A 138,197-nucleotide genomic window follows, 5' to 3' on the forward strand; every position below is an offset into this window, starting at 1 on the left:
GCATGCTCAGCATATCTTGCCATGGGTGTGTCTCAATATTTCCTAGTAAATTTGCAGTCCACAAGAGCATGGGAGATAGTTTTCAAATCCTTCGTACAAATATGACAAACAGGCTCCTGCACAATTTTTCTTTCCACAGGTTTTCAACAGTTGGCAGTAAATTTGTTGCTGCTCTCCATAAGAAAAATTTAACCTTTGTAAGAATATTCATTTTTCAGATTGTTTGTTAGCCTAGAGGGTTAGAAGTTGAACAACCAGGACTATCAGGGAACTTGAGCTTGAAAGCCGGCTGGTACCCACTTTTAACAAAATAAATCCCTACTTGTTAAAGTGCCAGAGCACCTCATCCTCTTTGGATTCTTTTTTCTCTCTAAAAAAGGGAACTTTGGAATGGATACAAAAAGGGATTTATAGTCCACTTTATCGATCACAAGTTGAGTGTATTGAGTTCTATTACATTTTTTTCTGTTTTATTCTCTAGCTTATTAAAATATAATGGGATCTATGATCAAAGGTCTCAATTAGTTGGGACTAATTCAATCTCAAGAGAAAGGTCAGATCAGTGACAGGTGGGTGTTGGTATGCAATTTAATTTCAAGTTAAGGAAAGTCTAAAGGCTTGAGGATAGATATTGAAGAGTTAATATGCAATTGTAAGGCTATAACTCTAAAACAGGAAGAAGCAGATAAGATTAGTTTTATTGGAAATATGAAGAAAAAAGGGACAAAACTTGCAGCCTATTGCCTTAGTGTCATAATTTTGCTTACTAGAAAAGTGAACACAAAGGGTTAAGAACAACAACGTAACAAGTATGGAAGTCAGTAGGAGAAATCAAAGTTGAAAATTTGGGAGACAGCCTTTTTGTTTTCAAGTTTCCTTCTGAAAACAGAAAAGAAGGGCCTTAGCATTTCGATAAAGCACTTGTGGTGCTCAGAGAAGCACGGCTCTGAAGGGTATCAAGAAGCAGCCTTTTCAGTACACATCTTTGTCTAGTTATCTAATGCCCCCACTAATATGTATGAAGAAATATGGGATTCAAGAAATGGACGAGAAAATTGGAAAGGTAGAGGAAGTAAAAACGAACGAGTCAAGAGAGTGTATTGGATCCTTTGCTCGAGTTTGAATCTCAATAGATATCACACAACCTCTCAAGAAGGTATTGACGCTGGAATTAAAAGGTTGGACAAAAAGTTTTGATACTGGTCTTATATGAGAAGTTGCCTGAGTTTTGTTTTTATTATAAAATAAATGGCCACTAATATCGAATATGCCTAAGTTATAAAGGGCGACCAAAAGAACAGTTAGCCTTTGGAGCTTAGATGAAAGCATTAACAAAAGTTGAGAGAGCTGGACAGAACATGAATCGAGATCGATGCAATAGAGAAGCAAGTCGGCCAAACTATGATCATCAAAATCAACTCTAACACAAGCAAGGTCTGATCAACCCGAGTATGGAAAGCAAATCCGGATCAAATCAAAACAACTTGGGAAAAGTCAAAATACCAATGACTCCCTAGGTAGCAAAAAGACTACCAATGTAGCTAGCAAGGAATTGGCATCTAGATAGATTAGCAAATTAAAGGATCGGGAAAAATAAAGAGGCGGAAATTGATTCAGCAATTGAAAAATAGTATTTGGGCTTAACTGGGCTTAGTAATGTGATGGAAGAAGAAATAGGCCAGCAAGTATAAAGTATTGGAAATGAAGCAATTAGGCTGGAAAAAATCGCAAAAGCTGGTAAAAAGTAGAAATTTTAGGCAAAGCGATGGACAAAAAAGAGTGTGGCAGAAGGTGAGCCAATTTCTTTGAAAAGGCCAATTGAAAAAGCAATAAGAAAGCAAGTTAGGAAGCCCAAATGTTATCAAATTCAAATTTCATCCCCATCTGCAAAGCTTAAGCTGGTGTGGTAAGAAGCAACACAAAAGGTTACAGAGGTTCAAATGGCTGTTTTGGATAAGGTATCCGTGGAGGCTAGTGACTACCCTGCCAAACAACTATGAAAATAAGCTACGACGTCCAGGGTTTGGGAAATCTCTGGATGCGCCTAACCATTAAGAAAATTCTCAACCTGTATAGACCACAACTAATTTTCCTCTGTGGGTATTGAGAATTGTTTAACTGTGGATTGTAAAGGAAGAAGTGGATGATTAGCTATATTGTGAAGTTCAAAAACTCCTATCCAAATAACATCACATAGTGACCACCATATAGATGCTGAGATTCAGAATGCAAATAGGAGAAAATAGAGATACTGGTATATATGGTCACATTGAAGCTAGTCAAAAGAAGCATACTCAGACCTTATTCAGAAGGCTGGCAGGTTTGTCTTCAAGGCTTGACTTTTTTAGGGAGATTTTAATTAGATTTTAAATTTAAATGAGAAATCTAGGGGCTTAGATAGAGATGTTAGGATGATAAGCTATCAAAAACTATAAGCTCGTGGATGTAAGATGTAAAGGGCACCTTTTTACTTGGTCTAATAGACGGTTTGGACCTCAGTATATTGAGGATAGACTAGATAGATTTATGAGCAACGAAGATTGAAGATCAGAATTCTATGATTAGCGGCTACAAATCTAATACATCAGGAATCAAAATCATTATCCTATTATGATGGTAGTTCAAGATAGGAGAGAAGCCTTAACTGTAAAAGGGGAACCTTCACTAGAATCCATTATGAGGATATATAGAGTTCGCATGAGGGATGCAAAAAACACTACAGAGAAGGAGTGGTTCAAATAGAGATATTAAAGCAAAGATAACCTTGTTCAGATTTTCAGGAAGATTATTAAAAGCTCTATGGCATCACTGCAGATATGGAGTAAGAAAACTTTTGGCTGTAGAGAGGAAAAGGTAAAGGAATTAATAAGGAATCTAGAAAGAGCCGAGCAATACAATGTTCAGTATGAAGGTGCAGTTGAAATAAAAAAAGAGCCAAGCAATCCTCTCTAGTGGTTAAACAGTGACTCGCACTCTTTTCTATTTCTGGATTCAAAGTAGCGAGCATCGAAGGAAAGTAGAACTGGACACAAACTGAAAAAAGAAAATAAACAAAAAAGAGGATGCAAACAGCTTTTTTGCATTTTGCAATAAGTAAATTGCTCACCATCTTCGGTAAGTTAGTTAACAGACTTGGGCAAGTCTTCTTTGGATGAGGGTGCCATTGAAATAAGAAGCATTGAGAGGCAAATTAAAAAATATGTTGATTGATGAGGAGATGTGCTAGAAACGAAAGTTGAGGCTAATTAGTTAAAAGAGGGAGACAAAAATATGAAGTTCTTTTACTCTGAAGCTACCACTAGAAAGAGAAGGAACAAAATTGAGTGTGTTGAATACAATTTTAGGCAATGGACAGAAGATAATTAAGAAGTGGAATGGAGATTTTGTGAGTACTTTCAAGAACTCTTTACCACTTTCAACCTTAGACAATAATAGATTTTTGCAGTCCTTCAAGGAATGCCTTCAAAGGTAACTCTAGATTTGAATAGTCAATTAGATCAGCCATTTATAATTGAAGAAATCACAACAGTCCTTTTCCAGATGTGCCCAACAAAAGCTCCTGGACCAGATAGATGGCTTACCAATTGTATTTTTTCAAAAGCATTGGGATGTGGTTCGAAATGGTGTTCTGAAGACCTGCTTGTATGTTCTTAATAAGTAAGATACCGTAGCTTCTCTAAATCATATGTATATATTGCCTGCTAATCCTAGAAAGACTACTGAATTCTGACCTATGAGTCTCTATAATGTTATCTATAAAATCATTGCTAAAGTCATAGTTAACAAGTTAAAATAATAATAATAAATCCATCAAATTAATTATTTCCCCAATTCAAACTGCGTTTATACCAAATCAGCTAATAACACTGACAACGTCATTATTGCATTTTTACTGAAAAATGCAAACATTTGAAGTCACTCTTTGATTGCTATGCTTCTGCATCAGGCTAGGTGTTTAATTATGAAAAATCATCAATGTGTTTTAGTGGTCAAATTCGAAGGGGACAAATTATGGCAATAAAGAACATCTTTCAACTTAATGTGGTGTCTCAGTACAACAAAAATGCTTACGGCTGCCCTCTATGATAGGAAAAGAAAAGGACAAGTTTCTTTAATGATACTAAGTTCAAAGTTTTTGAGTAAGATATCCAACCGATAGCACATGTTATTCTCTAGTGGTGGTAAAGAAATACTAATAAAAGCTATAGCTCAGGTTGTCATGCAATGAGTGCCTTTAAAATTCCTATGGGCATGGGGCTGTGTTACGATATCCAGAAAAGAATGGCTAGATTGTGGTGGGGCTCTAAGGAAGACAGAAAGGATTGCACTGGACAAAATGGGAGAAGATGAGTTATGCTAAGTATAGAGGAGTCGTGGGGTTCAGAGACATTTCCAGTTTTAATCAAGCTTTGATTGCAAAAACAAGGAAGGATGGACGCTAATTTAGTATTCTGATTCTTAGGTGGTGAAAACGCTAAAAGTTATATACTTCAAATATTCCCATTTTCTTGAGGCTAAGACAGGATCCAGCCCATCTTTTCGCTTGGAGAAGCATATTACGGGGTTAAGAACGGAGACAAAATTGAAGTTCACTCTAGTCATTGGTTTAGCTAGGCCAATTGTCAAATCGAATTTTCCCGATGATACTTGAGTTTCTGAACTAATTGATTCCAATCATAGGTGGGATCCATGAAGCTTTTATTCAGCAGAACTTTGCTGCAGAAGATTCTGAAGCCGTCAAGAAGTATCTTTGTAATGAAATCAAGAAACCAAACCCTCCTACCCACAAATTCACAATGCGTCATAGCTTTTTAATTTTTATTTTTTTTCCTCCTGTTTTGACATTTTAGAATTTTAAACTACTTAATTTAATCTGTTATACTTCTATATGGTGTCCAAATTGTTCATACAACTTCTCATTTGTATTTTTTTCATTTACGAATGTAATATTATTTGGAAAAATTTATAATGAAAATTGTTACACTATCCAATAAGATAATGTCGGATACCTTTTTATTAAAAGGCAAAACAATGAGGGACGTGCAGTTATGATACACCAAGTCATATCTGTTTTTACAATAGTTTGTATATTCAGAACTATTTACCTATTTCTGATGACAAGATTGGAAGGAATTAATTCTGCTTATCAATTATTGTCATATATTTTAATATTCTGGTGTGAAATTCTTTCTTCTGTGCCTCTCTTTAATTAAGGATAATACTGTCAAGCTCCAACCATTAATCAGAGTCTATAAGGCGATCTACGCAGCTTGTGCTCTCCTTATGCTGTTAATCTTACAGTTTAATAGAGTCAGTAAAAAATGTTATTTAAATCCTATGATTTAACAGCATCTCTGCATTTATATATGTATGTATGTATGTATGTCTTAATTAATTAATTAATTGCTATAAATTACAAAGTAAAACAATGGTCATAAACAATCACATCTTTGATTGCATTGCTGACAAACCATACATACACATTAATTAATTACTTTACATTGATCAACAATCATCTACTACATGCTTCCAAAATAAAAATGCAGGCTTCGGCTCTTTGCCGTTCAATAATTCCGTCTGTTGGTATAATTTTCATAAATACTTATTAGCTATATCTGTGACACAGCAACCACGTACCAGTGCTCAAGCATGATCATTTGATGATATTGATCCTGTTCTTGCACAAACCTAGCTAGCTTGCATATGAATCATCATCAAACTTCTCCATTGGTTTTAACTCATCAGTCCGAATTACCCTATTAATAAAATAATATATAATTAATACACCAAGAAAAGGACTCTATTGGTGTCTTTTATATATAGCTAGCCATCAAGAGAGCATTTTCTCAAACGTTTAGCTCAAATATATATATATATATATATATATAACCGCTACGTTATGTTTAACGTAACGTACATCTACGCACAGCAACAATAATACTTATAGATTCTTTAGAAGATTTTTCATTTATTGACGGTTTAAACAAATTTCGCCAAAGGTAGAAGAAAAAGTTCCTCGAAAATCAATGGAATTTGGCATCTTTCAATTGATTAAAAGGAAGTGACAGAATTAATATTGTTGATGCTACTGAAGCATTGTTCTTTATCAATTATTCATTGCTTTGCCACGAGCATATAAATATTACCATAACTGGTTGAAGTATAGAGGTGGCAGGGAACGAATGGAAAGAGAACAATGCTCCTAGAGCATCCAATATCTTTCGATGGAGTTGGAGGTATACCTTAGGGATGATAAAAAATTCAAGATTAGGCCTGCATCAACAAAGATCTAGAAAATACATATCTGAAAAAACTCAGATTCGTATACTAAAAAATGTGAATCTGGAACCTAAAATCTAAGATCCATGCGAATCTAAATTCAAATTCAGATGTAAGTGCATCCGAAAAATTGGATATCCGAATCCGCATTATTTTATAATTAAATTATTTAAGTAATTAAATTTCAACTGAAAAATATAAAAGTTAAATTATTTATTTAATATGTATAAGCACAATTAACTTTATAATATTCATTGACTTTGAAAAATATGTTAAGAAACTAAAAAATTAATAATAATAATTAAAGAATATTGTAATGAATCGGTTTACTTTAGTTTTTTTTTAATTTTTAATGTTTGATTTATATTATGGAATTTTTATTTGTGGATTTATGGTGTTCTTATGTGTTGAATTATAAGTGAATTTTATTTGATATTATTAGGTAAATTGTTGAATTTAAAATTAGATTTGAACTTATTATTACGCGGATTTGGATGTCCAAAAAATTCATCCGTAATCCATACAAATATTACCTACATCTGGATCTATAAAAAATCATACGGATTTAAAAATTTTTTTGTGGATCCGGATCCGGATCTGGATGCACCTTCATCTAGATTCGGATCCCGATTTTGCCATCCCTAGACTATACCTTTTGAAAGAGTAGGAGGAAGTGACTTAAGGTTGATGGTCGACAAAAATAAATCTAAAATCTCCTAAAAAACTCTCTATTTGACTTAATAATTAATATGAGGAAATCATCTTCAGCTGTGTGATGTTGCATATGCCTCTCTTGAAAAAAAAAATTGATTGAAATTAATTTATAGTCTCCGTATATAAACCTAATCAAGACGCAGGCCTGAAAATGCAAAAACTTGGCTATATGATTATATGAAATAATTAACAAAGTCATTTGATGGGGGTAAATGTCATCCGTCAGTTTATGAGAATGACTTCACAGCTCGCAGCAGATTGCATTTCGATAGAAAGCATAGTTGAAAAATCTGTACAATCGTATAGTATCACCGAACAAATTAAATCAATGTGTATATATTATATATGATTAATACAGCAAACTAAGCAGACAGAAGCTTTATGCGAATCTTCTTACATCTAGCTACGAGAAGCAACATATAAATGAGTCATTAATGTTTCAAATCTGATGAATGCAAGAGCAAAGAAAGCATACCTTGTTGAAGAAATTTCCTCACGGATGGAATAAATAATCAAGGTGGATGTATATGGATACATGTCACCATTAAGGCCTGGCATACGGAGCAGAAAGAAACATGTAGCCAAGGACAACTTGCCAACTTGCACCAATTCATTCATTACAATATATATGTTTCTGAACATATCCAAGGAGAGCTGGAAACACAGCATTCTGCCGGCAAGTCATCCTTGGCTGCACGCTACTATATATCTGCGCCTGCACGCAAGGCCATAGGTGCATTTGTTATAAGCCAATCCCATGAGTTTCCTAGCTAGCTCCACGGGTATGTGTATAAGCTAAGTCCCTATTATTGAAAAGCTAAGGGAAGTTAACTGCTAAGAGAGGAAGAGAAGTGGTAGTTGAATAGTGAAAAAAAAAAAGAGAGCTCCATGAGTGTGTTTATTTATAGAATGAAAAAGGAGATGAAATAAGTTAATATATTCTATTGATTGCTTAACCACAACAAGTTGATGATGTTGCATTATCTTGGATCGAGGTGACGAGGACAGCTCCTAATCCTAATTAAAGGATCCCATTATTCATGGTCCAAAACAGTACATGTTTTGGGAAAATTTTTTTTTTTTTTTAAAAAAAAAAGATGATAAGGTTCTTCTTTCTCAACTCTCTAGCTTCTTCAAACAACTTATAATTACTCATACCAATCATGAATGAGCAAGCTAGCTGTCTAGGGCACCGCTGCTAATTAAGCCTTGCTTTAGTTGGTAATAATTTGATGCACATGGTGGAATAAAGGCTAGCTAAACCTTGATTAACAAATTAAGAATAATAATGAACAAAACCACCTGAATTTTGGAGGTTTCCAAAAGTGATTAAAATCTCAATTAATGACAAAACTAAGTGTTGTTTGTGACTGGGTACAGCATTTCCTAGACTGTGAAAGGAAAAATATTATTTTTTTTTTAAAAAAGAAAGTAATAATAATAAATGAAAAAGATAGATGGTGGTCTCAACTTTGAGCGGTGATCGATCGTCAATAAAAAAAGTTGTCAATAAGCTATAGCTAGTTGTTGTTGGCAGACAGAAATAACGTTCACGTGCATGCACCTTATTACTCTTATGTATGTTAGAGTATCTCTACAGGTACTCGGAAGGCCATGAAATGTGTGTACACGCGCGCGCGCACACAGACACACAGATAAATTAATAAAAGATCCTATCAGAATACGGGAATCTCCTATACACTGATACTCTACCCAAAACAGAAAAAAGGGTCTGCATCTATCTAATGTTTGTATTTTGAAGAAAAAGAAGTGAGAATTGAGGTATGCAAATCGCAGTATTGCCACTGCTGTGGAAAACATGCACTTGTGAATTATATTAAAATCTAGGCAAGTGAGGTGACTCAAAGTTCAAGACTTTGTAGTGATTTTGTGTGTGTGTGTGCGTGTGTTGCTTCTTTGACTTAAAAAAGGAAAAGGCGAAAAAACACTCACTTCTATTACAGATTGGTGGTACTATTAGCTAGTAGCTAGTATTACTCCACGTTCTGTTTTCAGTAGCAGAAGAACAGGTCTCCTTTTGGTTTTTATTTTTAGAATCTCTCTCTATCTATTTTTCGGTGTATGAATGGAAAGGTAACCAGAGAAAAGCCAAAGAAGTAGATTTCTTTGCCCTTATGCGTGGTAAAGTGGGCGTACGATTTGCATAAGCGAGAAGGAGAAACACTTGCATAAAATGAAATGATCTGATCCCAATAGATATACTTGTTCCAAAACAAGCATGTACGTCAAAATGTTATTGGATGGCTGAACAACTGATATGGTGCACCCATCCCACGTTATTTATCTCATCTAGAAGATGAAGTTGCCTTGCCTGCCTGCCTCTTATCCTAAAAGTGGGTCTTACTCACAAGACCTCTGTGATAGCAGATTTAAGATGACCGTAGAAGGTAGCAAAAGTTTGAAAGCTACTGAAAGAAACATCAGATGATAGATCTTGTACAAAAGCTACTACTAGAAAGTAGAAACCCTACCACTTACTGCACTCGAAGAGCCATCGCCACTAGTCCCAAGGCGAGTAAACGATAAAGGTGAAGAGAACGGTGGGAATTGCTCCAGGTGACTGTAAATTTAATTAATTTACGGTTAACATACTTGAAATTCTGGGAAACACGTGGGAACAAATATGCACCTTTGACATTGAAAAAGGTACATAATTGTATTAAGAACCAAATTGTCCTCTTGGAACTCTCATTTTTGGACATACACATGTGCTCTTTTCAGAAACCAACAGTAGAGCAAGGCCCACAGTTTGTTGGGAAATTTGCTCTCGCGGCAGTAAACAGATATTGGAAAACCTAAAATCAAGCCCATTGTAACAAAAGTAGTAAAACCAGGCCATAATTTACAACAAAATCAATTGCACAACAGCAAATGGGTAGTAAAAATCCTTTATGCTGATTGTTGAGGCAATGTAGTTTTAGGAGCAATTCAAACAACAGCCTCAAACCAGTTGAAAGGTAAGAGTATAGATCCCTGGTGGGCAAACTGCAGAAAGGTAAGAGAATAGATCCCTGGTGGGCAAGACACCAAGGAGACAATCAAATGATAGGCAATGTTGATGGAAAAAAAAAATTCGCCATTATTAACAGCAAAGTAGAATATGACTTGAAAAAGTTAATAAATGTTACAAGAAGATTCTTTCAAAAAAAAAAATGTTACAAGATAATGTATCTACTCACTGCGACTATATGACAAGCAACCACTACCTTTCACCAATCACTACAACAAAAGAACCGGGTCCCCAACATATGAAGCTAATATCTTGCACAAACAATTTTAAGATTCTTGGGGTGCCTCAAATCTCGTTGGTGTGTCAATGCCCATCATACAGCAAAGGCCTGATACTAAAATTAAAAGGAGAACAATTCCCTGAAAAATCATGCAAGAAGCAACAACATGAGAGGACTGTATAACTGTAATGATGTGAATAAGTGAAATAGTAAAAGAGCGGGGGGGGGGGGGGGGGGGAATCGCAGGATGATCGGTGGAACAATCACAATAGCAAATTGATATTACAGCGTTTTCCCCACACCAACCCAAAAATTTTTTAACCCAAAAGTAAAAAGGAAAAACCATTGAGCAAACACAGTCTCGCATTAAGAGGATATACAATGAAAAGCATACCTACTTCCTCCAGTTCCGTTGAAAAGGCTTGAAAAATGCACATATTTACTAATGTAAAAGAGCCTCAACTGATTGCAAAGGACTAGCAAAATAGGCCACTAGTTTCCTAAGATCAAATTCCTCAAAGGAGGTCCTAACTTTTTAAGGACAAACTAGTCATGGTTTATCTGATACAATTACCATTGAGACCATCACTTTTCACTTAATGCAGTATACAGAACTGGAAAAGAAGGTATATGCTCTCCATGTACAAGGAAAATTCAATTACTCTTTTACTATGAAGAAAAGACCCATTGAGAACAATCGAACAAAATAAGTTAGGTGTGTTCTTGATATGAAAAAAGAATGCGAGTGCACGTTGGGGAGGGTTTGGTTGGAAGGAAAATAGCTTGAAATAAAAGCAATCCCTGGGAGACTTCAACAGACACTACATAAGAGATATTGACACTAAAATAGTAATGACGCTTTTAGAAAACAGATATTCACTCGTGCATGGGTCGAATAGAATGTAAGTGGAAAGATGTACTCAGTTAAAAGAAAAAAAAATAAAAAAATCGAACTGCAAGTTCTTAAATTGCAGATAAAAGAAAGGACAAAAACAGAAACTTACAACTAAGATTCCCTCGAAAAGAGATGACTTAAATTGGCAAACTTCATCGCACCCTGTGTTATTGGCTGACTTGTTCCCCGCAACACTTTCAGCAAGAAACCTCTCTAGCTCCTGGTGAGAAGGATACTGAACGGACCTAACAGGATCAGAAACATAAAGAACTGTATACTTTGCCCCGGACTTCTCCACAGAATCAATAAGCTCAGAGATGACTTCACCTGCATGTATAAACCAGGGGTGAACCCAAGATCTTTGATTACCCCAGGCTAAATTATAAATTTATTGTATATGTTTGTGTGAATGTCGGTGTATATAAAAGGGTGAAAAATACATACATCAAGTAATGCGATGTTAAGAACCTCTCTCTAAATATATTTAATAAAATAGTTTGCTAACTCCAATAAAAATGATTAATAATAGATTTTAAAGGTCTCAATGCAAAAGTAACTTAAAATTAGTATTTCAGTTATTTTAGTAGAAATTGATTTAGGGACATACTTGAGGGAAAATTAAAGACTCAATTTTTATACAAAAATCATAAAAATTTAAGGGGGTTTAAATTTTTTTTTTGTGGCTGGACCGGCCTATAGTAAGTCCGCCACTGTGTATAATCCATAACCATTAAAATAAATATTTCTCAAATCGATATGACTTTAATGAAAAGGTGTAAAATATTTCATCCTCCAGCAATTATGTAATTACTTACTTTCAGGACGTGGTTGCTTAGGTTGTTTCATAGATTGAGTGTCTCCGTAGCAGACAACAATCAGATCAGCCTGGCCCTTTAAACTCTTTTCTGCTCTCAAACGCAGATGATCCTGAACATTATTCACAAGAAAATTTAATAAAAAGTCTAATAACAATGAGAAAAAATGCATCAGATCCTCACATAGCCTATCAAATTCCATACTGCAATATCAAAGATAGCTTACATGGACCGAGTGTAAATCTGCAAGCTTCAAAAAATTTTCACCCTCAACAGTACAAGACTCCGAAAATGCAACATTAGCGACTTTAAAATCATCCACACAAGCTTCTGTAAACTCGGAAAACAATGAACTCTCCATTGTCTCCTCCCCAGCTGAAACAATGTATGGAAATGCCATGGAAAAATTTGATTTTGTAAACGAGACCTGTCAAACAGCACAGAACGCTAAGGCTACCAAAAAGCAGAAACTTGAACATTAATTCCCAAATAAGATGTTCTCGCTACAGACAATGAATTCAGGTTGCCTCTAGTTACCTTAAGCGTATCTACCAAAGCTAGGTCAGCATGTTTGTTCCCAGAAATATGAGACGATTGCAACTATAGATTTCAAAAGAAACATCATCAGCATCCAAAACATATAACACTAGCACAAGAATTGCAGTGTGTTACAATGACAGTGGTTCAATAACTTAAACGTATTGGTTCCATGGAGAACTGCCAAAATCACGTTATTTCAAGATAAAGGCACAAGACTGTCCAGAGAAGAGGTTGTCACGGGATCATTTACTATTGCTACTTTAGTTAACAAATAACAAATGCTAAATTAATAAGAAATTCAGCATCAACCATTAATTATGTGACAAAAGTTGGAAGCAAAAGGTTACCTCTCTACCAACAAACACAAGTGCCACATCAACAGACTGCGGAGACTGCCTCCCTGAGCACTAAAGAAACAGAAAGAAAAAAGAACAAAAGATGAGAACAAAGAGACGAACAAATTAAAATAATTGGATGAAAATAAAAATCAAGAGGAGTACCAATAAATCGGCCCAGCCGCCTTGAGTGAGAACAGCTTTGGCTAGATCCTTTGGAGACAGTGTCTGGTAATTCAATGCATTATTTGAAGATATCCTGTCATTTCAATCATTGAATTACTCATTCACTAATTCACAATCACTGGCATTATTATTACGAAGATAATAAAATTTTACGAGAAAAGAGAAAGAAAGAAAAATTAGTACTTCTGGTGATGAGTAGACCATAAAAACGCGGGGACCGTGGAAGGAGAAGCAAACGCGATTGCGCTAAGAACTTCCAATAATAACAACCGAATCACCACATAACTATTCATCATCTTCCACCTGTTTATAAGTTCAATTCAATGCAATTAATTGTCAATTATTTCTAATCTAATCTCCGATAAACTAAGCGATGTGATTATCAGATTTGACGAAATAAAACAGGTGATTAAGAAGAAGAGTTGATCTTAGGCGAAGAAAAAATTACCGGAGAAGCGAGAGCTGATGCTGAAGAGATCACTTGAATCGGAGAAAGAGAATTTAAATTTTGGATCTTGTTGAAGAATTTAATCCCGTTTCGCTGATGGAGCCACGCCACCAGAACTTACAGTTTCACTTCCACCCCAAATTATTATATTATTATCATTTATTTTTGTCCCTGTTTATATTGTTGTTATTCGGCGCAGGCCTCCAAAACCGAAAGGGCCCTAGCGCAATACGCAGCCTTTCACCGCACGGTGAGATATCTGCCACAGCCCACTCTCCGGTCCGTTACGCTTTCAATAGGCCGATCTCGTTAGGCTCACAAGTTTTTAGATGTTAAACGCGATGGATTCTGAGAACACCCCCATCTGTTACAATATATACCCAAACTCATGGCGAGCTGCTTTAGCCGAATATTAAAAGAAAGCATAGACATGTTGACAGCCCTCAAAATTTTTTTATGAACCTTTTTTTAATCAAAATTACTTAATGGCTAAAGATAATTATTTAATTTCTTATTTGAATAAAAATTTAATTAAATTATCCCTTTAACAAACTTTTTACAACCATCCTATTATATAATTTATATATATTATATTTTAAATGAAAAATACTATTTAAAAAATAAAATTTTAGTGTTACGAAGGTAGAAACTATCTAATAAAAAGAAAATAATTTAGATTTGAAGATTTTGTTTCGCTTTATAAATAAAAACTTAAAAGAATTTTTCTTTTAGGGTAAAGCTTTATTTAGAGTAGTTAATTTTAATATATGAATTTGTATTTTATAAACTAATCGGGGGTATTTTGAAAAATAATTAAATTCAAAAGAGGTGTTGTAAGGATTTTTGTGGGATGTTAAAAGCCTCACCCTTGACATAGCCTCTACTAAGAAGAAGTCATAAAATACAAACTCATGACTTCAACCCGCACCATAGCTTTTTTGGATGCGGCAATTTGTGATATACCAATCATTTTACAAGTTGGACTATTGGCATCCCTCTAAAAATCCTTTAAACTTCTTTAGTTATTTTATAATTTTAATCTTTATCAAAATTATATGTAAGGACAAAAATATATTTAAACCTTAAAATTAAACACATGCAAACAATTTTCCTTTAACTAACCAAAAAAAAACATAAATTTTAATATATTAAAATAAAGAAATGTATTTAATTTTTAACTAGTGTCGGCTTATATATTCTCTCCTCAAAAAGTTTTCAGAAACAGATTCTGTGATGATTTGATGTTAGTATACTGACTTTTTAGAAAGCTGCTAGTTATTTAATCATCATATAAAAATAATTAAATTTTGTTATTACATTGTTATAAACACATACATGATAAATCAAAATCAACAATCGATTCAAATTAGTTCGTTGCTTTCACGTAAGAAATTGAGAGATACAAAAAATATGTATTGCATAAACATATCATAACAAAGATTCTTTTTATTTTTACCATATTAACTTACTTTAAAAAAAAAATTTAAAGAGAAGTGAATCACATGTGAAGTCAAAACAGTAACAATATTGATCTTCCTCGGGACAGACCCCAATTATAATTACTCATCAACTGCTTTTTACCTGCACATTATGTTTAATTCTTGCGTAGTTGCATGATTTATCCAACTACCAGCTTGTTCTTATTTTTAAACCCTGTACCAACCACATCTTTACTCCTGTTCAAATGTGCAAGGCTTCTACCTTTTTTTTTTGGTATTTTGGGGAGGGTCCCAATCGTGGGAGGCACCTTTAAGCCCGTACCACAATCTAAACTAGAAGTCTCCGCTTGAATCAATCCCCGCTCGAACCAGGAGGCACAGGTTCTCCCAACAAAAACGACTTTCCTGCGACTCGAACTGGGGAGCAAACCCAATCAAGCCACTTAAGGGGACTGCATTGCCAGTGGAGCCAACACTTTGTTGTTGCATGGCTTCCACCTTTAAGCATATTAGTCGACATTTATGTCTAGTGTTAAACCCTTTTCTATTTGATTAAGCTTCGAAGAAGTTTTTTCGGGATTTTACACCTCCACGCGCAAACTTTTTAGTCATCCAACAATGTATTATTGTCTAATTAATTAAGTTCACATCTCATGTAAAGAGACATCTTCAGCTCTGTCCTCAATACTAATGTCGAACCTCTCTCTATTAATTTAAGTTTTTGAATTAAGAGGTTTTACCATTGATCCATGCTTTTCTTTTCTTTCATTTAAAGGTGAAATATCCTTTTGATCATTAGTTAATTAATGACTAGGGTGATTAATTGTCCAATAAATATGCATAAGTTTCAAAATCTTAATAGCTTTTGAGATATGAGAGCGAAGGAAGAAACATGTGAAATGCTCACTCTCGTCATGTGATTGCTATTAAGGACCATCAATTCATTACGTCTAATATTTTGATTCCACTAAAATCTACCACCGCTTCAATGCTTTAAGTGCATTCACGATTCATAATTTATCAAGCACGCCTCCCTTCAATTTACATTATGCACCTTATCAACCAAGTGATAGTCCCTCATCCAATGAAAGACCTCTCATTCTTTCTCTTCAAAAACTCTCTGGCTGCCAAGATGAAGAAAAGCTTCACAACTTTCTGCAACAACGACGGCTCAACTTCAACCCTAAACCAACACAAACTCAACCACGAATCCTCTTATTGCACGGTCACTCCCTCTCTCAATAGCGGTGATCATCACAATTTTGTTTCATCAAAAGAAAGGCAGCCCACGTTGGAGGAGATGATATTACAGCTCGAGATAGAGGAAGAATTGACCAAAAGGGCCAAGCTAGATGAATACAGCGTCCGTGGCAGAATGTCATGCGTTAACAATTCAGATATCTTACGTTCGGCAAGGAATGCACTGAATCAATACCCCCGCTTTTCACTTGATGGCAAGGATGCAATGTACCGGTCATCGTTTCGAAACAACTTGGGTGGTGATGGTACTGTACTAATTAATGGTAGAAAATCATCATCATCAGCATCGATAAGCTGGGGTGATGGTCCTTCTGGTCATGGTGACCGAGCAAGTAGAGAGGGTAGTGTGGTGTGGTGCAAACCAGGGGTGGTTGCAAGGCTGATGGGCCTTGAGGCCATGCCGGTGCCTATGATACATCATAGCAAATTTGTTCGTGTCGACCATCATCATCAGCATCCGGGATTAATAAAGAAGCAGAACTTGAGGAGGAGAGCTGAGAGACACGAAATCGAGAGGAGATTTGCTATGCAGATGACAAATAGGAGAGGGAAGCTGGCTTAATGTTCAAAGAACAACAATAATAATAATGGATCATACCGTACGATGAAGCCAGCAATGGCAGTTGAGGCAGCTAATGATAATGGTGGGGCCGGTTTAGCCAGCTAGAGTGTTTATTATATAGTTAGTGTTTAGGAAGCTAGATTTGGTTTACAACCTTATGTTGCAATAAATTTATCAGTCTTGTTTGTATCATGCATTGATATAAAAAAGTCAATCAATTCATGGCTTTTATCCTTTTTGAAATGAATCTGCAGTCTCCTATTTTCATATGCAGGGTATTTTATATTCAAATGCATCTAGATACATACATGTATATGCCTAGATAGTTAATTATTATCTAAATCTATTGAGAATGAGATCAGAATTTTGAAATTCGAATCCTGATTGCATTTTGGGATGATATGATTTTTTTTCCCTTTGTTTCTTTTTTTATGATTGGGTGGGATGATATGATATGACATGCATGATATGATATGATGTTAGTGGTGATATTTATCCAAAACATCCCGATTAGTCTGTTACATATCTTATTTTTTAGAGATTGATAGAAAGGCAAGGATATGGGCTGGTGTGAGTAGGAAACAGCTGAAAGTGTCTACTCTCGTTTTATCAGCAACTATGGCTTCGAATCTGCTAGAAATTCTAGAGAATTTTTGCTACCTTGAAATTTTTTATCTACGCTTGTTCTATCGACAACTATGGAGTTCAAATCTTCAAGAAATTCTAGAGAAACTTTGCTAAGCCTGAAATTTTCTTGTCTTTCCCGACGAATAAGGAGAAAAAATTGGGTTAAAAAAAAAATGCTAGAGCTGTCACTTTAAGAAGATATGCTCGTAGGCTATTAACTAAATCTAACATAATATATATTTTTGTAACGTAGAAGTAAGTTCTTTAATTTTAAAAAAGAAAATTATCACTGCATCACATATGTTTTACTTTATGTTCATCTGACCACCACAAAATTATAACATGTTATCTGCACCACATTTCCTTTTAAATTTGTATCAATTAGTCACTTTTACTGTTTTACACTAATACTGTTAAATAATTTAAGTAAAATGATAATTTTACCCCTAAATAAATTAAAAGACCATTTTATATTATAAAAGTTTTGAAAAATAAAAAAAAATTATAATTATAAAAATACCCCTAAATTTAATAAAAATAAGTCTCAAAATTATAATTTTTATTTTTAATAAAAAATTATAATTATAAAAATAATTGCAAAATTTTAGGATTTAATAAAAATCTCCTAAATTATTAAAAGTTTGGGATTTATTTTTTTAATAAATAAACTTAGTTATTTTTATTAAAAAATTTTATTTTTAAAATTTTTTAATAAAAATAATTATTAAAATTTTACAAAATCTAAATTTAATAAAAATCAGCTTAGCACCTCTATTTGGGATTTATTTTTGTTAAATTTAGGGATATTTTTATAATTATTTTTTATTTTTCAAAGCTTTTATAAGATAAAATGGTCTTTTAATTTATTTAAGGGTAAAATTATCATTTCGTTTAAATTATTTAATGGTGTTCGTGCAAAAGTGGCTAATTAATATAAATTTAAAAAAAAAAAGTAGTGCAAAAAATATGTTAAAATTTTGTAGTGGTTGAATGAATATAAAGTAAAATAAATGTGATACAGTGATAATTTTCCTTTTAAAAATTATATAATTTATTAAAATAATTTTTTATTTAATAATATGTCCACATAATGAAAAAATGAGAGTGCCCTCACCTGAGAATACTTATATATATGAAATATATGAACCAATAAATTATTTTAATCAATAAGTTAAGATGTCATAATAATAATATACGAAGCATGTGAAAATCATGATGATTAATGATCATCGATCTTGGACAATTTTTTGCAGCATATCAGTCAGTGTTTATTAGTAATTCAATATCATTTATTCATTGTTGTTCTCTCTCTCTCTCTCTCTCTCTCTCTCTCTCTCTGTGTATATATATATATATATACAATCCGAAATGTTCGGAGAGATTGGTGGCAACGAGATAGTGGGGTTGCTTCTTGCTTACAAAAAAATTAAAGAAGTCATTAATAGACTTCGAAAAATGAGTCCCATGAGAGCTATCTAATGTATACAGATCATCATCGCATGCTTGCTTATGCGATAATTAATCTTCTCTAATCATATGAGGTACGTGAATTGAAGTAATTAGGCTGTGTGGTGCAATATGATAAAATGCATGCTGATTTATTAATACAGTGCGTAAAAGATGTGGGAATTAATTGCATGTGGGGTTTCAAAGTAAAAAAAACTTTTATATATTTAGCATCACAACTTTAATCACGTGAATGTATAATTATTAGCAAACAGCAGCAACCATGCATATACATGAACATGCTGATGCTATGTATACTAGTGTCTGTTGATCTGTAAAAGTAAACAATTGTTTTTTCTACTCAAAGGGTGCCGCAGCACTAATGCTTTTGAGCATTAATAACAGATGGTTACAGCTAAGGTTGTTTAATAAAGATAATTAGAGAGAAGGGAAAAGCTTTAATTTTCTAAAAAGATGAATAAATTTAAAAGGAAAGCTGATCAGAAGCTAGCTAGTCAATTTGTTAAGCTGCAGCAGCACGGTTTGCCACATGCGAAGCACTTCTCGATTTAATCCATATGACACTGAATTTGAGGTAGCCAAAACTTCTGGTAAACTTTTCAAGTTTTTATATATTTCCCCAGTATTGATGCCAAAAGTCAGCTGAAATAAGTTTGGTTCCTTACAGGGACGGCCAAAGCAAACCTTTTTTTGGCCTTTTTCGACACAGCTTCCTAGAGCATTAATTGAACAGTCAAAGTGAAAGTACTTTTCATCGGTCTGTGGCCTAATAAAAATTCTTTAATAGAAGCAGAAGAGTCAAAGACCAACAAGTTTGCTTTGCAATGGGATGCTCGGAATATCAATCTCTTATGCTTGGAAAGAATCAAAGAACAGGAACCAAAAAGACTTGTCCACTGATCAAAGTTAATTTGTGCTGTCCACTTCCTCTTTTCTATGGAATGTTAATGAAGCCCCTCAACGTTGTTTATGGGTTGTGCCAAAATCTGTTCTTCTTTGATTTTCGCTTCATTCTCAACTTGAGGATCATGTGAATCTTTTCTCGTAGCAATATTAGATGAAGAATTTGCTAAAGGAGAGAGTTTTAGGTAAAATGGTAATAAAATTATGGTGTAGGACGTCATTGGCCGCGTTGGATTTGGATTTGGATTTGGGTTTGGGTTTGGATTTTGCCTAGTAAAATAACTTCAATTCTTAGGGGCTTAAAATTCAATTTGAAAGGGCTTAATCTGTTTATTAATTATAGAAAACCTTGGACATTAACTAATCTTAATATTTCAGTAGGAAAGTCGAAATAAAATTCTGATTTCTTGCTTCAAATTCAAGGAAGCTATTCAGAAATACAGCTTCTATTCAAAAAGACTTCTTATTTTTCTCTTATCTTTTTCGTTTTTGTTTCATTTTATTCTTTTGAAAGGCACCCAGACCCAGAGAGCATTCATAATATCTGTTAATGTACATTATCAAGTTTCTTCTACAAACTTTCTTGGTTGCTGTAGAATTAAGTACCATTGTTATTGCTAATAAGACGGAACATCACACATTCCCTCACTAAGATTTCAGCTCCACTCGACCATTCTTTATAATCAATAAATGCGGATTCCCGAGGTATCTATCTTGGAATTGAAAATGGAGGTCAAAAGTCCACCTGACTGCACCACTATGCTAATTTTTATAATAATTTTTTAATCAGTAGTTGAAAGTGCTTCTTATCATTAATTTTACGGTTTCAGTTTCAGTTATAGTTATTAAAAATACAGCTCTTACAAGGTTCCTTATTCTACATTTTCACCCATAAATATAAACTAATATTATAATCCCCCACTTCCTCTGGCCTCTGCATCCTCTTCTATATAAGCAACTGCAGTTCCTCCGTTGCTTGCCATATTCTCACATTCTCTTCTTGTCTTCCCTCTCTTAGATTCACTTAAATTTCTATTTTACATTTTAGGCAAGAGATAATGGCAATTCTTGGCTATATCATAATAGCCCTTTTCACAGTTTTTAAAGCAGCTGTTGGAAAAGGAGCCGGGTGGACTAATGCTCATGCTACCTTCTATGGAGGTGGTGATGCTTCTGGCACAATGGGTAAGTTTCAGGAAGAAAAAAAGATTGATGAATCAAATAGATGTTTGAATTGTTATATAATGAAAGTTTAATTTGTTAAATGATTGATACAGGTGGGGCTTGTGGGTATGGGAATCTTTACAGCCAAGGTTATGGAACAAACACAGCTGCGGTGAGCACAGCTTTATTCAACAATGGGTTGAATTGTGGAGCTTGTTATGCTATTAAATGTGTAAATGACAATAGATGGTGCTTACCAGGCTCCATTATAGTCACTGCCACTAATTTCTGTCCGCCAAATTTTGCTCTCTCTAATACCAATGGAGGTTGGTGTAATCCTCCCCTTCATCACTTTGATCTCTCTCAGCCTGTATTCCTCAAAATCGCTCAGTACAAAGCCGGCATAGTTCCGGTTCAATACAGGAGGTAAAAATATATGAAACGAAACAAACCAAGATTAGCTAATTCTCTCACTTTTACCCGTACGTGCAAATTAAGTACAGGCGTACTGATGTTCTGAACTCTTGATAACTTCAGGGTCGCCTGCAAGAAGAGTGGAGGGATCAGATTCACAATCAATGGACATTCTTACTTCAATCTAGTGCTGATAACAAATGTTGGTGGAGCAGGTGATGTTGTTGCTGTGTCCATAAAAGGTTCTAAAACTGGCTGGCAAGCATTGTCCAGGAATTGGGGGCAGAACTGGCAGAGCAACTCTTACCTCAATGGCCAAGCCCTGTCTTTCAAGGTCACAACTAGCGATGGCCGCACTGTCATCTCCAATAATGTAGCTCCAGCCAACTGGAATTTTGGCCAAACTTACACCGGCCGCCAGTTCTAACTCACCAGCTAATTAACCATAATCACACTTCCATCTCCAGTTCTCCCATAATTAAATAACCTCTAACTTTCAGCAAGACTTTCTTTTCTTTTCTTTTCTTTTTGTCTCTAGTTTTTTTACTAAAGTATATATATTACAAGTAGTAGCAGACTTGATCAGGTGGCCGAATCACTTGCAAATTTGCTCACTTCATCATTTCTCGTCAAGCGTAACAAGGTTAAACTTAAACATGGTGGGCATTTTTAACATAGCCGCCGTGTGGATTTTTGCCTGACTATATATCTTTGTTGGGCTTGGTATCTGAGTCAATCGAGGCTATCTACAAATTAAACAGCAGAAGGCCTCTCTGCCTCTACTATATATACGTTTATTTATATATAGGCTTCATTTTTTCTGATGTGTGGTGGTTTAGTGACTTGTGGAAATGAATTTGGCTGAGGCGAAGAAACGTTTTCACCCACCCGAAGTTGGTTGGCTTTGCTTCTGATATGATATTGGTTAACTTTAGACTCGTAACTGTGAGACAAAGAGAGGAAAATATGTTTTCAACATGTTAAAGTGCCCGGTTTTTTTTTTTTTTCTGCTCTTAGGCATTGTGAGTTACCCCAAGTTATAAAAGGCTTGTTGCTTGAGTTTTGTTTAGATATATATAGCTACGAAAGAATAATCACTTGGGAGTGTGATCAATGGCAAAACTATATATACGTTGGTTTCCAGTTATGCTTTATTAACCTCGATCTTTGGAGTTTATTTGTATACCAAATTAAAGTACAACTATGCATATAATATGTTCAACAATCTATCTTAGCAGCAGACGTTCGCATTTTATAATTAAAAATAAGGACTTGTTCATTGCTAATAATAATAATAATAATAGAAATGATACATATATATATATATATATACAGCACACTACCATGCCATTCCATGAGTTGGATCTCAAGAAAGCACCTAGAAGCAAGCACATAAGATGAGACATGAGCGGCTGACTGGGAAAGATAATAAAATTAAAGGGCAGGCTAGCTGGGGCCTGGGGTTAAGAAATCAATTAATGTATTGGTAAATGTAAGTTTGAGCACAAAGAAAGCTTTTATGGAATCTTGAAACCACACCATGAAACCGGTGATTACTTGCTTACACTGCTAATTCCTCCATCTTCAATACCAAGTCTCTCAACTTTTGAGTTTGAGATCTCACCATTCTTAATAATGTGGATCTCCCTCTCTCTCTCTCTCTCTCTCTCTCTCTCTCTCTCTATATATATATATATATATATTAATAATGTGTGTGTGTATGTTCAGTGATTGATTATGCAACCATCAGGATTTTTCAATCTATAACAATTGAACCGACATGCAATGCAATCTCCCTTTCCAAAATGATTCTTTATTCAGAAATTCTGTGCATTTTAAATAGAATTATATTATAGTTAATACTATTTTCTATTTGGTATAGTTCATAATTAGATTGGACTTTAACAATAATTTTATTATTAAAACTAATTAAAAATAAATAAACATTTATTTAATTATAATTCAATGGAATTGTTTACGAATTACAAATGAAAGTTCACTTAATATTAAATAAAAAACCTTTTTAAATTTAAAATATTTTAATATTTTTATTTATAATTATAAAATATTTTATTTTATTTATTTATAATAATTTATATTAACATTACAGTTTTTATTTTTTATTATTAAAACCTTAAAAAATTTGTATTATATATTATACCAATGATATTATTTAAATATATATAATTTATTTAATTATTTCTATTATTATATTATAATTATTTAATAATTGATAATTTTGTAAAAAATTTAACTTAATCTTTTTAATACTAATTAAATAATTAATTTAAAATTATAAAATTATTTAATAGTTATATAACTTAAAATAGTGTTGTAATTGAGTGTCAAAAAGAAATTATGATATTACAAATATTATTTAAATTAATTAATTAAATAAATATTTTTAACCTTACAAAATGCATATTTTATATTATTATTGATTAAAAATAGGATTAATTTTTATTTGAATTCAGGTGAATGAAATTTATTAAAAAAATAAATTAAATTTCATAAAACATTATTTATTTATGAAATATATTTGTAAAAAAATAATTATACTAAATAGTTTATTAATTTTATAATTTAATAATGAATTATATAATTTATTATTATATAAGTAATTAATTTACTAATATTAAGGGGGTGAGTGGGATAGCTTTTTACGATTTTGTCTTATTAATGGATGGGTCTCATAACTTTTATACTAACCTATAGGATTTGGATCTTGTTGAGCTGACCTATACTCAATTTTTTATAATTTTCTAATATTTATGCATGTATCGTAATATACAGTTAAGATTTTTTATTAATTTTATATTATTATTTAATAATTACTAATTGTATTTTTGTAAAAGATTAACTCAACACTGAATTCAAATCTCACGCTATAATCTTCTCAAAGAATAAGCTTGAGATTAAACACAATTTATCCAATCCCAAGAGTTATCCTACATACCAAACAAGTCTCTAGTTAACAGCTCCATATATAACTTATTTTTAAGTTTCGTGAGAGTCTCTCTTCTTGTTTTTGTCTGATTATCAGGTTTCATAAGAGTCTTTCTTCTCGTTTTTCTCTGAAAAACAGAATAAAAATGTCAAAGTGAGTCGCTATGACTCTTTAAGTCACCCACGAAGTGTCGGGTGTTTTTAGTTAGATAGTATTATCAAAGTTTGTTCTCTCTTCTTGAGTGGTTGGCCGAGAGTGATAAAGCATTTGACAATAGTAGGTGGTGAGCAAAGCCACAATCCTTTTGTTAGTGTTCTCAGGGGCGTCTTTAAAATATGGACATTGAGGAACCAATAAAGAAGTGCAAAGCAATATCCCTAAATGGAGAAACAAGAGGAAAAGTAACTTTTAAAAGCGAAATGAAGGGAAAAGGTAAGAAGATACTTGCAGGGTGCTTGGTGGGGAAAGTGTTGCTGAACAGAGAAGTGAAAAATGAGGGTTTTAAAACAGCCTTACTGCCAGTATGGAAAACAATAAGGAAAGTCAAAATTGAAGAAATGGGGGAGAACATCATTAGATTTCAGTTTGGGAATGAATCTGATAAACGAAAAGTGTTAGCATGAGCGCCATGGCATTTTGACAAAGCTTTAATTGGTCTGGCGGAACCAACAGGCACAGGTGTAGTAACAAAATAGATTTTACACGTGTTATTTTGGGTCCAAATTCTCAAAGTATCCATTATGTGCATGGGTGTGTAGACGATGCGGGAGTTGAGCGAATTTATTGGAAGGGTTAAAGAGATTGCCACAGATAGCCAAAGATGTGTGAGGGGCGTGCTTTGGCAAGTATATCAGGCTATGTATCTCTGTAGACATTAATAAATCATTAATTAATAAAGGTTATGTTTTTGAAGCAAGAGGATAAAAAATGAGATAGATAGTTAGGAGCAAGAAGAAAATGAAAATGCAGAGAAAAGCAAATAAAATGAAGCAAAAGAGATCCCCATACTAGTATGGTATGAAATGTTACCAGACTTTTGCTATACCTGTGGCTACGTTGGACATCAATATAGAGAGTGGACTAAGAAGTTGTTTGTTAAATGTCTTAAGTTTGAAATTTTATTAATTTCAAACCTTTTCTAAAATTTACTTGTTTGTTTTTTGGAATTTATATATGATTTTCAGACATTTACATCTGAATAGAAAAAGTAAACATTCGTGACTTTTATCTTAATGGGAAAATGTCTGAATGACAAGTAAATATTATATTCCAAAAATACCTCTGTAAAATAACTTATTTCCTAAACTATAAAATCTAATCCTCTTTTTTTTATTTTAATTTATAAGGACATAAATGTCAGATAACCAAATTTAAGATGTTTTTTATTGTAAAAACAAACAAGATGCCACATATATTCAGGTATTAAAAAAAGAAAAATAAACATGTCATTTAAATTTTCGTATTCAGATCCATTCAGACTTCAGAAAAATTCAGACCTATTTAAATTTCAGACAAAAAAATAAACGCTACCTAAATATAGAAACCAGTTGAGAGGATAAATGGCATACGGGCCATGGCTAAAGGCCCTTGACGTAGTAGACAAGCTAAAGCAGAACAAAGGAAAAGAAGGTAGAAGAATAGAGCAGGAAAAACAAAGCTAAACTTGCTCAACAATAGTGGTACAAAGCAAACATGATAATCCGGGCAAAAATAAAGGAACAACCCAAAATCGAGAATAAGCGACTAAGCGAGTAAGGTGAAGATCCATCACAACAGAAGGGTTTTTGAAGAAGTTAGAATAGAACAGTAAAACGCAGTTAGGGACAGTTGGAATTGATTTTATTTTAAGAGGGAACTAGAATTAGGTGGGAAATGAAAAACATTTTGAGAGGAAAATGAAAAGTGAAATCCAAAAAAAACAAAGCCCAAGAAACGCAAATTAACAGAAAGCTCCAACTTCCGACCAATGGGCCTTTGATCCAATGTAAGAAGTCTTGCATTTATAATGTTGACTGTTGAGTATAAGGATTCGATCCTCTATAAGAGCATTATGGAGGTTAGTTTCAGTTCTTCCTTAATTATCAACTAATTGAGTGGAGACAGTCTCTCCCTTACGAAATGTGAATGGAGTAGGCACCCCTCGAATATTAGAGAGAGTTTAAAGTATTTGGGCAAGTGCTTCAGTTGATTAATGTATGACGGTGGTCCCAATTGTTTAGTACGATTGTAAATATTGTAATTGTAATATCTGATGTAATATCAGTAGCAATCTGTGTATAACAGAATTCAAAAAAAAAAAAAAACAGAAAGCTCCAACATCCAAACTATAGGCAAATCGCAAATTACTTAACCACAAAAATCATATTATTATAACTAGAATGAAGATATATGTTCATTTTTTTATTTATATATAAAAATATTAATAAAATGATGTTATCGATTATATATATGTAATTTCAATGCATAAAAAAAAAGAAGTTAACAGAAAGTAAATAAATAATTAGAGATATAGTACATGTTAAGTAGGGTTTAATGGCCAAAAATACTTATTAAACCATAAAAGCTTTTTTCATAAATTTTTAATATTATTTTATTGTAATTTGAGTCGAGCTTTTGAGAATTTAATAAACAAATTTTGTCCTTACTTACAAAAGCATACATTTTAAGTTTTCAAGAATAAAAACTGAAATATATATTTTTTAAATATTAAATTATCTAAAATATCATATTTATTACAAAATCATATTTTATCTTCTAATAATACTACTTTAAAAAGGCTTATAAAATAAATTATTTTATAAATTTTTATATAAGTTGTTATTGATAACTCGTCAAGATTTTTTTAATAAAAATTCTATTTATATATAAAAAATTTACTTTTAAAAAATTAATTTGAATAATCTGTATTTAAAAAGTTATGCGTTAACTAATTAATGTGAGGGTTTAAGTTGTCTATGGATATCATGTAAACCCCAGAAGCAGGAACGTTAAATAAATAAATAAATATAAGACTGATCAATGATCAATTCATCATCTTCCCGCCCTGGTTCTGGTTCTGGTTTCTGATAGCTGGAAATGGCAACTCCAACTCGAATCGAAATAGAAGAAGAAATTGAAGGCGGCCGTATCGAAAGCAACGATTTCTTCTTCGATGAAATCGGGGAATCGATTCCAATAATCAGAGATGACGACTCTCAATTCGACCTCCAAAACCCTCCCTCTCTTCCTCTCGCCGTCTCCCAACTCTCTCACCAACTCATCTTCGCCGCCCATTCCTCCGGTTAGTGACACAACGCTTCTCAATTTCGGAATCCTTAATTTATTAATTATTTAAATTAATTAATATTCAGCTGATCAACTGTTTATGTTAGGGTTTTGCGTGGCGAGGACCAACGACGTGATTGATGCGGCAAAAGAGATGAAAGAGAATGGGACACGTTGTTGTGTACAGGAACTGAGCGTTGTTGATGTTCCATTTGAGAATGAGAATGTTGATATTCTTTCTTTGTCCAATGATGAGTCCACCCTTGCCGTTTCACTTTATCAATCCCCACATATTCATTTCTTTTCCGTTCATTCCCTACTCAATAAGGTACCCTTTTTCTTCTTTCTAGGGGTTTAGGGTTTATAAGACTAGCACTACCTTGTGTAGGAAATGTGTCAAGATTATAAGCCATTTTTTTTGTGGCGGTCAATTCAATGCAATCATTTGCTGTTTTGTAGTTACTTTTAATCGTGGGAATGAAATCACTAATTATCAAATAAAAGTAGTCCATCTTTACCATACACATTAGCTGGTTCATTTTGAAATTAAGCAGACGCACAACTATTTCAAACTTATAATGAAGTTAATTGTTAGGAGGGACATCGGGCTGCAAGTGACATTAGTTGAGATGTGAAAAAGAACAAAAGTTGTGATATTTCCAGCCCTTCATGAAAGTTGTCTTTTCTTAATTTTAACCACCAGAATTCTGTTTCTTGGAGAGAAAGTGAATGTGGATTATTATACCATTTGATTGGATTTATGTTCAAATTTTTGTTGCTTGAGACTTGCTCATGAATTGTCAGTTTGTCTCATTTTTGGTTGTAATGTTGTTGTGCAGGAAATTAAACCATCTTTCTCCTGTTCTCTCAATGGGTCAACCTATGTTAAGGACATACGATGGAGAAAGAAGCCGGAAAATTCATTTCTTGCTCTTTCAAATGTTGGTAGACTATATCGTGGAGGTGTTAATGGCCCTCTTGAAGATGTGATGGACAATGTTGATGCTGGTATGTATTTTTTACTTGCCTTATCTATGATATGCGGATATCTTTACTTGTTAATTGTTAGTTTGTTGGACTCTTGGTGATATAATGCTTTGATGCTTCTATCCTCGTGTTTGTTGGAAATCAAGCTATAAATTTACACCATCTTTGACCGGTTATATACTCAATCAATCGAGGAAACATGTTGCAATGTAATATACAGCTGAAAAGCCATTTATAGCAAGTAATATAAGTAATTATTTTTGTTCAAAATTCTTATCTTCTGACAAAAGTAGGCTATATTATTTTCTTCTTCACAATTCAGCCTTCGGACTTACTTTTATAGAGGTTCTGGGCTTCAAAGCTCTTTGAAATGTTCTTCACTTATTTCAGCTTTAAAAACAAAATAAAAATTGGGAAGCGTGCTTCTTGGTTTTAGTTGATATTTTGCCATTGAGCATGTGTTCTGCATGTTTTAAGAAAGAGAGTTGAATTTCACTTGTGATACTTTCTGGTAATAGGTTTAATTCTTTCTTGTTTTGGCTTTTCTCTGTCATAGTTGAATGGAGTGTGAAGGGAAAATTTGTTGCTGTGGCAAAAAAGAATGTTCTTAGCATCCTGACATCTAAACTCAAGGAAAGGTTGCCCATATCACTTTCATTCAAGTCCTGGGTTGGTGATTGTGATGTAAATTGCAGTGTGAAAGGTAACACTAAAACTTTGGTGTGTTATGCTTTTATTTTTATTTGTTTATTTATGAGAAACGCACCTCTGAGTTCTTGCTTTCACTAGAATCAAAACACCCAAGGAGTTCTCTTTCATACATGGATTGATTTTCCATATGCTTATTTATTAGAAGTTGTGTTTGTTTATTATTTGAATGCTATATAAGTAAATACTAGAGTTAATCTGCGAATTTTTTAGTATGTAAGCTATATTAGGGTTTCTTATGGATGGTGAATAAGATAAAAGAGTGGGGAAAGGGGTTGATGGGCTATATTATATACAAACTTCCAAAATTTTAAATGATAGATAAACTTTGCCAAGTGCAATTAATGTTGTTATTCTTGAGTGGATGTCTTTTTCCCTGAAATAACTCTGTTAATTATTTTTTCTAGCTAAAATTTCTGCAATATCAATTTTTGAAACTGAAATATTTATTGAATAATTGCATCAGTGGATTCTATCAGGTGGGTACGGCGTGATTGCATTATCATAGGATGCTTTCAATTGACTGAGGATGGAAAGGAGGAAAATTACCTCGTCCAAGTGATCCAAAGTAAAGATGGAAAAATTACTGACGTTAGTTACTAATCCCTTTTTTTTCCCCAAATTCCTAAAGAATTGCATTTGAAACTTGAATTAGTTTATCTTATTACTGTTTTTATCATAGAATAAGAGGTTGGAAATGACAAGTTTTGAGATATGATTTATACTATCCTTTTGGTTAAAATAATTTTTTTATTTTTCTATTTGTGATAAGCTATTGAGGTTTTCAATTCATGGAAGTTTGTAGAGTGTAAACAATGGTAATAAATAACCACAGTAGAAGCAAGAGAAATGACTAATACAATCGGTTTTCTTATTGATATTACCACATGTTGATTGCATGATATACTTCTTGCAGGCTTCTTCAGAGCCAGTTGTTCTATCCTTCAGTGATGTATTTTCAGATGTCATTGATGACATCCTTCCGTCTGGAACTGGGCCTTATTTGTTTTTGACTTACGTTGAACGGTGGTACGCTGATTTGAACTTCATATCTGTGAAGTTTCCTTTCTTGTTTCTCTCTGCTTCAGAAATGTTACTTTTTTCATCTTTACCATTCATGAATATTGAACTTATTTCAGTCCCTTTTCTAGACTAAAGTACTTTTCTTTTCTTTTTTCCTTAAAAATATAATATCAAAGCATGCTTGAATTTTAACTCATAAATTATTTATACTATGCATGCAAGTTAGTGCGGTTTCAGCTTGAGGTCTAACACATGTTTTGCCAAGGAAAAAAAAAACATTTATGCTTAGTGGACAAAGAATTTAAGAGTATTTGGACTCAATCCCTGTTCTGTAATTCTGTAAGGTGTGTGCTTTGCTGCAAAAACAGTCATTTTTTAAATGGAAAAACTGTAGTTCCTATTTTCTAGTTAGTGACATTTATTTATGAATCTACAGCATTTAGACATTGGAGATATCCGTCTTGAGTTAATAAACAATTATCTTTTTTGGGAAAAATGTGCAAATTCATTGCCTAAAACTAAAAATTGACATGCCATGGAAGAAGAGATTTCTGCCCAAAAGTTAAAACATAAGAGGGAAAGTCCGTTCAAGTCTTTCAAAACTAGAAGCCACTGCACTTATATAATATTTAATAAATTGTGTGCATTATTAATGTTTTCAGATTGAAAGTATATTTTCTCTTTGCTACTAATTCTAACTTGTAATCTGACAGGATCCTTTTTGCTTGTTTTCAGATATTCACTATGATTGGACATTTAAATTATTTTGCTCATCTTTGATCCTTTTCTTTCAGTTATTAATTTCTCTAGAGTAGTGCATTGTGACTTAAGTAGGTCAGAATTTTTAAATGGCTTAGAATTTTATATGACTCGCTATCTATTTGACTGTTACTATTTTTGTATATTTGCTCTGGGACGGTGGTCTTGTACCATATGCCTCTTTTAGGGATAACCGTCAAAATATTTCCTTATAAAGTTTCTATAACGTATCTGTTTAGTTTTGCATACAGTAGCAGTTCTAAATTAAAATCTGTTTTTTCTTTAATTTCAGGGGGCTTGCAATTTCTGCAAACAGGAAGAATATAGATGACCATGTTGTGTTGCTCAGATGGTCACTAGATGATGAAAAGAATGACATCGCAGTTGTTGATATAAATCGAGATAAGTGGATCCCAAGGATTAAGCTTCAAGGTGGTTAAACATGCATTTCAGACTTAATACGAACAGCAATAAAGTTCTTTATTTTTTTCATTAAAATATTCTTTTTAGAGAAGGGATCAAGGGGCTATAACAATCAATTTGCATTGTTTATTATTGTCTACTTGAAGATTCCACAGATGGAGTGTACAGCTTGAATTTGATATACATTATTTCAATGATTGCTTTTTGATTATTTATTAACTAATAGTAATTACATTGTTTCTGTTTAGTTAATTTATGCTAATTGTGGATTTTCTGTATTCTAATGTGATACTCATTTGCTTAAATGGACCTTGTTTCAGATAATGGTAATGATAATTTGATCATGGGACTTTGCATTGATAAAGTTTCACTCTGTGGAAAAGTCAAAGTCCAACTTGGAGTTGAAGAAAAAGAACTTTCACCATATTTTATTCTTATGTGTCTTACTCTGGATGGAAAGCTTAATATGTTCCATGTTGCCAGGTAGATCTCAATTATTTTATTCTTGATTGTGCCTTGCATTGAATCATCTTGTGATCATTGCTGCTCTAGTACACATCTTTAGTCAGGGCGAAGCAGCATGACATTATTTACCTTGCAATGGTGTATTTATCTATGAGGCAGCATGACATTATGTACCTTGCAATGGTGTATTTATCTATGAGGCAAGGACTTAGACTAAAATAGGCATTGACTTAAAGTTAACCATAGTGTTTCAGGACCATCGTGTTCACCTGATGTTGATTTTACCCTTTCTGATGCGGAAGATGATGTGCCTGCTGTGGTTCCTGTCGATAGTAATCTGCCTAGAGTTTATTCTGGATCAGGGTTACAAAAGATAGAACCGGTAGCTTCCAGTTTTAAGTCGCAGGGTGTGAAGTTAAAGGAACTTGACACAGATGATACTTGTGGTGTTACCGCCAAAAGCAACCTAAAGGGTTTTGACAAGTATGAGAGTTCAACATCCATATCCATCTCTAACAGTCAGGAATTGGAAAATAAAGACCGTCAACAAATACAGAATTCTCTACAGAAAAGCACAAATTTGGTACAGTCACCTCCTAAGGCATCGCTCCCTGAGGTGACTAGTTTTGGGGTAAGGGATTCCAGCAAGACAGGAACACAAGATACTGGTGGATTTGGATTGGGAAGTACTGGATTTGTTGGAAAATTTCCAACTGATACCCCAAGCTTGTCAAGTCATAAAGATCTATTGAAAAGCTTAGAGTTTGGTAAGGAAGCACAAGGAAATTTTGGATCAGCTGGCCTACAGAGTTTGTCTTCTCAGTCACAGTCATGTGGAAATTTCATATCATCGGAGGACTCCCGTGTCAAATTACCAGTTTTACCCTCTAGTCATAGTCATGAAAAAACATATGAAAATTCTAGTTTAGGGGCTCCAAATGTTTCTGGTAGCTTTGTTGGAAAACCTTTATCCTCTAAAGATGCAACTGGCAGTTTAACCCCAGTCTTTTCTGCTAAACCAGTCCATGGCGATGGTGACAGAGCTTCAACAGGGGCGGGGAAAATTGAATCATTGCCGTCCGTTCGCAGCTCACAATTTTCATTGCCACAAAATTTTGCATCAGGAAAGTCTCACAACCAGAAGCTTTATCCTTCCAAGGATGACTACAAAACAGCCACGCTTTCAGGATTGCCAAATTCAGAACCAAACTTGTCAAAGCAATCTGGCAATGTAATGAATGTCTTATTATCTCTGTTTATTACCTTGCACATATCGATTCTTGGATAATATTTTTTGAAATTTGTTTGATAAATTGCTGTGCAAACGTATTCTAGTATTAAAATCTTTACGTCATGCATAAATTTTCACAATTATCATGTTATTGGCAAAGACCCGCTATGTAAGTTTTGAGTGTTGAAAGAAGGAAAAAGGTTTATACTCTATCACTCTTTTTTTCTCATGATTCTTTTTATCCTTGTTTGTCACATGTTCATGCTTTCCTGATGCTTCTTGCTATTGTTGTCATGTCTATCTCTGCACATGTTTGTGTATTGTGCATCTATCTCACTCTCTCTGCCTGGTATTCATTGGGGTGTGGAATTTATATATTCCTTTCAACAGATGTTTTCTCTTTTTTAATGCCTCTTAGTATCTGCTTTTCCCATTGACAGATTAAAGAAATGACCAAGGAATTGGATATGCTTCTGCAGTCAATAGAAGAGACAGGAGGCTTTAGGGATGCCTGCACTGTTTTCCAGAGACAAAAAGTTGAAGAACTGGAGGAGGGCATAGGCTCTCTTTCTGAGAAATGCGGAATGTGGCGGGTAACTATTCATTCTTACATTTATTTCATACATGTGTATGCTTGTGAGTACATGGACATCTAATTCACCTGAGTATTTCTTTCTTTTTACTTCTACAATAATTTCTTTGTTGTTTATCAAAACAAAAATTCTGAATGCACACGGGCAGCACATTTACATGTTTATACTTATCCAGCCTGTATTTCTTTACATGCAATCATGGGCACTCACATGCATAATCTTGTGTAGATTCTTTCCTTACATGTAAGGAGCCACCTGTTGCCTGAACAGAGAAAGATACAAAATCATTGTGCAAAACAAAATTTTTAACTTGAGGGTGTGAATTTTGCCAATTCTGTAGCATTGCTTTCCTCCCATCACTGTGTGTTGCTTCTTGTATTGATGATGCGGCATCTAGGACTAGGATGCTTTTCAAGTCTTGAGTACTACAGTATATATATCCTAATCATTTTCAAATGTTAGCTATTTGGAAGCACATGCATGATTGTCATTAACGTACTTTGCACACTGGTATTTCTTAGACTGTATCTTGGCTGTCTTTGGTGTTTGTAGAGCATTATGGATGAGCGGCTTCAAGAGATCCAGAATCTTTTTGATAAAACTGTTCAAGGTACGTTTGATCTGTACCATGCCATTTGACATGCAGCGACATTGTGGCGGAGATTATTAACATTTAACAACATGTCAAATGGAATTAATATAACTTTCAACTGTTTTTAATAGCATTAATTAAAGTTTGAAAAATCTATCACCTTTGACACTCATATACTTCAGCGCTTTGTAGGTGAAGAATTGTTGTCTCAAAATATTATAGGATTATCTTTTGTTGTTTATTTGAAGTAACTTTAGATTATGTTGATATTGATTTTGAGAGTGATAAATAAAAGCTAGCAATTAGATAATCATAAACTGGCTTTCAGTTTTGGCTAGGAAAATATACACGGAAGGCATTGTTAAGCAGGCTTCTGACAGTCGATATTGGGATTTATGGAATCGCCAGAAGTTGAGTCCTGAACTTGAGCTGAAGCGGGGCCATATTCTAAGTATAAATCAGGTACATTATCTTGTAATCAGTTACACCTGTGATAGACATATGAAGCTTGAAATTTTACTAGTCGCTGTAACCCTCTCTTCCAGGATTTGATCAATCAGTTAATTGAATTAGAGAGGCATTTCAATAGCCTTGAACTCAATAAATTTGGTGAGAATGATGGAGTACATGGATGTCAGAGACGTCCTCAGAGCAGATTTGGGACATCAAGGTACAATTATTAAAGATAAATCTCTATGCCACTTTAATACAATGTGCTTTCAATCCACTGGGAACAAAAAAGTTTCAGGAATTGGTTGTTACCATATTTAATACTTGAAATTCATTTGAAGTAGATGAAAGAAGTAATTGATTGGAGCTTTATGACTTTGGCTTCTCATGATATTCTTCTCTAGCTGAATTTACCATTCTTTTTGCAGACACATTCAATCACTGCATAGTTTGCATACCACAATGAGTTCACAAATAGCAGCCGCAGAGCAGCTTTCTGATCGCCTTTCTAAACAAATGGCATTGCTGAGTATAGAGTCACCTGTAAAACAACAAAATGTAAAGAAGGAGCTGTTTGAAACACTTGGAATCCCTTATGATGCCTCTTTCAGCTCTCCAGATGTGACAAAAGTTATGGATCAGTCTTCAATAAAGAAACTAATACATTCTTCTGGTTCTGCTGCTGCTAACGATCAGTCAAGGAGACGTCAATCAAGTGCTATGAAGAGTTATGATCCAGAAACTGCGAGGAGGAGGAGAGACTCTCTGGACAGAGTAAGTCTTTGTATATTTTACCCTTTCGTATATTGCATTTTGCATGTGTATTATCACACCTGTCTTGAGTTCATGTTCACTTTGACAGTAACAAGTCTACCAAAGGTACTATAAGTTCTCCAACCTGAATTTTCTAAACCATTGGAAGATGGATTCATCCAACTTAGTTTTCCCACTAGGTACCATAATGCCATCTATCTTATTCAAAATATGCATTTGAATTAGTACTCCGTTTTCCCCCACTCTTTTATACTCTCTTCCCCCTCCATCCCTTCATTTAAGCCAAGGAGTGCATTTTCAGTTATTTGAGTTAGACAAAGTAATTGTATACCTTGAATTATAGGCATATTCAATATACATATACAAGTTTTACTTGGATTATTTAACAAGAAATCTTTTCTTTTCACACAATGATGTTGATGAATTATGTATATATTTGCTCTAATTACCTTGTGGCAGAGCTGGGCTAGTTTTGAGCCTCCAAAAACAACTGTGAAGAGGATGCTTTTGCAAGATCATCAGAAGTGTAGTCAAGTGAAATCATCGTTGAAGGATAAGCAACAGATAAGCCCTCACATGTTGGAGGGAGCAGCAATTGTTCGCCCAAAGGATCGGACAACCCCATCAACATCCTGGAATCCATTACGAATCAAAGGTTAGCCTGGACCCATTTTAGACTATTTTTATACGTGTGCATATACATATGTATTCAGTTACCAGATCAGTGATTATTTTTCATTTTTATATATACGTTATCTTCATCAGGCCTACAGGATGCTTCCCTAAAACAGACTTCTGAAAGCCAATCAACTTTGTTCAAATGGGCCGGTGATCCTACAGGACCATCACAAATGACAGGGCTCAAGTCTCCTGTGTTCCAAAGTAATATTGCTTCCACGCGATCATCTCTTTCAGCTACCCAATTGTCTCCTATGGGATGGCAAAATCATGCTAGGAACACTGGCGATGTAACTGCAGAAAAACTAAGCAGTGGGGTTTATTTTGATGTGAAGTCTAATTCCACGTTGACCAATGAGACCAAGTCTACCATGCAATCTGAATCGAACATATTTCAAAAACCAACAATTTCTACAATGTCACCCACATTGACACCATCTCTGCTGAAAAATCCCAGTGAAATGCCAATTTCAAATGGTAAAGGGACTGTACCAGAAAGTTCAACAATTGGAAGTGAGAAGCATGGGGCAGCAACTACAAAAACCTTGTTTGTTGAATCTGGTAAAAATCGTGATGCTCAAGTGTCAACCCCAGCTGCTGTCCCCACATCTTCTGCCTTTCCTGGAATAGTTCCAATTTTTGATGCTGCGAACAAAAGCCAGCCTGGTGGGAAATCATTCACACCTTCTACATTCTCATTGTCCCTTTCTGCTTCATCATCTCCAATGGTTAGTTCTTTATCAACTCCGATGTTTTCATTTTCAACTTCATCTTCAGCTACCTCATCATCCACAGCATCATTTGGTGGATCTTCAAGTAGTTCTAAAACCACTATAGATACTAAGGAAACAGTTTCCTCAACATCAGTGTCCTCAACTTCTCCCTTGCCAATTGTTTCTTCATCTCCACCATCAGCTTCTTTGCCTACAACTTCTTCCTCACCAATTGTTTCCTCGTATTCGCTGTCAGCTACTTCATCTACTACTTTTCCCTCTTCTAGTTCTGCCACGCTTCAGGCTCCTAAAACACCAATTTCCTCATCTACTCCTTCTGTGAACTCAATTCCAGAGTCTAAAACAGAGCTCCAACTTTCTACAGATAAAGCTGAGTCAAAACCAGATGTCAGTGTGGTGCAGCTCACTTCTCCTGTGTTCGAATCCAGTTCAAAGCTTGAACCTTTGAGGTCATCTGTCTCTGCAGGAGGAATTTCAAGTGGATTGGCATCTGGAAGCCCGGCTAATTTCACAAGCATAGCAAGCTCTGTTTCCAATATGGCATTGAATTCTCAACCAGAACACTCTTCTATTGCCGATACGCTGTTATCAACACAGGTCTCGACTTCTGCTAGTACCACAGGTGGAAAGAATGATAGTTGGGACATTGCAGTTACTCAGGAGGATGAAATGGAAGAGGAAGCTCCTGAGACAAGCCAGGCTACTGAACTTAGCTTGGGAAGCCTTGGCAGTTTTGGAATTGGCTCAACTCCAAACCGGACTGCTCCTAAACTAAACCCATTTGGCAGTCCTTTTGGTAATGCTACAACAAGTCCGACAAGCTCTCCCTTCACTATGACGGTTCCAAGTGGACAGCTGTTCCGGCCTGCATCTTTTACTGTCCAATCTCCAGAGTCTTCCCAACCGTCTCAGCCAGCAACTTTTAGTGCATTCTCTGGTTTTGGTACTGGAGCAACTGCACAAGCTCCTACTCAAACTGGGTTTGGTCAGCCAGCGCAGGTTGGTCAGGGGCAGCAAGCATTGGGATCTGTCCTTGGTTCTTTTGGGCAGTCAAGACAACTTGGTGCTTCTCTTCCAGGAGCAGGCTTTGCTTCTGCCAGTGGTTTTGGTGGTGGCTTTGCTCCTGCTAGCTCCACTAGTAGTTTTCCAAGTGCTGCAACTGGAGGTGGATTTGCTGGCATTGGTTCTACCACTGGGGGTTTTGCTGGTTTGGCCTCAGGTGGTGGAGGGTTTGGTGCTGCAGCTTCAGGTGGTGGTGGATTTGTTGGTTTGGCTTCAGGAGGATTTGGAGGTGCAGCTTCGGGTAGTGGTGGATCTGCCAGTTCGGCTTCAGGAGGATTTGGAGGTGCAGCTTCAGTTGCTGGTGGATTTTCCACTGTGGTTTCAGCAGGCGGAGGGTTTGGTGGTTTTGCTACCCCAGGTGGTGGTGGTGGATTTGCTGCTGCCGGTAGTATTTGTTATATATAATCTTGTCTCTGGTTTAAATCTTCTGACGTTTGTATCTTTTGCTGAAGTTGTCTTACAAATCTGTACAGGTGGTGGATTTGGAGCCTTCAGTGGCCAAGGGTCAGGTTTTGGTCGTGGTGCTGGAGGAAGTGGAAAACCTCCAGAACTCTTTACTCAGATGAGGAAATAGACTTGATTCGTATTTTAGCAGGAGCTCAGTCAGAGCTCTCGTTTCTTTCACTCAAGTACTAAATTCTAGTGTCGATTAAAAACGCAAGTAATCACTACAAATGCAAAGCGAGCTCATGTTTAGAAGCCTCGTGTAAAAGAAAGGGAACGCATCTCCGATGAAAAAAAAAATGCTTAATGTTGGTAGCTTCTTCAAAACTGGTTTTGTTTTTCATTTTTAACTTTCAACGGGCGCTTGTATTAGATTTTTTCACCTTGATTACGATAAAAAATTTGAAAACCAAGTCAGAATGCTCTGTAAGTTATGAAAAATGAGATCCGAAGCGTTTGGGCCATATACAATGTAGTTTCTGATTCTCAAAAGACTGAAAACGCCTAGAAGTGTTCAGTTTGAAGATAAATATGTCCTTTGTCGATCAATGAATTGCACCCATGTTAACTTCACCTGAATGCCGAACCTGCGTACAGCCATCGTATAATGCTTGAAGAGGAATTAAAGAAGTTATTTGTTCATAACTTTAAAAATCAGAAATAAATATTTAGCATTTTCTTTTATTTCAATTTTCAGCACTTGCAAAGAGCGGAAGAGTATTGTGACAAAATAGGCAGCAACTAAACAGAATCTCTTTTATGTAACTAAACAGAAACTCCTAACTCGGATATCTTCATTATCTGTTTATCCATCATAGCCCTTTGCCGCTTCAAAAGTGATGCCATTGAAGCAACCTAGTTATAACATGAGATAGAACAAGAGCAGGTACATCTTTAGAGAAGTTATCAACCAACAGTCAATGTATAACAGATGTTCATGTATGTCTATACATGGATAAATGAAGAGGATATTGGACTTGCCTCAGCTCGAAGTTTCAACGCCTCCCTGCCTGGGATTTCTCTCAAGCCCTCCATTAAATCTACAAAAATTGTAAAACAAAGAGGGCATATTATTATATTGTCATTAGAAAAGTCATTACATCTAAAGTCAACACCCATGCAATTTCTTAAATGCACCACAAGGGGTGTGAATAAACCAAATCATATTTGCATACCAAGATCAGGATGATTAAGAAAGGGGACAACAATATCAAGCTAAAGCTTCAGTTTCAAAATTCCAATTTGAGCTTCATTTGATTACATGTCAACAAAGCAAATTATATTAACCTCTAACCTTAAATTGGGAACAAACTGTACTAAATAACTAAAAATTAATGTTCTATAACACACTAAGGAGCAACCAAGTTAGTTAGAACACAATAACAGAGCTTCAAATAGAACTCGAGCTCGATTCATTGATGAGTGAATTCAGCCATGCTGAGCATAAAAAATTCAATAAAATCTCAGTTTAAATACTAACGTAGCAAAAAAAAAGCAGAAGTACATCATATCTTAATTCTTAAGCCATAGTTGGTAAGTAAACAACAATATTGCATACAGTTGCAAGGTCATCTTTCATGTCCTTTCAGCTTAGCTGAAATCCAAAATCAAGTGGCTGCCATGGAAAAGGGAAGACCCTTTTCTATCACAAATGAGAATTGTAAGGAATATCTTATCCTGCATGTTAAAATTATCAACCATATCTGAAAGGTTCCCAACAACAGTCTTCCCAACAACTATCATAATAGAGGAAAAGAAAATGCAACCAACAATACCTGCAGCTTGGGTTTCAACCTTATAAACTTGCTTTGCAAGACGCTGAACTTGATTTCCAGCATTCCTACAGATATAACATGGAGTGATCAAAGATTGTGTTAACGAAAATTTAGCAACAAAGAGGCATAAAGCAAATCACTTTACTTGAGCTCAGTTTCTCCACGTATCATTTCCTTTTCAGCAAGGGCTGCCCTTTCAAGTAGTTTTTTGCTCTCTTTCTTCATTAGCTCACCAGAAAGGTTCAGCTCATTTACATTTTTCTCAGCTCTAACAAACATTGCCTGTGTATATATTCGAACAATTACTGAATCACACAAAATTTTGCACCTGAGAGTTTACCTCAGTTGAAATGAACATGTTAAAAAAGAATTTTATGCAACTGTTACTTCTCTTAGTGGGTTGATAGGGTAAAAATAGCATCTATAAATTAGAAGAGGTACATGCCTCCTCACTTCGAAGTCGACCAAAGGTATGACGAAACAAAAACCTTCTAGGCCCTGCAGTGAAATCCTCGGGGAATCAAATCTTATAGGATTTGGAATGTCACATAACGATACATTTAATGCAGTCAAGAAGTATAAAATGCAAGAAAAAAGTGTGCAAAGATGGCCAGGGCAGAACGCGTCCAAGGGGTTCCATATTCAAAAATACGCAAGAGAGGCTTATTTAAATGGTTGAAACCTAAGAGTGGATATATCTCACTACCAACACCAGTGATAGGAAAGCTGAACGTATTCATCTTTGGACTTCAACACTGTACAGTCATACAATATGGTTGAAATTATCAAATTAAACTGAAGTCAAGAGTAACAACCTGCGGTCCATTGATGACCAACATTAAGCCTGATTAACATTTGCAACCATTCCCCTTCTGGTGTTCTGATGACCACAGTCATAACATGACCCACTAAGTCCTCCAAAGGCCTTTTTGGCTTTTCAAAATGGAACTTAGGCAAGTGACCATGCTTAACAGGTAATTGGCAGTAAATAATCCCTGCTTTCTTTAATTGATGACTGGTAGCCATATCCTCATTAGTCATGTCCATGGCTCTAATTTGTAGTCGTGAACATAATGCATGACAGTTGCATATGCATGTCTAGGTTTCCAAGTTAACCCTTCATGAAATATTTCTAATGCTGGGTTCACACTTCCTAATAATTAGTGAAACCTAGCACTGTCCCATCCAAATCTATGCTGGGGTTCCCCTGACATGCAAAGTGGAATTCTTCAGAGCCTTAACCACTAGTTCTATACTTGCGGCTATCTACTTGTCATCTATCATTATAAAAGTTGATTGGTTATAAACTGTATAATGGAAATATATTTATGTTTGTGTTGACAACAAAAACCACATTAGTATATTAGCTCATACTTTATACAAAAGAGACAAGAATCACCAGTTGGTCCCTTGAGAATGCCTACAAGTTCTAAAACTCGCGTTTGTAGTGTAGATACCCTGTAGTAACATCCGAACATCATCCGCACATGCTAAGATGTAACTGGATAAGGAGGAAAGATTAACTCATACCTCGCATAAAAAGGAGACCAGCCGTAAGAGCAACCCCTGTTGCAGCAGCAGGGTGTTCCCTGGCACTCACCAACTCATCTGCAAAAACAATTACAGATATTGAAAACAATGGAAACTAATTTATTGGTAAGAAACAATCATCAATCTCAATTAAAAAATATTCCCAAATTCTCTTTTTACCTAGCAGGCTAATATTCCAAATTGAAGATCTATAGTTAGCCATGTTCTCGATAAGTTATTTGGCAAATTGAACAATGTGATTATAAAAAAGCTTTCTCCTTTAGTATGATAAGATTCAAAAGAACATAAATTTATTGAGAGAAAAAGGAAAACCGATTAGCGAGTGTAGCCCATGTCCAAATGCAAAAAATGTTATAAAAAAAAACTAAAATCTTACGGAAGAAAATGAGAAGAAGTGACCTTTAACTTTGCTGAAGAAAGCATCTTCATAAGTTTGGTACTGTGACACGCCATGCAGAACAAAATCCTGCCACAATAACATTGAAAGAACCAAAAAAGAGTGGGAAAAAATTAAATAGACAAGAATCAAAAGAAAAATGGAAGAGACCAAACCAAACCAAAAACCTGGAGGGTTTGAAGATAGGTGGAAGAGTTGTGTTGGAAAGAACGAGCTGAGCGAATGGCAGAGTCTTTGGATTGAATCACAGAGCGTTGAAGATCCTCTACCCATTCTTTTGCGTCTTTAGTTCTGGTTGTTATCGCCGGAGCTGCTGCCACAGTCGGCGTTGATTCCCCTTGTTCGCTCATTTTCTTTCCTTATTAGTATTCTCGTTGTGGACTCTTCGGACTTTGCCCAACCCAACTTCACGCACGGACACGTTGTTTTTTTATTTGTTATTTGTTTTCCGTTTAGTTTTTGCTTTCTTTGAGTTATTTCTTCATTTTTTTTTAATTATTATTATGATTGTGATAATACTTTTAAGAGTACCACATTTCTCAGTCGAGATATCATTAAATAATTAAATTTTATTGATTTATTAACTGTTTAATGATGTTTAAGTATAAAAAAATAATAATAACAATGACGACGACCACAACTATTATTATTATTGATAAAATTATTATTATTATTATTACTAATTTTATTAACATTAATTAATAGTATTATTATTATTATTATTAACAACAATTATAAAAATAAGAATGATACCGGATAACAAAAATATAATAATATTTAATTAAGAACAAAATTAAAATTATAAAATTTATGTGAAGAAAAATAGCGAGTCAAAAAATGAGAACTTATTTTGAATTTATAAAATTCAAGGGGGGGATCCGTTATTATACTCTAAAGTTAGTGTAGAGTTGGTGAGGAATTCGTGAGGTAGCTTTGGAATTATGCTGTCCTGAAATGATTTTGTCTTATTTTGGGTTCGTTAATCAATGGAAACAGAGGAGTTAATTAAACGATGACAAGCTATAACGCTAGAATAAGAGGGAAGCAAATAAGATAACTTTCGTGAGCAGTGTTGAGGAAGAACGCGGCACAGGTGGTGGCGAAATGTTTGGTGGGAAACATACTGCACTAACAGAGAGAGGGGTTAATAGAGAAAGACTTAGAATTGCTCTCCAACAAGCATGGCGTACTATATGGGAAGTGAAGATTGAGAGTTTGGGTAGCAATATTTTCATGTTCCAAGTTTGTTCAACAAGCATGGCGTACACAAGACAAATAGGGAAGTAATGGTAGCTCTGTGTTGGTGTAATCTGGAAAGAGAAGATCCAGTCAGTTTGATGGCTAGAGCTGAGTCTGCTGTGGAATCTTTCAAGAGAATAAAAGCAACCTGAAATTGATTATGCTGCAAGAAAGGAAGAAGTCAGACAAACAACAAGAGGTTGTGGGGAGGAGCAGGTCTGAAATTTACTGGGCAACAGCTGAAGTTCAAGCAAGGAAACATGATTTTCAAGATTTCAAAGTCCAGCATGTTAATAGATTTTGTAATTCATTAGCTCACTCCTTTGGCCAAAATGGCCTTGGAGGAAAATGATGAGAGTCAGGTTGGATCACATTCCTCCTGAGATTTTGTACATTGTTAATTGTTGAACAATGAAACGATTACTTTCTAATTGAAAAAGAAAAATAGAAAAAAAATCAGAATAACCCATTATAGCCGAATTAATATCGATAAAGATTCTCTCTTATAGTCTTATATGATCATATCATGAATAAATAAATAAATAAATTATTAATTAATTATTAATAAAAAATAAAAAATTATTAAAACTTACCAATACACCACTATAAAAAAATACATAACAAAATATCATTAAAACCTCACTAACGCTCAAATCAATAGAGAGGATCATGTTACTGATAATACTTTCTTTTATCTGCGAAAGGGATCAAATCAAACGCACCTAGTGGTCGAATTTGTTTCGCAATCACTCGAATCACTCAATGAGTCGACTCATCATAAAATCTTATAGTCACGCGATATGCACGTGACCGGGTCCGTACACCAAAACGGTCCCGTCTGACGTCCAGCCAATTTCTCCTCTGCTCTGCTGCTCAGCTGTTCGTTCATGATCTCCATAACTCCTTCCAAAATCCAAAATTTAAATTAAAAATGGCAAATCAAAATCAAAAGCTCTATTGATTTTGCTCAGTACTTATTTTTGTCTCGATTAATTAAAGAACTCAACATCGCTCATTCTTCTTCCTCTTCGAATCGATTCGAATCGTTACGAAGAGGAAATCATATTATATGGTGCTACAAAATCAGCAGAATTATATATATGAGTAGATTTGTAGATGATGCGTTGCTGTTGGTGCTGTTCTTATTCATCGTTTGCGCATAGACTCAAAGATGAAATTCAAACGTTGCTCCGCGATTACGATCGCCTTCAATACATCGCCGTCATCCTCATCTACATCCAAGTAAACTCACTTTTCTTTTCTTTCCTTTCCTTACGCATCAAAATCAATTAAAGGTATAGATTATTTTTTAAAATTTGTAATTTTTTTCTTTCTTTCTGTTTTTTTTGTTTGTAAATAATTAATTAGATAGGTTGCGCGTTGATTGGATCACTAGGAGCATTATACAACGGAGTGCTGTTAATCAATCTAGCCATAGCCCTATTCGCGCTTGTAGCGATTGAAAGTAGCAGTCAGAGTCTCGGTCGTACTTACGCTGTTCTTTTATTCTGCTCCATTTTGCTCGACATTTCGTGGTTCATTCTGTTCACGCATGAAATCTGGAGCATTTCTTCCGACGGTCATGGAGCTTTTTTCATATTTTCAGTTAGGCTCACTTTGGCTATGCAAATTATCGGGTTTTCAGTGAGGTTCTCGTCATCATTTTTGTGGATTCAGATTTACAGACTGGGAGTTTCTTATGTCGATGCTGCGGCACCTCCTTCTTCTAGAGACGCTGATTTTGATTTAAGGAATAGTTTTTTAAGTCCTACTACTACTCCTGCTGCTGCTGCTCTGCCTAGTCGATGTTCTGGGTCTGATGATGCTGTAGGTGGATCTATTTATGACCCTGCTTATTTCTCTTCTCTCTTTGAAGATTCCCAAGACAACAAGTGTTTGCTCTTGGTATGTTCACTCTATTCTTTTTACGTACATTCTCTTTGTTGGTTACTTTGTGCATTCATTATTTTGTTTAATTTGTGTGTTTTTTTTTCATAATTTCAGTAAAATTTGCTGTTATAGCTGTTTACTTGATCTATAATTTGGATCAGTTTTTATTGTGACAATTACCAGTATGTACTTTTTATTGTGACAATTACTAGTATGTACTCAGTACTAACCTTGGGGTCAGTTGATGGCCTGGCCTATGAGTAGATTGTAACTTGGTCGACGAAAATGATACAATGTGGATAAATTGTGCTAGAGCACTGTATGGTTTGGTTGTTGTTTTTAATCTTTTCCCATTTGCAATCCAAATGCTGCAATCACGTGTTTGTCCAATTTATATACTGCTAGTTAGGGCTCTGTTGATCTCCATTTGTGTTGAAGTAATGGGCTTGTACTTGTTTAGCTTCTCATGGGTTGTGCCCTAGGTGATAAAGGTGAATGCTATAAATCCATATATTGATTATTAAAAACATCATATGAAGACTGAAAATTTGTACACTCCAAACTTTTTAAGGTTGGCTGCACTGTATGAGTCCTTTGTCTTCTTATAACGTACATTGTGGTTTTCAAGCTAAAATAATGAAAGATCTTGGAAGCTGTGTGATTACCAAGCTATTCTAAAATGTCTAATTTTTGTTCAAGACATGGAGTTGAAATTTGTATAAGGATTTGCCATCAGTCAAATGTGTAGCATTTGTAAATAAACTCTACTTTGACTTCTCTTTCTTTATGACAGCTTATATTTTGTGGAACCAATGGCTGTATACTGTAATATCAATTTGTTTCCACTATTTTATTTGCTTTGTAGGGTCAAAGTGATGGTTTTGGTGATGATGGGTCTTCCTCTGGTGCTGAAGTTCCTCAACCTAAGGCATCCATGGGCAGATCTTTTCAGTCTATAGATGTAAGTATAAGTCAATCTGTTGTCTAATTGATTGCAGACCTTTTAGTTGCAACCACTTTTCAGCTATGCATTTCAATCTACAATTGGAATTTTATTTGCTGCAGCTACAAATTACTGCTCCCAAATGGCATTTTTATAGAATAATCCCTGAAGGTGAAAATTAGGTTTGTTGCTAGACTAGACTAAATGAGATGGCACAAAGACTCTTTTGGTTGTTTGAACAGTATTATAAACGGTAAATAAGGATAATTAATGTCTTTTAGTAATTTTAATGCTGATTTAAATAGAACACCTAGAATGGGAATTCTTAGGTTAAGCAGGATGGAAGCAAAGCAAATAGTGCAAATGAGAAAGGATGAAGAACTTAGAATATCACCTGCGTCTGCTCCCAGGGGTCTCGACATGCAGAACTGTAATGGATCCTCACCCTTTAAAGGAGCAAATAAAACCCTTTAAGCAAGAAAAGTTATTAGATCTAATTTATTGTGAAAATTGTATGTGTACTGTGTTAGTCATCTAATCGGCCTGAATTACTTATATTTTTATTAGTTTACTCCTAATTTTTTAAGGACAATGTAAAGAAGTAGTAAGCAATTGACAGAGGCAAGATTTCCTAATAACTATTTTATTGCTGAGCATAACCAAAGGAATTGAATTGACTTAGCTGATACCAAAAATTCATGTAGTTGTGAATCGAGTTGATACTAGGATCTTGTGAATAATATATCATCTGCTTCTGGCTGTTCACAAGTGGAATTTTGGTGATTGCATCTGTTGGTAGAATGCACTTAATAACTCATTTTCGTATAAAATTACTTTGACTTTCTGTACGTTTAATTTTGTTGTCATAAGCTGAACTTCCCCTGCATCTGATTTGGTAGATAGTTCACACTTATAATTGATCTGAGCAGTAACCATAGTTTTTAACACTTTTTTAAGCTGCTCATCAGAATTCTGTTCTGAAGTAATTCTGGTCCTGTAGAATTGAGAGGCCTATCCAAACCCTTGCTCGTGGTTGCTTTCCTTTTCTGGTTAAGAAGGCATTTGAGAATGTTGTTTCTGGTCAACTATATTTATGGTTAACCATTATATGACTTTGATTCTGTTCTAAAATTATTCTGTCAGTATGCTGTGCTGGGGACCCATGCAATGTTAGGCATTCATAGGATGCATGGATGTTGAATTTTCATTGCAAGTCATTATCTTTGGTTTTAGGGTTGAGGCTGACTTCGTGATTAAACCACTTAAAACATTAAAATAAGAGACATGTCTCACAAAAATTAATGCTGCTATTAAATTTAGTTATTTGCTTAGTTGATGTTATGTCAGATTGCCCTTTGCCTCTTACCGGTTTGACTGCTAGCAGGAGGAGAATGCTATAGGCAAGCCACAGACAGTATGAATTTTGGTAGGCATACATGAAAGCTTTGGCTTGGTTTCCACTTCCCATATTGGTTTGAGGTTTGTCATTGATGCAGCTGGGCTGTGCATGTAAATGGGATTTTTGTACAGTTGCTCATTTTTAAGGATTTTTGGGTACGATGCACAATAGCTGGGAATCGAAAGTTATTGCATATGTTTGATTCTTTTTGCCAGTAGTAGATGAAGTCAAAAAGTTTTGCCATCTGAGAATTGGAACATCACGTGATATTACGCCGAGGATACCCATCTTGTCCCGATCCTTCAAAGTTTGGATGAAATATATATGTGGGTTAGGTGGAATGGAGTTGTGTTTGCATTGGCACGTAGATTGGCATGAAATGCATAGGGCTATATAGATTTACCATCGACCATGCAAATATTTGTTGAAGAGCCTTCATTGTGGTGTTAAAAGCGGATTAATTAGCTTCTTTAGAGTTGATGATATTTTGATTCTTTTCATTGCTACTAGATTTTGGCAGCGGTGGTTTCACTTGCTATTAAAATGAAAATATATTTTATCTTTTTTTAACAAATGGTGTTCAGTTACATTTCTCGCCCTTCATATATATATATATATATATATAATGAGATAATGAGTCATGACTCTGCCCTATTATAAGAAAGAAGAAAGGAACTGCCATGTGTTTTAACCATCCTACCAAATTCTGGACTAGGGGATGGGGATCTCAAAAGTTCTCTCTCTACTTCTTGAAGGTTTTTTTTTTCTTTTAAATTTCTTTGTATTTGTGTGTTTTAAATTCTATAACTGGCTTGTTTTTTTTATCAGAATAACAATGAATAAGAGACAAATTTGGCTGTAATTCAAAGACCGATTAAAATATTAAATCAAGGTAACGAGATGGATGGCTGGGGAGAGATTTTTTTTTTTTTAATTTTTGAACAGGATACTTGCTGTTGCTGCCATGCCACTCGAGTGTGGCAGAATGCAGAGAGTGCAGGCGTTTTCAATAATTCAAAATGCAGCTAGAAATTTATAAAGAACACAGAGGGTGCACTCCTCCTTGTAGTGATGTCACCATGCAATGTATAAATGCATGCAACGATACATCATACATGCTTTTCTATACGATTCCATCCATTTCTTGTATTTTCAATACAAGTAAAAATACCGAGTTCTTTTGTATTTATTTTCTCCAATCCATGCATTTTCCTTTTAATAATTGATTGTATCTGGAGGCTAACTGGCATATCATGATACTGCAAATTTTATTTTGTACGTCTCCAAAGTCCAAATAAACAAAAAATAATTAAACGTGCATGCAACCATTTTAATTTTTTTTTCCCTTTTTTTCAAAAGAACATGTCACCACTTTAATTGTTAACATATATAACAATATAAAAACAAATGCAACATTTTTTTTGTTATTGTAAATGGAGGAAATGAAATAAAAAAGTGATGAAAATTTTATTATGTCAAAAAAAAAAAGGTAGTTTACAAATGGGTCCTCTGTGTTTGACGAAACGCAATTAAAAACATAAATTTGTCGAAACAAAAGCAATAAAGCATCGATCAAAAATTAAACCCCGGTACGTGAACTTGGGGTAAGGTTAGTATTACGAACGTGTATACTGCAGCGCCATAAACAAGCCGTGCCAGAGTTCCTGCAGAGTCAGAGGCCACCTCTTGGTCTTGCTCTTGGTATGCATTTTATAATTTTCTGCTTGTGTTTTCAATCTTTGTTTTTTTGTACAGTACCATTATTTTTAATTATTTATTGGATTATCTATATGTGTTGTTTTATATTTTCATTGGGTAGGATTTGGAGACATTAATCAGATTAGTGTTGGATCCCAAGCCCAGATAAGGTAAAGTCAGTAAATTAGTAAAATCTTCTACGGGTTTAGAGTTTTATGACCTATGGAGTCCCACCTCAGATAAGGTAAATTTTAAATAATTTTTTAAGAATAAGGTGAGAAATTAAAAAAAAATAATCTTCAAATTCTTTAAAGAGTGGGGTTTGGTTTTACCACCCCAATCTCTATTATATATGAATATTTTTTAATTATTACAAACGCACGCACACAACACATTTCATGAATTGATTGATAGAAAAAATGAATGACACGACGCCACCTGGCGACGCGGACTCTGTTACCAAATTAAAATCGTTAATTTACAATTTAGTAGGTATAGAACGTTTCTATTCTTAAAAAAAAAAAGTATATAATGATTTGGTTCCGGAGTGTTTGGTAAAATCACGAGTAAATATATAAATAGAATTATTTTTCACCCGAATCCTTTTCTTAGATTTATTGGTTTTTGTTAAAGCTTAAACGATAAGAAACGTTTCCTTATACAATGACCATTTATCCTTCAATTCAAGGGCAGAACTTGGTATAAATCTCCAAGACGACTAAGTTTGGACTTCAAGTGTTAACAAGAACTAAATTTATACTGTTTTCTCATCTATATTTGTGGTATATTACTTGTAATTTTAATGATTTTGATTGATAATCGAACTATTATTGAAAAAAAGTAAAATAAAAAAGAAATTAACAGAATATAAAGTTCGTCTATGAAGTATGTAGGGTTCAAATTCATTTTTTTATATTTAATTTTTAAGATCTCATTAAAAACTTCAAAATTTTTTTGAAACTTGTAGGTGTCATGAACCCCCTCAATCTTATAAAACCTCGGCCCTTCTACTTCAATTGTTACTTAAAAGTAAAATAATATACAAAGGATATATATATATAGTACTGTGAGGTGACTAATTGTAATTCTTTTGTGTTTATTTTATTTCATGTGATTAACTCTTAACATCCCCTTATAAAATAAATAAATAAAATATTACAAACAGAATAGAATATGTTATTTAGAGATGATTTCAACCAAAGCCAGGGATCTCAGTGTTATTTGCCCCATAATATAATTAATTAATTAACCCAAGTTTTTTTTTTAACTTTTTTTTAAGCTTTGAATAAAGTAAAGATAACGCGGTTGAGTTGGACTTGGGCTAAGGGATTTTTCATTTTTCTTTTCTTCCAATTTTGAGAGTTTTCGAATCTTTTAACGCGCAAATTGGCTGGCACTTGCAAATCACAATTAAAATTATTTTACTCGGCTGCTATTTTGATTAATTAATTTTAGATGGCGTGTCAGATTATGATTATTATTATTATTATTATTATTTTATAATGCAAATTAATAATAATAATAATAATAATAAGTCGCTATTACTTGTCATGTTTCCAGATGCTTCTACTGTGCTGAAAATTCCCGTTTTTGACTCGCTTTTATAACTCACCCACTCTTTTTATCATTTTCAATTTTTTTTCCGCCGTTTATATAAAATATAAATACACTCTTGTTCCTTAAAAATAGTGAGCAAAAGGCGGACTTGTTAGATTCGTGAGTTGGCTGGCTGGCTGGCAATCATATCATTAGTTGAGTGGTGCCGTTTTTCTTTCTGGGTTTCTGGTAAGACTATGAAATTCTCCGTCTTTTTCATTATTTAATTGAAATTATTATTATTATTGGATTATATGATAAATTCTTCCTCGTTGCTTTGTGGGAATTGTTTTTTTTCTTTTTTGTGTATCTGGGTTTGTTTCTTTGATCATGGATTTGGCTTCTTTCAGCTAGATCTGTGAAATCTTGGCTAAAAAGTTGAAATCTTGATCATCCTGCTGTGAAATGTTGACTTGGGATATGGTGGTTGTATTAGATTTTTGATGATGCGATTGCTTTTTATTTGTGACAGATAAGGTATAGATAAAGAAGAAGATAATGGATGATGGAGTTGCAGCATCTAGGTATTGGTGTCATATGTGTTCACAAATTGTGGATCCAATCATGGAAGTAGAGATCAAATGCCCGTTTTGTCAAAGTGGGTTTGTTGAAGAAATGGGGTCTGGTTCTAACAACAACAATCATCAGGTCCCTGATTCTGAGTTTGGATCCGATCGTGCCCTTTCTTTATGGGCACCAATCTTGTTAGGAATGATGGGGAACCAGCGTCCGCACGGTAGAAGGTTTAGGAGAACAGACTATGAGGAGGATGATAACGATGATGAGAATCATGATGAATATGAGGGTGAACTTGAATCAATTATTACGAGGAGAAGAAGAAGAAACTCGGCTGCTATTTTGCAGCTGCTGCAAGGACTTCGAGCCGGGCTGCAATCGGAATCTGAGGATAATGATAATGATAGGGAGAGAGATAGAGATAGAGGTGATAGGGATAGAGATAGAGATAGGGAAAGTGAAAGGGAGCGTGTGATTTTAATCAACCCTTTTAATCAGACTATCATTGTTCAGGGCGGTTCTTACGATGGTCAACACCAGAATCATAATCATACCCCAATTGGGTCGCTAGGCGACTACTTTGTTGGTCCTGGTTTGGACTTGTTGTTGCAACATTTGGCTGAGAATGATCCAAACAGATATGGGACTCCACCAGCACAAAAGGAGGCAGTTGAAGCAATGCCTAGTGTGAAAATTGAGGAGACTTTGCAGTGTTCTGTGTGTTTGGATGATTTCGAGATTGGTACTGAAGCAAAGGAAATGCCATGTAAGCATAAGTTTCATAGTCAGTGTATATTGCCATGGTTGGAGCTTCATAGTTCTTGTCCAGTTTGTCGGTGTCAATTGCCTGCTGATGAATTCAAGCCTGAGTCTGAGAGGTCTCGGAACAGCAGTAACCACCAAAGGGAGCATGAGCATCATAGTAGCGATCATGGTACTCATGCTAGCAGTGAAGAGGGAGATGGTGAAGGGAGAAATGAAAGTGGGAGTAGATTTTCAATTCCGTGGCCTTTCAATGGTCTGTTCTCTTCCTCAAGTTCTCATTCTGGAGGAAACAATTCAACCTCAACTTCTCAATCCGGAAGTACTTCTCAAATGAATGAGAATTGAGTATGTTTGCATATGATGTTATTAGCTGCTTGTCCTGTATGTTGCTTGAATGATGAGTTGTCTCTGTACATAGTATCTTACTTGCCGGATTCGAATCTCCAAAGTTGGAAGAACATATTATGTTGTGTGGTTTTGTACATCTTTTATTGCTTTAGAGAAATTCTGCTGCTACAATTTCATTTCCAATTGCTTTCAAGTTGAATGACCTTTTCTGTAGTTCTTTTTCCCCAAGTTTCTTTGATGATTTAACAATTTTATGTTGTCCTTGTTCGATTTGGTATTTAACTATTTGATATGGACTAAACTCATTTTGAGATATGAGTTTGAAAATAACCCGTCTGGTATTTGATTCTCACATGAACTGGCAAGCTGCAAGATGCTGGGTATATCCATTAATCAGCATGTTGAAGTTAAATGAATGAGTAATGTTTCTTTCCAGAATTTAAATAATGTTTCTTTCGTTTTCGTGTAGTTGCGTTGTGATGTGGAAAACATTTCTCCTTATTAAAATATATATCTAGATACATCAAGCTTGGCCTATTTTGTTGATTTCGCCTGCTGAACAAAGAAATAAAGGGGATTGGTTGTATGGCCTTGAATATCTGGCCACCCAGACCATGTGAAGTTGCTCCCTGTTTATCTTGTGATTGAATCATTATTAAGTTATATGGCAAATCTTCCAAAATAATCGTATTGATTCTTCGCCGCCACAACCAACACCACCCCCCACCCCACCCCCCCAGAGCACAGATTGATGCGGGTGGGAAGGGAGAAATGTTCTCATCTTCTTTGAACTCGATATTATCGATATTACCTGCTCGAATCAATGAATCATTGAATGCGGTGAAGCTAGCTATGCAAAATGTGCCTAATAGGCTCAGTAAACATAGCCAAAACGGCAACTACAGAAGCTAATGGCGGAGCAATTAACACTTTGGATCAAAATGTAGCTTTATGTATCTCTAATCTCTGAACCCGAGTTCAAGAGTCTTGCCACAAGTTATTAATCATGATTTTTTTCTCGGGGGAAAATATAAGAGGAGAATGCTGACATATAACAAAGCAGCATTTCCCCTTCCCGCCAAAATATAACAAAAGGATATAAAAGTGAAAAGGAAACAAAAGCTCGGGATGATCCCACGATCATCACTTCACGTTCAAGATCTTGATTACTGATGCAGTTCCAACGCGGTGAAGAGCCACGACTGAATCTCCTTTCTTGCAGAGTCCCTTTTTCTTGCCAAGTTCAATAGCAAACTCTAGTGCTTCCTCTGTGGTCTCCGCATCCGAGGCCCTAGCAGATCCTGCATATAAAACTGGAACCAACCCACGAAAGATTAGGCTATGCCTTGCGGGAGCTTCATTGCTGCATGACCAATCAAAGTTATCAGTCTTGATCTCAGGGACAACCACTGATAGAATAGGCATGCCAGGCCTGTACTTAGCCACCAGTTTAGCAGTACTCCCTCCCCTCGTTAGGACCAATATAAGAGTGGCTCTTGCAGAATTGGCTGTTCTAACAGCAGAAGAAGCCAGACTCTCCAATGGGCTCATAGGCACGGGTGAGTGCTGCATAACCCTCTTAAAAACATCACCATAGTCAAGTGTGCTTTCAGCTTCTACACATATTTGGGCCATGGTACGGACTGCAACCTCCGGATAAGCTCCAGCTGCAGTTTCACCACTTAACATCACACAGTCCGTGCCATCAAGAACAGCATTGGCAACATCAGTGGCCTCGGCTCTTGTTGGGCGGGGAGACTTGATCATGGACTCCAACATTTGGGTTGCCGTGACAACAGGTTTTCCTTGGATGTTGCACTTGTAGATCATCACTTTCTGTGCCAGAAATATCTTCTCAATAGGAATCTCCATACCAAGGTCGCCCCGAGCCACCATAAATGCATCTGAATTTGCAAGGATGTCATCAAAATTTGCCACCCCTTCTTGATTCTCAACCTATTCAATAAATGTCAATGAAAGAACCAGATAGTAAGTAAACATGAGAAATTGATTGAACGTATAATCTAGCGACATGACAGTGATAAATGAATTCCAACATTGCAGAGATTTTTTCAATGTTTGAGCCATATACACTTTTTTCCCTTACAATATTCATAAGATATTGATTTGCTCTTTCCAAATCTATTTTCTTCCCAAATCACCCCAATCAAAACAGAATTCCTCATAATCAATCATTAACTATGCAAAGGACACCTAATAAAACATTAAGTTCCGATTTCCAACCACAAAAAAAGATGACCAATTGAAAAAATGACATTTAAGTTGTCCTGTTACTTATAAATCATCATAATAACATACCTTTGACATAAGCAGGATATTCTTAGCATGCCCTCCAAGTAGCTTCCTGACCCCCACAAGGTCCGAACCTTTACGAACAAAGGACAGAGCAATCATGTCAATTTGATTGGGGATTCCCCACTTCAAGATATCTTCCTTGTCTTTCTCTGTCAAGGTTGGGAGATCCACAATAACCCCTGGGAGATTAACATTTTTCCTTTCACCAAGCATAGCAGAGTTCTCACAGCGGCATTTAACCAAACCAGCTTTCACATTACATTCTAGAACAGTGAATGAGATTGTGCCGTCTGAACAAAGTATCACACTCCCTGGCTGGACATCCACTGCCAACTTTTTGTAGCTCATGCAAATCATGTTCTCGTCACCCTTTATGGTGTAATCAGTAGATATGGTAATTTCCTGACCTTGTTTCAGCTGAATAGGCTTTCCATCTTTCAAGAACCCAGTTCGAATCTCTGGACCCTGTGAAATAGCATATCAAATGTTAAAAAAAAAAAAATCTCCCCCAACACATGGCTATATTAACATTCAGCTTCATTTACAGCAACACAATTTCTAGGGGTAAGACAGAAGAGAGAGAGAAATGGCACCAAAACTTGTTCCACCAAAGACATTGGTTGTATGCAAAAAGGGGCAAACTTAGACGCATGATACATATGTTTACAATTTTGAAGGGCAGAAAACATTTTTGGTGTCAACAAGAAACCACCCCATTCCCACTTTTTTTCTAAGCTGCCAAAAAAAGAAAAAGGGGAGAAACAAATAATACAAATTAAAAAAAAAAGGGACAATTGTGTAAGCTTACCAATTTTTCAAGACAGTCAAAGAAGATTCTCTTTTATAGAAATTATAAATAAGGCATTCGACGATGTGTTTTTATGGAACCACAAATACAAAATCCTTCAGTAGATTCTGCAATGCTGTAGCTACAACTTATACAAAGGCTACTGGCAATTGATTATGTCAGAACCAATCAATATAGAACCTACTCAGAGATTATCAAAGCAAGTCATAAATTCCTACTTCTATGCCATAATTCTTCATTCATGGAAACAAGGGAATCCATCAAGGCTCTCACAATGCAAGGTAAATGAAGCAAAGATGAACATGACGAAGACTTAGCAGATAATCTCTATTTTATTATTATTATTATTATTATTATTATTTTAAGACTAGAAATCACTTCATTGAACTTTAAGCAAAACCATGTATTAACTGGCTATAGATAATCCCATTACATATTTAGCTATGTCGATGAACAGCCAATAGTGAATTGCAAATTTATTTCTCAAAACTAACACTAACAGTAAACCTAGAGAATTTAATACAAATAAAACAAACAATATGTAGACAAATTCACATGTCAAATCGATTGTACACACTTGCGCTGAGATTCACAAAGCTTAGACAACAATCCAGGGAGAATTTTCTTGTAGTGTTATCAATATTTTTCACATATATTGATCCATTCAAAAATATTTTTCACAACAGGAAACAGATCCCAAACAAAGCAAAAACAGTTTTAGAAAGTTGCATGTATTCAAGCAACTATTTTGAAACAAAACAAGTCATCTTTCGCTAATGAGAAAAATCAGTATACAGTCAATAATCATAAAAAATTCTACACAAGGCAAAAACCCACAAAACAAAAATGAGGTTAAAAAAGTTTAACATGAAGATCATACTCAAGTAAACCGAACAACAGTACTGAAAACTTGAGGGGGAAAAAGTCAACTAAGAAAAAAAAATGGAACTCATCAGCAGCTGAGATCACCAAAAAAAGCTGAACATCTCAGATTAAGAAACTAGCCACCAAAAATAGAACAACAAAACAAAACAAAACAAACATGCCAACCTCCAAAACTCCCGGATCAGACATCAGACAACACCAAATCAAGCAAAGACAACACAAACCCAGATGCGAAAATGAACAAAACACCAAAGGGCGCCCACAAAATAATACCTTTGTGTCAAGCATAACAGCGCAGAGAATCCCAGTATTGACCATGGCAGTTCTGAGATTATTAAGCGTTTCCTGGTGATACTCATGAGATCCATGAGAGAAGTTGAAACGGGCAACGTTCATGCCAGCTTTAAGTAGCTTCTCAATCATTGGAACCGATCTTGAAGCGGGTCCCAAAGTGCAGACAATCTTGGTCTTTGGTTTTTTCTCGATCGCTGTTGAAACTCCGCAGTTGGCGTCCATTTTTTTTTTTTTTTTGTGTTGTAAAAAAGGAATGAACTTTGATGCTTGTGATTGAGATTCGGGGACGAAGAAGGAAGCCCAGACGGGATTTTGAGAGAGAAACGTTAGAAACGGAGAAAGGAAACGCGGTTGCTAGCCAGACTAAAACTAATGAAATGAGATGAAGAATGGTCGGCTCAATAAAAAAGAATTGGGAAATGTTTTGTTTATTGCCTTGCCTAGCAAGCCATTTGGAATCTGTTGCGTTGATTCTTTCTTTTTCTTTTTTGTTGTTTTTAATTAATTAATTATTAACATATTATAGCAGCATAGGCTGTCAAATAATGGAACCCTGCCCTTAGATTATCATTTGTTTTTTTTTTACCACGAGGTATTTTGGGGAGGGCCCCAACTGTGTGAGGTACCTTTAAGCCCATACCACAACCCAGACTAGAAGTCTCTGCTCGAACCGAGAGACACAGGTTCTCCCAACAAAGACGACTTCCCTAGGACTCGAACTGGGGAGCAAACCCAATCAAGCCACTTAAGGAATTCCATTAGTAGTGGAGCCAACACTTTGTTGGTAGATTATCATTAATATACAGATCTCCCTAAGTTGTAACTAAGCAAAACTTACTCCATTGTTTCATTATTTATGTTTACACTAAATAAAAAAAAAATCTAGTTGTAGTTATAATAAATGTACATAAGAAAATCTCAATAATAATAACAACGTCCTAAGTACACTCTGAAATTTTGATTGTGTTATTGATTCAATTGATTTTATCTTATGTTTAAATCTCACTTACATATATGTATGTGTGGGGAGAAAATTTAATTTTCGATGATGTTATATATTCATTTTTGTATATGTTGGACAAAGTTTGAAGAAAGTAAACCCAAATTTAATGAATGGATAGAAAAATTATGAGAAATTTTAGTGATGTTCATAAGTTTTTATCAAAAACCAACCTTTTAAAAGAAGGATATTGCATATTTTTCGAATTTACGAATTTCTTTGAAGAAAAAGAAAAAGAAATTAATTGTACAGATTTTAATTTTTGTGTTAGTTTATAAGCAATTGAAATATTATTTCCCAATGTGAAAAAGACATTTTTTTTATTCTAGAAGAATGACAATAGACTAAAGAGGCATGCACAATTTACGTGGCAGATGGCAAGCATTGGGGGAGAGATTCGGTGCAGGTGAAAATGACTGCCAAAAAATGTGTGTACAGCAGAGGCGGAGGCAGACTAGTCGTTGTTGACATTAATAAAGGCCCCCTGTTTGGTGGGTATCACACTTATCACAGTACAGTGGAGACAAATTTTGATATAAGCCATTGTTTATTTAACTCCTGACTATTTGGCTTCTAGAGTAAGAATAGGTCGTCGCTTATCACATTCATAGTTCACACCCTCTTTCTTTTCGTAACCTTCTAGTTTTCGAGGATACCATTATATTTCTATGTACAATTTATTTCATCTGGCCCTTTGCTTGTTATTGACTAGTAAAAGTTGAGCATTTCCTATTTAAGTACTGAGTTGTGGTTGTTTTTATGTATAACTACTTATGAGTATTTCTAGGTTGTTTCCACACCTTTGTTTTATCCATTGAAATAACACGAATTGTTTTTAAATGAGATTATAACCTTTACATATTTCAAATTCAAAGTCTAGACTCCCCTCGAGGTCTCAAATATTAAGTTTGAATCCTATTGCAAGACTTTTTCTGGCATGGACTGTTGGTCGTTTTAATAACAGAGAGAATGAAATCCATTGACTTGGAATCCGGTGGTTCCAATGGTTTACCAGATCCTATATTACTACTATAATATTTACAAGTTGTATGGTTCTAGAAAGAGACTTTTTATTGTTCAAGCAGGAACTAAATATGCACACCTTTCAACAAAGTGCTGCTTTTGCTTTGAATTGAGGTTTGAATATGACTTTCCATGCTTGGCTCGTGGGTAGTGAATAAGCTCGAAGCACAAGGTGTTGATTGATGGTTTCGCATAACAAATCTATGTGACAACTTTTGAGAAGCACCTAGATTTATATTGCATGTAAATGAAATGTAATGCCGCAAGAAGACGGCAAAACAACTGGCTGCAAACTTGAAAGCTGAAAGCAAAAAATTTCATAATTCATACACAAGTAAGTGACTTTCATCATAACTTCTTTCACAGCATTGTAAATAGCCTTGTTTGACATGTTAATAATTGAAAACAAAATGGATCCACACAGGAGATCTGGTCGTTGAGTATTATTATATTGATAAGCCACAACCACATAATAAGATATTTGGGTGATCCTCTCTGTAAATAAATAAATAAATAGCCACAATTGGTGGGATTTTCTTGACATAATTTATTCCCGAGCAAGCATTCACGTACATATGATTAACAAGAAAATCAAGAAAAATATATGTAAATCACATAATTTTGAGGAACAGATTCGGCTACAGTGTATCATTGACATCTAACTCTAAGTTGATACGGTTGAAGTTCAAAGCACCAACATTAGGGACGTAGTCAGGATTTTGATCGAGATGGAGCACATTTTAAATTGAACGTAATTAAGGTATTTGATTGCACATGTGTTAAGTTCTCACTGGGGACCTATGTTGTGGGCTCCAAAACCTCTAAATGAGAGCTTGCCACATGCAAAGTCGTGCTCCTAATAAAACGCATCTAATTAGCATCCCATTTAAAATTTAATACAATTTATAAAAATTTAGATAGCAATATAGAATATCTTAACTATAATATACATTCATAACATATTTACTTATGTCCTCGTCGAAGATCGTCGACGGTATTCCATTTGTTGAAAATATTGGATGGTAGTTTCATTATTAATACAAACAAAAACATCTTTTGCACAGTACGATGTACACCTGGTGGGTAAATCTTGCATGTAACCACAAATCAACTGCCAAAAAATCCATTGAGATTTATAAGTCAACTAATTTGTATGCGTTTGTAATTATTATCATTAGTAATCAACTACCAATTTTTTTCAGAAACAGCAAATTGTATTTTGCTTCCCAATAATCAAAGCATCATCTTCATCTTCTGCAGCTACTGGTAGTGTTGGTGTCAACCCTCGAACCCGCCATTGCTAAGGTTCTTTTAATGGGTTGTTGTAAGTCTATTGTTATGCTTTTGCAACTCATGTTAGTTATATTCCTATATGTTGATCCACAAATTTCGATATGTTTCACCATCAAATTAATTAAAAGCATTCATTATTACTATTTTTATCGGATGGAAATTATTTACGAGGTAAATTAGCAACTTTTTGTTTGGTCCATAAAAAACACCAATGAAAAATGCAAGTAAGTAATGACAAAATTATCAAATATATACATATATTTAAAAAAAATAAAATAGGCAAACAATTGGGGATCGGACAAAAATCCCCGAAATATCCTCAAAAAGAAATTTTTAAGTATTGAGGCAAGTTTGGGGATTGCTTCGGATTTAGCGATGGGGGCGGGACCCTTGAGGCCTTGATAATCGAACCCACCGCATTGCATCCCTAAATCTTAGTTTTTTCAGTCCATAAAATTGTTGTGGGCATAAAAAGGCCCCCGGACGAGTTCCACTTCAATCAAACGAGTTCTCCTATTTTTTCTTTCTTTCTCTTTTTTTTTTTTCGGTTTTTCAAGAACCCTAGTCTTTGAGATTCTAAAAATCCTGAAAAAAAAAAATTAATATGAACCTCTAATTGACTTTGCTTTTGCAAAAGATGGGCTTGCGGAGAGGAAATTTCAGCCTTCATGTGTGTATAAAGTATAAACACAAGCAATTATCATCGTAACTTATTTTACAGTGATTGTAAATAAACACGCAAGTAATTTTCATTACGGGTTATTTCACAGTATCGTAAATAAACAACTCTGGTCTTGTTTGTCATATTGAAAACAAAATGGTGCCACAAAGATGATGTGGTTAAATATTTTTATATTAATAGGCCTTCATTACATATACAAGTATTACAATATAATAGGTTAATCTTCTACAAAAATAAATACATAAATAGCCGAACAATATAGGGATTTCTTGAGATAAATTGTTGCCTAGCATGTGCCAAGGCAACTCAGACTGAGTGGTGAGCCCACGCCCTCATTTTCGCAAGGGCATAGGACCAGCGCATGAGTTCAAGTCCCCTCTTGGAACTCTTATAATTCTTGTCTCAGTTAAAAAATTAAGTAAAGATAATGTGGGTGGAGTACATACCCCTCCAATATTGTGAGGATAGAAATCTAGGCTTGTGCCATATTAGACTTTATGTAAGATAATCCTAGTAACTTTCTGATTCTAAATATCACTAGCCTTCTTATTGTAATATATATCAGTATTCCAAAATAAAGAAATATTGCCTAGCAGCATTCATGTACGTAAGATAAACAAACAAGAAAGTGAAGAAGAATAATATCATATAAATGACATAAATTTGAAGAACTATAGCAATATATTGATATTAAAAGTCCAAGCTGGGGTCAAGCATATAGAAATAATGTTCTCGTACTAGAAATGATAATATAATTACTCTAAACTCAATTCAAAATAGAAAGGGGTGTTGGAGAAGTGTAGCATGAAAAATGATATCAAAATCTGTTTTGATGAACCGAGCTTGAGCCTCAATCCACCCACTACAAAGAACTACAATTCTATTATAGAGTGCACTCTAGAACGTTAAAATTTCAAGAGGCCACTTCATATATTGCTTCAAATTCTTTAAAATACCTGCTGAAAGAGGATGCAGAACACAACAGATTTGTTGACTGATTTATAATCTTTCACACCGAGATTCGCTCAAGCAGTCAGCATCCTCTGGAGCATTTTGGGTAATTTATCAAGACAATTTAAAGTTCATCGTGGTGCTGAGGTTGCTTCTTGTTCAATTCATCTAGTTTATGTTGCAGTTCCTGTCATATTTTGGAATTTACCAAATATTATTAGAAATCCAAGGCAAAAGAGAAGAGGTTATTGCTGCAAATTTTATAAAATCCATAGAAAACTTACCTGAAGCTTTTCCTCTGAGCAAACAGCAGGGGTATACAATAATGCGACATATCTGCAATGATGAACTAGAAGTTAGACAACAAGCAGGAGACAGACAAAGAGAGAAATAGAGAGAGGAGGGAAAATTTCATACTCGCAGCGGCTTGGTTCATCAACATCAGTAACCTCATTTTTCAACCCACATCTTAGCCGGACCTGTAAAACAATACATTTATAATTGAATTCATTAAACTATCTTTTAATTTGACTTCCATTTCAATGACCATATTACTTAATTTTTGTCCCACTGTTATGAACTCTTTAAAGTAACCTTACAATCGGATGGAAAAATAACATGTTTCATGTAGTTAGTTTGTGTTTTGTGATAAATACTTTGGATCTAAGCACAGGTAATCCACAAATCTTCTGATGTAAAATCTAAAATATCGTTACAAGTTCTGAGAAATAAAATTGAGAAATATGGGATTCCAACAACTTCTGACAGAATCAAAGCACAACCAACTGCAGTAACATCACAATGTTACCTTCATACTTCTATCAGGCCCATTCCAACACTTATCACCATTTGAAAATAGCATGATGTGGTATGAGTCCTCGAATTTGTCCCAGCTCCTATTCATCAAAAAACAACAGGGAAGAAGAGAATACAATCCAAGTAAGTAATCAGACGGAAAGTGGAATGCAAAAGGAATGTGGACATCACAAGGAGTGGCAATGATCATATTGGAAGGGGTTCAAGCATTTGTAGTACAAACTAAAATGCCTACCCACCCGACAAATCTACTATCTCATCTTGATTATTCCCCTTTTTTTATGCCTAATTACTCCAAGTTGCATTAAATGAATCCAAATACAAACAACATGTTTAAATGTACCATGGGTCAACCAAAATACTCAGATTTGTCCAGAACATAGATCTTCAAGGTGGAAGAACAAACAATATGCTGTAAAAAGAGCAAAAATATAAAACTACTAGGGAAAAAATAAATGCAACCAAAAAATAGTTGTAGAAACCTACCCCAGACGAGTCGTTGAGTGGCCCTCCTCTTGGGTAGCTTTTTTGTACGGACAGACTTTGTAAACATACCTGAAGCAAGATCAGCCATGGCAAAACAATTTGAATTGAAGATAATTGCAGCTTCCTAGAAGATATAAAATATTAATAGTAATGATACAGCTACAAACTCTTTTGTCCAAATGACTTTGTACAAACTGATGTGGCATCACATGAATGGTTAAATGAAGACATCACTTGGCCCACATGATTTATTTTTATTATTTTATATTTTCATTCAAGCAATCATGTAATGCCCCATCAGTTAGTACAAAATATAATTTGTACAAGAGTTTGTAGCTATAACTACACAAATACTAAATGGAGGAAAAAAGAGTTAAAAATAGTAACTTGTTCTGCTTGCTCTCAAAACAATGACCGTAGAATGAGTAGAACTCCTTCTCTGGCCCTGTAATATGAAAGTTCAAGTCAGTTTAGAGAAGCTAAGATAAAGAATTAAATGCCAGAGCATCAATTAACAAACATAAGTTCATCTTATACAAACCAAATTCATGCTTAAGCTTTTGTGTCAAACTCGATATCCTCGACTGTATTTTAGACAACTTGTCGCTAGACTCATCATACTCCTTGCGGACACGAGCAGCGTCTAAAGAAGCAAAACAGAATAGATGATACATTTCCAAGCATAAATTTCCACATCAAATATAACATAGAATAAAGGCTTGAACTGTACCTGATTTGTCTACTGGCGTTTGGAACAAATTAACAGCCTGCAAAATATTCCGTACTGTTTGTTGTATCTTCTCCAACCAAGATGGACTACTTGGAGTTGTCATCTCTAATAATAAAGTTGGATAAATCAGAGACTAGGGATTATGTCAGCCTTACTAAAACAGCTAAAATTATAAAATAAAGTTAACAACAAAGAATTTACGGGAAATAAAGATTGCAAACCTGACATATCCAAGTCGTCATCTACATCTGTTTTGTATGAAGTACTGGTATAATCATGATCCTCCTCTCTATAAGGTTCATCTATATCATCTTCCACATCATTGTCATCATACTTTTCAGTGTCATACCTTTCTGAATCATCATCAGTATCTGTAGCATATCTATCCTCTTCATCATCATGGTTGTACTCTGGCACATCTTCACCTTGATCATCATTTGCTATTGCACCACCTTCCCCAGATTGCTTCTCAGTCTTTTCTCCCGTCCAACGAGAAGCAACAAGGCGACCCAACTCTTCCCTTGATAACTCCTCGGTATTTTCAGATACACCATTCTCCTGTAGTAGCACGCAATGCAAACACCAAAGACAACAAAATGACAAAGTTTTGCTAATTCTAGGTTTGCAGAGGAAAATATGAATGAGAAACTCCTAGGAGAGTTCCTGATTCTAAAAAACAATTGTCCCAAAAATGATAAGACAAAAACTTTTCTGACTTCTTCCAAAATAACAGCAAGTTCACAATACATTATCCTTCTAAGATAAAAGTGACATCAAGATTCTCTATTAACATTCTAAAGATCACAGGAAAAAGATTAATTATAATTGTAAAAATACTGTATAGAAAAACTTTTCATCTTTCTCCTCTTCCTTACTACTTTTCTTTATATTCAACAACACAGATGGAGTAACCAGAAATTTAATTTTAAAACCCGAATTCAATGATCTCAGAAATATAATGCAGCTTAGCATCACCGAGAAATTCCAAAGATTGCAATAAGAAAACCTAAGAAAAGCATCATCAAAAATAAGAAGACAACCGAGTATTGGCTACTGATAAAAGAAATATTTCCCTTAACAATATGGGTTGTTACACGACTATCTTTAAGCTGGCTGCATTCTCTCCTTGGGTGTTTTGAAGTAATAACATGATTGGGGTAAAAAAATAAACAAATATATCATATGCGCATGTTCGAATGATGTAGAACATCTGACAATTACTGCACATGTTAGGCCCAGGCATAAGAGCTAAACATTGTTTCGATTTGTCTTATACATAAGAGCTAAACTTTGTTTTGATTTGTCTTGTCTCTTTTTTTTTTTGTGAATTTAGATTCATTAGGTTTCTTTTGATTGTTTGAGACAGAAACACTGCTGAGAAATTTACCAAGTTCTTCTCTTCTTTCTTTTCTGCTTCTGGAGGCATCTGACTTTCAGCATCCGAACTTGTTTCTGGTACAGTGGAAGAACCATCCTTGCTTCTTGATGAAGCAGACTGCTCCATCTCTTCTGTTGCATGCTATATTCAGAGGGAAGAACATATCACAATCTTATAGTTTTGGATGGGAGCATCACTTCACGGAACAACAACTTCAATGTAAGGAACATACTGATTGACAAAGTCTAATTTTCATTTACCTGCTCCACTCCATTGACTGGCGTTCCCAAATTTTGAGACGTACCAATTTGTTTAGCTTCAGTTGCTGGCTCTTCATCAACGTTCTCAGCCTTGCCCTATTAGAGAGCTGGTATGTGAGATCTTGAAAAAGGAAATTATTTGCAACAGAAGGGAACAGTAACCAAGAATACACGAATCACAATAAATATACATTGACATATGAGCTTCTACTATATGTACATATAACTATAGCTGTATCCATGTACAGGAGCTAACAGGCAACTAAAATGTGTGTGACAAATGTGGTACCAAGCGGAAATACAAATTAAAATCTAGCTGTCAAAGGAAGAAGAACCAGCAGCAACATGAGAATTATAGAAGTGTAAATTATTTCAGAACCAAAACTAAAAAGTTGTGTCAAAGGAAGAGGAGAAATCAAAGTGGATCTGTGTATCAAATACAAGGAAGTATTACATCTTAAAATGATTCTGTTTATGTATATATGCATGGGACTTGTAATTAACAACTCCATAGCAGATTAACATGCAATGAAAATTAGTAAAAGTTGATTCAGCAAGTTATTTCTTTTTCATTAATAAAATTCCATCGCATCATCGAGGTTCACCCCAAAAAAAATTAAAATATATAAAAAAGTTATCTATTAAAAGATTTAATAATTTTATATTTAAAAAAATTTACTCTGAATTGTGTTATGAAAACCTGAAAAACTAAGGGGGTTACCACCGGGTTTCCAAAAGCAAAATTCCACATTACAAAAACCATAACAAGCTTATGGCCATTTGACCCTATTCACACCAAACCAAGGAAAGAAATTATGTTTTATCAGCAGCCATGGAGATATAATTGGTTATGTAACTAACCAAAGTGCATCAATAAGCTACTTTGCTAACTTCATTTTTAATTAAAGAAGAAACAAAATTACATGTGCTGAAATTTATATTTGCAGAAAGACGAAAGTTGAGGTTAAAAGGCAGTCTAACCTGATCGAAAGACTCCTCCTCCAAAACACCGACTTTATCGTCATGTCTAACATCATCTGGCTTGTCATCACTGTAAGCATTCTCCTCAGCTTTATTTTTTTCCTGCATAGCTTTCTCGCCAGATTCACTTTTCTCCTTTCGTTCATTTTCCTCAGCTTCTTTCCTTTCCTTTTCTTCCTTTTCTCTCTGCAAGCGCTCTTTCTCCTCTGCCTTTTCAATTTGTTCTTTACGCTCTACAATGGAGTGGAAGCAAAAGATTAGGATAATGAGCTTTATAACGACGATCAGCTTACGTCCAGCTGGCAATAGATATAAGCATCTTACAAACAGACAAGAAAATTAAGAAGTTTAATATATTATTTTGTGGATCACCAAGATCAACAATGCAATCAAGACAGATTACTGTTCACCAATAACATAACATATGAGGAAACAGACCAATAAAAAAAGCAGGTACATAAGGATTTCCCAAAGTTATGCAGCTAGCAAAACATGTATAATTAAGAGTATCCTGCTCACTCTGAATTTTTCCAAAATGTGGGATAGAAGAAATGATTGAACAAAATCGCTAGTAGTACACCAGGAAAGTGAACCAAAAGGCATGCAAAATGAGGACAACTTGCCAGATGAGGCTATTGTCAACGAATAAAGGAAACTTATCTAGCATTAAATGTATAAAATGAATCCAAATACCAATTTCTCGGAAGTTGAAATGCGTCAAAATCAATAAAAATTTCCAGCAGGGCATGTCAAAGTTGGGGCCCCGCAGCAACTATGAATTTTCACTGCTCAATTCATATAATGCTGAGCTCATCTATTCTCACTCACCTTTCCCATTCATGACAGTACTAGCCTCATGTTTCCTCCCCAAGATGTTAGTAGTTCACTCAAATTGGTCGTACAAGATGTGGTCCAAGCACTTTATGCACTAAGAGAAAAGCCTATAGCAGACAATGGATGCCACCTTACTCATTTTAACTAGTACTTCTAACAACCTCACATGTGGTGTTTGTACTAGCTCAAATATCTATTCTGCCATACATGAACATATATTTAATTTGCAGTCAAGTACCTCATATTGAAATATAATGAGTAAACAATGTAACTAGTAGAGCTAACCTTGAAAAAAAAGATCGTGACTGAATATAGTTGAAAAATAGAGATATTCACAGGGGAGAGCACAATGCATATTAAAAACATACCTTTAAGCTGTTGTACGAGCCCTTTGAGTATTTTCTCTTCATTTTTCAAATTTGATAGTTCTGCCTCATCCTTGACAAGATTTTGTTTTGCCTGTTCAATTTCCTTCTTTCTCAAAAGGACACCCTCTTGGTATGTAGCTATCTTTTTCTTCAACTTATCTCTAGCTACTTTACCAGCCTCCCAGCAAGTGTTTGGGCACTTTACTTTGCCGTCATACTCATCACTCCCGTCACAGCAATCTGCACATCACAAGCCGCTAAAACAAATGCATAGACCAAGAACTTGAAATATAATACTTTATTTGTGTCAAGAGTGAGAAACAACACACAGAATAAGAAGTTAAGCAAAGCTGCAAGTAGGTAATTGAAGTCACAAAGAACATTTACCACAAATGCCATCATTCACTTTGGAAGAAAATATCATAAGAGGGGAATGTCCTGCATTCTGACAATAGAATTTTCCATTCGGGCATGCCGATGTACCTATAACCCACATTTCAAATGCTGATCCAAGTAAGGAAATAACTCAAAAAAACACAACCCAATAACCTGACAATTGGATAAACACTACTTAAATAACAATGATTGCAAAACAGTTTAAAACGAAGAATAGGTTCCCTATGAAGTAACAGCCATACTACAAAACATATCACTAAGAAACTAAAATTAATCCCCACTTCAATTAGTTTAGAATCCCAGCAAAGTAGCCGAATTTACAAATCAAGAACTAATTTTCATAAAAAAAGAAAAAGAAAAGTAGAAACTGTAAATGCCATTGCAAACATATAAGCATATAAGAGATGAATGGAAACCTGGCTCATCAGTGCCATCAGGGCAATCACAATAATCATCATTAAGCTGGGTTTTGGCGAATTTCTTGGATCCATCTTTGCACTTAATGGTATTTGATGAAGTCTTGTAATAATTCTCATCTGGGTAATCCGAAAGCAAGAGAATCACAAACCCACGTGTTAAAATCGTAAAAAACAATCAAACTTCGAAACATTAATTAAAAGAAAATAAAAGTGACCTTGAGGAGAAATTCCATAAAATGGGTCATTGAGAAGAGAAGACGCAGCATTTGATCTACCAATAACTGAAGAAGACACCCATAACAAACTCAACACAATAGCATACGTGAATCTAAAATCAACTAACACTACTCTCATTTTTTTTTTTAAATTTCTTTCGACAAATCAATCAGCAAAAAAAATTTGTAACTTTGTGTGCGCCCAACAAGAAACGACAGCGAGTGAGAGAGTTTATAAGTTCGAGAGAGCGACGGGTGAAGGTTTCCGAGTGTTTCTTATTACTGCTCCGCAATGCAATGAAGGATTCTCAAATGTAAAAAGTTGAATATTTTAATCTCTTTCCATTGAGGAGAAAAGTGTGCTAAAATAATCTGACTTTAGGATGATTAAGTAATTAGTGCAATTTAATGTTAATTATTTTCCAAAGAAAAATATTTAGCATTTTTTAAAATGAATCAATTTAAAATTTATCCATTGCGGCTCCCCTAAAAGAAATATCAATAGAGATTTTAATAGTAATATTTATTTTACACGTGCCGAACTTAGCATTATAAATGTTAAGGGACTTTTTTTTTTTTTTGAAAAGAAAGTAAACCTTTCATTCATTAGGAAACAACACAATTCATTACATTCTGCACTTCAGCTGGAAATGTGCCAACCCAGACATCAGTGGAAGAATTCCTTAGGGCAAACTTTGCTAAGGCATGGGCATAAGTATTACAGGTTCTTGGGATAAAGGAAAATTGGACTTGCTTGAAATCCTTACTTTCCCTACGAACATCAGACAAAATCCAGTGAATTTCTGTTCTACTGCCCTTAGTGTTGTTTAGAAGCTCTACCACTTCTTTACAGTCAGATTCTACTATCAAGCTAGATGAAGAAATTTGATTAGCCACCTGCAGCCCCCAATGGATAGCTTCTGCCTCTGCTAAGCTGACTCTCTCCCTGAACTGAGCTTGCTTGATTCCTACAGCTAGAATCTTTCCCTCTGCATCTCTGACAATTGCTCCCAGCCCTACCTTCTGGTCTTTGGTACTCACGGCTGCATCTACATTAAGCTTCAGAACATTTTGGGAGGGGGGCTTCCATTTCTGCTGATCAATTCCTCTATCCTTAGCCCCATGAACATTTCCTGGCTTGCTCACTCTTTGGTAGGCCTTTAAAACTGAATCAGCTTTTGCTGCTAAAAATCTTGAGTCAGATTTCTTTCCCTCGAAAATGAATTTATTTCTTGCTGACCATATCACCCAGCAGTATACTATCATCAGTTCTGCTTCTGCTGTTGAAGATCTGGACCACATCTCTTGGATAGCACTGAAAAAATCTTGGTTGTGATCCTTTGAAGGTTGAACTATTAACGGAGCTAAATCCCAAATCTTCCTTGCTGCTTTGCACTCTATCAGAACATGGCTTACTGTTTCTACTTGCAGTTTGCACCTTTGACAGATCGGTTCTTGCAAGCTTCTTCTCTTCCAGAGATTTTCAGCCGTCGGCAGGATATTTTTCAGAGCTCTCCACATAAAGATTTTAACTTTCTCAGGTAAATCAAGCATCCAGGGGATTTTCCAGAGCCTAGAGCTGCTGTTTGAGCTTTCAGGCTCATTGGGAAAGTTTTGATTAAGAGCAAGCTGGTACCCACTTTTAACCGAGTACTCCCCTTTTTTGTCAAAATGCCATAACACCTCATCTTCTTCTTTCCCACTGGGCAGCAGAATTTTGAGGATAGCTTCAATATCTTCTTTCATAAAGTGTTGCTCCAGCCTGTCTACTCGCCACTTGTTTTCCGAATCGATTAAATCAGCCACTACAGTCTCATGGGGAAGAGTTTTTGGGGAGATTGGCTGGAATGTGGCTGGTCTTGGGATCCATTTGTCTTTGTATACCAGAACTTTCTTCCCATCTCCTATTCTCCATCTCACCCCTTTTTTAATAACTTGACTTCCCCACAATATGCTTCTCCAAATGAAAGAGGGATTAGATCCTACTTTTGCATTCCAGAATGTAGAGTTCTTGTAGTATCTAGCTTTCATTACCCTTGCCATTAAAGAGTTGGGATACCGAACTAATCTCCATCCTTGCTTGGCCACCAAAGCTTGGTTGAAACTAGGGAGGTCCCTGAACCCCAACCCTCCTCTGCGTTTTGCTTTGCTCATGCTGTCCCACCGTGCCCAATGAATTCCATGCTTGTCCTTCTTGGTACCCCACCAGAATCTTGCAATTTCTTTTTGGATGTCTTCACATAAGCCTTTGGGAAGCTTGAAAACACTCATGGCGTAAGCTGGTACTGCCTGAGCTACTGCTTTGATAAGTATTTCTTTTCCTCCAGCTGAAAAAAGCTTGTGATGCCAACTCGAGATCTTGCTGGTCACTTTGAGCTTAACCTCCTTGAAAAAACTCATCTTATTCCTGCCTAACATGGGAGGTAAGCCTAAATACTTCTCATATTTGGGCACCACCTTCAGCTGAAAAATACTTTTTATTGCTGAAATTTGCTCGCTTGAAGCCTTGCCACTGAAGAACATAGAGGATTTTTCGAAGTTAAAAATCTGCCCCGAAGCCTTTGCATAGCAGTCAAAAATCCCTTTTAAGTACTTGCAATCTGCTACAGATGCTTTGCTGAAGACTAAGCTATCATCAGCAAAGAGCAAATGAGTTATTGTGATGTCTTGAGCAAATTTCAGGCCTCTGATTTTCTGCTCCCTTTCAGCTTGGTTCAGCAAGTTTGAGAAAGCTTCTGCACACAAAATAAAGAGATATGGGGAAAGGGGGCATCCTTGTCTAAGCCCCCTCTCCGGCTTTATCAAGCCCACTGGATTCCCATTAATAAGAACTGAGAAACAAGTCGTGGTAATGCAGCTCATGATCAAGCTTATCCATTTGGCTGAGAAACCCAAATTTGACATGGTTTGTTCCAGAAAATTCCATTCTACTCTATCATAAGCTTTGCTTATGTCGAGCTTTAAAGCCACCAAGCCATTCCTACGACCTTTACTAAGTCTAATCTTATGGAGGCATTCATAACCAATAATAACATTGTCCGTAATGAGCCTATTGGGGATGAATGCGCTCTGATTTGGTGAGATAATATGGTTAAGAATCGGCTTTAGCCTATTAGCTATTGCCTTAGCTACAATTCTATACACCACATTACAAAGACTAATTGGTCTAAATTCCATTACTTTCCTAGGCTTCTCAACCTTGGGGATAAGAGCAATAAAAGTATGATTTAGAGAGTCTAGGGTACCTTGCTCATTTAGTATGTGCAGACATGTTTTTGTCAAACCTTCGCCAACTATTTGCCAATGCTTTTGGAAGAATGCAGCCGGCAGTCCATCTGGCCCCGGGGCTTTAGTCGGGCACATTTCGGAGAGAGCTCTTGTGATATCTTCCGGAGTGAAAGGCTCCTCTAAGTGGGTATTCATTTCTTGGGAAACTTTTGGCAGCAAGCCTTTGAGAGCTTCTGAGATCTGAGTCTGACTTGGATTGGAGGAAGTGAACAGCTGCTGGAAAAACCCACAAAATTCCCCTTCAATTCCTTCTGGATCATCCACCCAATTCCCTTGATCATCTTCAACTCCCCAAATCTTGTTCTTCCTTCTCCTAGCGGAAGCTTTGGAATGAAAGAACTTTGTATTTTTGTCCCCTTCTTTTAGCCAATCTGCACGCGATCTTTGCTTCCAATAGACTTCTTCATCGACCAGCATGTTACTAATTTGGTCTTCAAGCTTCCTGATTTCTTCCCCATCTATTGCTTGCAGAGGTTCCTGCTTTGTCATTTTCAGCCGATCTATCAACTCGTTCTGCTTCTTTTTTCTACCTTCAAATTCCTCCTTGCTCCAGATTTTGAGGTGAGCTAAAGACCTTTTCGCAACCCTCTGAAACTTCTGCACTGGACTTTCCCAGCTATTTCCATCAAAGCTTTCCCACTCACTCCTCACGATGTTGCTGCAGGCTTCGTACGAACTCCACATATCTTCATAATAGTCACGGGGGAAGGAATTTTTCTTGTAGTGGAGCTTTTTGCAGCAAACTTTAACTTCAAACATAATTGGGCAATGGTCCGAAACCCAATTCGCTAAGCTTATGGCTGGGAGATTCTGAAAGGTGCTGCCCCAATCTTTGCTGCAGAGTACTCTATCAAGCCTTTCCTCTATATAGTTAACCCCAAATCTCCTATTAGACCACGTGAATTTGTGCCCCTTAAAACCCATATCCATCAAATTACAAGCTCGGATAGACTCTTTAAACTCTAACATCATATTACTGCTACGGTCATTTCCCCCTAATTTCTCGTGAGGATAGAGAATTTCATTAAAATCTCCTAAGCAACACCAAGTATAGGAGTAGAGCTCTGCTAACCTTTTCAGCAACGCCCAGGTGTGATGTTTCTGACTTGCCTCGGCATGGCCATAAATCCCAGTGCATCTCCATATTTTACCATTTTGGTTCCGAACAATGGCATCTATATGGTGAGAGCTGTAAGATTTGATTGTGACATCAACATCCGAGCTCCAAAATAAAGCTAGACCCCCTCCCATACCGTTTCTATCAACTACAAACCGATTCTCAAAATTGAAACTTCCACATGTCGCATCAACCTGCCTAGCCGTCATCTTTGTTTCACAGCAAAAGAAAATTTGGGGCTGGTGCAGGTGGAGAACTTTCTTTATTGCGAGTCGCGTTCGAGGCGTCCCCAGACCTCGAACGTTCCAGCTTAACACTCTCATGGCTGCTGGCGGGGCTGGCTGCCAGCTCCCGCCAATATATTTTCCTCCATTGCAGCTTCATCTTCCCCTTCAACTTGTTCTTCATCAACTAACTTCAGCTGGTGATTTATTGAAGAGGAGCTGAACTGATTTTGGTCACTGAATTGTTTGAGGGGACTTGACAATCGTTGTTTCTTGTTTTCGGGGCTGGGTCTCGAGATATCAGTGCTAGGCCTTTTTGAGTTTTTAGGTTCACTGCTGCTCCCTTTCTCCATTTTTTGAACTCTCGCTCTAAGCTTCCATTTCCTTGGTTTGGGCCTCGGTTGTAGTTTTTTCGGCCCATTTTCCATTTTCTCCTCATTCGTTTTGGCATGGTCTTTGATTGGGATTTTTTCTTTTGCCTTCGCAAATTCAATTTCCCCCCACCTTTTACTTCCCGCCCTTTCGTTTTCGTTCCTGGTGCAGCCGTCTTTGTCAGCTGACATGCTCTGCTGCTGGTTTATTTCTTCGCTTCTACTCTTCCCACTTGGTTGCAGGCTTTCCATCACCTCAGCACACTGCATTAATGGGTTATCCCCGATTGTTGGCTCACGGTCTTTACTCATCGGTCCATCTCTATCTCCCATTTCGGTGCCCGTTTTGTTTGTGAGTGACCCGTTTGCACTTATTGGATCGTGTTGAAACTGGAAAGATTTTTGCGTATTGGCTCCTTCATCTCCTGTTTTCCTCTGAAACTGTTCCCAATTTCTTCTCTCCCTGCTTCGGTTTAGCTTCACCCTTTCTGCTTGTGAGATGGCTCTCATCCAAGCACCATATGGCAGCTCCTCTTTTGGCTGACCTTTATAATTGAGGCACTCTTTAAATTGATGACCGATATGGGCACAACAGAAACAGAAATCTGGTAATTTTTCGTATAGAACTGGCATCGGTATCCTTTCCCCCTCTTGTTGCAAATACACTACCTTTTTTAAAGGTTGTGTTATATTTACTGATATTCTGACCCTAGCGAATTGACCGAGGCATTCTCCTGCTTCATCTGCTTCAATGTCTTCTACTATGCCTATCCTTTCCCCCAGCATTTTTATGGTCTCTCTTACCATGCACATTATTGGGATATTGTGAATCTGGACCCAAAAGGATGTGTGTGTGAAGGATTGTTTTTTGATATCCCCTATGCCACTTGGTTCAGCCAGTACCAAGAGAGCCCTATCAAAGTGCCAAGGACCTCCTTTTAGAATTCTTCTTCTTTCTACCTCATTGGCAAATTTGAAAAGAAACACATTGTCCCCCATGCTCTCAGCTTTTACTTCTCTAACTGTCCTCCATGCCTGTTGCATTGCGGTTTTCAAACCCTCCCTGTTTACTCCTCTGGTCAGCATGATCTTTCCAATCAAACAGTTTGCAGCAATTTTTTCCCCCGTAGCCTTCATTCTTTCCACCAGCTTTACTGTGTCCTCCTCTTCTTCTTTTAAAACAATCGCTTGGCATTTTCTAATTAATTCCTCCGTATCCATTACTTCCTACGGGTAGCAACTTCTGCAGCTAAAACCCACTTCCTCGACAGACTTGAGATAAGAGAGATCTTTCGGAACTATTATCGGGAAACTTTTAAAGCAACAAAGAAAAATGGTTAAGAAAAGATTGTGTTAAAGCCAATAGAGAAAACCCGAATGAGGGGATAGAAACACCCAACTTGTGAGTGGCCAAAAAGCAAGCCATAATGGCTTCAAAAGACTTTCATTCTTGTACTCTTTTCAGAGAAAAAAGTACTGTAGAAGAAAGAGTTTTAATACAGTAAATGTTAAGGGACTTAGCTAAGAAGTTTTTAAATCATTTATTTTAATTCACTATCGAGTTTAAACCTCAGGAAGGATAAAAAAAAAATCATTAATAAAATTAATTTAGGCTTTGATCACTAGTCCTAAGATAGTTCATAATAATTTTTACAAGAATAAAAAATAAAAATAATAGAAGATATTTTTTCTTAAAATAAAAGAAAAGACCTCAATAAAAAAAATAACATATATTATTTTCTGTTAAAACAACTATACACATTATCCCCACTTTTTGAAAATACTATATATTACAACTCCCTTACTAAAAACCTCTCTACCAATAATTTTTTGTTTTAAGTTCGTTTAATTATTTAAGCTTACAAAAGTTTTTTTTTTTTTTTTTTGGTAATTTCATTTATAAAATTGTTATTGAAAATAACAAAAGGAACGGCGTCGTTTGTAGGTGGAAAGATATTTTATTTTCTCGAAAACAAAGAGAAAAATATAACGTTATCCAAGAAGTGTACAGAGCTAACGAAAAGATACGAAGCTCGAGAGCAAGTCCAATGGCCGTGGAGGCAACAAGTTCATTCCTAAGCTGTTCTTCGAAAACCCATTTCTTATTCAATCTCCGCGCTTCATCTTCACCTTCTTCTTGGAAAAAATTCACACAATCGGCGAACTTTGCAGCCAAGAACCGCCATGTCTGCAGAAATGAGAGGCCCAATGTCTCCTGCTCGGCAGCAGCATTTGCGGTGCAAGAAACGTTGGAGAAGACAAGAGAGTCTGTTATGGCTAGTAGTGCTAAAGAAATGATGCCCAAGATTGACAAAAGCGGCAGGTTCTGTAGCCCCAGAGCCGCTCGTGAGCTCGCTCTGTATGTACTTGTTCATTTTTAATGCTTCTAGTGCCGGTTGTTGATAAATATTTACTTTTTGGCCTTGAAATTTTCCCAAAATTGAAACTGTTGTTGGTAGGATTTCTTGTTTATGTCATTAGACATTTTGGAGTTCATAGTCTCGCTCTTTTGTTCAATTAAAAAAAAAAAAAGAAATCGAATTTTATGTTCTAATTTTGTTGAGGCTTAATGGGCAGGTTGGTAGTTTATGCTGCGTGTTTAGAAGGGTCTGATCCTATTCGGCTTTTTGAGAAGCGATTGAATTCTAGAAGAGGTAATGCATTCGGTATTCAAGCATTGCTTGATATGGGGTACCGCTGAATTTGTTCTGCTTTTGAGATACTTATTTATTATACATGCAGAACCTGGTTATGAGTTCGACAAGTCTTCATTGTTAGAGTATAATCATATGAGCTTTGGAGGCCCTCCTGTGACGACGGAAACAGTTGAAGAGGCAGATGAGCTTCTGCGAAGTGATGAGGAGGAGTCTGCAATTGGTAATAAAGCATTTCTGGAAAAATTTTATTCACTTCTTAGACATGCTGATGCTTTTCTCTCTGTTGAGTGGCACACTTTTTGAGTTAAAATTGTTGAAGCAAAAGTTAGTATATGTTCAGCTAATGTGACCATGCGAGCTTTTCTAACTATAGTAGCTAGACAAACTTGTGTACTCCTGAGGCATTGTTAGTGTTAGAAACTCCAGTGGAAGTTTAGTCATTGTATGCGACATAGAGGAATGGAGGGTGAAAGCATGATGCTTTAATGTGGTCAGAAGACCTGTATGGACTTTTTGTTTACTTTAGCTAGGTCATGAATGAATGACCAATTCATCATTTTGTGGGTTTCATCCACGTGTGAACTTGGTGAATTGATTCTTTTTCCGTCGTCTTCCTCGAATTTGCATACCAAAATGTTACCTGTAAAGCTGAAGCTGCTGTTTGCTTTAATTCTATTCTTCCTTTAGTAAGCCTAAATGCCTAATTCCAAGCTGCATTTTTGTATCACAAACAGAAGCAGAAGTCCTCTCAGCTCCTCCAAAGTTGGTATACAGCAAACTGCTTTTGCGGTAAATCCCTAATGATACATGATTTTTATTTTATCACTAAACTATTGGCTTTAATTAGTTCATTTATATGTGCTTTTGTGAATGAATGAGTGAGGTAATAGGTATGCGTCTAATTTTTTATGCTTCATGCAGTTTCACAAGGAAGCTTTTGGTCGCAGTTGTGGACAAGTGGGATGCTCATGTCCACATTATTGACAAAGTTGTACCACCTATTTGGAAGGTCTGGAAAATGGTTTTTATTATATGCATTGCTAAATTTCTTTTTGCTAGGATGATATTATTATCTCGCTAAACTTAGATAGTCCGTCTTATATTTCTAAACCAATTATAAACTTTTTTGTTCAATCTGTGGGAAATTCTTTTTTACATGATTTTATAAAAATTAAGAGAAGACACCTACAAAAATAGTCCTTTGCCATCAATTACTTGGAAAAAGATAATACCTTACTGATATCACAAGCAAAGTTATGTTAGTATACGTATGCTGGATGATGTCTTCTGTCCAAAATATATCAATTTAAAACATATGCCTTGCAACAGCAGATTGGACTGCTCTACTGCACTCTAATTGTTTCATATTTGCTTAACAAGAAAAGAGGAATAAATGACTGGACTAGGTTCAGATCCACATGTTACAGTGTGAGTATTGACGGCCATCTTTTCTGATTTATTCAATAGTTAACATTTCTAGCTAATGTGTTAGTTCAGAAAATGCAACATTACTGCAAATGTCCTTGTAATTGAGAATGGTATACATTTAGGCATATAAAAGATAAGGAAATTTTCATATGCATATTTGAGTTGAGGCCATTTGCCTGGATCAGTTATTCGGTTTGGTCCATATGTTGCCATTTTATCTCAAGCTTTTGTACGTTCACGCTTGGGGGAACACCAAGTATTTAACTCCTTTGGATTGATATACTTCAGGATCAACCAGCAGGAAGAATTTTGGAACTTAGCATTCTCCACTTAGCCATGTCTGAGATAACAGTTGTGGGAACGCGGCACCAGATTGTGATTAATGAGGCACGTCTCACTCTTCACTTTCTCTTTATTGTTTGCTTCTCTTCCTCTACAATCTGATTGCCATTATCTTTCTTAACTCATTGTCTTTTTCTTGAAGGCTGTTGATCTTGCAAAAAGATTTTGTGATGGAGCAGCACCACGTATAATCAACGGTTGTCTTCGAACCTTTGTGAGGAATCTTGAAGGAACTGCTAATATTGAGGCTTCCAAGGCTAGCAAGGAAGTTCCATCAGAAGTATGAACTGCGCACTTTTTCAATAACATTCTTTCTGTGCTGGGATTTTGTTACGAAACCCCCATGCTAAGCTGAAGAACCTCAATCTGAAAAGTGTGTTTTATCATCTGCTTCCGTGAAATCTTGGAAAGTTTTGGAGGCTTAGTAGTTGTTAGAAACAGATAAGTTCTGGGGAATATTAACGTCTCACAACAGACAATAGAGCTTAATATATATGTAAATGATTCTTATGTTGTAGTTATTGATCCTTTCTTGTACAACATTAACGTCCAATATCTCTTAATGAGATCATGAATTAAAATTTTATTCCTCATCTTTATTTTTACACCATTTCATTCCTAAAGCTGAGACCAATATTTTTTTTGCTTATGGCTTAAGGTGAGGTTTCGGCATATCTGTGTATTAAAAAATTTCTTGAAAAATAATTACAGTTCATATTAGTTGACCTATAGCTTATGAATATCTCCCAATTCCTTTAACTGAGGATATATCCTAAACTTATGCTGATAATTAAAGATAGTACTTTTTAATTCTTTATGTTTATTAATTTATCTATCACTGTATTTGATGTTCCAAATATATATATGTATAATTTACTAATCATGGATTCCAACTATGTTAGTGATTAAGTGCTGGGTAATTATTAGTCATCCTCAATGTCATATGGATCCGGTGACATACGACACTTGTAACTCTCCGAATTTCCACATGTGAAAGAAGGAAAAATTTCAAGACCAAGCACTGCCCGTCAGCTTCTTCAACAATTTAGGATCACTGTTGGTGGATGGAAAATTCTAATATTGTTCATTTGCCTGGAGAAATTGGACAATTAATATGTATCATTTTTGTTCTTGAACTTTTTTTTCTCCCTTATAATTAAAAATGAGTGATTATTTGGTATAACTTATCTAATGGTATAAGTGTTTATTTAATTTCATAAGTTTTAATTAAAATTTTTGTTGTTATTTGTTGTTTTTTTTTAGTAGTCTTTGAAGATTAAATAAGTTATTATCTCCAGTAGCAAAAGTTTAAATTTTAGGCTTTTGAAAGTAGATGTCAATTTTTTTTAAATATTAAAACCTCTAAAATATTATTTACTTATTTAACAATTTTATTTCATTTTTTTCATAATATAACTTTAAAAAAAATTTGTCTGTTAAAGTAGTTTTATAAATTTTAATAAAAGTTCTTATGGGCAACCAAATGACTAAATTTTTTTTAAGTAAAATCTTCTTGTTATAAAAACTCTACTAACAAAAATTCTTTTTAAATAAACTCTGTTTGAAAAGCTATATCAAGCAGAGCTAAGAGACTTTCATGATTGGTGAAATTTTTAGCTTTGTGGGATTGGCCAGTAGTGTTTTCTTCAACACTCAACAGGATTTCCATTATGGAGTGTTTGTGTGTCTTAAGTTTCATACTGATTGGATATTTCCTGGAAACAACTTGATGCATCTTTGTAAGATTGACTAAAGACAAAAGAGAAAATACCATACTCATCATCCCCCATCAATTGTTGGCTAGAAACAGCATAGATAGTTCATAAACATCGAAAACTTTGAATGAAGTCACTCCTGTCAATATCAAAGGGCCGAAGTTACAAGTCTATGATCGCCAATATGTTCACATTATCTGGTCACGTCATTTCCTGATCTCTTTATATGAGATAATCATCAGTCTTCCACCAATATGCGCGTTTTCTATACCGTTCGTTTTGTTGGGTCATGAGCCTCGATCACGTTTGAGTCAACGTCATTTTGTGAATTTTCATCTAGCAGAACACATAGCACACGTAGAATATGAGACACGGCTTAACAACTTGTATTCCATTGAATTTATAGCTGTGATTAAGCCACAAATGATGTCAAATGGAAAGCTCTAGTTGTGAAATGAAAGTTAGTAGTTGGTATTTGGTATATACGATTAAGCCACAACTGTGGGTAATTTTCAGACCATAGTTATAAGTGTTTACAAAACAGTTATTTGACAGAGACCCCAAATGGAGCCACAGTTTTATCTATCTAACATTGAGTTATAATTTTTGTGGAGATAAATAGTTGAAGTGGGATTTTCAGATTCTTGAGCGAAGGGTTGATTTCGGGGAAAGTCAACTCCAGCACGAGACCAAACTTTCTTTGCCTTCAGTTCAGACATGACTTGGGAAGCCGTGAAGCAAGTTATTTAAGCAAAGTCAATGAAGTCATTTTTAAGTCAGGACAAGTATTAGTGTAGTAGTGCCTTCGAAATTAGACCTCTGCACTTCGACAAGCTCTATATATAAAGGAATAAAAAAATATTAAAGGGCAAGCTCAGGAGATTGCTTCTCATTTAAGTACAAGAATGTGCCGCTCAACTTACTCCCCTTGCATTATTCTTTTATGCATCACGCTGATACAAGTCCCAAATTTTGCCACTTCCCTTTCAAATGCCTTTCAGGAGAGAGATCGTGTTGCATTGCAGGCTTTCAAGCTAATGATTACTCAATACCCTGAAGGAGTCCTGAACTCGTGGAATGATTCTCACCATTTCTGCGACTGGGAGGGTATTACTTGCAGTCCAAGGCATAGAAGAGTTACCGTCCTGGACCTGAAGTCAAAAGGCTTGATTGGCTCATTGTCTCCTCAGATTGGCAACCTCAGCTTCCTGAGGGAGATCCATCTTAGCAACAACACCATCCAAGGCAAAATCCCTGGTGAAATCGGGCGTCTGTTCAGGTTAGAAGCTCTGTATCTGTCCCATAACTCCCTCGTAGGAGAAATTCCAGGCAACTTATCTTACTGTTCCAGGCTCATAGGCTTATATTTAGGACGCAACAAGCTAGAAGGAAGTATTCCTTCAGAATTTGTCTCTCTATACAATCTTAAAGAGCTAGCTATACAGGAAAACAATTTGACAGGAGGCATCCCACATTTTCTTGGGAACATTACCTCCCTGGAAGCTATATCTCTAGCTTACAATTCCCTTGGGGGAAATATTCCAAGTTCATTGGGTCAATTGAAAGAGTTAAAGTCTCTTGGACTCGGCGGTACAATCCCTCCCTCCATTTACAATCTTTCCTTGCTTGCTAATTTTTCTGTTCCTGAGAATCGACTTCATGGAAGTCTTCCGCCAAGTTTAGGTCTTACTCTTTCTAATCTCCAACTCTTCCAAATCTCAAACAACTTCTTCAGTGGATCCTTTCCATTAGCTTTTTCCAATGCTTCAAATCTACAATCTCTTGAAATTTTGGGTAATAATTTTTTTGGAAAACTTTCAGTTAATTTTGGAGACATGAAAAGTCTTGCATACCTAAATGTAGCCATAAATAATTTAGGAAGTGGGGAAAGTGATGAGATGAGTTTTATACATTCTTTGGCCAACTGTAGCAATTTGTCCTTTCTAAATTTAGTTGCAAATCAATTTAAAGGAGCATTGCCTCATTCTATAGGTAACCTGTCTAGTCAACTTGATCGCTTGTTCATTGGTGGTAATCAGTTTCTGGAAGCATACCTTCGGAAATAGGTAAACTCGTTAGCTTATATTTAATAGAGATGGATCATAACCAATTTGAAGGAAAAATTCCCGAGGAAATGAGTCGCCTTCAGAACTTACAATTTCTGAATATGAGGCACAACCAACTCTCAGGGGAAATTCCTTCTTCTTTTGGTAACTTGTCATCACTAGTTAAACTTATACTGGGCAATAACAATTTGTCAGGAGTCATCCCTTCTAGTCTAGGAAATTTAAAACAATTGGCACTATTGCACCTGTTCCAAAATGACCTCAGTGGGGCTATCCCAGAAGAAATTTTCAATATATCTCATATGTCAGATTCACTGAATTTTGCCCGAAACCATTTGGTTGGATCCATACCTCCAAAGATTGGTAATCTGAAAGTTCTAAGGATGTTTGTTGTGTCTAGCAATAACTTGTCTGGTGAAATTCCAAGCGAAATTGGTTCTTGTTTTTATCTTCAAGAGATTTATATGGCAGAAAATTTCTTTCGCGGATCCATTCCTTCGTCCCTGGTTTCTTTGAAAGATCTGCGAGAGATTGATCTTTCTCAGAATAATTTGTCAGGGAAAATTCCAATATCCCTCGAACGTCTTCCTTTGGAGTACCTAAACTTATCCTTCAATGATTTAGAAGGCCAAGTACCAACGAAAGGAATTTTTGCAAATGCTAGTGCTATATCAGTTTCTGGTAATAGCAATAGACTTTGTGGGGGCATACCTGAATTGCAACTGCCCAAATGCCCCAAGAACAATTCAAGGAATCATAAGGTCTATCGAGGGGTACTGAAAGTAATCATCTCAACTTGTAGTGTCTTTTCAGGATTACTCCTGGGGTCATTTTTCATTTTCTACTGGCTGAGAAGGAGGGGAGGATCAGGCAAAGAACCTTCAGAGCCCATACTGAGAAGAGCACTACGGAAAGTGTCTTACGAAAGTCTCCTGAAAGCAACTGATGGGTTTTCTTCGACACACTTGATTGGTATTGGCAGCTTTGGCTCTGTGTACAAAGGAACATTCGATCGAGATGGAACTATTGTTGCAATCAAAGTGCTTAACCTTCAACTACAAGGAGCTTCGAAGAGTTTCGCGGCTGAGTGCAGAGCCCTGAGAAATATCCGTCACAGGAATCTTGTCAGGGTCATAACTTCATGCTCAAGTATTGATTTTCAAGGTAACGACTTCAAAGCTCTTGTTTACCAGTACATGCCAAATGGGAGTCTCGAAAACTGGTTGCATCCAGATGCGATTCCGCAAACAGATGAAGAAAATGACGAGATTCGAAATCTTACCCTTCTTGAGAGAATAAGCATTGCAATCGATGTGGCATCTGCAGTAGACTATCTTCATCACCACTGCCAAGAACCAACAATCCATTGTGATCTAAAGCCAAGCAATATCCTTCTCGACAATAACTTGACTGCTCATGTTGGTGATTTCGGGCTGGCAAGATTACGTCAAGAAGTCCCAAATAATCAGAGCAGCTCTGTTGGAGACTTGGAGTAAGAGGAACAATTGGCTATGCAGCCCCAGGTGATTGCTTTCAAATCCATTGAGTTGCTTTTTCACATTTACAACTCTTAATTTCTTCTTTAAAAATACTATAGTGCTTGATGTAATTTTTTTTGAATGGCAGAGTATGGCCTAGGAAGTGAGGTGACAGCAAAAGGAGATGTTTACAGTTATGGGATACTGTTGCTAGAAATGGTGACAGGAAAAAAACCCACAGACATTATGTTTGAAGGAGACTTGAATCTTCACAATTTTGCTAGAATGGCCTTGCCCGATCATGTGATGGATATTGTAGATTTAACACTTATAAATGATGATGGAGATTTAGATACCTCAAGTAACCAGAGGCTGCAGCAAGCAAGACTCAACTGTAAAATAGAGTGTCTCAGTTCTATGGTTAAGATTGGAGTTGCATGTTCAGTGGCATCGCCGCAAGATCGGATGAACACAACCAATGTTGTACACGAGTTACAATCAGTCAAGAACATTCTTCTTGAACATGAAACTATGTTCAACAGGCAAAGAGGTAATTATTTTATACATCCATACTTTCTTGTAGTATCATTTTATACGATGATGTGAAGAAAGGTTCATTATTACTATAATTCCTTTGTTTTTATATTTTTAATAGTCACAGGGTAACAGAAGTCAAAGCTTCAGAGATCATAAGAAAGTAAAATTTGATAGGAAAGGAACGCGATCACGCGAGAATGAGCTGCTGTTAGTTTCTGGGTTCAGTTGCATGTATTCAATCCGTTTCCAATAAAACATTGATTTTGAGATTTTTATATAGAGGTTTGATTTTCTTCTTTTTTTTTTTTTTAATTTTGGTTATTTTGACGAGCACATATTTTATTTGTATTAACAGAGCGAATACTCTGTGTACTAACCTGTATCTAGAGGTTCTCCATAGCAGCAATACTTGAATATGAATCTTAATATTATAAGTAAACTTGGATCACCACATGACATCAACTTTTGCGAAAACTATTGGAAAATAAAATTTGCTAGGGATTGAGAAACAACGACAATCCCATTTCCATTAATGATCATAAATTAACTTTATTCATGTTAAATTGATTAGAGCACCAACGTACGTACACCATCAACACATACAATGACAATGATGCTCACTCTTGACTGGCTTGCAAATGCAGCCCTTGCACTCGGTGGTACAATACTTCCAGCATTTACCTGTATTGGGTTGATCGTCCTTGCCCTTAACACAGTTTCCAAGTTGAGGATGGTTTCTGCAACATTTTGAAGCGCTCACCTCATTGCAATCTGAAAAAATATATATATATGAACTTAGATCAATAATATTAAAAAGGTTTCTAAAATGAAGCAAATCTTTGAGATATTATGTGAAAATTAGAGCAAAAATTTTCATGTACTGAAACAAGAGAATAACTATATATGAAATTTGTGTATGTGTATTTAGCCATTAGTTCATGAATCCAATTAATAAATATCACTTTGTGCATATTATTTAACACATGTACAATTGAATTAAAATTAGAAAAAAAAAACTTATTACCAAAAAGCTAATAAATTATAACTCTACCCAAAGACTAAACTTTAAGCACAAGTAACAATAGAAATAAAACTAAAAACTAAACGTACTGATGATGGTCAGCAAAAGGACTGCCAAAATAATGAAAGAGAAAACTTTAGTTTGAGATTGAGCCATGTCTCCGATCTTATGAATGAACTAGTTGCATAAAAGATTGTTCAAAGTTTTTGTGTGATTTGATAAACTCCCATGGTCGTACACCATTTATAGTGACTTCCGTGACTTACAGTGAGCAGATTTCAGTAGCTCGTAAGGAGAAGATTTAATGCAGCAATGTAAAAATAAGAAGGTATTGATTAATCGCCTAAACATATACCACTAAAATCTTTGTATTTACCTTAAAAAACACATTAATTCCCGTTTTGCTTTTAATGCTTCCACACTGATTTAATTTCCTATTTCGTGTATGGAAACTTCCAACTGTGCATTTGATTCCAACGTTTTGGTCTTTGTTGTTTCTTACATTCACAGAATATTTACAATAAATCTAAGTTTATTCTTACCCTTTTGAATAGATATACTAATTAATTAGGAAATTCACAGTTTTTATTAAAAACTAAATTTGGCAGGTAATAAATAAGTTAAATATTGCAAATTTTCTGCAGTATATATATATTATGAGGGCGGATTAAGAGCCCTCTAAAATTACACTTAATTTTACACTAATTTTAAGCTTTTGAATTTAAAATATATCAACCGTGAAGATTTAATAAATTAAATGGCATTACTCTTTTTACATTTTATCATTAATGCACACTTTCTCTCTCCTCCCATCCATCTTTTTCCCCAATGCTTTCTCCCTTCTCATCCATCTTAATAAAAATTTAGGAGGAGTTTATAAAGTTTTTTTTTTTTTTTTTATGGATAAACAAAGGAAATTTGAAAATCCTCCGGTTTCCTTTGTTAAGTTTATTCTTGTTGGAACTCTTCAACTGGCAAAATCCTAAAGACATACACCCGCCATACCAATTCAAAGTACTGCATATCATCCACCTTCTCCGTGACAAATGGGAAGTATATTGTTAGTGGCTCTGAGGATAGTTGTGTGTACTTATGGGAAGTTCATGCCCGAAAAGTAGTTCAGAAAATGGAAGGTCACACAGATCCTGTCATATCAGTGGCATCTCACCCCATGAAGAACATTATCGCATCTGGTGCACTTGACAATGATAGGACCGTGAAGATTTGGACTTAGGAACAGGAATGAATTGCTTCTCAGTTAAGAATTCTCTTGACATTATTGCATCCATCACACTATTGAAGAGCTGAGTTTCTCCTCTGTACTTACTTCTCAGCGCTATCTTTAGCTGAAATACATTCTTATATTGTAGCTTAATTCGGCAACTACCCTTTTCGGTCATGTACCTATGAACTTCCGTTCTTTGACATCATATGGACACATATGCCCATTATTTATATTTATGTAATCTTTCGGCAAATGGAAATTGGTAATATCGATGATGGGAAGCCAATTAAAAAAAAAAAAAATCCTCGGGGAAGAATATGGATGAGAGGAGAGAGAAAGTGTGCATTAATGATAAAAAATAAAAAGAGTAATGTCATTTAATCTATTAAATCCTCACCGTTGATATGTTTTAAATTCAAAAACTTAAAATTAACGTCAAATTAAGTATAATTTTAAAGGGCTCTTGATCCGCCCCTATAGGCATATATATATATGGATCTCGCATCCACACACAACAACAGTTCTCATGATGGAACCCGTAACTATTGTTGTGTGTGGCGTACGTTATGTTAAACGTAACGTAGCACCAGCCTATATATATATGAATGCAAGGAGAAAATTGGAGATAGTTTTGTTTGTTTTGTAGACACATTGGGTTTCAATTTCATGTAATATTAAAATCCATTGATAAGAATTACATATGAAGGCATAAAGATTTTATTATAAAAGAATGTGCAACTGTTTGCCGATTGAGGTTCAAAATTTTAGCACACAATTGCGTATAGAATGAAACTGTGTACGAGCACTTACTTCCTCAGTTCCTCTAATTGAAATTGACACCAGGCTGCTGCATCAGCACAAAACTTGTGATCATGCATGCGTTAGTTTCACTTTTACTTGCCATTAAAATTCTGCTCTTCAATTCTTCTAATATATGCTTCTATAAATTGATTACCAGTGACTGAAAGTTGATTTGGAAAATGTTGTAATTCCAAAACCACGTAAAGCAAAGCAAGCTTGGTGCTTTACATTTTTCTTGAGAAATTCAACTAGAAAAGAAAGAACAAATTAGAAACAACTAATGGATAATATAAGAAAACAACTTGTGAAAATTAAACCATCTATTGTTTAACATTCAAAGTGCAGCAATAACTATCCTTAATTACTAGTTCTCAATTGTTTAAGGGCACTCGTTCTTCGATCGCACAGGAAGCAACCAAATGGACTCGACTTGATATTTTTAATACTAAAATAAAATTGTCTAATATCACCCGCGTTAAAAGCTCGACTTGTTTGGTAAATTAAAATTATAAGATGAACAAGGCATAATCGCGGTCCTATTAGTATAGATAAAAGTTTGAAGCCCAATGGAGGCGAAATGGCCCATGATACGATGATGGACGGTTCAGATCTTTCTGATTATGCGGATAAACCCTAGCGTTTCTCCTTCCTTTCTATATAAATATATCAAGTTACCTCTCCCTTTCCTCCTCATCAAATCGAATGAATCGAATTCATTCCAAGAATCCGCTGCTTGCCCATCAAAGTTTTCATCTAAAATTTCATTCTCTTTTTTCTCAAGTTTAAATGGATTTATAAATAAAAGAAAATGGGTGGCCGGCCTAATATTGCAATTCTTTGATACAGAGTAAAATGAATCAAGGAATCTATCGTTAGGCCAAAGCGAAGAACCGTATACATACTCAAAACTCGTGTATGTATACTCTACCTTCAGCTCCGTTTTTCTCTTATTTAGAAACATTTTGCGGTGACAAGGTAGATACAGTCCAATTCATTATTCGTAGCTTTTTTGGCATCTCCCTTCTCAATTTTTTTTTTATTTTTAATTTTAATAAGCTCGGTTTGGTATCGGCATGGAGGTGGATGGATGATGAAATAAATCAGACGGATTCCCAATGATTTTGTTTTAATCAAAATATGATATTAACAACCAGCTACTTCTGACTCCACTCCATGGCATGATTTATTTTTTTAAAAAAAAATTTCTTTTTTTTTTCTTTATTTGGGATTGATTTGGCCGGTGATGTAATAACAAATATTTGCTACTCTTGATTGGGGGATTTGTTTTTCAAACTAATTCTTCACTGATGATTATTCACATCCACCAAGATCTCTGAGGCCATAACATTTTAATTTATTAATGCGGAGATTAAAGATTTGCTTTACAAAAGTATATATATATATTTTTTTTATCTTTTCTCGTTTTTGGAAATAAGAAGCACTTTTATCTTTTTGCTATGCTGCAGATAAAAAAAATTTACTGTAAATGATGTTTAATTATTTCCATCCGAACTTCCCCTTTAATCTGGACTCAGGTTTTTAAGACTATACATTGGTAGCAGGCAATTCGCATTGGAAACTCTTAAGAGGCAATCCCATAATTTTGTAATTTACACTGTTGGGTGCTATTGATGATATGTTGTTAATAATTAATTAACAGTCAACCATGTACAAAGTTAAAAACTGAAACAAAGAGTGGACTTCATTGATGAGAATGGCATTTGCACTTGTCATATCAAACATGCAGAATGTAAGTGAGCATGCTCAGTCCAATAACATTACCACCAGTTTACAAACAATTAGCAACTCCGGAGAGTATACAACTTTCTTATTGTTTGTTTGTATTGGAACATTGGTACCTCCCCTCCTGCAAAACTATTGCAGGGATTTCACTCATCTCTGGACCTGTGTATCCGCAGTTGTGCAGTAGAGATGGTTACCCTCTTAGTAATTTACAGTTGATTTGATTGCATCTAATATCTGCATCCAAATTCTCGTTAGCTACCGTGAGCTGTAAGATTCATGCAACAATGCTGAGCAGGAACTTTGAAGGATTCAAGACAACTTGCCTTATTCTTGGTGGGCATGTAGAATGGTTCGAAAACGAGAGGGAAGGGAGTGTCCAGACCACAAACTCGAGCCACTGGAGCTTCTAACTGCAATGCATCGTACCTCTTGAATTATTTATTAATTTATATGATAGACAAGGAAGATACTGATGCATTTCTAGAACTAAGCCGTATGTACTTTTTTTTGTGAAAGAAAATAACATCATTATTTCAGATAAACTTAATGCTAGCCAAGTGAGACATCTACTTCTCAACTAATACCAAGATCCCAACTTTTGCATGAGTTTACCATGCAGAAATCAGCTGTGTAATTTGACTCGCATAGCATCTTCACAGTAGTTATTCAACAGTTGTACAATCCAGAGAATTGATTTCAGCGCATATCAACCTGGAACGCCAAGAAAAAGCTATGCACACAACTACTCTAGAGTGCCACCAAGAATGACTAATTTTCTACTCAAACGTGTTATCCAACAGTTACCTAGCAGTGCAATGTCAAAGACCAACTCCTTATATTGCTCAAAATTTATGAGCTAAGAGCATGAAAGTCATATTTTACATGCAAGAAAAGCATTCCGGTTTGCCCCTAGTAGCTAGTACATTAATTAACTATACAAGAGTACACAAGCCATGTTGATAGGTGCCTTGTCTCATCAGAATTGTTTAACTGTGACACGTAATCTGCCATCCAACCAGTGATTTGTCATACTTAAAACAATTTATCAGCCTACAACGTTTATTCTAACTATTACTGAAGATTAGCACCAAAATCAACAAAAATAAGCTCGGGTTACTAAATACAGAAAGAAACAAGGAAAAAAAGGATCTGAAGAAAGAGATTACTCTTAAGAAACAACGTTCAAGGATAGATGCAGAAATTTCAGCACCAAAACCTCCAGTAACCGGAGCTTCGTGGCTAATCTGCAGAGTGCCAAAAAAACTCATCACTGACACCAGTCAATTATATCAAGAAGCATTTTTTGTGAAATTTTTATCCTTACAAGAAGTCGTCCGGTTTTCCTGACAGAGGCCTCTACTGTTTCCTTATCCCATGGTATTAGTGTCTTCAGGTCTATCAGTTCACAAGAAATTCCTTCCTGGAAAAACCTCGAGGCTCAAATAACTAATGAGAACCAAAATCCTTAAGATAGCAAAAAGCATTTCCTTGTGCTAGGAATAACATTACATCAAACGTTGTTGCATTATGATTCTGGAAATACTTGATAGGGGGATATGTTATGGAGGTTGGAGATTGATTAGAATTACACCACAGAATTACCTAGACCTGATGGATGTGCTACCATATAATATTTCTGCACCACTGCATATGGTCTAAGAAGTTTGCTATAGTTTGTATCACACTAAAAAAAAACATTTTCGAGCAATGAGAAAGAATCACATACCTTTTCAGCATCTAAACAGGCCTGCTCCATGATAGAGAGTTGTGCTCCCCAGCCAACAAGTGTTATGTCACTGCCTTCTCGAATCACCTAATTATTGCAATTTGCATTTCTTCAGATTCCAAATTCTCTATCGAAGATAATTATTTATTGATGAATAAGTTGCATACCTCTGCCTCTGATAAAGGCAACATATAATCATCCTCAGGAACCTCTTCTACAGACAAACGGTAAAGCCACTGGATATCCAAGACATTTACATGATATCAATAACAAAAATCATCAGTTGATAAATGGGTACAAAAAGAATCACCAAACTTGAGTTGAAGTACAGTACCTTTGGCTCAAAAAAGACAACAGGGTTCGGATCACGAATGCATGACAGCAATAATCCTTTTGCTTGTCGTGGGCTTCGAGGGATGACCACCTAGAAAATTCACTGATTAAGTATTGGAAGCAATGCAAAACATCAAACAATTTTAGAAGGGAAGTGCTAAACTTCAGCTCCCTTGCAAAAGGATTAGGACCAATTGAAAGATTTTCTATAATCTCAAAGGTACAACAAAATAGTCTCTTTGGACTCCTCATGACCTGCAGTTAGCATACGGAGCATTGCCCCACAGGGAGAAGGATGCTAACCACAGGAGAGAAGAGAAATAAATAAATTAAAGTCATATTAACTCAAGGAGAAGAAAATATACTTTGAGACCAGGAACGTGACAAAAGAAAGCTTCAGGAGATTGCGAGTGATAGTGTCCACCATGGCCCACAGCTCCGTAAGGGGCTCTTACTGTTAATCCTGGGGAATCACATGAAGGCCCTTCAAGGACAAAACAAGAGCAGAGAGAAGGGGAGGAAGAAAAACTAAAAAAGAAAGAACCAGAGGGGAGCATTGGACAATAAACGGAGCAACATATTACCTCCACAATTAAATTGATTTCCACTCCTGTATCTGAACTTAGCAGCTTCATTGACAATCTACCAAGAAGATTATATCAACTAAAGGTGAATTATGAAGCCACAAGAGATGCTAGTTTCTGGATGAGAGCTATACCTGATCAAAAGCTGGAAAAATATAATCTGCAAATTGAATTTCAGCTATAGCTCGATTTCCCTATCACACATGAAATGAAAGCAAGGGATATGTACATCATATTAGAGGTTCCTGAGGAACTATGCTGAGAATGACTTCCCAGCTTGTGCATTTTAAACATAAGTCTCTGAAACAAACCATAGCTGCCAGACCAATGGCAAACCCAACGATGCCCTGCATACAAAAAAGATAATATGAACCTATCAAATATGCATAGCACAGAAGAGTCCAATATTAGTGCGTGGAAAGAGAGTGAGACTCTCTATTTGACTCAATACGTAGGAGTATGAACTATGACACCAAAAATGGAGATTATATATGAACTATGACCAAGAACAGAGTCTGGAATACCTGTTCACAAAGAGGGGTATTGAATACCCGACTTTTACCAAATCGATCAGCTAATCCTGTCGTGCATCGGAAGACTCCACCAAAGCCCACATCTTCTCCAAACACATAAGCACTGCGACAAGATATAACCATCCATGAGAAGACTCACCGTCACAGAACTTGCGAAAGTACAAAGAGGCTCTAACGATGTAAAATAGAAAAGAAGACTACATATTTCACAGGATTTGAGAAAATTTGAGCTGAAAAGATTAACAACAAATTCATCGAAATGAAAACGCATGCGAGACTGCTAAGCCAGGCAATCGACAGCTAATCCTACACCAATCCATGGTAATGCCTTCATGTATCATCCTCTCCAAGTTTCCATTTTTCTTCAACGAACTGAATAGTCAATGAAAATAATACTAACCCAAATCCAAAATCTCAAATCACTGATCAGATATACAAATATGAAGACAATTCATTAAGGCCTACAAATCCAAACCAAGCTCAAAAGACAACTAAAACTCCACAAAGATTGAAAGTATACAAGAATAAAAAATAAAAAATAAAAACACAAAAACCAAGCCGGGTATCTTAAAAAACAAACCGTGGATCAGTTTCCAAAGCAATATGAAGAGCCTGGTTGATGGCAGAGTACAAATTCAAAGACTTGCCACTGCCAACACCCCCATCGTGTTGTTGAATTAGCTGCTTGTTCGCACAAGCAGTTGAAAGATTTCTCCGTGAAAGGGAACCCACAAATCTTCTCAAACCAGAAGCCATATTGTGAAATCTCCGCCAAGATTTTTGGTTGTGGAGTTTGCAAATATTGAATTCATGTGCGTTTGTCTGCGTTGAAATGTTTTTAGTTCGGATTTGAGGGGAGTTGAGAATAAGCCAGCTCAAGTATTACGTGGATAGAGCTCTATAGTTTGGAGCCGGGGGTGTACTAGCTGCTGAGTTGTATTCTGTGCACGTGGCAGTCTAATCACTACATGATAGATCTATTGGTTAGTGAATATGTGCACTTTTATATGTAATGTTACGCAAATAGTGTTGCTGCTTTGCCTTTTGGGATTTTATTTTATGTTTAATATCAAGTCCTATGCTAAGGTTAGATGTATCAGGCTACAGTGTAACTGTGTTATCGTGCCACAGTTGCATCCAGCCGTTGGATGTACTTGAATTGGTGTGGTCTACTGACATCCAACGGCTGAATGCAACTGTGACACGGTACCACAGTTGCACCACAGGTTTTCCCATATTAGATGCCTCTAAGCAAAAGGTCAAGTATAGTAAGCGCCGTGATACCAACGTATAAACTCGGCAATTTGTCATCTTCTTTGCATTTTCTAATACGTAAACAGTAAGTAGCAAGCATTAAAACATTGACTTGGCAGCGCAACATAGCTCATTTCCTTCAGTTGAGGCAACGCCTTAAGCTCTTACGTGGTGAGAGCGTAGTCCCCAAACGGCTAAAGTCCTAAGTTCGACTATTATTAGGAGAGAATGAGACAAGATCTGATTACCCTCTCTTAAACAATTAAAGAAAATACATTATTCTATTCATCAAACATGATGGTAGAAGCAAACATTTTCAGAAATTTTAGAAAAAAGACTTTGATCCGATCATCAGATCATTGACGTAACTTTATTTAGTTACAAATTTAGATAATAATTCATAACTTATTATTTTGAAACGACAACCGGGTGCTTATATCAAGTAGTTTAGAAATTTGGCTTTGGCGGCACCACTCAAAAGAAGAATGGATACTCTGCAAATCAGCCATGAAGGCATCAACCGTGATTAATGGCCTCATGCTATAAGCAATAGGCAAAGCAACGACCCCTGATCAAGTCAGTCAACCACATTATTGCTAAAACTTCTGAAATTTAAAATTTGGAATCTTAACCTGTATGATGATTACCATTTATTGATAACAGCATCAGGTAGTAACCTTTCTACTTACCATCAATACACAAAACACAAGGCAATCTTCAATTTCGCCTCACAGCATACATGGCTTGTTCAGCATTCCATTCCACACAGAGAAAGCACCAATGCAATTTTATTAAGCAGAAAACAAAAAGGGTCATCACATGCACTGGTAAAAATAGCTACCATAAAAGCATACTCTATTTCTTTGCTTACTGAATATCAAAAGCTCTCTATTACATTGAAATAATTTTCCCAGCTTGGCGCTTTAGCAGCCCTCTCTTGACCCAAATGCAAGCTGCTCCATAAGACAGGAAAAATATCCCAGACACAATTTTTCTTTTAAAGATATTAAAAAAAAAGCATAATGGAAGAAGAAACATAAAGAAAAAGCCACTAAATAGCATTCACTAAACCCAAAACCCTAGCAGATGAAAAACTTTGTTAGAAGAGGAAACAAAAAAGGAAAAAGAAAAAGAAAAAGAAAAAGAGCCCATCATAAAAGAGATGGGCAATACTACTCAGATTCTGATAAACCTAGCCTGCCACACCATCTTTGAACTCACAACATGAAATCCCATCCCTCAATGAATTATTGACTTTAAAGCAGCAGGGCAGATCCAATAAGGCGGCCTGAGTCATACATAGAACTGGCCAGAAGTTTTCTATACGATGTCTGAAACCAGCAAAACTTCTGACAGAACTCCTCACAATGAGCTCCAATAAAATCAGACCGCCTTCCTGTGCAGCTAAGCCTAACAACCATTTGCAACCCCATTTGCCAATATAACCTTCTCTGAAACTACAACTGGTTTACTTCCCTTGTGGGCATCTCCAGTTTTTGCAACTGATCCATTCTCAGAGAGTCTTAGGTCCCCATTACTCTGAACTGTTGTAGTACGCTCTTCGACCAAATCAGAGGCAACCTCCGATGACTTCTGTGTCTTTAGTTCCCCATTAGCCAATTCTTTCTTCTCCTCAGCAGGCTTTCCTTCCCATACCTGCAGCGTTTCCAAAATCAACCACATACAAGCAAAATTAGGCTTCTTCAGCAAAATATTTCACCATATCTAAATTGGAAAGAATACAAGACATTAAACCAATTTAATGGGAAGTAACTTGCCTGTTTCTGGAACTGCTGTTGTTTAGCCTTCTTTTCCTGAATGGTTTTCTGGCGAGTCTCATAAAACCCAAAATCATCCAGAATGCACGTTTTACTTGGGTGATCCTTGAATATTTTGATCAATTTAAGTCCCTGCTCTAACTTGATCTGCAAGACACCATCAAAGCTTGCTGTTTAAAATAAATAAAGAACAATGACATAATAGCAAGGGATAAGATTACAAAAATTTAATTACCTCTTGAGTGTCCCTACTGTTAGTGACAGGCTTGTTCTCATTATTCTCGAGAGTAATGTGCTTCAACAAACTATTTGGTACATCCTTGACAATGTGCCACTTCACCGGAAAACAGCCAGTCCATTTGTCTTGTTGCCAGTACTCCACGTTTTTGTTAAAATCAACCGGTCCAGCCATCTCCGCAAGGCCAACAAACTGTCCACTTGTGTTAACCTAAGAAAGAATTCAAGACCAATAAGTAAATACCATGGAAATATAGAAAATAACATAAATAAGATTAGATTAGTTAAATCAGATTCTCACCGAAAAGAGAAGAAATACAGGGCAGCTGCGAGACTTCTGTTGAGCCTCCTGGTAAGCAGCATCAAGCTTCTTGTTGCCATTGGGGGTGCTGGCCCAAACACTGTACTTGATACTTTTATGGACATCATCCTCACTGTACGATTTGATGACAAAGAATTTAGCATCAGTGTACTCTTCTGGGAAATCTGCTTTATTGTATTCATCTCTGTCAGGACTCAAACTAATCTTATCATTCTCATCCTCAGCGGTCCCATTTGTTAGCACATTCTGCTCTTTGACTGGTAAAGCATTGGGTGCTGAACCCTTTTGGTTTTTTGCTCCCTTGGCTCTAGGTCCCCTATTAAGCTCATTCAATCCATCCATGTTCTCATTACCATAACCAAAATAACCATTGCCACGTCCCCTGGATTTATACTTCCCATCAACAGACAACCATCCACGACCATTTGTTCGCAAATCATAGCCATTGGAGCCAAACCCCACCCCAGATCTAAATGTGTTACCATACTGACCGTATAACTTGTTAGGATACATCCTATTCATATTCATGAAACCCTGTGCAGCGCCCATGCCAGACATCGGTCTAGGATGGTGCAAACCCTGTGGAGAAGAGAAAAGAAAACTTTCAGAGATAGCTAAATAAAGTGTTGAATATTTCTGTGCATAAAATGATCTAACATCAACTTTTGTCCACCATCAATTTTTGTCCACCACAAAACATTCATCACAACAGCAGAGGCTCAAATTAATATCAATTGTGAAGGAACGGTAACATTTATTCATATCAACACTTTCTCACAACACAAGTCAACATAATCAAATATCTGGCATTATATTATTCTAATTGATTCATGATACAAAAACCATAATTAAAAAGCAGATAAGGCAACTCATGCATACCATGTAATGAGAATTCGGACGGTAGTTCTGATTTCTGGAAGATGCAACATTATTGACGTTTGAAATTGAAGAATTAAAGGTGTTGCTTGCAACTGGCCTAGCATCTGAAATTACGGGGCCATCCAACCATGGAATTGGAGACCTCATCCCATCAAGATTACACCTTGGATCTTGATATCCAGAAGCAGGCCCTCGTCCAGGCAAACTACCCCTTCCATATGTATTGTTTGAATTAAAGGGCTGATATGTTGGTTTAAATGGAGCTGAACCATTATTCCCCTTCACACCTCCCGCATTGGCAACACCATTGGATTTCCCATTGGTGCTTTCTACAGGCAATGGCTTCTGATCAGCAGCTACAGAGGTGGGAATATCCCCAGGTGTAGGAGCGACAGGGCTTGGGGAGTATGGACTACTAGTTGGAGTAATTGGCTGGAAGTAGTGTGGATACTGGTAGTGCTGAGGTCCATAAAGCTGACCATCAGTTCCCATGGTTGGAACTGGTGATGTTGCCGGTGAATAGGGCGGATAGGGTGCATACCCATAGCCATGGTGATACATAAGAGACCCATTGTCTCCATACACTCCCTGCAAGAATACCAAAACAACGTAACAAATCATTAGACCGCAATATATACTTGCAAAAAACAACCCATCCAATCATTGTTGAAGCATAATAACTTACAGAAGTCATGTCAACTCCATCTTGACTTACATATCTTGTATAATCATCCCACTCACCAACATTTCCATCATACCCTGCAAGAGTTTATAACCAGGTCAATGCCACATCTAATAGCGACATAATAACATTAACCAGTTAATATACCAACTAACAAATTTGGATTTCTCCAAACTAGACAATCCCGCAGACCAAAGCTCACCACTTACCCCCATAGTAGAAAGCAGTTGAGGGATAACCATTGGGAACATAGCACATATTCGGGTCCATGAAATCATTCAGAAATGGAGTTCCAGAACGCTCTGAAGGGATCTGACCATTTGCAGCAGCATTAACAGAATCAACAGACCCATACTGATTAGCTGAGGGCTGTATGAACAAATTCAATCAAACATAAACATATTAGTTTCCATCCATCATAAAGATTAAAGACAGTCCCAAAAAAGTGAACAATAGCCAAAATTAGCACCAACTCAATGTGTGAACATACCTTCTTGGTATGCTCAGAAATTTCAAGAGACTTGGTCTGCGAATCTAAAGACAATTTCTGCAGCAAATCTGATGCTTCTATTGGAAGAAAAAAGTAAAGGAAACAAATTTGCTAGCCAAAAGCCAATATCAAGACAATCATACATGCTTCAATTTACAAAATTCCATTTACAAACAACCTCAACTTATAAATCGCAATGCTTAAACTACAGTCCAATAACAAGCATATAATTTTGAATTCAATGTTTGAACAGTAAAATCAAGATCCCTGTTGAAAACAATATAACTACCATACTGTAGTCCACACGAGCAACCAACAACCCTAATCCCAACTAGAATAAAAACAAACACTCATCAATTCATTTAGAAGAAACCAAAAATAAACAAGACCACGTAGCGACAAACAAATTACAATAATTCTGAACAACACAAACTTCCCAAGAAAACAACTTCTTCACAAACGAACAAGTCACCATGAAAACCGTAATTTAAACGCGTAAAAACCTAAATTTTGACACGGATCTACGAAATTAAGAACCAAAAATTAACAGAAACCAAATTCGATCCAGACGAGAAACAAGGGAATTAAACAATACCCAGATCGCTATTTTGTGAAAGGATACTTTCTACAGCAGGAGCAACAGTAGTAGCCATGAATAACAACAACGGCAACAGATCTTGATCTTTCACAATTATCGTATCTTCTAAAAACCTAATAAAAAAAGAAAATTAATTTGGTTTTTAAAAGATTTTTGTTTCCCCCAAAAGGATCTAAAAGGAACCCTAGAAACAAGGAGATTAAAATGGGGTTACTCTCTTCTCTCGCACACAGCCGCCGAGGGTTTGGGTTTGGGTTTAGCGAAAGAAAAGAAGAGGGTTTTGTCAATCCAAAAGCGGTGACTCAAATAGCCCCACGGACTCCTCTTTTTCTGTCTCACCCGCGGGTCGTTTTATGATCTCATCACCTCTTTTTGATTGGCTGTGATTTCCACGTGGAGGGTCCTGACTAACTTTGGGCTGTTTTGGTTTATTTTTCAACTTTTCTTGTTTTGTCAGAGCCTCAGAGGGTGAAGTTTGTTTTGGTGCCTCGGAGGGTGATGGGTGTTGGGTGTTCATTTGAAAGTTCCCAAATCGAGCGTGTGGTCAGTGGTGTAAGTTTTTGGAAACCCTATTTGCGAAATTATCACATGGGATTTTAGATTTGGTCTTTGTTTTGGATTTTGGGCCCATTTGTTAGATTATGGGCCCTTTGGACTTCTCTTATTTGTGGATGTATGTTGACAAATTCTTTCGAAGATTCATTTGCCCTTTCTTTTTACTTCACATGTATAATCGTTATTAGGTATGAAATTAAAATTCGAAACAAATTTATGGTATTATAAATCAGTTTATAATATTGTAAACTTGATTTATAATGTTATAAATCTATCCTAAACTTGAATTTTGGACTAAAAAAATTAGAAAGAAAACTACAGATCATATATAGCTATCCAAGTAAAAATGCAATGTTCTTATAGTACAGTATACATCAAATATGTACAAGATTAGAGTTTATGGACTATTGATATTTGATGAGGCCAAAATAAGTTGTTATATATTTGGAGTTTCTTTTTCTAATTAAACAATGCTCTTATTCTTCAAATGAAATATATTATTATTAAGCTATTGGTCAATTTTCTTTGGAGAAAGCCCATTTGTTATAAAACACACTGACCATTAATAATTTGGAAAACTTAGAGCTACCAAAACAGCCTATAAAAAGAATTAATCACGCAATTAAATAAGAACTATTCTCTTGTATAAACATATATGATGTTTTATGGCTTTGTTTCAAAGTAACAATTGGATCACACTTGCTACTGAAATCATGCGAGGTAAGAAGTGTTTTTAAAATTAGACTATGATGAGATCATAATAGTCTTATTGCATGGTACGGTCTTATTCTTAAGAGTAAGTCGACGCTCTGCATGCTTGAATATTGAGGTGGGCCTAAGCATACCATTTAGGAATTAAAATACGAATTTGAGATTAGGCCGTTGATTATAATATGACCTTAAGCTAGCTAGAGCTAAATAATGTACAATTTACGCTCAATTTTGCATTTGAAAACATGATGTTTCTCCCATACTTGTTTGCCTTGGGTCTAGTTACGCTGTAAGGAGACTTCATTGCCACAAATATTATCCATGCGAAAAACTTTGATGTGCATCTAAAAAAACATTTCAGATTAATCGTCGTTTATTCAAAACGTATACACTCTACAAAAACTCAACTTGATTTCTTAATTAATATGCTTCTGAATGGGGAAGGAGAGCTGCTCGATTGATGGATTTTCTGTTTTAAGATGTTTTAAAATTTCATCTCAAGTGATGTGGTATTCATTCACTAGTTGGTGGGATAATGTAATTAAATCACTCAGAACTTAATGCATTGTATGCCGTATTATATGAGATGCAATTTAGAATAAGATTTTAGAGTGTCAATCATCATTTACGAATGCGAAGTGTACAAAATTTCATGGGCTTTTGGATTTGGTTTGTTTTTGGGTGCGCCATTATGGACTTCTCTTAATCATAGATGGATGTTGACAAATTTTAGAGTTGGACTATTGGCACCCCTCTCATCTCCTCATAAAACTCCCTTTTTAGTTATATTTATTTTATTTTTGAAAATACCCCTTGTTTTAGATACACCTTTCTAAGTTCTCAATTTTCATTTGATTTGTTTTATTTTTAAAACACAAAGTATTATTGTAATATTTTTTTAATTATTTCCAATTTTAGTATTACCCTACACACAAATTAAAAAAGTTATATGGGTGATAAATTTTTTAGTGTTAATCATTGGCTGAAATAACACATATTTCAAATTATAATTTCAAAGTAATTTTAAGTATAAAAATATTTAATCAATAAGAAATCAAAAGAGAACAATAGATTATTTAATAAGATTTATGGAAGTCTAGCCCCTTTTCTTGATGATTTCGTGAGAACTGATAATCTCTACGGTTCCAAGGAACCGTGGTAGATTTGGAGGACTCGAGATTTAGAAGATGGTGAAGATCTTTACTCTTTCACTCGCTTGAAGAAGAAGAGTGTTAACGGCTCAAGATTGATTACAGAGTCTGGTACGTAGCAAGGCGGTTGTGTCCGGCAACTCTAGCAAGAAAATTGGTTCCAAGAAAAGGTTTCAATATGAGAAGGACAAGTCTCCACACAACGGTTGCTGGATTATGCTTGAATACTCTCTGAATCCTTCATTGTTGCCGCAAAACCTTCGATCCAGTGACCTTGTTCTTTGTCGAATTAGAAAGAACGGTGAGCTAGCGGCAGCCGGGCAGAAAAATTCAAGGAAAAAGAGAAAGTCAAGCATAAATTGTGTACAATTTATTTTAGTTAGATAGTAAGTAACATATATAATTTTTTTTTTTTGAAAAGGATTGATCATGAATTAAGTAATTTGTCCTTAACTGTAATTTTATTTAAAGTGAGGTTTTATAAGAATAATGTAGGGGTGCCAATAGCTCCACTCCAAATTTTACCATGGAATCATTTTAGGCTTTAGCTTGATTTGTCATTTTAGGACTTCTCTCTCCCAGCACCAGCAGGTAGCACAGCAGCACATTAACTCAGCACAATATCTCCCATTCGCTCAGATGGAGATTCCAATCCATTGACATTGAGCAGATAATTTTAGATCACACTATAAGTTAGCAACCGAGAAATCCTCAAGTTTTAAACTTAAAATCATGCAGCTGAGAAAATATTTATTTGTACAGAGACATGTTTCTTAAAACTGTTAAGAAGCAATCTCAAAGTAGAAATCTTAAACTTTGGGATTGCCTGAAAAGCATTAATCTGGACACTCATAGTTTCAAAGAAAAACCCAATGTCAAGTGATCACAAACATCTTTCAAGTGATAAGCATAATGTATGGCTACACTTCCCACAAACATTATTCATATCCTTAAACCATCTCGCGCCTGTCTACTGAAGCATGTAATTAATTAATTTCGTTGCTTGTATCTGTTTGATATTTCACAGAACAAATGGAATGCACCTCAGATTTAATGTCATAAAGCTGCTAACTTTAATAATTGTAGAAATGATCAGTATTGAAGATTGGAATCATTATCAGGGCTTACTTCAAATTTTGTCCTTTGCTTTTATTTTGCCAAGAATATGGGGGCAAGCATAAAAAAAATCAACTAGTACAACATATATACTACTTCAGCCTGAGAAATTAATAAATTAACAGGACTAATTAAAGCTTTTAGACAGAATTATGAATCAGAAAATGTGAAATCGAAAAAGAGACAAGTTAACTTTAATAGTCCTAATTCAGAAAAAAAAGGGTGGGGGGCAGGGGCAGAGATGAAATCAGAAATTAAAGTTGGACGAGGCTACATCCAATTAAACAAACAAATGCCTACATGCATGCATTTAATGTTTAGATGTCATTGTCAAGTAGTCCTGTGGCGGCTTTGTTCCACCACAAACCCAGAGCTTCATTCAATTGCATAGCTTCTGATCTCAGCTGTATTGTGACCTGTGCCTTCTTCAGATTTTCATCAGCTTCTCGAACTGTCAATTAGAAAATAAGCACTCAATATTCTCTTTGCATGATCCAAGGCAAAATCAACTCTAAAGTCTAAACCCTGCTCTCTCAACCAGTTTCAAAGTTAGCCACCACCGAGTAATTTGTTCCTTCGCCTTAGTGTCCGTCATTGCGTTCACAACCTGACACAGTGGTCTAAGGCTCTGAGCAGTGAAGGGGCAAATGTCACCGATATCCCATATCTGTAAAGCAAGTTGTTGCCAATTCCTGATTCATTGGCGAGCTTATCCGTAAATATAACCTGTATATCTTCGTTGCAATTCCAATTGCGCGCGTCAGTTCCCTTGCCTCCGGCTTCTAACATATGTTTTCAGCATCAGACAGTGCAATTGATCTCTTTCAATTCTTCAAAAGTGTCCAGTAGACTGCGCTCCGTTATCTTCTGTTCCAGTTCGGTTAAAGATTTCTTTTCCTCTTCGGTTAACGATTCCACCATTTTTTGGTAGGTAATGCCTTCTCCGGCCTCCTCTTAAGTTCTATTGATAATCCTCAGCTTGACATCTTTGCTCCTAATCAGTTCTATCATCAAGACACTGCATTGCCGATATCATATCATATTAATTAATTAATCTGCAGGTAATTAATCTAAACAATAACAATGTAAAATATGATATGATATCGGTAATGCAGTTGACCTGAATTATCAACTGTGATAAGTGGTCCATTTAAAATATATCATATTTCATTGTTGCACTGTGCACATGGAACTGTGATTTCTTGCCGAAACTCATCCCCACCGAATCACGGATGTAAAACTCACAGAGGAGCACAGCTTATAATTCATCATGTCATTATCATCATCATCATAATATTCCGCGTTCTTCAACAAGGTCAAAGGATGGTTGATGAGGCACACCCAACACCAATCTGGAAATCGCACCCCTTCACAGCAGCACTCATAATCCCTGTGTATTTGCTCACAGAAATGGCAGGCCAATAAGGTAAATTGAATAATCAGGTTCCCTTTGGAAGTGGAGAGAACAATGTGGACGGTAGCTGATTTGAAGCTCTTCCCGTAAATCAACGCATAGTTTATGGAAGACTAAAGGAGATTGAGGCCAGCATTGCTCACAAATGTAGACAAAGGAGGGTTTTTTTTCTGGCAGGCAAATTAACTATGCATCTTTAATCTTTTGGTTTGGAACCCACAGTTGGTGCAACTATAGGATTCGCAAAGAAGTTGCCCATCATTATTTTTACTATGATTTTTTCTCACAAATAAGTGTAAGAGGAGGATGCTTATGGAACGCTTTAATTTGATCATGCATCGTTATCTCTCCCTATCGGTCTCTCTTTAATCCCCTCACTGCACTTCTTGTGTTATACGTATGTGAGTCATAAACGCGACTCAACACTAACCCGAAGCCTTAACTCAGTACAATCAAGAAGACAATTGTTGACCAGCTTGTTGCACATGAAGCCAACTCCACTCTACGCACTAATTAATAAAAGCCAAATGAAATGACCCTATATTTTATTATCAAGTTTATTTGACCATTTGACATTAGATAGTTCACTTTATTTAGCCGCCATGTTTTTAGATGTTTCCCAATTTGGCTTATTATTAGTGGTCGCGATTTTTTTTAATAAATATTTTGCTAATGACTTGGTCCGCTTGCAGTATAATTTTTTTTAAATAATAATTAGTCTAAATTATTTAACAATCAGCCGAAAATTAACTTTTTTACTTTATTAGTTTTCAAAATATGGGGTGGATAAATTTTATATTAGTTTTTTAATTTGTATATTCACTATTTGTGATTTGAGTGGCTAGCTAAATATAATTACTTGAAAATCACTTAATCAAATGCTTCAAAAGGCATTAGCCGAAAATTAATTAATTTAAACAGTTAAAAAATGGATTCACATATTGGAATCATCTTTTTCCTTCTTTTTTCCTCCCCCTCTTTCGTAGTACTTATCCACTCTTTCATTATTTCTTCTTCTTCACACTATACCCACTCTCTCAATATTTTCATTATTTATTGTTCTCTCACACTATACCCACTTTTTCTATTATACATACTATAGACTAAACACCCTCAATTTATAAAATGGATTTCAACAACTCTTTTATCCGACACAATTAATCATAATTATAATATAAACCTTTTAGCAAATACTATGTCAAGGAGTAAAATGATGATCATAGGAATTAATATTGTTGCTAAAGATCGGGAACAACACAAAAGTTGAACATGCTTATAATTTATATGCCATCCTCAAATTTTTTAATTACTAATTTCTTCACTGATAATTAAAAAATTGTGAGATCGCCGACCAAATTATTACAATAGTAACATACTCTCACACAGTATACTACATATTTATTATGGATGTGAAAGGAATGACCAAATAATTTTGTATATATACATACTGAAAATAAGCTAAAGAGCTGTTTTTCACTTCTCCGTTTCCAAATAATTTTTGACATTTTGGAGTAAATTATTTTTGTGCTATTTAAGTAAACCGATTCTTATAAATATAGACGTACAAGAAACAAACGAAAAGAAAATAACTAAACAAAAGTTTATCTTCGATTATATAGTTAGACGCAAATCATTAATTAACCAAGCCAAGAAGGTGAATTTTATTGTCATCATGATAATGTAAAGTTGGATTGAAAATGATAATAAAAATGGCCTACACAATAGCCATGCTGAAACTCAAACATCTCGATGTTGGTGAAATTATATGTTTGGTTTATAAGGGCCATAAAATTAACCCTAAATGCTTGAATGATGAGTTACAGAATCCAAGTGGGTATTGTTGACAAAGACCACCAGTGGACTTCTAACATAATGAAACCCATCAGACCAAACGATCTGTCCAAAATCAAATCTCCCTTGAGACATCTTCAAAGGCTTCAAGCTCACATAATACGATACCTCTTCTTTAAACCAGCTAAAAACCAAAACCCTAGGCCAAACCACGACCTCAACACCCCCAGGCTTCACAACACTAGCAAAATAAATTGCATTCTTCTTTTGGCCAACATTTTTCACAGTCCTTTTGATAGTCATTGTGGATTGAAGATTTGAGACTGTGATCGATGGGTAATTTATGAATGAGTTGGGTATTTTGTGTGCTTGTGGGCAGCTTGTGCGTTCAGTTTCATCAGGAGAGGGAAGAAAAATTTTGTTAATTTGATCTTGTGTATAGCCAATGTTGCGGAGAAAGACAATGTAGTCCGTTGGTTTTAGGTCGTAGATGAGACCAGGATCCATGGCTTTCATGGGGTTTATGTGGCCGGCTCCGATGTCGAAGGGATCGGAAACTTTCATCGATCCTCCGGCTAAGATACTGTCATGACTTGTGTCTCTAGTGTAAGCTGAAGAAAATGAACAACAAAAATGGAACTCATATTCGTTACAATTGAAGAGTCAAGTAGTAGCATTAGAATAAGATATAAATAGAAATGCAATTAATGTATGTGGAGAGATGTTCTTTTTATTTTTTCTTTCTATGTAGCGTGACTTTTCTAGATAAAAATACACACACACACACATATATATATTACAAAACTTTCTTGCCTGTTAAATATATACCTGTGGTCATAAGAGCAGATCGAATGGCAGCAGGTGACCAGTTGGGGTGAGCCGATTTGATTAGAGCAACAACTCCGGAGACATGAGGGCACGACATGGACGTCCCCGACTGAAAATTCCACTTCACTGACCGCCCATCAGATGGCAACAGAGTTGGAGGAGTGTTGGGAGGCCATGCTGCTAATACTCCAATTCCAGGAGCTGTAATGTCCGGCTGCACATAATTACAACAACATTAACGTATACGTGCATAGAAACAAAATTGATCAGCAATTAACCAATTTAATTTTTAAAATGTTATTTAATTAATTGATCAATACCTTGAGAATATCAGGGGAAATTGAGCTTGGCCCTCTGGAAGAGAAGTACGCGACTGTTGGTGCTGGTACTTTTCCAATGCTTGTTTTACTTGGTTTTAATTGCACTATAGGTAGCCTTCATTAATTTGCCACAATATATATATTGTTGAGCATGTCAGAAAACTTTTCGATATTTCTAAAAAATTCTGGTTTTTTCCAACTCAATTTTACAAAGTATATCTGGAATAGTAAATAGTTGTAGCGATCAGCATGCATCATCCATTTGCTGAGTCATATGTACAAATTAAATCTACATTTTTACGTACGGACTTCTGAATTGCAAAATTACTATAATTTTCTACTGCTCCGATAGTGTTGTATTGCCATGCGTTTAACAATATAAAACTAATTAATTTCCCAAATTTATATATAATGGACAATTACAATCATTTAAAAGCATAAAAAATCATTTTAATTTTTATCTCAAAATTCTCATTTCTATAAATGTTTTCATCTGAGAATTGTCGTGTATATATATTTATACATCAATTAGGTCTCATTTAACTATGTGTATATATGATGTAATGACTCATTTGTTCATCACTTACCTTGGAAATTGAGCAAGGTAGTCACGAAGTTGAGTCCCTTGAGCAATGTCAATGCGGACAGTTGGGATGATATCAACTTCAGCAATAAGCTCAGTCATAGGCTCAGCAAAGATCAAACCGGACGCATTGGCTTTCTTTGCAGCTGCTTCTGCTTCTTCAGTTTTTACTGATCCCATAGTAGAGAAGCATAACACTACTCTCCCAGTAGCTTTTCTTCCCATCCAGTTCTCGCATTTACAAATCCTGAAATTATAGTTCAATATGCGGAATATATAGTTAAATCATTTCTGAAGTAGTTGCTTTCTTGAAATGAATGCAGCAAGATATACCAGTCTATCTTAATTTTACACTTTAAAAAGAAAGGAAATTATCATTTGTATACGCTTAGTTTACTCCATTATCAAAAATACTACAATACTTTGAAGGTGTATCAATCGTCCACCCTAAGTTAACAAAATGTATCAGCTGACCACCAAACCGTTAGTTGCCGTTTAAGTATGATGACGTCAGAAGGGTAATTTGGTCTTTTCATATGATACAAGTGATAATTTAAGGGTATACAAGTGATAAAAAGAGAATTTAAGGGTATACAAGTGATAATTTTCAAGAGTAAAATCGTCAATTCATTGTAATTTCGTTAACTTTCAAACGGCAACTAACGGTTTGGTGGTCAGCTGATACATTTTGTCAATTAAGGGTGGACGATTGATACACTCTCAAAATATTGTAGTATTTTTTATAAAAGAGCAAATATAGGATATACAAATGATAATTTTCCTAAAAAAAATTCTTACTAAAGTGTGTTTATATATATCTATCTACTGTATGCTTTACTTATAGTTCAAACGTAAGCGAATCTAGCATAATTATGTAACTGTTTTAATTCCCCTTCTATTAATGGATAGGGATAGATAACTATGTTTTAACAAAATTACAAAAGTGGGCAGGCAGACACATTGCGTACAAATCACGGAAAGACTGTTACCCATCAGCAAAGTAAGTGAATGCCTCCACCAATTTTGCCTTAACCTCTGTGCTGATGAAGCTTTCTCCCTGTATATATAATAAATTAAGAACAGTGCAGAATTAGCTTTCCCCAAATAGCACGTGGTGATACATCAACTACAAAACGAGCTGGATTAAGAGAAGTGATCATGGTGGCCTTCTACTTATAGCTCAAAGGATTGAGCTAGTCAAAGAGTTGATCAATATTTATCATTAATCTTCAATAGCAGAATTTAAAAAAAAAAAATGATAAAGCAAGTCGCCACTTGTTTAGATTGAGATGAAAATCTTAGGAATGGAAAAAGGTCCTGGAGATCATAATTAGAATCAGGTGAAGATCCTTCTCAATCAAGAAGCTATGACTAAAATCGAGACCATTATATACTATGACCTTCTCATATATGTGACAAGAATCCCGGACATTATAAAATGCAAAATCGTGAGACTATTATGTAATGAAAATTGTGGAAGAAATTCTAATTTATTGTACTTGAATATTGCCATGAATCATGATAGAGAAGTCATATTGATCATGACCTTTAACAAGAAACCAATTCACTTACCACGATAGAGAAGTCACTATTCACAACAATTTCAGTTGGAAACGTTCTATCAATAGATGAAGCAGCAACACATATGCTCCAAGGTGCAACATTTTGTACCAAAGAGGGTTCAGGGCCATCATTACCACCCGAAAACACAACAGTAACACCATGTTGCATTGCGTTGAACGATCCGATATCAGCATTCGATGCAAAGAACGGCCGCAAAGGCGGAGATTCACCAAAAGAAGCCGAGATCACATCGACTCCATCATGTAAAGCATCATCAAAAGCAGCGAGAATATCAGCCTCAGTGCATTTCCCATCAGAATCTTTTCCCCAACAAATTTTATACACCGCTAGCCGTGCCCTAGGGGCTCCCCCTCTAGCAATGCCTCGGCCAAGCCCAAAGAAACCTGCATTTTTAGCTATGGATCCAGCTGCTGTTGAAGCTGTGTGGGTTCCATGCCCCAGAAAATCTCTCGCTGATCGATACTCCCGGTTGGTACTAGCGTTCAACGGCCCGTATTCTTCTTCGAAACCCTTAACATAGTAACGGGCACCAATTAACTTCCGGTTACATGCTTTTTGCGGATCAAATTTTTCTCCTCTAACACAAGTTCCTTTCCAAGATGAAGGAATAGGACTCATGGAAGGCTCTTCCTGAAAACTTTCGGATTCCGGCCATACTCCTAGTTAATTTTCACCATAAAAAATAAATCCATTAGACGTAAAATTGATTTGCTTTAACATAATACATATGCATAGAATAAGAAAAATACCTGTATCAAAGATCCCAACAACAATGTCATCACCATAGGCTAGTTGCACAGGAGTCACTTCACCAGTATTGTCCAAAATGAGTCCCATAAAATCCCAGCTTCTTGTTGTGTGCAACTTCAGTACTTGGCTCTCAAATATCGATATCACTTCTTCCATCTCTAGAGCCACATATTAATTTCTTTTCTTGATTAAAATTTTCAACTCATTGATCAGAATTTTAAAATAAATTAAACAAATTAATCCTTAATTATGCAATGTGGTTAGGTCATTAATTACCGGCTAAGGAGGCTGCTTGGCTTGAATTGAGCTTTGCTGAAAAGCCAGAGAAGCTATACTTGTAGCCATAGAGCAAGGATCTTTTAGCATCTTCTTCACTTAAGTATGTAGAAAATTGATAGTAAGTTATCGGGATTTTAGAAATCGCAGCTTTGGTAACAAATTCAATGAAAAATGAACTAAAAACCTTGCGAAGACGCTAGAGAGGAGTTGAAGATGAGACTTTGAGATGAGATTTGGATCACAATGCCGGTTGTGCCCTAAATAGACAATGTAGACCTGTATAAAAGAGGAAGATCAATTACATAGTAGAAGAGAAAATGAGATCAATTAAATATTTAAAGGATCAAGCACTTGAAGTTCGTAGTAAAGTTACATGAGATGCTGTTGATGTTGAGTGTACAAAAGAAAGCGAAAGTGAGAGCGATAGGCCCCAAAAACCATGAAGATAAGAAGCCATTTGTCTCCCATACGGAAGAAGCAACATGAATGGTTGAGCCATTAAATAGGCACATAGCCATTAAAGAAAAGGATGCTTATAGTGCGTGCATTCGAAGGCTCTAATTAAGGCTGCAACAAGCACTTATATTTTTCCATAACGTCAGCTGGTTTCATGATGTTGATTTACCTTCAAAGCTTAAGCTAGCACCAAGAAGGGTTTCTGCTTTTGTATTTTTCTCTCACTTGTCCAGTGTTGTATCTAGCTATGTGTATATCTTAGGTAGAATTAAAGCCTATGACTACTTTTATAAAGCTCCATCATATACCATGAACACCATAAAGAGAAATGCATGTGGCTTTCATCATTCTTTTGAATAAAAATCTTCAGCTTTCTAGTTTCTTTCAAAGGAAATTAACTACTTAAGTTCACTAATACAGCTTCTTAAGTTCACTAATACAGTATCAACTCATTGGCTTTTAATAAATGCAATTTGGGGATCCTTTAAGCTTAACTGAAAGCAAGGCAGCAAAAGTATAAAAGGTTTTATTAGTAACCCTAAATTATAACTTATTATACGAAATGTACAAATGAAACTTGGTAAGGAATCCTTGAAATTAAACTAACTTTGAGAACAATTTTAGATGTCTTTGAAATGAACAAATGATTGCTTCCCCATGTGAATTCGGAAGACTATGCAAACACTAGGTAGTTTAATGTCATTCCAATGAAACTTGAAATATTAGCTCAATTAGATTGATCTTGGATATAAGTTTAGGGTTTTCTCGGTATAGACTTCATTTGGTGAAACTAGAACTAACATATAGGCAACGGGTGGTTCAATTATATCTAGCTAGGAAACATGTATATGGAGAATCACGAAGTTGCATCACAATTTCATAACTCAAATTTTTCATAGGTTTTGCTGAATTCTTAACTGTGTCCACAAATACGCTGGGGAATCATCAATCTAGCTACGAGGAACAAGATTTAAACATCAATCGATCAAAACTATATTAGCTAATCTATGCAGGGGACTTGAGTAGCTAGTAGAAGTAGTTCTATATCTATAAATAAGTTGATGCAGCAGGGTCTTACATCAAAATTACTTATTCTACTGAGAAAGAATTGAGGAAAAAAGAAAAATGTGTACACAAATCAAATCATCCATTTGCTAAAATTTCGCTGATACATTATGTAAACTGATCTATTACTTTACATAATCACTAGTTTACAATCAAAGAACTTAAATTATACGAAACACGTTTTACCTTTTGATGTAGAAATTTCACATCATTAAACCTACGTTTGTATGATGCACTAAGAATTTTTTTTCGTTGATAGGTATATGATCTTTGTCATAGCAATACATAATTGCATCTTAATGCATGATCATAATTTGAAGAAGTAAAAGCATGCATATTGTTTGCTTTGCTTAGATAAGCAGGAATTTTAAGTGCAACATAAATAATATCTTTCTCATGAGAATTGGATTTGTTATAGATTGAAATCACCTGAATATATATGCAAAACGGGTAATCTTTTATAAGTTTTTTGTAGTTTCAAACTAAATGTGCGCTATTCATGAATTTTCGAAAATTTACAATTGTAAGATATTTACTTTTAGTTTGCTAGTTTGAATGCACATGGCATGTTGTTCTTCAAATAAATGCAAGTCTTTGATGGAGTTTAGCTCTATCATTTTGTCTATGAAGTTCAACTTGGATACTTATTATCAAGAGTCGACTGTAAATTGTGTTTTCGAATGCTCAAACAAGAGAATTCATTGTGCCCTATGCTTTTGGCTAAAAAGAAGACCTAATAGTCCCATCCGAATAAGTCATTATTTCTTCCCACAAGTTGTTTCAGAGCACAATTAATATGCTGATTATACAGACTTTTTGTTGAACGCGGGCGGACATGTATTGAATAAGGTTTAGTTCTTTCAAGTGTTTGATAGAAGTTGTTGAGTTGTGTCCCACATTGGCTAGTAAAGGGGAGATATTTGAGTTTATAAGGTGGTAGGTCATTCTACCTAAAAAGTTAGCCTTTTGGGTTGGATACCTAGAAATCTTATGCTAAGTCCCCCCAACAAGTGGTATCAGAGCTAGACCCTAGTAGCCGGAATATGGTGGTGAAACAACTCATGTGTGTCGGTCGAAAGGACCGGAGTCCGGCGGTGGTTTCGTCCGAGGGGGGGATTGTTGAGTTGTGTCTCACATTAACTAGTAAATGAGAGATACTTGGATTTATAAGGTGGTAGGTCACTCCACCTAAAATGTTAGCCTTTTGGGTTGGATACCTAGAAATCTTATGCTAAGTCCCCCAACAAAAGCTAACTCCTTTAAGTTGGAGGCTGAGCAAGCTAGACTAATTTTTGTAAGGTAATAAAAAATCTTTAAAAAAAAGCCATTAAATCAAACCTCAACATCAAAATTAGCACTTTTTGAATTTGAAAAATATCTTGTGAATTAAGTTCAATTAACAATAAAAATTATCAGCTTCAAAGCCATGACTACAGTTCCCTATGGATACTATACCCCACAAACCGGCACCATTAAATGGCTCTAGTTTATTGATTGTTAGTATATTTTTAATTATTTGACGATGTTCGGACTATAGAGTATGATGTCATTAGGGAATCACACATAGACCCTAATTTTAAAAATTAAAAAGCAAATGAGTGACAAATAGCTTGTCATCATAAGTTTATTTGAGATGGAAAAAGATTCCTAAAACAAGATGAAGTGAGGAAGAAGAAGTCGGGGAAAATGAGAGTGACGAGTTTCTAAAACAACTTGAGTGATTGAGCTTGTAAATAATGAAAAGACAATTTTGTAAATAAACTATTGGTAGTTCCAAACATACTGCATGAAAATTTTATAAAATTACAACATAAGAATTATATAAAGTCACAAGCAATATGGAAAAATTAGCAAAACCCAATTTTGTAATATTGTTGCCTTCTTTGCAGGAATTAATGGAGCCCTTCAAGTCATAGGTGATCTTCTAAAGATGCAATATTATTCATTGCACAGGTTAGTAAAAAGTGCTTTATATAAAGCTCTATTCTAGTGCTTATTATCTTAGTAAAGAGTGCTTTATAATTTTTTTCTGGTGCTTAATTGTCTACAACGTATTGCTTCTTATAGTTACTTCAGTAGTATTATCGTTTATTATACAAATTTCAAAACTATGATTATATAGAAACTAGATTATATACATGACAATCCAATTATAAGTTGGCATCCGAAATTGAATGTGTACATTACTACAAACTATAGAAAACATATGACTTTGCAAAAGGTGATATTTATAGTGGAAGATGTTGAAATCACCGAGGGGATATTTGAAGATTTATTAATACATATATTAGATTAGGGTATGATTAAAAAATACGTGTGTCTATGTACGCTAACGACTCATAATTGATCTTCGAAGGGTAAACTCTCCCACGTTCTATAAATAAAAAGTGGTTTGTATAATTGTAATAATCTATATTATGAATAGGTAAGATGTAATTAATATGCTAACGAGTTTGTTACGTGTATCGATCATATTTACTTGATAAGTTGGATTATGATTACAGTAAATCTAACGTTGCGATTATATATATAAATGATCAATTGATTCTTTTACATTACTCTTCAATTGCCGGCAGAATTAATTGTCCTTGCACCTTCACAAGTATTGTCATTATAATTGTAATGGACATGTGTTTGTATGCCATCTAAATTAATTACGGCTATTTGCGAGTGTCGATAATCATCTCAGGCAAGATTAACATGAATTAATTTGCAGCTGTTAAATTACTTAAATGATTATGATTAATCAATTATGAGTACTTCTAATATTGCTGTCCAAAATTATCTGCACAAGGCACAAGTTGATCGATGCATGTTGTACGTATGAGGAATTATGATGGACACGGGGAAAAAGAAGAAAAAAAATCAAATAAAGAAATTGATTTCACTTTTTTTTTCTGAACTACGAGGTGGTTCTGAGTAGGCTCCAACTGTGAGAGGTACTTTTAAGCATGTACCACAATTCAAATTAATTCCTGTTCGCACAGGTCGGCCGATAAAAAATAAAATTCTGATCAAAGTGGTGACTTCATATAAGAGGAAGGCTTAAATTCTTAATTTCTCTTAAAGAGTGAGAATAACAAACCACTCTCACTAACCGACTTTAATTTTAATTTCACATATTTGTGTGAGAGTGTAGGGAAGAGATGCCAAAAACAAGTGGTTATGGGCTTTCTGGTGCGTGTCAAACAAAACGACCATGCATGCGAGACCATCCATATATATAGAATTAAAATGAGCATTTAATTTGGACCCACTTTTCACTAACTTTAATCCTTCCAGCTTCTGCTTACTCAAAAGTGCTTCCAAATTAAAGGAAGAAGAGTAGTAGCAGCCAATACACCACATGTCAGGTCAAGCGCGCTCTCTAGCTTATCTTCTAATTTGGCGAAGCAGAAGGTATTAAAGGACAGCAATATATTGATTTGCAACAGCCAAAATCTGTACACCGACATCACAATCAAACAAAAAAGAGTAAGCTTCGCGATTTGTGTATTATCTGGGTACTGAGATTAAACTGATCAATATTTTGTAGCCCAGCCACGTTACACACTACATCAAGAAATTATGTCCTACGTCGGTGAAGCTTAGTCGTCAAAATTCTTTCAAAACCAAGTGGATCAATTATATCCACGTTTTGACCAAGTCCTATAATATAACCAATTCATGAGAAAGAAAGAGAAGGAGAGAAAATTACTCGGACTAATAAGTAATATTAATTATTATTAAATTACCTGCCGACGTTGGAAATCAGACACTAATTACTCTAGTTTAAGGATAAACTCTTTGAAAATTAGCGCAGCCGTTGACCATTGATCTTTTTGCTTTTTCTCCACTGTTTTGACTCTTCCTAGCTTGAATAATCTATGATGATAATATTTTTTTACCAGAAAAGCGCAAGATTTTCTTGCCTTATGATGCAACCATATCGCTTGTGAAAGGAATGGAGTGAAAAGCAATTACCAAAGGAATCAAATAAGGGCCTAAAGATCACGATCAAATCTATTATATATAACATTCTTATATAGCAAGATTCACAACCATTATAAAATGCAAAGATGACAAGGATCTTGACCTAATTATTCGCTTGGAAAACGTGGAGGAATCATAAAATTATTTAATCTAACAGATCATATATTAATATTAATTATAATTCTTCTGCTGTTGTGTTGTTGTTGTTGTTATTATTATATATAGAATATTTCCTTTTCATCAAGTGCATTTACAACTGGCAACCAACCGAGTCTATATGTACATAGCTAGGGCATGCTTGCAGCATTCAACTGTATATTTCAACCAAACAACATATTCAAGAATAAGCCGCAACACTTGTAAGAAATGTTTTCTTGCAATAATGAAGAAGCACGTGTGTTGTTTTTTTATTTTTCTTGTCCGCTCTTTTTACATGTTCTTTATTTGGTTTAATTAGTGTAAGTTTGCTAAGTAACCCAAATGAATACAAGTCTTTGTGCTTCCAGCTTCATCTTCTTAATTCCAATACTCTTTAACCGATGGGTGATGATGACTTTAATTAGTTATCTAGGCATGAATTAATATATTTTACAGAGCAAATATACATACATGCTAGCTACTGGAATCCATTGCTTTTGTACACATTTAGGAATTGAGAAAGGATCGTGCTTGAAGAATCTTCTGTTTCCCTGCTTTCTCTCCTTTGTTTCAGAGGCTGTTGTGTTTATTTGAATGTAAGACTAATATAAAGTTGAGATCCTACAAGCTGGTAATTTAATTTAAAATTCTAATAATGAGAAATTCTATGATACATCTAAGGTAATACAATCAGTTAATGCATGTAAGACGCGTGATTAGATTTAATATAATCACCACTTGTCCGACAATTTTTAAAAATAAATACACACATACTGTAATATCTTTTATTTAATAAATCACTGACGTGGTACTTCAAATATATCAATGTCTATTAAAAATATATATATATCAATGAATTTCTATTCATGGATTCCATTCTCCATAAACTCGCACATAAAGAAACTTATAAAATTGGAAACTTCTTATGGACCCATTTTTCACTTACATTTCTTTCAGAAAGTGATAGCAAATAACAACATAATAGTATTACTATAAAGTGAAGGCAGCTTTCTTTCTAGGTTCGCTAACATCATCAAGCCAAGCGTAGTCATTAATTCGTCGGTGGGACATTGGGCTGAACTTTCACCAGCATTTCCGAAATCAATAAGAATTCCCATGATTTTAGTTTACCTATCGACAAAGAAAGAAAACGAGAAGAGAGATAGATATTTAGATTTTCTTTTTTGCCTCTCAGATTCAGAATATATCTTAATTTGTTAGCAATATCACAGCATCAAAGTATGTCCAAGTATTATTTAATTACCTGCCGACCTTTGGTTATCGTGACTATATATCTACTCTTTGAAAAGTTAGCTCATCTCTTCTTGACTTTGAATTTTCTTTGACTTGTGGGTGAGAGATCATTTTCAAGGCAGAGTTTAATTTGTAGAAACAACCAAAAAAATGTTAAAATTTAGAATTTGCTGTAGCTTACTGGTTTGGAAAAAAAGAAGATTTAGATCTTATTTATAATTAAGGTTGGACAACTAAAATTTAAAAATTACAGTACTAAAATGTTTAGTAAACACTAATTACTATAACATAGAAGTTAAATTGATTTAATTTTATATTTGTATGATGAAATTTTTATTATATTTTTATTAATTTTATCAAAATTATTATTTAAAAATTATATTTACTACGTACTATTAACTTTTATTTTATATTTACAGTTTTTTTCTAATTACAACAACGGTAACTTTTAAATTACAATACCTTAATGCTAAATAGGGCCTTAATTAAGATAAATTATCTTTTACTACACACACACGCTTAACATGTGTGTGTACGAAATATATATGTATGTATATATATATATATATATATATATATATATATATATATATATATATATATATATATATATACATGGTGTGATGGAGATTATTAGATTGATCGAGTTGAAATACTAGACAATTAATTTATTAAATCTCTTTTATCGGAAGTAATAATGCATTGGGATATTGGATGAACAAGCTTGTTTTATTAATAGGCAGTAGATGAATGGTTCCCCTATGTAATTAAACTAACCAAAATGTTTCGGATATCTCTTATTTTCATCAATAACGTTCAAGAAGAAGGTCGCAGCACTTTATTTCTTGACATTAATGGAAATATTTTCTTGCGATAATGTGCTTGCACGTGTGTTATTTTTTCTTTACTCGTTTTGTACAGTTTTTTTTTTTTTTTTTTTGGGTTTAGTGCAACGGTGCAAGTCTGCAAGTAGCCTAAATAACTAACAAAGTCTTTAACTGTGCTTCAGCCTTCCAGCATTAGCTTTATCCTCAAACCGACCACGACCCTCGATCAAAATCAAAGCAAAAAATGGAACAAAGAAATTTTTTTCCCCTTTTTCCCAATATTCTTAATTTTTTTTCCCTTTTTCCCAATATTCTTAATTTTGGTTAGTTTCATGTAAAATTTACGCAATAGACAATATTCTTGACCAACTAAAAAGATTTAGAAGATTAACACACGTATCTCAGCCATTGAAATGACATATTGACATTACATGCATGTATGAGTTGTCTGTTTTTGTTTTTTCAAGCTTCCCTGAGAAAAAAAGGGTAAATGTAGTTAACGTTGAACACATGTTTCTTAGCTAACCATCGAAATGACATTATATGCATAAAAACATCATCATCATCGTCATCTTCGTACTCCCCACTTGGCATCATGAAGCTCTTTAACCCCCAATGTTGACGTTCTTGCACGAATGATGGCTCGCAGGCCACATAAAATTTCTATAGTTACCCAATTTTTGTTCTTTGGAATACGCATGCATATATACAGTTCACCACTGGACAAATGAAACAAATTTATAAGATTTTTACTTTGTTAATACAACTCATGTAGGTGTGATGAAATTTATGCATAGCATATATACGAATGCTTCAGCAAATCTATTACTGCATCAACATTATTTTTTGTTTTCAATTAAAACTAAGATATTGATAAAGATTTTTTTTTCCTTTTTTTCTTGTTTTTCATATGACCCTGATGTTACGAACAAATTTATTATTAGAGACTCATACGATCCAAACCAAGATATTTTTATGGAAGAAGAGAAGTATTGACTATTTAAACATTACTAGAATCTTTTTTGGGATCAGGCTACGGTGCAATTGTGGTACTGTGTCATAATTGCATCCAGCCGTTGGATGCACTTAAATTGATAGGGTCCACTGGCATTCAATAGCTGGATACAACTGTAGCACGGTACCACAGTTGCACCACAGGTTTCTCCTCCTTTTTGATATACACGTCTAATATTTTTTAAAACAAAAATATATTATTAAAATTTACGTTATGTAAAGCGTATACGTCCTCACATATAAATTTTTTCATATAATATTACGACAGAAATTAGTTAAGATTTCAAAGGGATTGATCATGCATTAATTGGCTCCCACAAATGGAAATTTTGCACTTCGGTACAGTATTTTGGGATGAAAAAGGGAGAAGAAAAAAGGAAAAAAAAAGCTTTGTGTCACTTTTCTTGGCTTTCTAGTACATTCAACAATGATCCATCAGAGTGATGTTCATTCATTTTGAATCCAACTCTCAAAATAATTACATCAATATTAGATGAATGACCAAATTTTTTTCAAGATGAGATTTAATCATTTTGCTTGTGGGACACTCAGATACCCACTAATTTTTACTCAAATGTGAATGTGCACGTGTTAAATACACAACATAAATTCATCTAGATTGGTAATTATATGTGATAAACTAAAATAATCAAATAATATGAACCAAAAAATAAATAAACGGTAGGTAAATTTGTTGCAGATTTGCTGCAATTAGATTCATTCCTAAGCTATTGGCAATGCTATTAGTGAATTAATAAACTGACTCTGTTTTGGTGTGTGAACATAGAAAAAAAAAGTGATTCAATAGGATAGTGAATGACAAAGATTGGTGGAGTTTTTTTTTTTTTTCCCTTTTTCTTCTCCTCTTTTGAATGGAGATTGAAATGCCTCCTACATGCGCACTAAATGGGATCAAATGAAAGAAAACAGAAGGCAGCAAGTGAAGCAAGCACTAGGAAAGACAAAAAGCCAGCTACAACAACCACAGCAACTCAAAAACTATTTTGTGTTTTCAAATGAAAATCTAACAAAACCATCTGCTTCCTCGTGGGCCCTACCACTGAAGCACTCACCCCATTATAGCCCACCAAGAAACAACTCTCTCTCCCTCTTCCCCCATCAACTTTTCCACCAAAGGCAACTCTCTTTCTTTCTCTTTTTCTTTTGCTTTCTTTCTCCCAAACTGCCCATACGTTTTTACAGAAACAGAGGAAAACGAAGTGGCTCTGTTTTTTGAAAGTGTTTTCTCTAAAGTCTGTACCACTCAAACAAGAGTGAATAAGTTTGGTCTTTGCTGATGGGATTTTGGTGAGAGAATCAGTTTTCTTTTCTCTTTTTAAAGATTTTGATATAATGGGAAATTGTTGGTGTAAATGGGAGCCTTCAGTTTACATAGTTTCATCAAATCCAAAGTCAGGTTTGTGTCCTTTAAAAGCTCTGTTTTCTCCCCACTTGTTCAATAATTCTATGTATCTAGAATAAAATTGTAATTTAATCCTGAAAATGAGTTAGATGATCATGATATATGTCATAATTAAAATCAGTTTCTCACATGCAAACTGTAATTCCACTTAACATACGCTCTGTTTTTTTCTGCCCTTCCTTTTTTTTTTTCCTGGGCTTGTTATTTTAGAATCTTTTTTTATAATTCAAATTTTTCTCTGGTTTTATTGTATTCTGATAACTGATATTCTTCTGTTTTTTTTTTCAAAGATTCATTTGTAGGGTTCTTTATTCTAGATATTCCATTTTTATTCTGCAAATTAATGAAGAAAACAGAAATGAAGAAAGTTCAAAGCTTTTTTCAATTTCAATCAATTTCCCACTGTAAAGGTGGTACATTTTCTTCTACTCTTTTTCAGTGCAACTGGATACTTGTCACTATAGTGCGTTGATTCTTATCTCAACAGTAATAAGTCAATTTAAAAAAAAAAAAATTAATTTATCGTTTTAAAATTAATTCTTTCACCCTTTTGCCTTTTTTTTTCTTTTTTTTTTTTCAACATATACTGTTTTGAAAATTTAGAATTTGCTTTTTTATCCCATGCTCATACATATTTTTAGTTGATTTTTCCATATTTTAGCGTCACGTTAATCTTGATAAGCATTTGAATTTCATTTTAAGAACAACATTTTTATATTTGAGAAACCCATTAATTCTGATATCACGGTTATTTTTTATTTTAATTCTTTAGAATGGTAAATTTGGTTCTTCAAGCTAATTTATTCTGCCTTCAACTGTTTGATAGAACTGATAAAAAGAAGATACAAGAATTCATCCCTACTGATTGGATGATTATATATATGATGTTATGTTGTCATGTGTTTCTTTTCAGAATCACCAAAAGATGAGAGTCCGTCCGAGAAAGCTAAAAAGGAATACAGTAAGTTACCATCAAATCCAGAAGAAGTAGAGGACCTGCGTCGTGATTCGGCTGCAAATCCATTGATTGCATTCACGTACGATGAACTGAGAATCATCACTGCAAACTTCAGGCAAGATCGTGTGTTGGGTGGAGGCGGATTTGGATGTGTTTACAAAGGGTTCATTTCTGAGGACTTAAGGGAAGGGCTTCAGCCTGTTCCAGTGGCTGTTAAGGTTCATGATGGTGATAACAGTTATCAAGGCCACCGGGAATGGCTGGTAATCTTTATGTCTTTAAAAGAAGTTACCATTGTTGATATTATTCCATTCTTATTTTTACTCTTGTATATTAGAGCCTTAAATATACATATCGTTGATTTGGTAGAGGGGGTTGTGTGTGTCTAGGCAGAAGTCATATTTTTGGGACACCTTTCTCATCCGAATTTGGTTAAGTTGATCGGTTACTGCTGTGAAGATGAACACCGGGTACTAATATATGAGTTCATGGCTCGGGGTAGTGTCGAAAACAATCTTTTCTCAAGTAAGTACATCCTTTCATTTCAATAAATTGTTGCTTGCACATCAGAAAGTGTTAGCAAGGCACCATACTGGAGACACATATAGCGAATGATGAAATTGTTGGCCAGAAAAAGAATTGAAACAATGTCCATCTCATCCACAAAAGCACCTTCAGTTTTTGCCAGCATCAGTTCTGGTGAAAGAACTGACGATATACCGTTAGTCCATTAACCCCACAAGGCAATCATTCAATTTGTTTTATGCCCATAATGCTCTGATTGTTAGCATTTTTAAAGGGAATAATGGTAAAGCTAGCCGCTGGAGTGGTGCCTCTGAGCCTAGAACAGATGTCACGTTCATGGAAAGGAATGTGGGTGTGAAAGTGCTAGAATTTGATTTAATGCTTAGTTGCCTATGGATCTAGGAGCAATAGAGGTTGATAGAGAGGGGAACTAAGAATGGAAAGTTGTTATAAGCAGAAACAAATTAAGGATGTAAAGTTGTTTTCATGTCGTTCTAGTGGTTTCTAAATTGATATGCCTAGGATAACTAATTTGTTGGTGTGTAATACAGGCCTATGATTTTGTCTTTTTTTCAAATTGTAATGTATTTTTTCTCGTTGCAGAAGTACTGCTTCCTCTTCCATGGTCTATCAGAATGAAGATTGCATTTGGTGCTGCAAAAGGACTGGCCTTCCTTCATGAAGCAGAGAAACCTGTCATCTATCGCGACTTTAAGACATCTAATATTCTCTTAGATACGGTTCGTACGTCGAAAATGTTGGACGTGTTTCTTAGAAAAGGATTAACATGCATTCGGTTTCACAGAATTGATATATAGTGAAACAAATTGTCTTAATACTAATCAGTATTTGTTATCTGAAATCATAACGTCTAGTTGTAAAGAATTTCATCAAATATCCCTTGCATTCTTGTCATTTCATCGGCCTAAACTGAAATTAATCTGCAATTTGCTTAACATGTACAAAAATGCAGGACTACAATGCAAAGCTCTCGGACTTTGGCCTTGCCAAAGATGGACCAGAGGGGGACAAATCTCACGTTTCAACTCGCATAATGGGAACTTATGGATATGCAGCCCCTGAGTACATAATGACGGGTTGGTAACTTCACATTATTCATTAATTCTTCTAAATTAAGGATCTATGCAATGCAACCATCTGTAGTCGAAATGTATGAGTCATTTTTCCTTTGTTCGAGTGAAATAAGCCATTGTATAACTAACATGTGAACGAACTGACATAAAAATTATTTTGTGCAGGTCATCTAACTCCCAGAAGTGATGTGTACAGCTTTGGTGTCGTGCTTCTTGAGATTCTGACAGGAAGAAAATCACTAGACAAGTCGCGACCAGCCAGAGAGCAGAACTTAGCAGATTGGGCTCTCCCTTTGCTTAAAGAGAAGAAAAAGTTACTCAACATCATTGATCCTCGACTAGAAGGAGATTATCCAGTTAAAGGAGTTCATAAAGCTGCCATGCTCGCCTACCATTGCTTGAACCACAATCCGAAAGCAAGGCCTTTAATGCGGGATATTGTGGATTCATTGGAGCCGTTGCAAGTACTCCCAGATGAGGCTCCCACTCCAAAGAATTTTGTAACTGTGGTTACTCCTGAGGAACCAAAAGCGGAGATTCAAACAAAAGATTCACAATGTAATTAGTTAACATACATATGATTTGGGGGTTGGTTCTGTTTTGTGTATTTGTTAAGCTTCTCTTCTCCAGATTTAAAGGAGAGTTTTTGTATCATCACATATTTTTTTCCTTGTGTGTGTATAATCAATAGAAAAAGAAGCACGCTATTTTACCCTTTTTTTTTTGGCATTATAAAGTGTATGAATCATGTAGAACATATATAAACAGATATTATTGAATTAAGGAAATGAAAAACAAATAATTTTCATCAGAAAAAATAAAAAGAAGGCAAAAGAAAATAAAAAGAATTAATGATATTATTCTTGGTGGAATGCACTAGCTAGCGTGGAGTTAGGCCCAAGCCTAGTCAGAACCCATCACCCATGTAAGGAAGGAAAGGGTCTTATTATCAATGATTGGATTCAATGAATTAATTATTTTCTGCTAAATGCTTTGCTCTAAGCAATTTTCAATTACCCTTTAGAACAGCACGACCAATTCTTGTCGTGTATTGATTGCACCATTGGATTCTCAAGCTTCCATGGAGAGTCAAACCAAAATTTATGTGAATTTTGCTCATAATTAATATGGAATTAAGGCTGCGTTTACTTTTTGGATTGAATTGGGAATCCTGAGGAGTGGGAATCTTAGGATTGAGAGTGTGGAGTAGGAGTGAGAGTAGGTTGTTTACTTACACTGAAATGGAAGCATGGAATAGAGATCAGAATCCAATTTATGTGTTTACTTTGTCTTGGATTGAGAGTAAATAGTTTCAAATTACAATTTTATCCTTATTTAAAGAATTATAGTTTTTAATTACAAAACTAATAAAAAATATATTTAATGAATAATATTTATTTTATTATATTTGTAAATTTATTATAATTATTAATATTCTTAATTATGAACAATAAATTATTAATTTTAATATAAAATGAAACCTTATTTTATTTTATTTAATATAATTATATTAAATTTATTATTATATAAATAATAATATAATATTATTTAGTACAAAATTAATATTTTCTTAGAATAAACTATTTATTATTATTAATATTAAATAAATATAGTACTATTATTTTTAAAATAAATATAATAATATTATATTTATTAATTCTCTATTAATATAATAATATTATTTTAAAATAATTTTAACTTAGAATCAATGCAAATTATTATTTAGTTAAATATAATATTATTATTTAAATAAATATAATAATATTATTCAAATAAATATAATATTTTTTATTTTATTTTATTAATTATAATATATTAAATTAAATTAAATTAAAAATAAAAGGGTAAAAAAGGGAGAGGTGGGAGTGGATTCCCACTCCCACCTCCCCCAATGGGAGTCCCACTCCCACTCTCCACTCTAAAAATGGGTGGGGCCCACGGAGTGGGATTCCCAATCCCTTCCCATTTTGAGAAAGTAAACACTGGAGTGGAAGGAATCCACACTCCTCACTCCCACTCCAGCAAGTAAACACAACCTAAGTTTTTGTAGATTTGTAGTTGGGTAAGAGCAACGTAGTACGACTTATTTTCAGTCATTAAGTTCTCTCAACTCCGTATTGATAAGAAAACTAATTATCTATATTTTAATTAATAAAATAAGTTTGAAAATTGAGTTAACACTTAAATCTAATTGATTATTTAACATTTACTCCCAAAATTAAGTGGGTTGCTATCTAATTCAGTTGGCAAATTTCATTCAGTGAAAAATAGAGGTTGTTCATTTAAATCCCTCTCAAATGAATGAAAAGAGGAAAATTTTATAAAGAAAAAAGAAAATGACACATAGGAGAGATTATATTGAACATGAACTTTAATTTACTCCTGAAAAATAAACTAACAAGTCATCTTGAAATCAAAACACAAGTTAAACAGGAAAAAAAATGCCATTGCAAGCAAAATAATAATAATAAATCAACTGATTAAATCTATAAGTGGGACAACCAGCAACTGTAATTAGCAAGAGCATATGTAACACCATTCCCTTGTGAAACTGAAACACATATGAGTTGAAAAAGATAATGAGAGATTATCAATCGTATACTCTTAGTTTATTTCGTTATCAAATTTATTACAACACTTTCAAGGTATATCAGTCGTCCATCTTAAATTGACAAAATGTATGTCATCCACTAAACCGTTAGTTGCCGTTTAAATATAATGACGTCAGAGGGGTAATTTGGTCTTTTCATATGATATAAGTAATACTTTAAGGGTGCGTTTGGCACACTGTATTGTATTATACTATATTGCATTATTTTAATACTGATGTATTGTATTATGCTATATTGTATTAGCATTGTATTATAATAATATTGTGCAATGTTTGGCACTACACTGTATTGTATTAATTTTTTTGTAATTAATTTAAATTTTATATTTTATTATATTAATATTTATATTCTTATTAATTTTAAATTAATATTATTCATATTTAAATATTTATTATTAGTTATATTATATTATAATTTATTAATAAATTATAATATAAAAATAAAAATATAATATTATTTAATAAAAAATTATATATTTATTAATTTATATTAAATTATAATTTAAAAATAAAAATATTATACAATATTATATTAAATTAAAAAGTTATCTTTATTTTTTATTATGATTATAAGCAAAAACAAAAGTTAAAACAAAAAGCAATTGGAAAAGAAAGAAGAAGGAAAAAAAGAAACGCAAGCTGCCAAAGAAGGAAAAGAGAGAAAAAAAAAAAAAGGTAGGCTAATGCGGCAATTGCCGCATTAGCTACAGTAATTTTATCTCATGTGATGTTTTTCCAAACATAGTATTGGTATTAATTTAATGCAAATAGTAATTTAATACCCCTTTAATACTACAATTAAACACACCTTAAGGATATATAAGTGATAATAAGAGATTTTAAGAGTATACAAGTGGTAATTTTTAAGGGTAAAATCATCAATTCACTATAATTTCATTAATTTTCAAACGGTAGCTAACAGTTTAGCGGTCGGTAAATAATATTTTTCAATTTAAAGTGGACGATTGATACACCCATAAAATATTACAATATTTTTAATAAAATTACAAATTTAGATCATGTGATTGATAATTTTTCAAAGATAATTTGTATTGCGCATTGGACATAAAATTTTCAAAATAACCCGCTCAATTCACTCTCTCTTGGAGCTTAGCTAATCAAAAGAAACCCACAAATTCAAACCTGACTCCAACCAACAAAAACATAGATATTGGTGACGATAATCTAAATTAGAAATGGATTAAAGTAACTAAACAAATAAACAAAACCATCGATCAGTGATGTCATGGAAGCGACGTCACATAATACCAGCTGTCTGTCTTATTAATGAGTGTAGAGTCAAGATCTTGTCTCTATCACTTGCTTTAGGTTTTTTAACTTTTTCTTGGAGCAATTTTCATTTCTACTTTTATATCTCGTACTTTCAAGTTTCACCTCCCCGTTTGATTAATTTTCTTTCCGTTCTCGTCTCTGCTCCTTTTCCATTATCCCTTTGGAAAAAAAAAAATAGCGTTCTGATGATCTTTAAAGAGTTTCCATTATCCATTAGATAGTTATCCATCCAAGTCAAAGAGCTGCATGGATTATATCATCCATGAAACTAGGTCATCTCTTTAGCTCCCATTTCTTTTCTTCTTTTTTTTTTTTACCCAAAAGTTGCCATACAAGTTAATGAAGGAAAATTTTTGTTCAAGTGATCGTAGACAAAGCAATACTCGTTTTGTCTCTCTCAATCTTTCTTATTCCTCTTAATTTTTGAACAAAAAGTACTTTTTCTCTTTCTTTCTTTTTGGTAAAGTTTGAGATCTACCGAAATTATTTCTAGATCAATTCAGTTCTGACGGCATAACCCAAATTTCTATTCTGCGAGGAGATTAAACTTAATTTGACAGATTTTTTTTCCCTTCTTTTTCTTTATTCGTACCGAGTGAAGCTTCTTCTTCCTCCACCATGTATGTTTTTCACCAGATCTGATAATATTGTACGTATTTTTCGATTTATAATATATCTTATTTGTTTATTTACTCAGCCGTGAGATATAGTAACTAGCTAGCTAGGTATTTAAATACATACTAATTCTGATAAAATACATGCAGATCTATAGATCTGGATCAACAGTAAAGGCTTTCATTCAATGGGTAATCAAGTTTTCAGGATTCAAAAGCATGTTTACTTCGGCCCTTTTTTTTTGCTTTAATTTGTTAGTTGCTTAATTTGGATGAACCTTTTTAAGCTTTTATGCTTTGACATTTTCTTACCATCTTGCTGTATTTTCTTTATCATTCTTTCTCTGTATATCTTATTAATAAATATATCATGCATCCTTGTGGGGGTGGAGAGTGATTAGAATACCCCATAATTAATTAACTACCATCTCCGTGGTGCTAGCTGGCTTCTCGAAACAGTTTTATAGGGTAACTTTGTGCTAGCTTGTTTCAAATGCTTTCACATAAAGGAAGCACTCATGGATAAGATAAATGTACATATGAGTTAAATAATCTCTTGCATATATATACAATATGTAGGAGGGTTAATTTCCTTCATCCACATATATGTGTGTGTGTGTGCACATATATATATATATACATCCATTTATGATTTTTTAATTAATTAAGTTATATGGGGATGCATGACAGAATGAGCAAATTAATTCTTAGCTTTTGTATATATATGTTATAATAACAGGGATCAAAATGATGGAGAAGACGCACAGGAAATGGACCGACGAGTCCACAGATTGGTGTTGCCAGAAGATGGATATGAGTGGAAAAAATATGGCCAAAAATTCATCAAAAACATCAGAAAATTTAGGTACGAAATACATAAATTAATTAATAGCATATCTTATTCAATTCCTGTTAGTATTAATTGTTTGGATCACTACTCCATTTTGTTTTGTATTTGTTAGAATTGGAATGAACAATTGCTCAAGGTAGTTTAATTTTATGGTACGGTAATCAAGTTAGAATCGGAATTAACTGGATTCTATGTTGATAGTGCTCGTTTATTAATCTCTTTGGGTCTCTGAGCTTAAAAATAGGAGCTATTTCAAGTGCCAAGAGAGCAGTTGCATGGCCAAGAAACGAGCCGAGTGGTGCACCTCGGACCCAACCAACGTCCGAATTGTGTATGATGGGGTTCACAGTCACACCCACCATGGATCTTCCCCATCCTCAGCAGATCAACCTAGAAGAGGTTCCTCCAATACTTCATCAAATGGCAATCAGTATAATTTGTTAACACAAGTGTTTGGAGATCAATCATCAAACGCACCACCAGCTAGCAGACGCAATTAGGCCATTAACTAAGAATTAATAATAGAATTTTTAATTAGTTCCAAGTTCTTCATTTTGTGGGAATAATTGAAGTCCCAATTCTAAATTAGTTGAACTCCTGTAAATTAATTATCTACCTAGAGGCTGGCTTGAGCAAATGTTTAATTAACCACTTTGTAAAGCATATTTATTTCATTCTTGCAGCCGAGAGATTTGAAGTTCCAATCCTAAACTTCTGCAAATTAATTAATTACTCTAAAGAAAATTTCAAATAAATCTTAGGTAAATAAAAAAAATATGATAAATGATAACATGTGGACACTTGACTGACAATAATTTTATTTAAATCAATTTATATTAAGTTAGGAGAAAGAAAAACCAATCTTTGCCTTTCGGTGCATGACAATTTGTCCTTTATATTTGCTATATCTTTCTGTTTCTACTCCAGAATAAAATTTATATGGTACGTCGTTTATAAATTTATCATATCATATATATGACATTTCATACAATTTTGTATGACACCATTTAAAGGAGTAGAAAGTTTACACCATGTCATCTATGTGCCGGAGCTTAACACGACATGCCATACACGAATTCAAACTCTATGCCTAATAAAAGACATTTCATACAAATTTTGCTGCGGACTTTAAAATGTATGATATGTCATCTATTTCTTAAAAAAATAAATGTCAAGTCATACCTGTTCCACTCAAATTTACAACTACCATGTCGTGCAATGAAGGCCAAAGATTGATTTTTCTCACTTTCCCAACTTAATATAGGTTACGTTTGGGATTGCGGTTGAAATTTAATAAGCTATTTATTAAATTAATTTTGATAAAAATAGTGTTTGGTAAATTTTGTAAAAACAACTTATTTTATAATTTTTTTTTCATTTTATCAGCAGCTTTTAAAAGTAGGTAGAAGATTACTTTTTATAAGCATCTTATTTAATAAGCTACCATATCTTTTTAAAATTCATATTATAACCATAGATTTTAATAAAAAGGTAATTATGTCTCATTTATCCATAAACCCTAATATATAAATCATACATTTATCTTTATCATATTTTATGTAACAGATTATAAAGTTCTTTAGATTTTTTTAATTGAGTTTTTTAATGTAATTTTACATATTTAAGAAAAAAGATATGTCTAAACAATTTTATTAAACATATTCTAAAAATAAAAAGAAATTAAAACTTATGTCTATTTTGGTCATTATATAATAAAACAACATTTTGTAATAAAAATTACCAAACACATACACTCAACTTTTTAAAGTCACAACAACTGTAACAACATAATTTACCAAACGCCAATATACTTTTTTAATCAGCAGTTTATTTTATCTGCACAGCACAAGTAGTTTATTTCATCAGCCTCCGCAATCTCAAACTGGCCATATATAAATTAACGTATTATTTCATTACTGGAGGGGGTGATCGCCTCCTTATTCTATTTTATCATGCTTTTGAGTCAATCATTTTTTTTCCAACAAATACAACAAAGCTATAATAAATCGTAATAATATTCACAACATCCAACAACACCAAGATTGAAATATTAAAGGACAAACTTCCGATAAAAAAAAAAGTATAGTTTTGAAGCAAATATGAAATCTTTTAAAATACAAATACGAAGTATGGGAATTTCTTTTCAAATTTAATTCCAAACCTCAATTTTTTTTTTTGAAAAAAAAGAAAAATTTAAAGTTTCCTGCTTACAATAGTAGCATAACATGCATGCTTATAAAGGGACCATTAAAAGTGAAACTCAATAGATGTAAATGTGAAGAACTTAAGTCTCTTGTGTGCTTGAGTAAGTTAATTGTTATAATTATTGAACATATTTTTGGTTCATTTTGTACTTAATTACGTAAATTGCATATTCAATATTTTAAATTATACCATAGATGAGGAGATTCAAACTTATGATGTACTAGTAGTATATATTTAATTCTTCTAAATATTTGAAAGTATCCTACAATTTTACGATTATGGTGTTTAAATTTGTAATTTCAAAATTATATATGTAATAATTTTCCAATTCAAATTCTTAGATTTTCTTAAGAGTATGAGAAATTTTTTATCATAGCATATATTTACACATATAATTTTTAAACTTTTTTCAAATTTTAAGAAAATTCAAAATCCAAACATCTATATATATATTGCCCATATAAATTTTTTTATGCAGAGTTATATAATTGAATGTGAAAATCATATGTAGAGTAGAGAGTACAAAATACAAAACACTACTACAACACTAAACTAAAGTAAGTAGAGTAGAAGAGATGTTCTAGAGTGTTCCAAAGTAAAGACAAACGAACGGCCTTCGACTTAAATCCAACGGTCGAGATGCACTCGAAGCTTCAAGAGCTAAGAAACCGTTTGCCCTTTATATTATCAACAAAAGCCACCAACTCTCAGCTCCTACTCTGCCTGCAGCTCCCCTTATCTCTTTAAACCCTAAAACTCTCGCACTTTCCGCCGTCTCACAGTGAGTTCAACAAAACCCTTGAAGCTTTTTTCATTTCATTTTGTATTTTGTTCAAAGTTCTTTCCTTTTTATTTGCTCTGGGTTTGTTTGTTGTGTTGGGAAATGAGAAAGATGAGGTTTTGGGTTGAAAATGGATAATGGGTATAATGATATGCATGCAAGTTTGATTTTTCTGCTGCTTTTTGTTTAATGTTTTCTGTATGCTGTGTGGGGTTTTGTGCTCTATTTTTCTTTTCAGATAAATAATAGTAGTTTGAATTTGTGAGTCTAATCGTGATTGTTCATTTTGCTTCAATGACTTTGTAGAATTAGAGGCTTTCGAATTTTGAATAAAGAGGAGTATTTATTTTAATTGAACGTTGGTGATGTTTGCTGGGATTTTTTTTTTTAAATTTTTTTCCCTTCTAGTTGGTTATTTTTGTTGTTATTGTGAAAATTGATACCGTGTTTGATCAAATGCAATATACAGTTTAGTTGTCTTTGGTTTTTATATTCTTGAGTATATGTGAAAGTTGTTGAATTAAGGATTGAAGTTATTGATAGTTTGTGAGGCTAACTTGGTGAAAATAAGATTGTGGGTGTACAAATGCTTTTGTATCTAAATGAAGATTCCCTTATTTACTTTGATTTCTTTTCTGTAATACCATGGGTGGAAGAGAATCTCATGTTTGCAGATTTTTATATTCACAATGAATCTTCTGCTTTGTGAGTGGGTAATCTTATCAGCATACTTTGGCTGAGCTTACTTTGTCAATGATGGCAGGTTTAAACGAATAAATGGCGTCGACTTTCACTGCCATGTCTTCCATTAGCTCCATGATTGCTCCTAATGGACGAATGACTGATAAGAAGCTTGCATCTTCTTCGAACAAATTGTCATCACTTGCTTCCATTTCTTCAAGTTCATTCGGCAGGAGACAGAGTGTAGCTCTACGCAGGGCCCGCACACCTAAGATTTATGCGGCAAAGGACTTGCATTTCAACAAGGATGGATATGCCATGAAGAAACTTCAAGTGAGTCTTGGTGCTAAAACACTGATGGGTTTTTGGTTAATGTTCCATTGCAACTTTCTTTCTTTATTTAGTTTTTGATGTCTCCCAATCTGTGTTTGCATTTTACAGAATGGTGTCAACAAGCTTGCAGATCTAGTTGGAGTTACCCTTGGTCCCAAGGGCAGGAATGTTGTTCTAGAGAGCAAGTACGGTGCCCCAAAAATTGTGAATGATGGTGTAACTGTGGCCAAAGAAGTATGTATTTGCTCCATTGTTTATGATGTTCTATTGAGCTAGAAGGCAACCATGTGTTTAGAATTTGAAATTTTATTATTGCAATTTTATCATCTATTGTGTTACCTGTTCTGCCGAAATTTTAATCCTTTTTAACATGTTTGTAGAACTTTTCCATATTATTTTTCTTCTATTGTGAAAATCTACTCGATGTATGAGATTATTAACAGTTTGTTCTACTAACTTTATCCAGGTTGAGTTAGAGGACCCGGTTGAGAACATTGGTGCTAAATTAGTGAGACAAGCAGCTGCCAAGACTAATGACTTGGCTGGTGATGGAACAACAACATCTGTTGTTCTTGCGCAAGGGCTTATAGCTGAAGGTGTTAAGGTTGGTACAGCGTGATAGTTCTTTGTGATGGTTTTGTTGATCATCTTAGTAGCATGATAATTTTGGAAATTGTGCCTTCTTTGTTAATTACTAAGTTCAATGATTCAGGTCGTGGCAGCTGGTGCAAATCCTGTTCTTATCACAAGAGGCATTGAGAAGACATCTAAGGCTCTTGTTTCTGAGCTCAAGCAGATGTCAAAAGAGGTAATGGGAAATTTTATTGAACAAGGTTTCCAAATATCAAGCCACCATTGCAATTTTTTGTGTATATTAATCAGATTTTGCGTATAGGATTTAATGCGAATATGTGGGGTTGCAGGTTGAAGATAGTGAACTTGCCGATGTAGCAGCTGTTAGTGCAGGGAACAACTATGAAGTTGGGAATATGATTGCAGAAGCCATGAGTAAAGTGGGACGTAAGGGTGTGGTGACCCTTGAAGAGGGAAAAAGTGCTGAGAATATGCTCTATGTTGTTGAGGGAATGCAATTTGATCGTGGTTATATTTCTCCCTACTTCGTCACTGATAGTGAGAAAATGGCAGTTGAATATGAGAACTGCAAGGTATAAAATCTATCATGACTTTCAACTTCTTACATTCGCCCGCCATAAAATTACTCTTGTTTTTTATCCTGTAAAGGTTAATGTTTATGTTGTGTACTTTTTTTCAGTTGCTTCTTGTGGATAAAAAGATTACCAATGCAAGGGACCTTATCAACGTTTTGGAAGATGCGATTAGAGGTGCATACCCAATTTTGATTATTGCAGAAGATATTGAGCAAGAAGCACTGGCAACTCTTGTCGTGAACAAGCTGAGAGGTGCATTGAAGATTGCTGCTCTTAAAGCTCCTGGTTTTGGAGAGCGCAAGAGCCAGTACCTTGACGACATTGCTATTTTGACTGGAGGTCAGCGCAAATAATGTTTTATGATTTTGATGCATAATATTGGTCGTTCTTTTGTCCAGTGAAAATATTTGGAGTTCCTGTTGGGTATCCTTAAACTTATGTCCATTCATAATTGTGGGATATAAGTGTTTTTCTAAGAGTCTTCGTTCTCATTATTTTCAACTGCCTGCTTAATCATAATCCATGCTGCTGATTGGGTTATCTCTTGGCATGCAGGAACTGTAATCAGAGATGAGGTGGGACTTGCCTTGGACAAAGTTGGCAAGGAGGTCCTAGGTAATGCTTCTAAAGTTGTGCTCACAAAGGATACCACCACCATTGTGGGGGATGGCAGCACCCAGGATGCAGTGAGCAAACGAGTGGCGCAAATCAGAACTCTAATTGAGGTGACTTTTTGTCCCTCTCTCTTTCTCTTACTTGTGTGCATAGAGCTAATGCTTGAATATGTGAAACTTTTATTATCTTGTTAGAAGAAATGTTCTGGGCTGACTTCAAAATTTTTCTCCTTTCAGAACGCTGAGCAAGACTATGAAAGGGAGAAGCTTAATGAAAGAATTGCTAAACTGTCAGGTGGTGTTGCTGTCATACAGGTAAATTTTCAGTCGCTTCAAGTGAGAATGTGATTTATGACATTATATTTCATATCCAACTTGTGTATTGATATCCCCTTGAACTTTTAAGGTTGGAGCTCAAACTGAGACAGAGCTTAAAGAGAAGAAGTTGAGAGTCGAAGATGCTCTTAATGCAACAAAGGTAACTTACGCTGGCACTGCTCTATGAAAAACATTAGTATTTTCCCCTTTTGGATTGTCATCATGAGTAAACCAGTGTTAAATTATACATCTTCATATGATTTTCAGGCTGCAGTTGAGGAAGGTATCGTAGTTGGTGGCGGATGTACTCTACTGAGACTCTCATCTAAGGTGGATGCCATTAAGGAAACCCTTGATAATGATGAAGAAAAGGTAATGTGTTGTATCAACTTCAAGATTTTGTTGAAACGCATAAATTGTTAACTGGGACTTCCTTCTTGATGAATGGCAGGTTGGAGCAGATATTGTTAAAAGAGCTCTGTGCTACCCACTGAAATTAATTGCCAAAAATGCCGGTGTTAATGGAAGTGTGGTCAGCGAGAAGGTATAGTTTTTTAGTACTCTTGTAAGGTTTACTATAATGTGTTGTCAGGTTACAGATTTTGTTGTTCCAGTTGAAATTCATATCTCTATTTGCAGGTGCTTTCAAGTGACAATCATAAATATGGATACAATGCTGCAACTGGAAACTACGAAGATCTAATGGCTGCAGGAATTATTGATCCTACCAAGGTTAGTTGCTGTATTGCCATTGCTCTGTAGCAACAGTCATAAATATGCATACCTTTTTCTCTTTTTTATGATTTATTTGGAGTCAGAAACCAATGTTAATCGTGTTCCTTACTGATGAATGTTTGTACTACTATAAAGGTGGTTAGATGTTGCTTGGAGCATGCTTCCTCGGTGGCAAAAACCTTCTTGATGTCCGACTGTGTGGTGGTTGAGATCAAGGAGCCTGAACCCGCTATGCCTGCGGGTAACCCTATGGACAACTCAGGTTTATATTTGCTGATCTTAAACAACTCACATGGTGTACTGCCTTAATTGTTACACCCGAGCTTCTGTGTAACATTTTTTGCTTACCAACTTATTGTTACCATTTGTTGTTTCAGGATATGGATACTAAGCTAATTAACAAGGTCACGGGAGGCAAGCAAATAAGGTTCTGACTTCGTTATAGCAACTATCTTTCAGTTTGACAGCGTTGGGTTCTCTTCTTCTTGTAAATTCAATTACTCGACTTAGTAGAGTTTATGGATTCTGGTGAGGATAGCTTGCCAGAGTACGGCTCGTATTAATTTGCAATTAGATGTACAATTGCAATGATTTTGAACTTTTTGAGTGAAAGAAATTTTATTTTGCTCATCTCCTTCACAGTCTGATACTAATTCTGCGGGTACTCACATTTGTTACTGTTCACTGTTCCTCGAGCTTAAATGTTATAACTCTTGGTCTTGAATGGTTACATGATTTTACACCATTAAAATGTGTTTGGCGTGGTAATCGATTATTACAAAGATTTGCTCTGCTGCTCGAATAATGCAGTTAGTAGTAGCAGCGGCTAATGTGCACCGTATTCAATATTCATATAAACAAGTCATTGCAAAATTCCTCATGTAAATCATTTTTCCTTTTTGGCACGTATGCTTTAAGTTCTAGTGACGGTAAGGTGACTGGTATTATTACGTTACAAGCACGCTCTATAACATCAGATTCTGGGGTGATATAATCATGAATTGTGTTTTAATAGAGGTCCGGTTGATGTTGTAGTATTGTAGCTTTTAAAAGTTCGTTATGAAATAAAAAATTAATAATGTGTAGTAATATGATATTCAAGTGATAATTTTAATGAAAAAATAAGGATTGTAAATTTTTATTTTATAAATAGTAGATTAGTTTAATTTTTTTTTAAGTGCAGTTTTCAAGTTATAATATCAAACAGCCGGCAGTGACACTTGGATAATGAGGCGTCATTTTACTTTCTTTGTCTCTTGGGTAGATGAAAATTCATCGCATGAAAGAGACCGTCACAATTTTCCCAATTCATGCATTTGCGTGGGAACGAAGAGACTTGAGTGGAATATCTGATTCAATCTTTTTCTGACTTTGAGCACATTTTGGTACAATTTTTGAGCACTTATGATGTCAACTTGTTGCTTGTCAATTGGCTTAAAGAGGCAGGTCTCCTCTTTTCCGTATCGGAAATTACGACAAGAATTGTGAAGAATTTGGCCTATCTTGCTATTGCACGAGTGACAGCATCCACGTTTGGACAAAATCATCACAGTTCATGGCTATTACTTGCATGAGAAGGCATAGACACATTCCAGGTGGTGATAAGATAAATAGTGAAAATATTATTGTGATCTTTTGACGTGGATTTGAATTTAGATAGTTTATCCACAATCTAGGGCTTATTGGTGTTTATTCAACTATATAGTATGGAGTTTATTTGGCAAACAGAATAAAATTTATAAATAAATATTCACAATGATGCATCTCTCAACAGACTCAAACTCTTTCACTGTTCATCTTTGTGTTGATTAAGTTTGACCATTAGTGATCTATATATGTACAACCTATAGACCTAGAATCTTTGAAGCAATAAGGCATGGTTTTCCCCATATCTACTTAAAGTCTTCAACTTTTCATTTATTGTTTCTTTTTTTTTTTCTCCATTTTTATGTCTCACAAGTAGTATAAATAAACAACTTGTTTTCCTAAAAACTTTAGGCTGAAAATGTCCAAAAATAAAAGGGTCCATATCCCTACAACCAAAGAAGAGGGGGCTGAGCAGGACGGGCCCCCATGGTTGCCTTTAAACTACTTGTACGCAATTGCATTAATTTATAATCATCAAATTAGGTTAATTTTGTGTTTATGATAAGAGTTTAAAGAATGCTAACACTCCGAGACAATTCTTAGTCAAACAAAGGTTATTATATGCTCTTAGTAACATACCATAAATTCTAAGGTATAAGAGCTTTAATCTTATTAAATAAATTAACGGTGATATTAAAAACATTGTCTAATGTAATTAATTTACTTTATAGCACTTAATAATGGTCCAAAGAATGCTGCCAACCAGCAGTTTCAACAGTTTCATTTCTCATATTCAAAACCTAACTTTGATTTGGGCACTCCCATCTTCTCACACAAGCAAAGTCATTCAGATGAAATTTCACAAGAAAAAGTTGGGTTCTAAAATAAATTTATATAATTACAATCAACATGAATTTTTTTGGCATTTTGAGGTGTGTGTGTGTGTGCGCGCGCGCGTGTATTATATATATAATTTTTAAGGGCTTATATTAAAATTATATATATATATATATATTAAGGGCATACATTAAAAATATTTAATCTTTAATTTTCTTAGCTTTAATTGATGTTGTGGTTGTTACTAACTTATTATTATTTATATCAATATACACATAAGATCATACCATACAAGATATAGTGTGAATCCAATTAAATGAAAACTTTTTTTACTATGATTTTTATTTTGGCAAATATTATGTTCTCAACTCTCACTAGAGTATTTAGGTCGTTACATTATAATTTGGGTTGGGGGGGGGGGGGGAGGGGAAGTAAAAGGAAGATACCCTTAAAATAATTAATCACGCCAAAAAAATGAAACAAAGATGTGGGAGTAGCAAAAATGATGAGTGGACATGACAAAAGAATATGGTACTGTAAAACACAACAATGAAGAATATCAAATGAATATAATAATGTAGACAGTATCAAAAAACTATATAATAGATTAAAAAAGAAAACATTATTATAAGCACTTAAAATAAAGGCAAAAGGTGATGACACAATCAAAAAACATGCCAAAGAGCAAAGGGAAGAAAGTTAAGTGTAAGTGATATGTAGAGAGAGGAAAGTGAAAGAAAATGAATTATGGCTTTACATAGAATTCATAACATTACATGCCATTGCCATTGCCATTGCCATGCATATGAAACATATATATAAATATATTCATATGCATGGTTGATTTCTAATATGATGATGGTGTGTTGTGTTAAGTAATTAGAGGAGTGGTCTGAAGCTGCCAAATCTCGTATTGTAGTTGGTGAGTGTTGTTGTAGTGTTTTTGTTTTTGGCAAATTGCAAAACAACATAAACGCATACATAAGCTTTTGACATAATCATAATTCATAAAAATCATTCGTAATCTCTCTCTTTATTATCTTTGAGTTATGTTTTTGTTTACTTTGAAAACCTCTTCTTCTTCTTCACGCCGCCTCACTCTTTAACCTTACCTACATCACTCTCTTTGTGTTCTATCTAAATCACACTTAACAAAAAAATAAAATAAAATAAAAATTCACAACAATCCTGTGTGAAATTTCATTTCTTTTTGTGTAGTGTTGAGTGTGGTGGAGTCATGGCGTCTTCATTGTTGTTGCTCCTCTAATGCCAGCTCTCCTTCCGTTGTTGCTGGTGAGTCTTTGATGATGGTCATGATGATGATCGTTTCCTGTTTTCTTCTGCATTGTGATATTTTATTGTTTTTTCTCAATTGGGTTTATTTCTTTTTGGTTCTCGATTACTTTTGTGCTGGAAAGATAGAATTTTGATTCATTTCGACGATCAGAGGCTTCTGGGTTTGGCCTCTTTTGACAAAAAGATCGAATTTTTGGTTTTTTGTTTGGGTTGGAATTTTCACATTATTCTGATTTGTTTGTTTCTGAATTGTTACATGTAAAAGTTGACAAAAGTTGTCTTGGAATTGCTTTGATCACTCTGATGACCACGATGATGATAACGACGAAGTGTTTTATGGCCTTTGTA

The 138,197-nt window shown here is 34.9% G+C and overlaps 19 protein-coding genes and 2 non-coding genes across 32 annotated transcripts in view; 14 read left to right on the top strand and 7 right to left on the bottom strand.

Moving 5' to 3' along the window:
* Nucleotides 1-10,069: 10,069 nt before the first annotated feature.
* LOC18051528 lies at nt 10,070-13,592 on the bottom strand. 2 transcript variants are annotated; one of them, XM_006445485.2, is made up of 9 exons: nt 13,464-13,592; nt 13,199-13,318; nt 12,995-13,088; nt 12,842-12,901; nt 12,492-12,554; nt 12,181-12,381; nt 11,955-12,066; nt 11,249-11,466; nt 10,070-10,383 (listed from the first exon to the last, which is right to left on the bottom strand). In XM_006445485.2, exons 2-9 carry the CDS (start codon nt 13,309-13,311, stop codon nt 10,291-10,293), a joined length of 954 nt encoding a protein of 317 aa, XP_006445548.1. In that variant the 5' UTR covers nt 13,312-13,318; nt 13,464-13,592; the 3' UTR covers nt 10,070-10,290. The 2 variants fall into 2 exon arrangements, with proteins under 2 accessions (XP_006445548.1, XP_024047579.1); XM_024191811.1 differs by lacking the exon at nt 10,070-10,383 and having other exon boundaries at nt 11,256-11,498.
* Nucleotides 13,593-15,952: 2,360 nt separating this feature from the next.
* On the top strand, nt 15,953-16,744 carry LOC18051529. The gene has a single exon (XM_006445487.2). The coding sequence runs from the start codon at nt 15,987-15,989 to the stop codon at nt 16,722-16,724; it is 738 nt and encodes a 245-aa protein (XP_006445550.1). The 5' UTR covers nt 15,953-15,986; the 3' UTR covers nt 16,725-16,744.
* Nucleotides 16,745-20,726: 3,982 nt separating this feature from the next.
* Nucleotides 20,727-21,806, top strand: LOC18051530 (expansin-A10). The gene is made up of 3 exons (XM_006445488.2): nt 20,727-20,906; nt 20,999-21,311; nt 21,423-21,806. Exons 1-3 carry the CDS (start codon nt 20,780-20,782, stop codon nt 21,724-21,726), a joined length of 744 nt encoding a protein of 247 aa, XP_006445551.1. The 5' UTR covers nt 20,727-20,779; the 3' UTR covers nt 21,727-21,806.
* Nucleotides 21,807-27,192: 5,386 nt separating this feature from the next.
* Nucleotides 27,193-38,846, top strand: LOC18051531 (nuclear pore complex protein NUP214). The gene is made up of 17 exons (XM_006445489.2): nt 27,193-27,526; nt 27,618-27,838; nt 28,350-28,518; nt 29,054-29,200; nt 29,672-29,796; nt 30,122-30,234; nt 31,280-31,419; nt 31,731-31,893; nt 32,122-33,106; nt 33,547-33,699; nt 34,252-34,309; nt 34,620-34,753; nt 34,837-34,961; nt 35,170-35,515; nt 35,975-36,170; nt 36,281-38,374; nt 38,463-38,846. The coding sequence occupies exons 1-17, from the start codon at nt 27,322-27,324 to the stop codon at nt 38,561-38,563; spliced, it is 5,475 nt and encodes a 1,824-aa protein (XP_006445552.1). The 5' UTR covers nt 27,193-27,321; the 3' UTR covers nt 38,564-38,846.
* A 350-nt stretch (nt 38,847-39,196) lies between these two features.
* Nucleotides 39,197-42,624, bottom strand: LOC18051532. Its single transcript, XM_006445490.2, has 8 exons — nt 42,324-42,624; nt 42,159-42,225; nt 41,739-41,816; nt 40,654-40,706; nt 40,354-40,490; nt 40,209-40,273; nt 39,415-39,473; nt 39,197-39,288 (listed from the first exon to the last, which is right to left on the bottom strand). The coding sequence occupies exons 1-8, from the start codon at nt 42,504-42,506 to the stop codon at nt 39,199-39,201; spliced, it is 732 nt and encodes a 243-aa protein (XP_006445553.1). The 5' UTR covers nt 42,507-42,624; the 3' UTR covers nt 39,197-39,198.
* A 1,436-nt stretch (nt 42,625-44,060) lies between these two features.
* On the top strand, nt 44,061-47,822 carry LOC18050483. Of its 3 annotated transcripts, none has more exons than XM_006445492.2 (4): nt 44,061-44,637; nt 44,764-45,300; nt 46,151-46,246; nt 47,610-47,822. In XM_006445492.2, the coding sequence occupies exons 1-4, from the start codon at nt 44,512-44,514 to the stop codon at nt 47,646-47,648; spliced, it is 798 nt and encodes a 265-aa protein (XP_006445555.1). In that variant the 5' UTR covers nt 44,061-44,511; the 3' UTR covers nt 47,649-47,822. The 3 variants fall into 3 exon arrangements, with proteins under 3 accessions (XP_006445555.1, XP_006445554.1, XP_024047647.1); XM_006445491.2 differs by having other exon boundaries at nt 47,613-47,822; XM_024191879.1 differs by having other exon boundaries at nt 47,576-47,644.
* Nucleotides 47,823-50,889: 3,067 nt separating this feature from the next.
* On the top strand, nt 50,890-52,817 carry LOC18050484 (E3 ubiquitin-protein ligase SIRP1). Its single transcript, XM_006445493.2, has 2 exons — nt 50,890-51,110; nt 51,394-52,817. The coding sequence occupies exon 2, from the start codon at nt 51,420-51,422 to the stop codon at nt 52,545-52,547; it is 1,128 nt and encodes a 375-aa protein (XP_006445556.1). The 5' UTR covers nt 50,890-51,110; nt 51,394-51,419; the 3' UTR covers nt 52,548-52,817.
* Nucleotides 52,818-53,403: 586 nt separating this feature from the next.
* LOC18050485 (probable pyruvate kinase, cytosolic isozyme) lies at nt 53,404-57,324 on the bottom strand. Its single transcript, XM_006445494.2, has 3 exons — nt 56,833-57,324; nt 54,870-55,331; nt 53,404-54,506 (listed from the first exon to the last, which is right to left on the bottom strand). The coding sequence occupies exons 1-3, from the start codon at nt 57,073-57,075 to the stop codon at nt 53,694-53,696; spliced, it is 1,518 nt and encodes a 505-aa protein (XP_006445557.1). The 5' UTR covers nt 57,076-57,324; the 3' UTR covers nt 53,404-53,693.
* A 4,247-nt stretch (nt 57,325-61,571) lies between these two features.
* On the bottom strand, nt 61,572-69,047 carry LOC18050486 (glucosidase 2 subunit beta). Of its 2 annotated transcripts, XR_002907159.1 has the most exons (17): nt 68,686-69,047; nt 68,468-68,587; nt 68,043-68,138; nt 67,656-67,895; nt 66,454-66,686; nt 65,473-65,568; nt 65,222-65,353; nt 64,056-64,392; nt 63,835-63,939; nt 63,646-63,747; nt 63,492-63,549; nt 63,105-63,173; nt 62,611-62,698; nt 62,220-62,281; nt 62,087-62,138; nt 61,808-61,989; nt 61,572-61,723 (listed from the first exon to the last, which is right to left on the bottom strand). XR_002907159.1 is itself a non-coding variant. In XM_006445495.2 (16 exons), the coding sequence occupies exons 1-16, from the start codon at nt 68,822-68,824 to the stop codon at nt 61,927-61,929; spliced, it is 1,992 nt and encodes a 663-aa protein (XP_006445558.1). In that variant the 5' UTR covers nt 68,825-69,047; the 3' UTR covers nt 61,572-61,926. The 2 variants fall into 2 exon arrangements, 1 of the variants encoding a protein (XP_006445558.1); XM_006445495.2 differs by having other exon boundaries at nt 61,572-61,989.
* Nucleotides 69,048-75,658: 6,611 nt separating this feature from the next.
* Nucleotides 75,659-78,698, top strand: LOC18050487. Its single transcript, XM_024191221.1, has 7 exons — nt 75,659-76,044; nt 76,263-76,339; nt 76,428-76,562; nt 77,077-77,131; nt 77,264-77,351; nt 78,059-78,157; nt 78,255-78,698. The coding sequence occupies exons 1-7, from the start codon at nt 75,734-75,736 to the stop codon at nt 78,396-78,398; spliced, it is 909 nt and encodes a 302-aa protein (XP_024046989.1). The 5' UTR covers nt 75,659-75,733; the 3' UTR covers nt 78,399-78,698.
* Nucleotides 78,699-80,732: 2,034 nt separating this feature from the next.
* Nucleotides 80,733-81,893, top strand: LOC18050488 (putative receptor-like protein kinase At3g47110). The gene has a single exon (XM_024190182.1). The coding sequence runs from the start codon at nt 80,733-80,735 to the stop codon at nt 81,891-81,893; it is 1,161 nt and encodes a 386-aa protein (XP_024045950.1).
* On the top strand, nt 81,756-84,043 carry LOC112095426 (receptor kinase-like protein Xa21). Its single transcript, XM_024191358.1, has 3 exons — nt 81,756-83,416; nt 83,520-83,921; nt 84,027-84,043. Exon 1 carries the CDS (start codon nt 81,923-81,925, stop codon nt 83,387-83,389), a length of 1,467 nt encoding a protein of 488 aa, XP_024047126.1. The 5' UTR covers nt 81,756-81,922; the 3' UTR covers nt 83,390-83,416; nt 83,520-83,921; nt 84,027-84,043.
* A 3,992-nt stretch (nt 84,044-88,035) lies between these two features.
* LOC112101342 lies at nt 88,036-88,124 on the top strand. The gene has a single exon (XR_002907469.1). It is a non-coding gene; the product is annotated as a small nucleolar RNA R12 (small nucleolar RNA).
* A 66-nt stretch (nt 88,125-88,190) lies between these two features.
* On the top strand, nt 88,191-88,296 carry LOC112101380. Its single transcript, XR_002907507.1, has one exon. It is a non-coding gene; the product is annotated as a small nucleolar RNA SNORD24 (small nucleolar RNA).
* Nucleotides 88,297-88,634: 338 nt separating this feature from the next.
* On the bottom strand, nt 88,635-92,958 carry LOC18050489 (2-oxoisovalerate dehydrogenase subunit beta 1, mitochondrial). 2 transcript variants are annotated; one of them, XM_006445500.2, is made up of 13 exons: nt 92,458-92,934; nt 91,869-91,980; nt 91,656-91,691; nt 91,479-91,538; nt 91,345-91,402; nt 91,126-91,223; nt 90,762-90,851; nt 90,595-90,663; nt 90,428-90,514; nt 90,026-90,121; nt 89,868-89,945; nt 89,025-89,111; nt 88,635-88,935 (listed from the first exon to the last, which is right to left on the bottom strand). In XM_006445500.2, the coding sequence occupies exons 1-13, from the start codon at nt 92,631-92,633 to the stop codon at nt 88,900-88,902; spliced, it is 1,083 nt and encodes a 360-aa protein (XP_006445563.1). In that variant the 5' UTR covers nt 92,634-92,934; the 3' UTR covers nt 88,635-88,899. The 2 variants fall into 2 exon arrangements, with proteins under 2 accessions (XP_006445563.1, XP_024047024.1); XM_024191256.1 differs by lacking the exons at nt 89,868-89,945; nt 90,026-90,121 and having other exon boundaries at nt 92,458-92,958.
* Nucleotides 92,959-93,899: 941 nt separating this feature from the next.
* LOC18050490 lies at nt 93,900-98,404 on the bottom strand. 2 transcript variants are annotated; one of them, XM_024191255.1, is made up of 9 exons: nt 98,142-98,404; nt 97,520-97,593; nt 97,239-97,398; nt 97,033-97,106; nt 96,348-96,935; nt 95,448-96,047; nt 95,145-95,357; nt 94,910-95,056; nt 93,900-94,787 (listed from the first exon to the last, which is right to left on the bottom strand). In XM_024191255.1, exons 1-9 carry the CDS (start codon nt 98,170-98,172, stop codon nt 94,542-94,544), a joined length of 2,133 nt encoding a protein of 710 aa, XP_024047023.1. In that variant the 5' UTR covers nt 98,173-98,404; the 3' UTR covers nt 93,900-94,541. The 2 variants fall into 2 exon arrangements, with proteins under 2 accessions (XP_024047023.1, XP_006445566.1); XM_006445503.2 differs by having other exon boundaries at nt 97,520-97,596.
* A 6,351-nt stretch (nt 98,405-104,755) lies between these two features.
* Nucleotides 104,756-109,698, bottom strand: LOC18051857 (subtilisin-like protease SBT3.18). The gene is made up of 10 exons (XM_006445504.2): nt 109,573-109,698; nt 109,384-109,475; nt 109,197-109,294; nt 108,920-109,078; nt 108,159-108,829; nt 107,576-107,643; nt 106,591-106,833; nt 106,004-106,118; nt 105,684-105,897; nt 104,756-105,466 (listed from the first exon to the last, which is right to left on the bottom strand). The coding sequence occupies exons 1-10, from the start codon at nt 109,696-109,698 to the stop codon at nt 104,862-104,864; spliced, it is 2,391 nt and encodes a 796-aa protein (XP_006445567.2). The 3' UTR covers nt 104,756-104,861.
* A 9,155-nt stretch (nt 109,699-118,853) lies between these two features.
* Nucleotides 118,854-122,645, top strand: LOC18051858 (probable serine/threonine-protein kinase PBL16). Its single transcript, XM_006445505.2, has 6 exons — nt 118,854-119,342; nt 120,262-120,569; nt 120,696-120,831; nt 121,435-121,571; nt 121,805-121,928; nt 122,091-122,645. The coding sequence occupies exons 1-6, from the start codon at nt 119,279-119,281 to the stop codon at nt 122,489-122,491; spliced, it is 1,170 nt and encodes a 389-aa protein (XP_006445568.1). The 5' UTR covers nt 118,854-119,278; the 3' UTR covers nt 122,492-122,645.
* Nucleotides 122,646-125,917: 3,272 nt separating this feature from the next.
* On the top strand, nt 125,918-127,975 carry LOC18051859 (probable WRKY transcription factor 23). 3 transcript variants are annotated; one of them, XM_024191590.1, is made up of 3 exons: nt 125,918-126,101; nt 127,183-127,308; nt 127,538-127,975. In XM_024191590.1, the coding sequence occupies exons 1-3, from the start codon at nt 126,076-126,078 to the stop codon at nt 127,791-127,793; spliced, it is 408 nt and encodes a 135-aa protein (XP_024047358.1). In that variant the 5' UTR covers nt 125,918-126,075; the 3' UTR covers nt 127,794-127,975. The 3 variants fall into 3 exon arrangements, 1 of the variants encoding a protein (XP_024047358.1); XR_002907234.1 differs by lacking the exon at nt 125,918-126,101 and adding an exon at nt 126,133-126,478; XR_002907235.1 differs by lacking the exon at nt 125,918-126,101 and adding an exon at nt 126,600-126,635.
* A 2,189-nt stretch (nt 127,976-130,164) lies between these two features.
* LOC18051860 (ruBisCO large subunit-binding protein subunit beta, chloroplastic) lies at nt 130,165-134,897 on the top strand. The gene is made up of 15 exons (XM_006445511.2): nt 130,165-130,279; nt 131,043-131,293; nt 131,402-131,527; nt 131,760-131,897; nt 132,006-132,101; nt 132,217-132,459; nt 132,567-132,801; nt 133,018-133,187; nt 133,314-133,391; nt 133,483-133,554; nt 133,662-133,766; nt 133,846-133,938; nt 134,034-134,126; nt 134,265-134,391; nt 134,507-134,897. Exons 2-15 carry the CDS (start codon nt 131,057-131,059, stop codon nt 134,518-134,520), a joined length of 1,827 nt encoding a protein of 608 aa, XP_006445574.1. The 5' UTR covers nt 130,165-130,279; nt 131,043-131,056; the 3' UTR covers nt 134,521-134,897.
* Nucleotides 134,898-137,553: 2,656 nt separating this feature from the next.
* Nucleotides 137,554-138,197, top strand: part of LOC18051861 (pumilio homolog 12) — a 6,054-nt gene continuing 5,410 nt past the window's right edge. For 3 of the 4 annotated variants that reach the window (XM_024191999.1, XM_006445512.2, XM_024192001.1), the window contains exon 1: nt 137,554-137,846. The gene's annotated coding sequence lies outside the window, so the exon portion shown is untranslated. Of the gene's footprint in view, nt 137,847-138,114; nt 138,195-138,197 lie in introns of all 4 variants that reach the window. The other variant, XM_024192000.1, reaches the window with a different exon arrangement.

The sequence above is a fragment of the Citrus clementina genome, unplaced genomic scaffold, assembly GCF_000493195.1.
Source record: "Citrus clementina cultivar Clemenules unplaced genomic scaffold, Citrus_clementina_v1.0 scaffold_2, whole genome shotgun sequence".
In the NCBI taxonomy this organism is placed as follows: Eukaryota; Viridiplantae; Streptophyta; class Magnoliopsida; order Sapindales; family Rutaceae; genus Citrus; species Citrus x clementina.

Bases quoted from the DNA above. Each gene is read 5' to 3' on its own strand.
- LOC18051528 (XM_006445485.2), bottom strand. From the start codon at position 13,311: ATGATGAATAGTTATGTGGTGATTCGGTTGTTATTATTGGAAGTTCTT. The intron at 13,089-13,198 runs GTACTAATTTTT...TTGAAATGACAG, and splicing joins TGGTCTACTCATCACCAGAA to GATATCTTCAAATAATGCAT. The intron at 12,902-12,994 runs GTACTCCTCTTG...CTGTTTCTTTAG, and splicing joins GCGGCTGGGCCGATTTATTG to TGCTCAGGGAGGCAGTCTCC.
- LOC18051529 (XM_006445487.2), top strand. From the start codon at position 15,987: ATGAAAGACCTCTCATTCTTTCTCTTCAAAAACTCTCTGGCTGCCAAG.
- LOC18051530 (XM_006445488.2), top strand. From the start codon at position 20,780: ATGGCAATTCTTGGCTATATCATAATAGCCCTTTTCACAGTTTTTAAA. The intron at 20,907-20,998 runs GTAAGTTTCAGG...TGATTGATACAG, and splicing joins TGATGCTTCTGGCACAATGG to GTGGGGCTTGTGGGTATGGG. The intron at 21,312-21,422 runs GTAAAAATATAT...TGATAACTTCAG, and splicing joins GTTCCGGTTCAATACAGGAG to GGTCGCCTGCAAGAAGAGTG.
- LOC18051531 (XM_006445489.2), top strand. From the start codon at position 27,322: ATGGCAACTCCAACTCGAATCGAAATAGAAGAAGAAATTGAAGGCGGC. The intron at 29,797-30,121 runs GTTAGTTACTAA...TACTTCTTGCAG, and splicing joins AAGATGGAAAAATTACTGAC to GCTTCTTCAGAGCCAGTTGT. The intron at 33,107-33,546 runs GTAATGAATGTC...TCCCATTGACAG, and splicing joins TGTCAAAGCAATCTGGCAAT to ATTAAAGAAATGACCAAGGA.
- LOC18051532 (XM_006445490.2), bottom strand. From the start codon at position 42,506: ATGAGCGAACAAGGGGAATCAACGCCGACTGTGGCAGCAGCTCCGGCG. The intron at 42,226-42,323 runs GTTTTTGGTTTG...TTATTGTGGCAG, and splicing joins CCTATCTTCAAACCCTCCAG to GATTTTGTTCTGCATGGCGT. The intron at 40,707-41,738 runs GTATGAGTTAAT...ATTTCACTGCAG, and splicing joins TGGTCTCCTTTTTATGCGAG to GGCCTAGAAGGTTTTTGTTT.
- LOC18050483 (XM_006445492.2), top strand. From the start codon at position 44,512: ATGATGCGTTGCTGTTGGTGCTGTTCTTATTCATCGTTTGCGCATAGA. The intron at 44,638-44,763 runs GTAAACTCACTT...ATAATTAATTAG, and splicing joins TCATCCTCATCTACATCCAA to ATAGGTTGCGCGTTGATTGG. The intron at 46,247-47,609 runs GTAAGTATAAGT...TTTGACTGCTAG, and splicing joins GATCTTTTCAGTCTATAGAT to CAGGAGGAGAATGCTATAGG.
- LOC18050484 (XM_006445493.2), top strand. From the start codon at position 51,420: ATGGATGATGGAGTTGCAGCATCTAGGTATTGGTGTCATATGTGTTCA.
- LOC18050485 (XM_006445494.2), bottom strand. From the start codon at position 57,075: ATGGACGCCAACTGCGGAGTTTCAACAGCGATCGAGAAAAAACCAAAG. The intron at 55,332-56,832 runs GTATTATTTTGT...GCTATTTCACAG, and splicing joins CTGTTATGCTTGACACAAAG to GGTCCAGAGATTCGAACTGG. The intron at 54,507-54,869 runs GTATGTTATTAT...TTTATTGAATAG, and splicing joins ATATCCTGCTTATGTCAAAG to GTTGAGAATCAAGAAGGGGT.
- LOC18050486 (XM_006445495.2), bottom strand. From the start codon at position 68,824: ATGAGAGTAGTGTTAGTTGATTTTAGATTCACGTATGCTATTGTGTTG. The intron at 68,588-68,685 runs GTCACTTTTATT...CGGATTACCCAG, and splicing joins TTATGGAATTTCTCCTCAAG to ATGAGAATTATTACAAGACT. The intron at 63,550-63,645 runs GTTTGTATAAGA...TTCATATTACAG, and splicing joins AAAGCTTAAGCATGAATTTG to GGCCAGAGAAGGAGTTCTAC.
- LOC18050487 (XM_024191221.1), top strand. From the start codon at position 75,734: ATGGCCGTGGAGGCAACAAGTTCATTCCTAAGCTGTTCTTCGAAAACC. The intron at 76,563-77,076 runs GTAATAAAGCAT...TATCACAAACAG, and splicing joins TGAGGAGGAGTCTGCAATTG to AAGCAGAAGTCCTCTCAGCT. The intron at 77,352-78,058 runs GTCTGGAAAATG...GATATACTTCAG, and splicing joins TTGTACCACCTATTTGGAAG to GATCAACCAGCAGGAAGAAT.
- LOC18050488 (XM_024190182.1), top strand. From the start codon at position 80,733: ATGTGCCGCTCAACTTACTCCCCTTGCATTATTCTTTTATGCATCACG.
- LOC112095426 (XM_024191358.1), top strand. From the start codon at position 81,923: ATGGATCATAACCAATTTGAAGGAAAAATTCCCGAGGAAATGAGTCGC.
- LOC18050489 (XM_006445500.2), bottom strand. From the start codon at position 92,633: ATGGCTTCTGGTTTGAGAAGATTTGTGGGTTCCCTTTCACGGAGAAAT. The intron at 90,852-91,125 runs GTATATTTTCTT...TGAATTTTCTAG, and splicing joins GTCACGTTCCTGGTCTCAAA to GTGGTCATCCCTCGAAGCCC. The intron at 88,936-89,024 runs GCAAGTTGTCTT...ATTTGGATGCAG, and splicing joins ACATGCCCACCAAGAATAAG to ATATTAGATGCAATCAAATC.
- LOC18050490 (XM_006445503.2), bottom strand. From the start codon at position 98,172: ATGGCTACTACTGTTGCTCCTGCTGTAGAAA. The intron at 96,936-97,032 runs GTAAGTTATTAT...GTATTCTTGCAG, and splicing joins ATGGAGTTGACATGACTTCT to GGAGTGTATGGAGACAATGG. The intron at 94,788-94,909 runs GCAAGTTACTTC...GAAACGCTGCAG, and splicing joins AACAGCAGTTCCAGAAACAG to GTATGGGAAGGAAAGCCTGC.
- LOC18051857 (XM_006445504.2), bottom strand. From the start codon at position 109,698: ATGGCTCAACCATTCATGTTGCTTCTTCCGTATGGGAGACAAATGGCT. The intron at 106,119-106,590 runs GTAAGTGATGAA...AAATTAATGAAG, and splicing joins TACCTTGCTCAATTTCCAAG to GCTACCTATAGTGCAATTAA. The intron at 105,898-106,003 runs GTATTGATCAAT...AATTATGTGCAG, and splicing joins TTTCCCCTGATATTCTCAAG to CCGGACATTACAGCTCCTGG.
- LOC18051858 (XM_006445505.2), top strand. From the start codon at position 119,279: ATGGGAAATTGTTGGTGTAAATGGGAGCCTTCAGTTTACATAGTTTCA. The intron at 120,570-120,695 runs GTAATCTTTATG...GTGTGTGTCTAG, and splicing joins AAGGCCACCGGGAATGGCTG to GCAGAAGTCATATTTTTGGG. The intron at 121,572-121,804 runs GTTCGTACGTCG...ACAAAAATGCAG, and splicing joins CTAATATTCTCTTAGATACG to GACTACAATGCAAAGCTCTC.
- LOC18051859 (XM_024191590.1), top strand. From the start codon at position 126,076: ATGGATTATATCATCCATGAAACTAG. The intron at 126,102-127,182 runs GTCATCTCTTTA...TTATAATAACAG, and splicing joins TATATCATCCATGAAACTAG to GGATCAAAATGATGGAGAAG. The intron at 127,309-127,537 runs GTACGAAATACA...GCTTAAAAATAG, and splicing joins AAAAACATCAGAAAATTTAG to GAGCTATTTCAAGTGCCAAG.
- LOC18051860 (XM_006445511.2), top strand. From the start codon at position 131,057: ATGGCGTCGACTTTCACTGCCATGTCTTCCATTAGCTCCATGATTGCT. The intron at 132,802-133,017 runs GTCAGCGCAAAT...CTTGGCATGCAG, and splicing joins CATTGCTATTTTGACTGGAG to GAACTGTAATCAGAGATGAG. The intron at 133,939-134,033 runs GTATAGTTTTTT...CTCTATTTGCAG, and splicing joins GAAGTGTGGTCAGCGAGAAG to GTGCTTTCAAGTGACAATCA.